The 144,179-nt window shown below is 44.6% G+C and overlaps 1 protein-coding gene across 1 annotated transcript; it reads right to left on the reverse strand.

Annotated features, from left to right (window-relative positions):
• Positions 1–9,020: 9,020 nt before the first annotated feature.
• LOC141055872 (uncharacterized) lies at positions 9,021–96,398 on the reverse strand. Its single transcript, XM_073552587.1, has 9 exons — positions 96,262–96,398; positions 94,908–95,054; positions 94,599–94,778; positions 94,393–94,516; positions 94,212–94,309; positions 93,923–94,013; positions 81,315–82,496; positions 74,438–74,445; positions 9,021–10,427 (listed from the first exon to the last, which is right to left on the reverse strand). Exons 2-9 carry the CDS (start codon positions 94,977–94,979, stop codon positions 9,840–9,842), a joined length of 2,343 nt encoding a protein of 780 aa, XP_073408688.1. The 5' UTR covers positions 94,980–95,054; positions 96,262–96,398; the 3' UTR covers positions 9,021–9,839.
• Positions 96,399–144,179: the final 47,781 nt, after the last annotated feature.

The following is a 144,179-nucleotide window of genomic DNA, read 5'->3' on the forward strand; positions in this document are numbered from 1 at the left end:
TTTACAGCAACAGCGTCCAGCACCTGAGTGCAGCTGTCCAGCAACAGTGTCCAGCACCTGAGTGCAACTGTCCAGCAACAGAGTCCAGCACCTGAGTGCAGCTTCCAGCAACTGAGTGCAGCTCTACACCATTGCTGCCACTCCAACAAGCTTTGCAAGAATTCTTCACTGACACCATAGCTGCCACTCCACTATGCTTTACACGAACTCCTCGCTGACACCATAGCTGCCACTCCAGGACTCTGACTGAGCTGCCCTGGACTCTCCTCAGCTCCTTCCTTCACCCAGGATGGTTGAAAAAGCCCAACAATATCACCAATGTCAGTGAGCACAACTGACACACCTTTATTGGAGGGGTGACATTCTCTTGATGAGCTTCAAGAGGTAGTCACCGGAAATGGTCTTCCAACAGTCTTGAAGGAGTTCCCCGAGATTCTTAGCACTTGTTGGCCCTTTTGCCTTCACTCTGCGGTCCAGCTCACACCAAAACATCTCGATTGGGTTCAGGTCTGGTGACTGTGGAGGCCAGGTCATCTGGCGTAGCACCCCTTCACTCTCCTTGGTCAAATAGCCCTTACACAGCCTGAAGGTGTGTTTGGGGTCATTGTCCTGTTGAAAAATAAATGATGGTTCAACTAAACGCAAACCGGATGGAATAGCATGCCGCTGCAAAATGCTGTGGTAGCCATGCTGGTTCAGTATGCCTTCAATTTTGAATAAATCCCCAACAGTGTCACCAGCAAAGCACCCCCACATGATCATACCTCCTCCTCCATGCTTCACGGTGTGAACCAGGCATGTAGAGCCCATCTGTTCACCTTTTCTGCATCGCACAAAGACACGGTGGTTGGAACCAAAGATCTCAAATTTGGACTCATCAGACCAAAGCACAGATTTCCACTGGTCTAATGTCCATTCCTTGTGTTCTTTAGCCCAAACAAGTCTCTTCTGCTTGTTGCCTGTCCTTAGCAGTGGTTTCCTAGCAGCTATTTTACCATGAAGGCCTGCTGCACAAAGTCTAATCTTAACAGTTGTTGTAGAGATGTGTCTGCTGCTAGAACTCTGTGTGGCATTGACCTGGTCTCTAATCTGAGCTGCTGCTAGGCTAATTTCACACTTGCTTTTTTTTGCAGCGCGTTTTTCCCGCAAAAAAACGCATTGAAAAAACGCATACAAAAGCATACAACTGCTGCGTTTTTTTCAAGCATTTTTATGAGCATGCATAAAAAAAACGCAGCGTTTTTATGCGTTTGTATGCGTTTTTAGTGCGTTTTTACCGCGTTTGCGTTTTTTCCAAACATTAGGTGGCCCCTCACACTAACCCAAACCATGACTTTACTAACCCTAACCCTGACCCTAACCCTAACCCTGACCCTGACCCTAACCCTTAACCAAACCATACTTAACCCTAACCCAAACCCTAAACCCTAACTAACCCTAACCCTGACCCTAACCCTGACCCTAACCCTGACCCTAAACCCCCTTAACTAACCCTAACTCTAACCCAAACCCCTAAATTCCATGGTTAACAAAAAAAATGCATGTGCAAAAAAACGCATACATAAGCATGCCAATGCGCACATATGCGCACCCATAGACTTATAATGGGTGTCTTGCTGTAAAAAAACGCATTGCGCGCATGCGTTTTTTTGAGGCAAGTCGGATGCCCAAAAAATGCAACAGGATGCATTTTGTGCGCCCGAGCGCATACCGCAAAAAAACGCATGCGCGCAAAAACGCATACAAACGCGTGTGTATGCGCACATAAGCGCATCCCATGCAAAGTATAGGAAAAAAAACCGCATGCGTTTTTTAGCGCTAAAATCCCGCGAAAAAAAACGCAAGTGTGAAACCAGCCTAAACCTGCGATTTCTGAGGCTGGTGACTCAGATGAACCTATTCTCCACAGCAGAGGTGACTCTTGGTCTTCCTTTTCTGGGGCGGTCCTCATGTGAGCCAGTTTCATTGTAGCGCTTGATGGTTTTTTCCACTGCACTTGGGAACACTTTCAAAGTTTTCCCAATTTTTCGGACTGACTGACCTTCATTTCTTAAATTTCTTAAAGTAATGATGGCCACTCGTTTTTCTTGCCATAATACAAATTCTAACAGTCTATTCCGTAGGACTTTCAGCTGTGTATCCACCAGACTTCCACTGCCCGGCTGGGGTTCTGGAACTGTGGGGCGGCCTGGTGAATAAGGGACTGTCCGGATCGGTGAGCCCAGTGCGGCCGCTTCCGCGGGAGAAAGGACTAACCAAGAGTCGGCGTCTGGAGCAGGAGTGTCATGATCTCAGTGCGGGTTTGACTCGCATATGTGGGGTTAATGTCTGGAACCAGTGCTGATGACTGGCATTTCTGGGGTTAAAGTTGTGATCCCAGTGCAGGCTTACCTGCACACCTGGGGCTTATGATTGTGGCCTCTCCTTGGTTCTGGGAAAGCTTCTTATAGCCTCAGGACGCTCCCATCCCCGTCAGTTATACTTTCGCCCTTGGCATAGTGTGGTGACCCCTGAGTGTGCTTGTGCTGTGTTCTTGTTTGCCTGATACTCTGTGTAGGACTCGGTCTGTTCTCTGGATACTGCTTGTTGGATTCTGCTTGGTACCTTCTATGTCTGTTTGGCTTTGACCACTGACTGTCCCCGACTATCTGTTCTGTCTCATCCCTGGTACTTTATTGTTATCTCTGTGTATGACCCGGTTTGTCTTACTTTGAGTATTCCTGTATAGTACTTTGCCTATCTCTGACAGCAGGACGCTAAGCCCCGCCCCCTTGCGGTCACATGACTGTAGGTCCTTCACTGATCACTGACTTTAGCTTCTCCAGGTCCTGTTTGCTTGAACTATCTGGTCGTGTCTGACCCCGTGCCCCTCTGCAGTGTGGGTGAGTCCTTGCTCCGCGGTGACTGCACGCCGGCGCTGACAGGACCGTGACATTATAACTGACCATTAAGTTTTTGGGGTATTTTTTTCTTTCTCTGCTGAGAAATATGGATCCCATACAATCTCTTGCTGAGCAAATGAAAAATATGAGTCAGACGTTTCAGGGTTTATCTCTGGAGCAGCAAGCTCTGGCTCGTTCTCAGCAGCAGGTTTCTGAGACAGTGCGGGGGGCTCTTTAGCTGCTGGGTCTCTGGGGGCTGGGGCGAGTGATGTTGTTTTGGTGTCCCCAGAACCACCTGTTAAACTGCCTGATTTCTTTTCTGGGAACAAAAAGGAGTTCAGGGTCTTCATGGAGTGCAGCTTCCAGCAACTGAGTGCAGCTCTACACCATTGCTGCCACTCCACCAACCTTTGCAAGAATTCTTCACTGACACCATAGCTGCCACTCCACTATGCTTTACACGAACTCCTCGCTGACACCATAGCTGCCACTCCAGGACTCTGACTGAGCTGCCCTGGACTCTCCTCAGCTCCTTCCTTCACCCAGGATGGTTGGAAAAGCCCAACAATATCACCAACATCAGTGAGCACAACTTACACACTTTTATTGAGTAAACATACCTGTTAGTGATTCCCGTGCAATTACACTAACCACCACCGGGGGCAAAACTATCTCTAAAAACACCAGTGCAATGACCATACTTGCCACCGGGGGCAAAACTATCTCTAAGCACACCAGTGCAATGACCATACTGGCCACTGGGGGCAAAACTATCTCTCAGCACAAAGCTAGAGAGAGGAAAAAAAAAGGTTACCAGTGCTCTTATCTGACATGATTCAGCATGGATCATGACACATATGGTCTCACAAGGGATATGTGTATGAGTGGGTAAAGGACCTGCGATGAGGTCATCGCCATGTGACCCAGTGGGCGTGGCTACGGACCATATAAGGTGGCCAGGGTAGGTCACAAGGAGTGAATGCAGGGACCTGGTTGGTCCGTTTTGGAAGGTCCCGTCGGAGAGAGATGGGGCTGCCTTCTGACAGCAGGTGAACGCTGTGTTGAATGGCTGCACGTGCCTGGTAATTCCCTGGAGGGAATGGACGTCTGCAGCGTGGTGAAGGAACCATGAGTAAACCCTGACGGGTGAGATAACTGAGGCTGAAGAGCCTGTGTGTGCATAACCTGTGTGACCACAGGGATTGCAGAGCTGAACTCTGTCATGGACGCTATGCTGAATCTATGAAGTTTATGTTACTGCTGTGGGTTTATGTTGCCTAATAAACCGCATGGACTATGATTGTTTTATGGAAAACCCGTGCCGGATCTGGTTTTGTGGCTGCTAAGCAAGTATCCCCTACTTGAATGACAGCGCTACCTTAAAATAGCAAATGTAAATTTTTGGTGAAGAATCAAGTGGAAAACAATTGTGAAGTTGAACGAAATTTATTGGTTATTTTAAATTTTTGTGGAAATTCAAAAACTGAAAAGTGGGGCATGCAATATCATTCGTCCCCTTTAACTTAATACTTTGTTGCACCACCTTTTGTTGTGATTACAGCTGCAAGTCGCTTGGGGTATGTCTCTATCAGTTTTGTACTGATCGAGAGACTGAAATTCTTGCCCATTCTTCCTTGGCAAACAACTCGAGCTCAGCGAGGTTTGATGGAGATCGTTTATAAACAGCAGTTTTCAGCTCTTTCCACAGATTCTCAATTGAATTCAGGTCTGGACTTTGACTTGGCCATTCTAACACCTGGATACATTTATTTGTGATCCATTCCATTGCAGATTTTGCATTATGTTTGGGATCATTGTCTTGTTGGAAGACAAATCTCTGACCCTGTCTCAGGTCTTTTGCAGACTCCATCAGGTTTTCTTCAAGAATGGTCCTGTATTTGGCTCCATCCATCTTCCCATCAATTTTAACCATCTTCCCTGTCCCTGCTGAAGAAAAGCAGGCCCAAACCATGATGCTGCCACCACCATGTTTGACAGTGGGGATGGTGTGTTCAGGGTGATAAGCTGTGTTGCCTTTACGCCAAACATATCGTTTGGCATTGTTGCCAAAAAGTTCGATTTTGGTTTCATCTGACCAGAGCACCATCTTCCACATGTTTGGTCTGTCTCCCAGGTGGCTTGCTGCAAACTTTCAATGACACTTTTTATGAATATCTTTGAGAAAAGGCTTTCTTCTTGCCACTCTTCCATAAAGGCCAGATTTGTGCAGTGTACGACTGATTGTTGTCCTATGGACAGACTGTCCTACCTCAGCTGTAGATCTCTGCAGTTCATCCAGAGTGATCATGGGTCTCTTGGCTGCATCTCTGATCAGTCTTCTCCTTGTTTGAGATGAAAGTTTAGAGGGACGGCCGGGTCTTGGTAGATTTGCAGTGGTATATGTGATGCAGTGACCACTGTGACAGCTAGGGGGCGCTGTCTGGGTCATGCACACAGGCATCTCCATGATTGTGATGGAGAAAGGATGAACGGCAGGATGGTAAATTACGGTTATGTATCCCAGGGTGGGTGGCCCTGGGATGGAAGCTTGAATATGTGGTAATCAGCAGAGGTAATGCTGAGTGTTTGTTACTATGTATCAGGGAAGGCTTTAAGGTGGCTTGGTGAGATGAGCGGGACAGTCACCTACAAACCCACCCAGGGGCGTGTGTCTGAACGCCCATAGTAAAAGCTGTATATGTGTTTGAATGGCTGGGTGTTTGAATAGGACCTGTGATGAGGTCATAGCCATGTGATCCGGTGGGCATGGCTACGGACCATATAAGGTGACCAGGGTAGGTCACGCCCCACTTTTCAGTTTTTGAATTTCTACAAAAATGTAAAAATAACCAATACATTTCGTTCAACTTCACAATTGTGTCCCACTTGTTGTTGATTCTTCACCAAAAATTTACATTTGATATCTTTATGTTTGAAGCATGATATGTGGGAAAAGGTTGAAAAGTTCCAGGGGGCCGAATACTTTCGCAAGGCACTGTACCAGACTTTAAATGATCTGGCCTGTATTTTTTTTACAGCAAAATTGTGTCAATAAGTAGGCTAAGACAGCAAATAATATTCAATGGAGCCCTGAAATGGCACAAATTTGAGCACAATGATAGGCGATCCGTGTGGCGGCCAAAACCCAGTGTAAAATATCTGCCCTGTAGGTAACGATTTTTTTAAGCAAACTGGTGTCAAGAACTCCAAAAATTTTTTACAGTACCACAAAAATGGCAGAATTTTATACGCACTCAGATGTGATCGCTGTGATGGCCAAACCCCTGTATAAAATAGCTGGATTTTAACACTGTACTATGGAATGGATCTGGCTGTATTCTGCAGTGCCAAAAAGCAAATACAGAAAAAAACATGTGCTCTGGATTGCTTTTAAATAAAAGAATCTGGATTAAGATGTAAAAAAAAAATTATTCCTGGCCACTGATACCAGGGGCTATGTATATATGGTCAATATCAGTAATAGGCAGTCAGCAACAGACAGTAATGGAATGCACCCTTTTTGCTGCATGCAATAAAGTATGCCACATACGCTGCTTGCCTGCCTAGCACTGATATCTATATACCCACATACAGTGCCTGCCTGCCTAGCACTTATATATACAGCTCTGGCAAAAATTAAGAGACCGCTGCAAAATTTTCAGTTTGTCTGATTTTTCTCTTTATAGGTATATTTTTGAGTAAAATGTAAATTGCTCTGTTATTCTATAAACTACTGACAACATGTCTCCGAACTTCCAAGCACTAAAGTTTGTATTTATTTTCAGAAAATGAGAAATGGTAAAAATAAGAATAAAAATTCAGTGCTTGCAGACCTCAAATAATGCTAAGAAAACAAGTTCATAATCATTTAGAAACAACAATATTAATGTTTTAACTCAGGAAGAGTTCTGAAATCAATATTTTGTGGAATAACCATGATTTTTAAAAACAGCTTTCATGCATTTTGGCATGTTTGCCATCAGTCCTCCACACTTCTTCTGGCGCAAAAATTTAAGCAGTTCTTCTTTGTTTGATGGCTTGTGACTATCCATCATCCTCTTGATTACAGTCCAGAGGTTTTCAATGTGGTTCAGGTCTGGAGAGTGGGCTGCCCATGACAGGGTTTTGATGTGGTGGTCTCTAAATTTTTTCCAGAGCTGTAGCTTCACAGCATGAATATTAATTAACACTCCACAGCACACATATAATGTATACACACACAACACTGCTGCATGGACAGTGCACACACAACTCAGCTCTGGTACACAAGTACCTTTATATGCAAACATTTACATACAATTGTGCCCAAAGTTTACATACCTCGGCAGAATTTTTGCTTTTTTTTCCCTTTTTTCAGAGAATATGAATGATAACATCAAAACTTTTTCTCCACTCATGGATAGTGGTTGGGTGAAGCCATTTATTGTCAAACTACTGTGTTTTCTCTTTTTAAATCATAATGACAACCCAAAACATCCAAATGACCCTGATCAAAAGTTCACATACCCCATTTCTTAATACCGTGTATTGCCCCCTCTAACATCAATTACAGCTTAAAGTCTTTTGTGGTAGTTGTGGATGAGGTTCTTTATTTTCTCAGATGGTATAGCTGCCCACTCTTTTTGGCAAAAAGCCTCCAGTTCCTGTAAATTCCTGGGCTGTCTACCATGAAATGCGCACTTCAGATCTCCCCAGAGTGGCTCAATGATATTGAGGTCAGGAGACTGAGATGGCCACTCCAAAACCTTCATTTCGTTCTGCTGTAGCCAATGACAAGTCGACTTGGCCTTGTGTTTTGGATCATTGTCATGTTGGAATGTCCAATTACGTCAATTGCGCAGTTTCCGGGCTGATGGTTGCAAATTTGCCTCCAGTATTTGCTGACAACGGCTGCATTCATCTTTCCTTCAACTTTGACCAAGTTTCCTGTGCCTTTGTAGCTCACACATCCCCAAAACATGAGCGATCCACCTCCGTGTTTTACAGTAGGAATGGTGTTCCTTTCATCATAGGCCCTGTTGACCTCTCTCCAAATGTAACGTTTATGGTTGTGGTCATAAAGTTCAATTTTGGTCTCATCACTCCAAATTACCTTGTTACAGAAGTTTTGAGGCCTATCTCTGTGCTGTTTTGCGAATTGTAGGCAAGCTACTGCTTATTGTGCATCTTGAAACAGCCACACCGCAAGTTTTCAGAGAGTCCAGTATTTCAGCTGATGTTATTTGTGGGTTTTTCTTTGTATCCCGAACAATTTTCTGGCAGTTTTGGATGAAATTTTTGTTGGTCTCCCTGACCGTGGTTTTGTTTTTACAAAGCCCCTGATATTTAATTTGTTAATCACAGTTTGAACGCTGCTAACTGTCATTATGAATTCCTTGGATATCTTTTTGTATCCCTTTCCTGTTTAATACAGGTCAACTACCTTTTCCCGTAGATTCGTTGACAATTATTTTGCTTTCCCCATGACTCACTATCCAGAAATGTCAGTGGCTGGATGACAGATGCAAGAGTCTGTTTGGATCCCAGAAACTAACTCAGCTTATATGCACACATACTGATTACAAGCAAACAGGTGAGGATGTTACCTTTAGTTTACCATTTAAACCCATTTGTGTCAACCTCTGTGCATGTTATCAGGCCAAAATCACCAGGGTATGTGAACTTTTGATCAGCGTCATTTAGATGTTTTGGGTTGTCATTATGATTTAAAAAAAGAAAACATAGTAGTTTGACAATAAATTTCTTCACCCAACCACTATCCATGAGTGGAGAAAAAGTTTTGGTGTTTTCATTCATATTCTTTGAAAAAAGGCCAAGAAAGCAAAAATACTACCGGGGTATGTAATCTTTTGATCACAACTGTACATTCAGAGCTCTGGTACATATGTACATTTACATACACACACAGCTCTGCTAAATATGCACATTTACATACACACACAGATCTACTTCATATGCACATTTACGTAAATACAGGTAGCCTCTGTGCAGGTTCTGGTACCTTCTTCTCCTGCTTTACACCTACAGTATCTGAAAGATAAGTGTGGGGCTGGAGGAGAGAGCAGTTCTCTCAGTGACCAGGAAGGACACTGTCTCAGCATTCTCATATGTCACAAAAAAAGCTGCCTCCAGTCTATAAGACGCAAGGTTTTTTTTAGGCTTATGGTCCAAAAAATGCAGTAAGTTTTAAATTAATTTCCTGTCATCATTTAATTATACGACTGTCTTTTATATGTTTTTGTACAATTTGTCAATAACATTGTTTTTCCCCATCTCCCCCAGTTCTTTTTGAAGATCAACAAAATACGATTTTCCAATACTTAATTTTTCACACTCTAGGTATGATAATGACTTCTCCCTCTGGGAGATTTTTTGATGTTTCAAGGGGTTGTCTTCTACTTGGGATAACCACTTCTCATTCCTCATGTTTATTCCTGGTAAAATAAAAGCAATTATACAAACCTCCCATCCCAGTGCCATTTTACGGGTGTCGCCACTTACGTTTCCAGGGCTCATGGGAAGTTATTAAGTTAATTAAGCCCCGAGCCTAATCAGCGCTGGCGTCATTTTCCCTACCTTCAGACAAATTTAACATGGAGGAAGGCAGCCACAGCCCTGGCTTACTGTTGATGTTTAATACATCCGTAGAGGGACAGTGAAGCTTGTGCTGATTGGGAGCAGGGCTTGTGTGATGTATCAACCTCATGTGATCTCCGGGAACGCGGATCCTGACACTGCTGGAATGGCACCTACACGGAAGGTGAGTATGAATATTTTTATTTTAACGAGCCCAAACAAGAGAAATGACAAGGGGCTGTCCTAGTAGTGGACAACCCCTTTAAGAAGGCACAATTTACGGTTAAAACAATTCCAACATTCTGAACATGAACAAGACTTCTCCCTCATGTGACATCTCTGATGTTTAAGAGTTGAATTCCGTGTAAAACATTTGCTACGTTAAGAGCATAAAAAAGGCTTCTCACTTGCGTGAATTCTATGGTGACTAAGAAGAGATGATTTCTGTACAAAACATTTCCCACATTCTGAACATGAAAAAGGCTTCTCCCCTGTGTGGGTTCTCTGGTGGTTATCAAGATGCTCTTTCCGATTAAAACATTTCCCACAATCTGAACACAAAAATGGCTTCTCCCCTGTGTGAATTCGCTGGTGATAAAGAAGGGTTGATTTCTGTACAAAAGATTTTCCACATTCTGAACATGAAAAAGGCTTCTCTCCTGTGTGGATTCTCTTGTGGATATCAAGATGCACTTTCTGGTTAAAACATTTCCCACATTCTGAACATGAAAAAGGCTTCTCCCCTGTGTGTGTTCTCTGGTGATTAAAAAAAGCTGTTCTATGGTTAAAACATTTCCCACATTCTGAACATAAAAAAGGTTTCTCCCCTGTGAGAATTCTCTGATGTCTGATAAAGCTTGTTTTCTCTGTAAAACATTTTCCACATTCTGAACAGGAAAATGGCTTCTCCAATGTGTGGGTTCTTTGGTGTGTAACTGCATCTGATTTATGGTTAAAACATTTCCCACACTTGGAACAAGAAAATCTATTCTCCAGTGTAGGAATTTTTTGATGATCAAGAAAACACTTTTCAAGGGGAAAATTATTTCCATATTCTGAACATGAAGATGGTTTCATTGAATTAAGAGCAGTTTGTTTGTTAATGCATATTTTGTGACTTTGATTTTCCGTCGTAGTCGGTAATGAATCAGAAGACAGGACCTGTTTCAAAGGATAAGATGACAGATCTTTGCTGTGAAGTGATGATGGTATATCTGGAGTAATGGCATTCACTTCACTTGTATCCTGTGGGATCTCAAGATCATCGGATTTAAAAATTAAAGATATGAGCTGTTCCTCTGATCTCCTGGTAAAGTCATCTGCTAAGAATAAAACCAATTATTATTAATAATAAATATCCTTGAGTATCATATTTATGGAACATTTCAACTTAAATTGTCAGTTAAAATGGCAAATTATGCAAAAAAATGAATTATTATATTAGAACCAGTAGAGCGTGGTGTTCAACTGTTTGTTCATTCTGCCTCCCAAATAAGGAATAAAAAGCCACCAAACAATGCTATGTAGGCAAAAATAATAACAATAAAAACTTCTACTCATTTCACAAGAAACAAGTCCCCACTCAGGTCCATCATCTGTCAGTGGATAAAACAGAGGTTTCCACATTAATAATGACTCAAAGGCTCTTGAAAACAACATGGCTTCCATAAACCAATCCAGCAAAATCTGCTTTCCCAAAATCAAATCTCCCCCTCGCTTCTGAGCCTTGCCGTGTGCCCAAACCACATTTAGCATCCATGTATTTGGCATTATTATAGTGAGAGGAACCTGCTTAACTTATGGTGAGTGTCTCTGGGCACTATGTGTTGGGTAATAAAATGGCATTTTTGCAATTTTAACTCTCCAACATACACTGCCTGCTAACTTCCAGAAAGTAGCTGTGAAATTAAAATAGTCACTGCTGCTATAGATTAATTCTCTGAGGATTAAAATTATATCACTTTAAGGGGATTTCTACTGCTCTGTTTTTTTTTGCCATTTTGTCATATTAGGGTTTCTGCAAATGGTGTGTCCCAATGGTGTGTCTGCAACGTCTGCCTCTGTCACAAGGCACTGCCTTTTTCATTCTGCAGGTGGTACTGGGGATGGAGGAGACATTGGAACCAGAAGCTCCGGGTGGTGCAGGCTCTGTCCAGCCACTAAGATTATGGTGCCTGGGATTAGTAGTACCGTACAGTCTGGCAGAATGGGTATGTGTGCTGTCCAACTGATGTAATCTGCTCCTTATTTCAGCCAATTGGAAATCACCACACTCTACTAAAGCTCAAAGCATATTGCCGGAAGCTGCCAGATACAGGCTAGTTCTCCTCTTGTTCAGTCCTATGTGCTCAGCTCTCAGGTTGTGCATTTGTTTCCTTTTGTGACCTTGGCCCATTTACTGACTACTCTTGTGTCTTCTGATTTTGTACTTTCTCTGCCCTCATGATTCTGTCCCGGCTACCTAACTATACTTCTTGCCATCTCACACCACAGAACAGCAGGTAACACCGTGGCCTAAGCCTAGGGGTCTCTGTGTAAGTCCAGATCCAAGTACAGAGGTTTGATGAGCAAGACAATTCCTGGGATCTGGTAAAAGTGTAGATAGTGCCAAGCCTGTTCATGGTGGCCATCTTTTGAGCTGCCAGGTGACCATGAACAGTGCCCCAATACATTGTGTCTGCAAGCTATTCCAGTAAGATCTGCATTTAAATAGCTAAATGGCGCTCCTTCCCTTCTTAACTCTGCCATGTGTCCAGACAGTACTGTACAACTGTATATAAGGTATTGTCAGATTTATGAGAATAATCTGTTAGATCTATTTGTTTCCTATTATACTTTGTGAAGAATTCCAAAGTTATCACCATGTAAAGTGACTCACGTCAGATTTGAAAAATGGGGCCTGATTAGGAACACAAAACTGACTGCGGGATGTGGTTAAATTACAGTATTTTGGGCACTTATTACTGTAGTCAATAACATATCTACTGAAATGACCAAACTCAACAGTCTTTATCAGTAAATAATGAGTAACTAGTGGAGAAACCTCTCTGGGGTAATTACAGTATGGGGCTCGGTGGTTCCTGGCAATCTAAACTATCGGAAGGGCCAATATTTTCTGTCAGATGAATTTCTTGAAGAAATATTAGACATTTAAAGAGAACTTTTTATAATAGATCTAAAGTGTCTTAAATTTATTTTAGAGATGTATCATGCAACAGGTGTAATGGTTTTAGCACAGTTTAGCACTATCCTGTTTGAAGTTAGTTGGTTTTAAAAGAAACTGAAAAGTCATTATAAAGGGAAACTCTGTTGTTATTGTACAGAAATTCACACTTGGCCTCACTGCACATTTATTGTTGTCAATCACAAAAGCGAAATTTGACCAGAAAGACTGGACCTGGTCTTGTAGGAACCATATGAGCACATTCAGCAGCACAGAAGGGAGAGAAGGGAGATTCATCCAATAAGATATCAGGGTTCTAGGAAGCCAACAGCATCATTACCCTCCGCTTTCTCATACCGATCAATCATAATATTTTTCTTCAAGTGATTTTCTAGCTTGTCAGCACATTCTCGTATGTACGCTGTCATTTAGCTTTGTAGTTTACAGACCTGGGCAGATAACAGACAGCGTCTTCTAATCCCAGGAGGTAGGTGGATCCTCCAGGTGATAAGTTCCATATACAAAGGGCTTTCAATGCTCAAAGTCATTTGAACAGTTTTTGGTGGAGGAGAATGTTGCGGTCTAGCGGCAAAATGATAATCGTGTGAAATGGCCGGACTACACCACCGACAAAGCAGCCACAGCAGGTGACTCAGAAGAATCTGTGATTTCTCTGCATTTATTGGTTACTACTCACCTGGGTAGTCATATGTAAGAATCTCCTCTTTACACCACTCATCACCCCTCACATATGTCTCTGTAGTATTAATATGGGTCAGATCTTCACCCTGAAACAAATATTGTAACAGTCACAGACAGATAGCGAAGTCACATCTATGGTCAGCTCTAATCCTGCCATCTCCACTGTTCTCATTACACAAGTATAAAACATATAATACTGGTGGATAAAACAAGACTGAGCACAAGACCTTCACAGCCGTCTACACATCATAGGGGAGATCTCATGTCACCTTCTCTCCATCTACCTGATGATCCTGAGGAACATTAGGATCTTCTTGTTTACAGTCCTGTGGAAGAAGAGGACGGGGACATCTCTCTGGTGTTGTCCTCTTACTGGATAGATCTGGAGGAAACACATACAGGGACTGAATTCATTCTTTTACATACAGATAATTATAGGCCGTGTGTATTTAGTCCTGTCTATTACCTGGTGATGTGAGGGGCTGGGGAACCTCCATCATGACGTCCTTGTACAGATCTTTGTGTTCCTCTAAATACTCCCACTCCTCCATGGAGAAATAGATGGCGACATCCTGAGACCTTATAGGAACCTGACACATACAATGATACCGTCATCCCCTGATCCCTTCGGAGCGTTACTGTATAATGTCCCAGCATTCCCAGCAGTGTCACCTCTCCAGTCAGCAGCTCAATCATCTTGTAGGTGAGTTCTAGGATCTTCTGGTCATTGATGTCCTCATGTATCAGGGGGTGAGGTGGAGGCCCCGTGATTGGGCTCAGGGGTCTTCCCCATCCCTGAGACACAGGGTCCTGACAGCGCTCACTAGAGGTCTTCTTCACTACTGTGTAATCCTGGTTATGGAGAGACACATTAATAAATCTCACTACAGACATTTCCAGAGTCCTCACCTCTCCAGTTCTGTCCATCTGTTATTCCCACAGATAAGAATGATGTAATGTGACGTCATCAGAATCTCTCACCTCTCCAGTAAGCCGGAAGAGGATCTCTAGGGTGAGGTGTAATATCCTCTCCACCATCTTGTCTCTGTCCATATCCATCCTTGATGGGTAAATCATGAAAATTCTCTTATATAGAAGATCTTCACTGAGAGGATCCGATATTGTAGAGACCTGAATGAGAAGATGAGCCGATGTAACATCATAAAACTCTTGTGTAATAATACAATTACTGGAGATAATAAGGGAAACATATGAGGAGGTTTATTATTTTACAGTATTTAGTTTCCTTCTTTACATCTACTAATAAAACCTATATATTTTAGGCCGCAGACAACAAGCAGTTTCTTCCTGGGAGTCGGCAGCTGAATACGTTCCTCATAGACTCATCTTCCATAACGCTAATTCTCGTCTCATTTCCCGATACTGGAATCGGCATTAGCAATACTGCAGGAGATATTCATTACACGGGACAGGAGAAATAACTACTTCATGATGAGGACGACATCTTCATCTTCTACTACGCTCTAGAAACATATTTGAGTCAGTCATTGACCAAATCACCACCGACCGTCTATATGAACCCTTTTGAGCCCCGGAACATAGATGTACACTACAGGGATCGTACAGGAGCGGCTGCAACAAAAACCCTGGGAGTCTAACTACTAGCTGTTGTGAAAAGCAAACATGGCATCTAAGGATGTGTGACAGAGTCTGGCTGAACGCCCCTCTGCCCCGAAATGCTCGACAGTATGGGGTGGCCTAGTTACTATGATACTTACATGCCTAATAATGGTGTCTGGGCTGCAATGTACGGAGGTCTATTAGGCCGGGCCAGAGGCAGTGTCCAATAAGATACCTTTTATTGCCCCCATACACGTTAGACTAAAGTTACATGAAAGCACTGATTTTGGTGGGTTTGGACGACTATATAATGTATTTGGGGACCTCCTGACAGATGATGTCAGGGCAGAGAAGGATCTGGCATCCTGAATTTCAGAGGCTAATCCGTTTGTTCTTCCTGTAGATATCCTCCGCTAGAGGAGTCTGGAGGCGACTCTCTCATGCAGACCACAGGAAAGCTGGAATATTTGTGTGTATGGGGAGTCGGGAGAGATAGCCGTCTGCCAAATGACCATTCAGCCAACACTTATCTCATGTGTATGGGGCCGTTAGTATTACACTGACAGGCAGTGATGATACATGGCACTGCAGTAGTACAGGGCATCACCGGAGCCATCAAAGGCTTGTGGGACACCCTCACACCCAGGGCCCGATGGTCCTCAATGGGAGATGTCACGGTAGCTAGAACCTGGCCCGTGGCCCTGGGCGCCCATTGTAAATGTTCAGTGTCAATGTGTAAGTCGTGACGCCACCTGTGGTGTTCGGCAATGAAGATATAAGCCGACGCTGCAGACAGATCCTCTGGGACAGATGGTGTGGTGCAGCAGTGATGTTATAGCCCTCCACAGGCAGGGCTGTAGTCCCAGGGCAGAGTAGGTGAAGTGACACATAGATGGTGTAGTGTCAGGCGCAAGGGATGTAGCAGTGCTGGGCAGGTTGGTGCAGGAATAAGTGGAGGACACCAGAGCATGTAGTTCCAAAGCTTTACTCACAGTCTGTTGTACAAACAGGTGCCTGCCTCCGTGCCGTGTCCTCCGGGTCAGGGACTCAGTCAACCTCCAGGCCAGATGGAATACTCCTTTCCAACACTCCGACAACATATGCCTTTCTGAACGCCTCCTCTTATAGCGCCTTTAAATTAAGTACTCCTAGTACTGAGTTACACTGTCCGATGTTCTTATGAACTCTACTTGTACGGCAGACAGCTGTAGCCTGCTTCGGGGACTTCTTGCTACTAAGTCCTGGCTCACTATCCAGTTGCTGTTGTGCCCCCAAGTCTTGGGTGGGAATAAAGTGGTCACTAATTCTATTCCTCCGGTGTCTGCTGCCGGACCATTAGTATCCACACAACTTCGGGGACTGGGCCCCGGCCTTGCGCTTGGAACTTCTAGGAAGGGTTCTCTTCTAACCCACGTCCTCTGTTCCCTTTTACTCCTCACGTTCCGTACTAGTCTTTCTTTCTATGGGGAATCAGGCTTTCAGTCTATGTTGCTCTCTCTCTTCCTTTCCTGTGCCAGCAGACCCAGGTCACAGGGATTTGCTGCAGCACTTCCATCCATCTATCCCTCTCTCCAGGGATCTTCTTCTCTCCAACTCCCTAACCAACTGACTGACTGTTGTCCTAAACTCTTCCTGCTCCTTGTAATGTAATCTAACTCCACCCACCTCCCAGCACGTTTCATGTTCCAAGCAGGGAGCCACCAAGGGGTGCTTTGCTATACTCCAAGCAGGGAGCCGCCGAAGGTGCTCTGCCACACTACTCTGTGGTGTGGGATGCAGGTGTTGGAGCGTGGTCAGGAGTCTCCACCTTACCTGGATGGTGGGATGCCACACCTCAGGAGGAGGTGCAGTACCTCTGTGGCGACTGAGCCTCAGGGGCGCCACACTTGTATGTTGTCTGACAAGATATAGAATAAACGGGCACCAACCACAATGTCAATTTAGGTGGGATCACCTAGTGCATATAAATGAATTGACAAAAAAACACATGAAGAAAAGAAAGTATATGCACACAAATAGGGATCACCACAAAGATATGATAATCAAAAAGTATCAATTTTATTAATGGACACAACAAACAGACACTTTGTTTAAAAACAATTAAAAAGTCTGAACAACCAGACACTGATAACAAAACAAAGACAATGGGTCATTTTGATAAATAGTTAAACACTATGGGTCCCAAGGCCAACCATTCAGTATAATGCCAGGTATCTGCTAGTTACCATAACCCAGGGTCTATCAAATCAATTGTAATGACAATCATGACCTTGGATCAAAAATACCATATTATCAATAATTACTAAGGTTACATAGAGATTCTACATATGCCATGAATAGAAAATTGAATGCTTATCACGTTGCCAACACAAATAAACATACATTAACAAGTCCCTTTCCCTAGCATGATATCACCTGGTTTCTGAGGATGAACAAGCTACCGGGTAGGTTACTTGGGACCCCCAAACCCACGCGTATCGACACAGTGATGTATCTTTCTCAAGGTCAGTCTGTTCTTCATGTGTTTTTTTGACACTTGTATGTTGTATGATCGCACTAATCAGAGGTGTTTAAAAATAAATTTCAAAACAGCTATACAAAGAATCACAGTTTTAACAACAAAAAATATCCACCACTAAAAGGAAAACACAGTCACTGCACAATGTAAGTTAAGTCACGTCCATAACAACTTTTTTATACTCTATTATCCTATACACAGTGGAGTAGATAGAAAGCACAGGTCCCACAACAATAGCTGGAATTGGACCCCACAACCGCTAAAGGAAAAAAAAAATTACACTATATACAGTGGGGAAAAAAAGTATTTAGTCAGTCAGCAATAGTGCAAGTTCCACCACTTAAAAAGATGAGAGGCGTCTGTAATTTACATCATAGGTAGACCTCAACTATGCGAGACAAACTGAGAAAAAAAAATCCAGAAAATCACATTGTCTGTTTTTTTTTCATTTTATTTGCATATTATGGTGGAAAATAAGTATTTGGTCAGAAACAAAATTTCATCTCAATACTTTGTGATATATCCTTTGTTGGCAATGACAGAGGTCAAACGTTTTCTGTAAGTCTTCACAAGGTTGCCACACACTGTTGTTGGTATGTTGGCCCATTCCTCCATGCAGATCTCCTCTAGAGCAGTGATGTTTTTGGCTTTTCGCTTGGCAACACGGACTTTCAACTCCCTCCAAAGGTTTTCTATAGGGTTGAGATCTGGAGACTGGCTAGGCCACTCCAGGACCTTGAAATGCTTCTTACGAAGCCACTCCTTCGTTGCCCTGGCGGTGTGCTTTGGATCATTGTCATGTTGAAAGACCCAGCCACGTTTCATCTTCAATGCCCTTGCTGATGGAAGGAGGTTTGCACTCAAAATCTCACGATACATGGCCCCATTCATTCTTTCATGTACCCGGATCAGTCGTCCTGGCCCCTTTGCAGAGAAACAGCCCCAAAGCATGATGTTTCCACCACCATGCTTTACAGTAGGTATGGTGTTTGATGGATGCAACTCAGTATTCTTTTTCCTCCAAACACGACAAGTTGTGTTTCTACCAAACAGTTCCAGTTTGGTTTCATCAGACCATAGGACATTCTCCCAAAACTCCTCTGGATCATCCAAATGCTCTCTAGCAAACTTCAGACGGGCCCAGATATGTACAGGCTTAAGCAGTGGGACACGTCTGGCACTGCAGGATCTGAGTCCATGGTGGCGTAGTGTGTTACTTATGGTAGGCCTTGTTACATTGGTCCCAGCTCTCTGCAGTTCATTCACTAGGTCCCCCCGCGTGGTTCTGGGATTTTTGCTCACCGTTCTTGTGATCATTCTGACCCCACGGGGTGGGATTTTGCGTGGAGCACCAGATCGAGGGAGATTATCAGTGGTCTTGTATGTCTTCCATTTTCTAATTATTGCTCCCACAGTTGATTTCTTCACTCCACGCTGGTTGGCTATTGCAGATTCAGTCTTCCCAGCCTGGTGCAGGGCTACAATTTTGTTTCTGGTGTCCTTTGACAGCTCTTTGGTCTTCACCATAGTGGAGTTTGGAGTCAGACTGTTTGAGGGTGTGCACAGGTGTCTTTTTATACTGATAACAAGTTTAAACAGGTGCCATTACTACAGGTAATGAGTGGAGGAAAGAGGAGACTCTTAAAGAAGAAGTTACAGGTCTGTGAGAGCCAGAAATCTTGATTGCTTGTTTCTGACCAAATACTTATTTTCCACCATAATATGCAAATAAAATGAAAAAAAAAACAGACAATGTGATTTTCTGCATTTTTTTTTCTCAGTTTGTCTAGTTGAGGTCTACCTATGATGTAAATTACAGACGCCTCTCATCTTTTTAAGTGGTGGAACTTGCACTATTGCTGACTGACTAAATACTTTTTTTCCCCACTGTACATGTATACAGTATATGTATTTGGCAGAGTCATATGTTCATATGCTGCAGTTGTACCTGGCAGGCCCTGATCAGATGGTATGGAGATGAATGAGGGAGAACAAAGTACGAAAATAAACTTTTCTAAGAATTTGATGATAAGGATATACATCAGATAACAGGCACAACAGTTTATGAATGTTTCTTCTGCATTATGCAGAATCTGGAACTTTCCGGTTACATTTGGCAGTACATAACTTTTGTTACGAGCTACGACAGCCAGCAAACCACTATGGGAAGGCCCATCATCCCCTGTGGGGACCATACGGGCTGAGATGTGTCGCTTCAGTCCTCCCGGTTGATTTGTGAGGACGTCACTGGCTGAGGTGCATCGGTACGACTCCTCACTAGTACTCTAAGTGTATGTGCACTCGCTGCGGATTTTGCTGCGGTTTCTGGCCCTGCGGGTCCGCAGCAGAATCTGCTGCGTTGTACAGTACCATGTTACTCTATGTAAAATCCGCAGAAAGAAATGACATGTCACTTCTTTTCTGCGGATTCCGCTGCGGTTTACCATCTCCCAATTGTAGAGGTGATAAACCGCAGGGGAAAACCGCAGCCTAATCCGCAGGTCTTTTGACCTGAAATTTACCTGCGGATTTTAGAAAATCTGCGGGGAGAAATCCGCAGCTCCTAAAAACTACATGTGCACATACCATTAAAATCCATTAGATGAGGGGCCACACACTCCTTGCTGTGGCACTGCGTTTCAGGTCTCCGCAGGAGAACTCGTGTCCCAGTTTGGCGACACTGTAGCATCCTCTCTAGTATAGACAATTGTTTGCTTAAATCATGTTAGTCTAAGATAAGGAATCCTACCTTAACCTAATTCACTTTAACTAGGCCTTCTGGCGCCCCCCCCCTCAGTAAAGTTCTATACTGGTTAAATAGGCCTCCTGGCCTGAGCTAAGGACCTCACCCTGCTGTTTGTCTCTGCTATGCTCCGTGCCTGGAATACAGATTCACACTGCCATTATATCTTTTCTTCCCTTCAGAATGTAATGTCTGGTGTCTCCCTCCTGGCACACAACACATATCAATTCAAGTCTACCAAATAGACCAAAGATCTGAATTTCTCATTTACTTATCCCTATCTGACTCATCACCAGTAAATTGTTCTCCTGTGTGCCCATGTAGCTCAGAATGAGGGCACCTACACAGTCTGATGGCCCCCACAGACCCAACACAGTATGATAGCCACAATAGCCTGCTACACAAAATGAGGACCCCCACTGAGTATGGAGGCCCTTACAGTCCATCACAACCCCCCAATCAATATAACGGATTCCACCAGCCAGCTACTCGGTATGAGAGTCCCACAGCCTTCACTTAATCATATGGCAAAAAAGATACCAACTGAACAAAAAAAAAAACCTGTGTCTGTGTGTTGGGGCTTATCATAGTTACATAGTAACATAGTTAGTAAGGCCGAAAAAAGACATTAGTCCATCCAGGTCAGCCTATAAAATTCTGTCAGAATAAATCCCCAGATCTACGTCCTTCTAAAGAACCTAACAATAACTGTAAGATACAATATTGTTACGCTCCAGGAAGACATCCAGGCCTCTCTTGAACCCTTCGACTGAGTTCGCCGTCACCACCTCCTCAGGCAAGGAATTCCAGATTCTCACTGCCCTAACAGTAAAGAATCCTCTTCTATGTTGGTGGAAAAACCTTTTCTCCTCCAGATGCAGAGAATGCCCCCTTGTGACCGTCACCTTCCTTGGTATAAACAGATCCTCGGAGAGATATTTGTACTGACCCCTTATATACTTATACATGGTTTTTAGATCGCCCCTCAGTCGTCTTTTTTCTAGACTAAATAATCCTAATTTTCCTAATCTCTCTGGGTATTGTAGTTCCCTCATCCCCTTTATTAATTTTGTTGCCCTCCTTTGTACCCGATCTAGTTCCATTATATCCTTCATGAGCACCGGTGCCCAAAACTGTACACAGTGCGGTCTAACCAGAGATTTGTACAGAGGCAGTATAATGCTCTCATCATGTGTATCCAGACCTCTTTTCATGCACCCCATGATCCTGTTTGCCTTGGCAGCCGCTACCTGGCACTGGCTGCTCCAGGTAAGTTTATCATTAACTAGGATCCCCAAGTCCTTCTCCATGTCAGATTTACCCAGTGGTTTACCATTCAGTGTGTAATGGTGATATTGATTCCTTCTTCCCTTGTGTATAACTTTACATTTATCATTGTTAAACAGCATCTGCCACCATTCGGCCCAAGTTCCCAACTTCCAAGTTATCAACACCCCACAACCGTCCTCTGACCCATTGTAGTTTTTCTGCTAACATGGTCCACTGATGAACCCCTAAAAAAGGAGGGGATGAAATGCGTTGGGACAAATGGGATCATCTATGACAACTGGAACAAAAGGGATCTTCTAGGAGAACTCTCAGGTAAGTTGTTTCTTGGATTTGGTAACTTTTTTGTGGCCATTTAAAACTTTTGGAGGAGTACTTTATCTGTAGTCTGTGGGTGAGATATAGGTGCTCTGAGAGTCATGCAAGCACAAATGGCCCGTGGCTATTATCTAGTTAAATGCCGCTGTCAAACTCTGACAGCGGCATTTAACAAGCGCTTCCATCCATCCGGCCGGAAATGCGCACACCGGTGACCTGCATCACGTGATCGCGGGTCACCGGTGTGTCGGCATGACAACCAGAGGTCTCCTTGAGACCTCTATAGTTGTTGATGCTGGATTGCTGTGAGCACCGCTCTGTGGTCGGCGCTCATAGCAAGTCTGCAATTCAGCTACATAGAGGTGATCTGAGCATCACCTCTATGTAGCAGAGACGATCAAGTTGTGGCAGCTTCTAGCCTCCCGTGGAGGCTATTGAAGCCTGCCAAAAATAAAAAAATGCTCTTAAAAATATAAAAAAAATAAAAATATAAAAGTTCAAATCACCCCCCTTTTGCCCCATTCAAAATAAAACAATAAAAAATCAAACTTAGACATATATTTGGTATCGCCGTGTTCAGAATCGCCCGATCTATCAATAAAAAAAGGATTAACCTAATTGCTAAACGGCTTAGCGAGAAAAAAAATCAAAACGCCAGATTTCATTTTATTTGGTTGCTGTGACATTGCATTAAAATGCAATAACGGGCGATCAAAAGAACGTATCTGCACAAAATGGTATCATAAAAACGTCAGTCCGGCACGCAGAAAATAAGCCCTCACCTGACCAGAGATCACGAAAAATGGAGATGCTACGGGTCTCAGAAAATGGTGCAATTTGTTTTTTCGTTTTAGCAATTTTTTTCACCACTTTGATAAAAAAGAACCTAGACATGTTTGGTGTCTATGAACTCGTAAAGACCTGGAGAATCATAATGGCAGGTCAGCCCTTACTGAACCCGAGATCACAGAAAATGGAGACACTACAGGTATCGGAAATGGTGCAATATTATTTTTTTAACAAAATATAGAATTTTTTTTCACCACTTAGATAAACAAAAACTCGTAATGACCTGGAGAATCATACTGGCAGGTCAGTTTTAGCATTTATTGAACCTACCAAAAAAGCTAAACAAAAAACAATTGTGGGATTGCACTTTTTTTTGCAATTTCAATTGGAATTTTTTTTCCCATTTTCTGTTACACGACATGGTAAAACCAATGGTGTCGTTCAACACTACAACTCCTCCCACAAAAAATACGCTGTAACATGGCCATATTGATGGAAAAATAAAAAAGTTGTGGTGCTGGAAAGAAGGGAAGCGAAAAACGAAAACCAAAAAAAGCTCCGGTCATTAAGGGGTTAAAGGTTTTTTTTAGGTTTAATTGGGGTCTTGATAAGTGGACCACACATATGCCATTTACCTACACGTTTATTTCTTAAATCAGATGCCCCCACAATTCCTGACATTTAAAAAAAAAACAAAAAACACCCACACTACTCAGCCAACCCCGTTCTTGAGATGCACTGCTCCGGCTCCTTCCTACACGTGTGATGTAGTGACGTCATTGTGCCTGCAGTGCGCGGAGTCTCAGACTCACAGGTGAAGGCTGAATTTTTGGATCTTTCGACTCCCTGAATCACTATTCTATTCAATGGTATCACCGTCATGGGAGTGTGGATATCGCTGAAATTGAGATAATGGGGAGGAAGAAGGTGACCGATGCCGAGACACATGAACCCTCTCAATTCATGAGCACCATAGCGGGCGGCCGCGTGGGTTGCCGCTATGGATGATACACCCCTGCCTTTCAAACTATCATGTGGTAAATATATCATAGGTCCTGGGATCTTTACTATCTGCACCAAGAATGAGGCTAAGGCTAGTTTCACATTTGCGCTTTTGAGCCCTGCCCCCTGCCGCACCTCCGCCGGTAGCTCCGCCTACCGGTGCATGACGCTGCATGCGTCCTGCGTCCCTTATCTTTATCACTGGGGGCGCAGGCCGTGCGCAGTATGCGTTTGGCGGCACATGCGTCCTTTTCACGGTGCGCCGAGCGCAACCAAACTGCACGGGCTGCACCCCCAGTGATAAAGATAGGGGACGCAGGACGCATGCAGCGTCTTGCGCCGGTAGGCGGCGCTACCGGCGAAGGCGCGGCAGGGGGCGGGGCTTAGCGGCGGCCGTGCGCAGGCCGTCGCTACGCTCAAAAGCGCAAATGTGAAACTAGCCTAAGTGAGTATTTATTAATTAGCCATGGGGTAGTCGGTGGGGTGGATGGTACCATATTGTGTGTGTAAGGGGTAGTAGTACTGTGGGAACATTAGAAAGCAGTAGGATGGCAGTACTGTGGGAACATTATACTGTGTGTGGGGGATGGCGGTACTGTGGGAACATTATACTGTGTGTGGGGGGATGGCGGTACTGTGAGAACATTATACTGTGTGTGGGGGGATGGCGGTACTGTGAGAACATTATACTGTGTGGGGGGATGGCGGTACTGTGAGAACATTATACTGTGTGTGGGGGGATGAAGGTACTGTGGGAACATTATACTGTGTGGGGCAATGGCGGAACTGTGGGAACATTATACTGTGTGTGGGGATGGCAGTATTGTAGGAACATTATACTGTGTGTGGGGGGATGGAGGTACTGTAGGAACATTAGAAAGTGGGAGGATGGCGGGACTGTGGGATCATTATACTGTATGTGGGGGGATGCCAGTCATATGGGACCGTTATCCTGTCTGTGGGGGAAGCTGGTACTGTGGGAACATTATACTGTGTGTGGAGGGATGGCGGTACTGTGCAAACTTTGTACTGTGTGCAGGGCCGGCGTTAGGGGCAGGCAGCCCAGGCCTGCCGCCAGCGCCGACTCCCCCTGCTGCCGCATTGAACTATACCGGCATCACAGATGCCAGTACAGTTCAAAGCAATGATGGAGGAGAGAGCGTCAGCTGACGCTCCCTCTCTTATCACTCCTCGCTCTGTCTCTGACACTGCGGGTGAGCGATGATGTCATCGCACACTCACTGTGTGCCAGGCAGAGCAGGCTGAGACAGGAGCTGGGAGCAGCACAGTCACGAGGAGAGGTGAGGTATGTGTGGTTTTTTTAATGTAACAGTGGGTACTGGACTGTGGGGCCATTCTCTTGGGGTGGGGGGAGAGATGTGGGCTGTGCTATATACCATGGGGCTGTGCTATATACCATGTGGGGCTGTGCTATATACCATGTCGTGCTGTGCTGTATACCATGTGGTGCTGTGCTATATACTATGTGGGGCTGTGCTGTAAACAATGTGGTGCTGTGCTGTATACCATGTGGGGCTGTGCTGTAAACCATGTGGTGCTGTGCTGTACACTATGTGGGACTGTGCTGTATACCATGTAGGGCTGTGCTGTATACCATGGGTTGCTGTGTTGTATACCATGTGGTGCTGTGCTATATATCATGGTAATGTGCTGTATACCATGTGGTGCTGTGCTATATGTCATGGGCAGCACGGTGGCTCAGTGGTTAGCGCTGCAGCCTTGCAGCGCTGGGGTCCTGGGTTCGAATCCCACCAAGGACAACATCTGCAAGGAGTTTGTATGTTCTCCCCGTGTTTGCGTGGGTTTCCTCCGGGCACTCCGGTTTCCTCCCACACTCCAAAAGACATACTGATAGGGAATTTAGATTGTGAGCCCCATTGGGGACAGTGATGAAAATGTGTGCAAACTGTAAAGCGCTGCGGAATATGTTAGCGCTATACAAAAAATATAAATAATAATAATAATAATAATGGTGCTATGCTGTATACCATATGGGGCTGTGCTGTATACCATGGTGCTGTGCTGTATACCATGTGGGGCTGGGCTATATACGATGTGGTGCTGGGCTATATACCATGTGGGACTGTGCTGTATACCATGTGGGGCTGTGCTGTATACCATGTGGGGATGTGCTGTATACCATGTGGGGATGTGCAGTATACCATGTGGGTCTGCGCTGTATACAATGTGGGGCTGTGCTGTATACTATCTGGTCCTGTGCTGTATACTATGTGGGGCTGTGCTGTATACCATATGGGGCTGTGCTGAATACCATGTGGGGCTGTGCTGTATACCATATGGGGCTGTGCTGAATACCATGTGGTGCTGTGCTGTATTCCATGGTGCTGTGCTGTATACCATGTGGGGCTGGGCTATACACCAAGTGGGGCTGTGCTATATACTATGTGAGGCTGTGCTATATACCATGTGGGGCTGTGCTATATACCATGTGGGGCTATGCTATATACCATGTGGGGCTGTGCTATATACTATGTGAGGCTGTGCTATATACCATGTGGGGCTGTGCTATACACCAAGTGGGGCTGTGCTATATACTATGTGAGGCTGTGCTATATACTATGTGGGCTGTGCTATATACCATGTAGTGCTGTGCTGTATACTATGTGGGGCTGTGCTGTATACTATGTGGGGCTGTGCTGTATACCATGTGGTGCTGCGCTATATACTATGTGGGCTGTGCTATATACTTTGTGGTTGTGCTATATACTATGTGGCTGTGTTATATACCATGGGGGGTACATGGGTACATTATATTATATGGGGGAGGCTGTGTTCTATAATATGGGGGGCTACATTATATTCTATGGGGAGGTGAGCTGTATTATATTCTATTTGGGGCTTCATTATATTTATTATATTCTATGGGGGGTGATTGCATCATACTCTATGCAGGGGCTACATTATACCATTTGAGGAGGCTACATTGTATTCTATGGGGGGCTGCATTATATTCTATGGGGGGCTAGATTATATTGCATGGGGGCTTCATTATACTTTATGAGGGGCTACATTATATTCTCTTGGGGCTGCATTATACTCTATGAGAAGGGCTACATTGTATTCTATGGAGGGTATACAGTATACTATATAAGGGGCTGCATTATATTCTATGGGGGGCTGCATTATACACTGAGGGGGGCTGCATTATATTCTATGGGGGGTTACATTATATTCTGTGGGGTGGCTGCATTGTGCTCTAAGGGGCGGCTGCATTATACTATAAGAGGGGGGCTGCATTATATTCTATGGAGGTTACATTATATTGTGTAAATCATGTTTATTGAATTAACAATATTAAAATAAAACATTGCTTTCAACAATATCATGTCTGGTTCTTGAATTGTATATTAATTCCATTGTTGCGTACTTAACACCAATATTATCTTCTAATTGGAATAACAACTATTAATACCATTCAGTCCAGAAAATTGTCATACACAAAGCAACCTCTGTGTTGTGTATTCTCATGAAAATTAAAATAGAGGTTTGATGAACAACATTAAAATAACATAAAAAAAAAATTAAAAAGAAGTCAGAGAGAAGAAAAGAAAAAAGAAAGAGAGGAAGGAAGAGAGGGGGTGAGAAAAAAAAAGGGGGAAGTAGAGGTAAGGAGAAAGTTATAAGTAGAGGGTCAAGTAATCCAGACCCCCCCCCAAGCACTTTTGTGTCCTCTGTCCCATACGGAGGAGATAATAAGTTGGTGAAGACCATTTTAAGCCAAAGACAAACAGGTCAAACAAAGTGAACAAGATCTAAAGTGTACAGAATATTTCTGATGCTATCCTATATATGGATCAAGGTCCCGATAGCCAGATATCTTATTCCGGGGTTTCCCTGAATGCTAGCCTGGAGGCCCAAGTGTTATATTGTCTGTCAGAGTTCCCTGTGGTTTGAATCAGCAAATACTGCATTCTATAAATATCATTGAGTTCTGCAACAAATTCAGAGCGAGAAGGGTATTTCTCTTGCTTCCAAAACCGGGGAATCAGATTCCGAGTAGCCGTGAGAAAGTGCCTGAGGAGATTCTTCTTAAACCTGGAAATTGACATATCACATAAAGATAAAAGTGCAAGTTCCACTGTAGGTTGAATTTGACATATTGATAGCCTGTTGTAGAGATCAAAAATCGACAACCACAACTTCTTTATAGGTGGGCAGTCCCACCATATGTGAACATATGTTCCTTTATCCTGAAAGCATCTCCAACATGTGTCCGGAATCACCGGAAACATAGAATGCACCATAGAGGGACACCAGTACCACCTTGTTAAAATCTTATAGCTCCTCTCCTGTGATACCAAGTGTAACGACGTTCTAAATGTAAATAGAAGCACCCTGCCCCTCTCCTCTTGAGATAGGGATCTCCCCAAGTCATGCTCCCACTTTGAGAAAAATAATGGGAAGTCATGTGTCGGAGTCTGATTTTTTTGAAAAAGATTGTACAGCAAGGAAACCGTGTTGGCCGGAGGGTCCCCCGTGACACAGAGCTCCTCGAAGGGAGTTAAAGGTCTCCTGATATCATTTTGTTTGGATATAGCAGTTATAAAACTTCTTAGTTGTTCATAAAAGAACCAGGCACCTGTGGGTGGTACTCCGCCCTGAAATATCTCATCTAATGACCTCATATAAGATCGATCCACGAAATCATAAACAATAGGACGTGAACTCCTACACTTATCTAGATAAAATTTCCTATTAAAACCAGCAGGGAAATTAGGGTTATCATAAATAGGAGTCAGTGGCCCAGGAGATGTTGAGGTCTGAAGAGCCCTGTGCCTCTGTTTAGTAAATAAGATCATGTTCCTGGTCAGGAACGATAAGGTGGCTCCCCTCTTCCCCCCACCCCCCGTGGACCACAGTATAATTTGAGGATCATTACCATTAAGATCACTTTCCAAATTGACCCATTTCTTACTATCCCTGCTATGATATAAATCTAGAATACAAGTTCCCAATGATGCACGGCTATAAGTTAGAAAGTCCGGTAGGCCAACTCCACCCATTCTTTTAGGACAACTTAATAGGTGGTATGATATTCGAGCCCGTGTATGGGACCACACAAACCGGGAAATCGCTTTTTTAAGGCGGGAAAAAAGGAGGCAGGTAAATGGGGATCGTTTGGAAATAATAAAGAAGGCGTGGCAATAAGTCCATTTTAGTTACATTGGCTCTACCAAACCATGATAACGGGAGTTTGTGCCATTTTTCTAGGTCTGATTCTGCTTTATGTAAGGCAGGCTTGAAATTGGTGTCATATAGCCTGGACACTCTAGGTGTTATTTTGATTCCCAAATAGGTGATGGAGTCAGAACGCCATTTAAAGGGGAAGGAGGTGCACAACTTTTCTACCACGGAGGGTTGTAATGATATATTCAGAATCTCAGATTTATGTGAGTTAATTTTAAAATTACTTAATAGGCCAAAATCATGTAGCTCTGAAATAATGTTTGGTAAGCTTATTGTGGGGGAGGTGACATACAAGAGAGCATCATCCGCGAAAAGTGCCAATTTGTGTTCTTCTGACCTCAATTTAACTCCTTTGATTGAGGGGGTATTTCGTATTGCGGTGGCAAGGTACTCCATTGTGAATATATATAGAAGGGGGGAGAGTGGACATCCCTGCCTCGTACCGTTCCTAATGGGGAATGCTTCTGAGAGAGCACCATTCACCTTAACTCGTGCGCTAGGACATGTATACAAAGCTGAGATCCTCTGGAGCATTACTCCTTTCAAGCCAATTCCTTGTAGAGCTTGAAACATGAAATCCCAGTGTACCCTGTCGAAGGCTTTCTCAGCATCAATCGATAGGATACACATGGGGTCCCCCTCCCTCTCCGCCCTATCTATCAATGATATAGTCTGGATGGTATTGTCTCTCGCCTCCCGCCCTGGAACAAAGCCCACCTGATCTTGATTTATCATTTTTGGAAGAAGGGGTCCCAATCTTTTTGCGATAATTTTTGCGTAAATTTTAATATCTAGATTTATTAAGGATATTGGCCAGTAATTGTTACAGTAAGAAGGGTCTTTGCCTGGCTTAGGTAAGACCGTGATGTGAGCGGTCAAAGCCTGGGAAAGAAAGGATCCTCCCGAGGAAATAGAATTACTCATTGTGAGGAGCATTGGGCTCAACAAGTCGGAGAATGACTTATAAAAACCAGCTGTATACCCATCCGGGCCAGGACTCTTTCCCTGGTTTAGGTCTTTAATTGTTTCAGACACCTCCTCCAATGTGAAATCTTTTTCTAAGTCTGTCAGTTTGTCCTCCGATATGGGAGGAATACTATTTTGTTGTACGTACATGTTAATTTTATTGTGAAGTGACTGTACTGGTAGATCCCTATAGTGACCAGCTAGATTATATAAAGTTTTATAATAGTCACTGAAGCCCACAAGAATATCCCCGGTACTGTGTACCTTCCTTCCCCCCCTTGTTTTGATAAAGGGTATATAAGTGTTTAAGTCACGCGGGTGTATAGCTCTGGCCAGTAACTTGCCGCTTTTATTTCCAAGTTGATAGAAACGGTTCCTGAGCCGTTCCCTAAAGCATCGTGATTTCTGGTCCAGTAAAGCCAACATTTTTTTGTCTGGTGATAGAGAGATGTGCAAATGTAGCGGGGTCTAGATCACGTTTATGTTTATTTTCTAGTTTGTAAATTTGATCTGATAGACTGGATAACTCCGCGATTCTCTCTTTTTTCAGTCGAGCACCATGTGAGATAAATAGCCCCCTCACAACACTTTTTAAAGCTTCCCACTTGATAGGAGGGGATATGGGATCTTCACCATGATCAATTATAAAATTGGATATTGATCGTTCCACCTCTGATTTGCACAAGGCGTCTTGAAGTAAATTCTCATTCAGGCGCCATGAGAACCCTGATTTTGCATTTGAGTGTAATATGATGGAAAAAAATATTGGGGCATGATCTGACCATAGTATCGACCCCACATCCGCCTCCACCGGCAGATCTAGCAAGTTGTGTGATATAAAAAAATAAATGTTGTGAGTTTGTGAGAAGAAACTATAGTCTCTAGTGTCAGGGTGGAGGACCCTCCAAATGTCCACCAATCTCATGCTGCACATCTGTTTCTTAATTTGATTAACAGAGGATAAGGGGTATGATGTCCTACCTGAGGAAACGTACACCGCGGGGTTCATGGGGATGTTAAAGTCCCCCCCTAGTATCACAGGAGAGGAGCCAGCGAAGTCCTCAAGGCGTCTCTTGCATTCTGCTCCAAATTTCCGCTGTCCTTGGTTAGGGAAATATACGTTAGTTATAACCAGTTTGAGGGGTTGTGCATGATATTAACAAGAAGATATATCTGCCTTCCGGGTCTATTACAGAGTCTAGAACCTCAGGCATGAAAGTTTTATGAAAGGCTATCGATACTCCTTTGGACTTAGAATATGGGTTAGAACTATGGTACCATTTGGGGTAATGTTTTGAAAAGCATTGTGGTATAGCACCAGTTTTAAAGTGGGTCTCCTGAAGCATTAAAACCGAGACCTTTTGCCTATTATTTGTGGTCAGGACCTGTCTCCTTTTCTCAGGTATGTTCAGCCCCTTAACATTAAAGGAGCAAAACTTAATTTTATCCATAATCTGATGGGAATCGTACATCTCCAATTATTAGGTATCCGCTCGAGGGAGGGGCCATGACACCTGTATAGAGATTGGGTAAAGTAAGGGGTTGGAAAGGGAACAAGAGGGTAAGAAGTGAAGGATTTAGAGTGAAGAGAGTACGGGATAAGAAAAGAGGGAAAAGTAAGGAATACAGGAAGAGTCACAATTTTTATGCATCACTGATGCTGGTTCTGGTAGAACACTACCCAGATACCCCACCAGGAGAGAGGAAGCCCAGAAAAGATCCGAGACTCCCTCCCCAGCCTAACAAATCTAGAAAAAACAAACACTCAGTTATCGCTGAACATCTGCATATATCAAAAACATTCAGATATGACAAATCAAAGCAAAACAGAACACTTGTATATATATCCACGAGAGTGTATACATATTCTTATCCAGACGGTGTTTCTATCTGGGGAACACTCCAATTGTATTCAGGCTTGTCGCAACCAAGGACATGACAATACCGGGAGAAGTCCTCAAGTTGGATGGGTTACATTATTTTGTATGGCGGGGCTGCATTATACTTTGTGGGGTGGCTGTATTATGCTCTATGGGGTGGCTGCATTATACTATATGTGGGCTGCATTATACTGTATCGAGGACTATGGGGAATACATACTACATGAAGAACTATGGGGTGCATTATACTATGGGAAGTGAATTGTACTACATGGATGACTGGCGGTGTATTATACTATATGGAGCACTATGAAGAGTGTATTATACTATATGGAGGACTGAGCAGTGTATTTTAATATATGGAGGACTATGATGAGTGTATTATACTATATGGAGGACTATGGGAAGTGTATTATACTATATGGAGGACTGAGGATTGTATTATACTATATGGAGGACTGAGGAGTGTGTTATACTATATGGAGGACTATAGGGAATGTATTATACTATATGGAGGACTATGGTGCACAATATATTATATGGTGGACTGTGGGGTGTAAACTGTAGATGTGCTGCTGATAACACGATACTGTATGGTGATCTGTTAGTGATCCATCAGTGATCGTTCTGTCCCCATCATTCTTTCTCAGATGGTGGAAAGAGGCCGGGAAACAAGTATGAACGACTTCAATATTGTCGATCACACTCATTTAGCGGCCTGAACGCAGCGCATGTATCTACAACCGAAATGCTTCTGTGTGATGGTGAAATGTTAGCATTTGGGGCCCCATTTTAAATGTTGCCTAAAACCAGCCTTGACTGTGTGTTGGGGGTGGCAGAACTGTGGGAACATTATACTGTGTAGGGGGACATCATATATACTGCATAAAGGACTTATTGGGGGCATTACACTGTTGTGTGGGGGCTAAGAAAGGGGATGAAAACACTCAGTTTCCTCCCTTCCTGTCTCCCATAGTTGGGCCGTATGTATCTATTACAGGAAACAGCACAGAAACGTTATGATTCTTATAAAGTGGCAACAAAGATCCCAAAAGAGTCTCCTCAGTGCTGAAGGGGTTAATGTCCTCCGCACCCAGTAATGGGGAATCTCCAGCACCTACCTCCACCCGCAGAGCCGCACTCCACATATATGGCTGCTCTGTGCGCACAGGACCTGGGATGAGGTCACGGGAGGGGAGGAGTCAGGGGTCACATGATCAGGGGCCTCAGTGTATGCAGGACTCTGCTGTGCTGTTGTCATGGTGCTGGATGAGTGACTGATGTCTTCTGTAAGCCTTATCTGTGTGCATTTTCCCCACTAAGCAGCCAGCCCCTCCTTTGCTGGGTTACTGGTTGTCTTCATCACTGGGTTGCACCTGTGCTGCCCTAAGCCTTTACCAATGGAGGTCTGCTGCATCCTGCTAGTGCATCAGTCAGGCTTTGGAGAGTCTACCTTTCATTTATAAGTTCTTCTTCTACACCCCTGAGTTTGAGATCCAAAAACTCAATGTTTGTAAATTCATAGCGGACAGTAAACCCAAGGTTTAAGGGTTTGTAATTAAGATAGAAGGTGAGACACATCGAGATCCACGACCATGAACAGGTCATCAATGTATCTGCCATACCACCACACACACTCTGATATAAAGCTCCTCCCACCAGCTCATTACAAGGTTTGCTAAGGATGGAGAGTATTTTGCCCCCATGGAAACACCATTGGTTTGTAAATAAAAAATTTGATTAAAATGGAAATAATTCTTGGTGATGGTGATTCAGATAACCCGGCGTCCTCTGTACGAGCGGCTGGAAGAGCCAGCCAATCCACTCTCCCAGCCTCTCGCTTAGAGATCCTATGCCTGACACTATCGGTCTCATTGGTGCTGGAAACTGACCCTTGTGGGTTTTAGGCAGCGCATTCAATATTGGGGATACTGGATTGTTAACTTTGAAATATTCACTTTCTTTTTTATTAAGGTATCCCAGACTAATACCTTCATGCACAATTTTAAAGATTTTGTCTTGGACCTTAGATGTTGGATCACAAGGCAAGCGAAAAAAAAAAGACAGTGAATAGTTCAAAGTTAGAAGGAAGGTGCCATCAAAAAAATTTTTTTCCCAGAAATTGAAAAAATTTAAGGAATTAATGTTTAAATTGTCTTAAAAAATATTATCGGTTGTTTAAAATTTAGTAAAATATGAAAAATAATTTTGAAAGGTTTGGTATTTCCACTTTTAAACACTAGGGGGAGCAACTACTGAAATTTGACAAAATCATATTGCACAACTAGCTCACATTACTGCTCTGCAGTAATTATAGGCTGAGTCTGCTGACATGGGTGTGATGTCTCGTCTCCTCTCCTCCTGGGTATCTGCTAAAGGATCAGAGAGGATGAGATTTAGGAACACAGTGAGCAGCCATTTTGTAGGTGACGGCAAAGTTATACTGACAAGTAGACAGTCACCGAGGATGGCAGGCAGCAAGGATTCTGGGAGCAGGGTGACAGCAGCACAGAGTATTTCAGGAGAGCAGTGTGCTGGTCCATGAGGGTCACAGAGGGAGATATATGGTGGAGGAGCAGGGTGACAGCAGCACAGAGTATTTCAGGAGAGCAGTGTGCTGGACTATGGGGGTCACAGAGGGAGTTATATGGTGGAGGGAGCAGGTTGACAGCAGCACAGAGTATTTCAGGAGAGCAGTGTGCTGGTCTATGGGGGTCACAGAGGGAGATATATGGTGGAAGGAGCAGGGTGACAGCAGCACAGAGTATTTCAGGAGAGCAGTGTGCTGGGCTATGGGGGGTCAGAGAGGGAGATATATGGTGGAAGAGCAGGGTGACAGCAGCACAGAGTATTTTAGGAGAGCAGTGTGCTGGTCTATGGGGGGTCAGAGAGGGAGATATATGGTGGAAGAGCAGGGTGACAGCAGCCTCTGAGGCCCTGGGGGAGAAAGCGGTGAGTGAGGAGATCAGGAGGTTGGAGAGGGAGGAGAAAGCGGCTGACTCAGACAATTCCTCACAATATGAAAGTGTTGATGAGGAGGTCAAAGAGCAGCCTACAACATCAGGTGGCAAAAACAAGCGTGCCAACTGTAAATCGAGGGGGAAGAAGGCTGGCAAGTCTTCAAGGTCTCCCCCGCCCCTGACCGTGAGGGTACATACGGAAGGGCCCGCTGACCCCCCTCTGATCAGACTCACCAACCGGTTCAGTGCCCTCGGAGGCTCAGATGATGAGCCGCAAGACGAGGGTGCTGGTCCGGGGGCACCATCGGAGGGTCTTTCGGGGGAGGGCAGAGTCCATCTCTCAGGGGCGCTGTTCCTCCCGAGGGGGGGACAGACCTGGAGCCCAGAGGCGAGGACACTGGGGGGGGAGGGATGGATACTTCCTCGTCCCTCAAAAGGAAGGTGTCACGATACTAGTGGATACAACTGGACACCAGTGGCTAGGTCAAAGAGACTACAGACACAGTGGGTTGCGCAAGCAATATTGTATTAATGATCTGAATGCAATATAGCATATAAGTCCAGATAAATGTTCAGTCAATATGATAGCAGAGCTGATACTCTGCGACACAGCATGCAAAGTCACTGAGCAATGCGGGCACAAGACACAGACTCTTGCAGAGCGGAGGAACACACTAGCTGGCTGGAGTTCTTACTTCACCGCAGGTGTAGTCAGGCAGAGGTTCCTGAAGTCAAGTGTTCAGCAATCACTCGGTCAGCAGGCAGGGATCCAGACGTGCAGGTTGGCAGAGGACTCCGCCGTTAAGAGAGGACCAACAAGGATAGTAAGTCCAGGCTTGGGACTGCAGAGGCACAAAGTCCAATACATAATACACAAGCAATGAATCAGAGCAGGTGCTGGCTTTATATACAGCTTTGGCAGGAAGCAAGATGGCCGACGTGGAAACATCAAGATCCATGTTAACTAAGGGCAAGTCTAAGGGCAAGAGAAACAGATTCCAGGACTAGATACTGACATTACTCCCACCTCAAGAACGGCCTCCGGACGACCCTAAACCAGGCTTGCCAGGGTACCTTTGATGGAACTGCTCAATCAGTCGGGAGGCGTTAATATTATCCACGGGTTCCCAGGAATTCTCCTCTGAGGAATAGCCTTGCCATTTAATCAAATACTGCAGTCGATTTCTGTAGATTCTTGAATCCAGAATCCTCTCAACGATTAACTGCTCTTGACCATCCACAAGAACGGGATCGGGAGGAGGAGATGAACGTCCTGGAAAAGGATTTGGTACTACAGTCTTTAGTAGGGAAGTATGAAAGACAGGATGTATCTTCAGTGTTCTTGGGAGTTTTAAGCGACATGCAACAGCACCTACCAGACCACTGATCCTATAAGGACCAATGTACTTCTGTCCCAACTTAGGGGAAGGGATCTTCATCTTTAAATTCTTCGTAGATAACCAGACTAAATCTCCTACCTTAAATGTTGGTGTTGGTTTGTGAAATCTGTCAGCTGCATTCTTGTACCTCTCTTGTGCGGAACCCAAAGTCTCTTTCAGAAGTTCAAGGTTCTGTTGAAGTGAAGAGATCCTGTCGGCAACTGCTGGTAAAGATGTATCTACCGGTAATCTGGGAAGAATGCTAGGGTGATATCCCAGGTTAGCGTAAAATGGAGACTGTTTGGTGGAGGCACTCTGGGAGTTGTTATAAGAGAATTCGGCCAAGGGGAGTAGCCTTACCCAATCATCTTGCAAATGGCAAACATAGCAGCGAAGGTATTGCTCTAGTGTTTGGTTGGTACGTTCTGTCTGCCCGTTGGACTGTGGGTGGAAAGCAGAAGATAAGTTAACTTCTATGCCTATTGCTGAACAAAAGCTTCGCCAAAACTTTGAAGTAAATTGAACTCCACAGTCAGAAACAACTTCATCCGGAACCCCGTGCAGGCGAAAGATGTTCTGGATAATTAGGTCAGCAGTGTCCTTCGCAGAGGGTAAACCGGAACAAGGGATGAAATGGGCCGCCTTGGTCAGGCGATCGACCACCACCAAAATCGTACTCTTTCCCTCAGAAAGGGGCAGTTCTACAATAAAGTCCATAGAAATGGATCCCCACGGGCGAGACGGCACCGGCAAAGGCTGTAACAGACCAGTAGGGGAGGCACGTGGAACCTTGAATTTGGCACATACCTCACAAGATGAAACGTACTTCTGGACATCCTTCCGAAAACCTGGCCACCAGAAGAAGCGAGATAAGAATTCTTGAGTCTTCTGAATTCCTCTGTGCCCTGCAACCTTGGAATCATGAACCAATCTCAACACTCTTAACCTCACAGCTTCAGGAATGTAGAGGCGCCGTTCCCGGGTCCAAACTCCATTCCTAAAAAGAAGGCTTACCTCATCAGATGGCTGAGACAGGAAAAGATCAGAGTTGTAAGCTTCTTTGATGACCTGCAGCAAATCTTGATTCTGAATGACTCCTACAAAATTGCAATCAGAAAGTATGGTCTTAGGTGGAGCATCTGGAACAGCGTCAGTGGAGAACATCCGGGATAGAGCATCTGCTTTTCCATTGCGAGAACCTGGTCTATAAGAGATTGTAAAATTGAATTGATTAAGGAAAAGACTCCAGCGGGCCTGCCGTGGGGTCAGGCATCTTGCTGACCTGATGAACTCAAGGTTGCGGTGATCCGTGAGGACCACGATCGGCTGTGAGGCTCCTTGCAGAAGATGTCTCCACTCCTTGAAGGCGGCGATGATAGCCAGTAATTCTTTATTTCCTACATCGTAGTTCTTTTCGGCAGGAGACAGTCGCTTGGAAAGAAAAGCACAAGGATGAAGTAAATTCTTCTCACCTGTTCTTTGGGACAGTATAGCCCCGGTGGCACAGTTTGAGGCATCCACTTCAATAATGAAGGTGAGTTCCGGGTCAGGGTGGATCAGTACTGGTGCTGACGTGAACTTGGTCTTGAGCCGAGAGAATGCTTCTTGGGCTTGAAGGGAGCAAATAAATGCTGTCTTCTTCTGTGTCAACCGAGTGATGGGCGAGACGATGTCAGAGAAGTTCTTGATGAAACGTCTGTAGAAGTTAGCAAACCCGATGAAACGTTGGACCTCCTTGACGTTCTTGGGGATTGGCCACTCCTGAATTGCCTTGATCTTGCTGTTATCCATACTCAGACCCTGTGGAGAAATTACATAACCTAAGAATTGAATCTCCAACTTGTGAAATTCGCATTTCCCCAGCTTGATGTACAGCTGGTGTTCCCTCAACCGCTGCAAGACAGTCTTGACATGTTGCTGATGTTCCTCCATGGAGCTAGAAAAAATCAGAATGTCATCCAAATAGATTACGACAAAAATATCAAGAATGTCTCTGAAAATATCATTTACGAGATGTTGGAACGTTGCTGGGGCATTGCAAAGTCCAAATGGCATGACCAAATACTCAAAGTGTCCATATCGAGACCTAAATGCTGTTTTCCATTCATCTCCAGGTCTTATACGGACTAGATTGTATGCCCCGAGTAGGTCCAATTTTGAAAAGACCTTGGCCTGACGAACTCTCTCGAGAAGCTCCGGAATTAATGGCAGGGGGTAGCGGTTCTTGATGGTTACCTTGTTAATTTCCCAGTAATCAACACAGGGTCTGAGGGATCCATCCTTCTTTTTAACGAAAAAGATGGGTGCACCGGCTGGAGAGGATGAGGGGCGTATAAACCCCTTAGACAGGTTCTCGTCGATATATTCTTTGAGAGTCTTGAGCTCAGGACCGGACAATGGATAAATATTACCAAAAGGAATGGTAGCAGCAGGCAGAAGCTCGATTGGGCAGTCATAAGAGCGGTGTGGTGGTAATTTATCTGCATTCTTTTTATCGCACACGTCCAAAATTCTTTATAAACTGCCGGTAACTCTAGGTCCGATGATGGGTTGGCCGGAGATGGATCAGTCGATTTCTCAGAAGTTACCTCTTTAGCTGGGAAGCGCAATCTCTTAGTCTCCCAGTCAATGATGGGATTTTGAGCCTGCAACCAGGGTAAACCCAAGATAATAGGGAAATGTGGAGAGGAAATCAGAAGGAAGGGCAATTTCTCCTGGTGATCATCTCCCATGAGGACCTTCAGTGGTTCAGTCTGCTGGTCTACGGGCCCCGAGGTCAAAGGGGACCCATCCACAGTCTCCATCAGAATTGAAGACACTCTTCTCTGTGATCGGATTCCATATTCCCTAGCAAAAGAAGTGTCCATGAAGTTACCGCTAGCCCCAGAGTCTATCATGGCGGAACTGTTCACCCAACGGGAGTCAATCCAGATCTTGATAGGAAGGTAACAATGTGAATCTTTTTTCTTATTGCAAGGGTATGAAACTGCAGAAGATAGAATAACCGCATTAATGGGTAGTATCGTTTCGGATGTAACAGAGTTCATATCTGAAAAGTCATAATCAGGAGCGGTTGCTGCAATTTCGGGTGGCCCTGATTCGGAAGTCATGGAGTATGATTCAGAGAAGTCGCGTTCTATCACGGCTGCGGTTGTTCTGCGAGAACGATTGGGGCAGTTGATAATAAAATGTCCTGACTTCCCACAGTAAAAACATAAATTCTCCTTGAAGCGAAATTCCTTCCGTTCGTCACTTACTCGACTTCGTAGGGAATTTACCTGCATCGGCTCAGGTGTGGACTCCTGAGGACTTGGGTCCGGAATCTCCTTAGGAAGGAAAGGAAGAAGCGATTTATTGCTGCGGTTCATCTCAGACCACCTTTCTAGTTTTCGTTCGGAGATGCGAGCGTCTAGGCGAATACAGTGATTGATGAAATCACCTAGAGCAGTTGGAGCCTCCACACGTGCAAGCTCGTCCTTGATAGAACTGGACAACCCCTTCTTAAATATTGAGTACTTCGCTGCACTATTCCAGGTGGTGTCCTGAGCCCACCTTCTAAAATCCATAGCATACTCAGTCACTGGGCGTTTACCTTGACGCAAATTCAGCAGGGCCGTCTCAGCTGTAAGGCCACGGTTCGGATCGTCAAACATCTGCCCCATGGCGGCGATAAACATATTGAAGTCATTCAGACATGCATCCTGTGATTCTATCAGAGGGTTTGCCCAGGCAAGGGCCTTATTAGTCAGCAACATGATGATAGTCAATACTTTGGATCGGTCTGTAGGAAACTGTGTGACATGTGCAGCAAAGTATAAACGACACTGGTTCAGAAACCCACGGTACTTGTCTCGGTCGCCACCAAACCTAAATGGCGGTAGTTTGGGGATGGTAGGAACAGAAGCCTGAGATTGTGCCTCCAGAGCCGCAACTCGGCCACGCAATTCCTGAAGGGTCTGACTGAGTACTTGTATATCATATTTAGTCTGCCCCTCTAGGCCTTCTATTCTGCTCTTCCATGTCTGCACTTCAGCGTGTACAGTGGCAGTGATATTATTTAGCTTCTTAACACGCACTTCTAAAGTCTCTGACCCAGCGGCATCCATTTTTAAGGCTTGTGTATCCTGTCACGATACTAGTGGATACAACTGGACACCAGTGGCTAGGTCAAAGAGACTACAGACACAGTGGGTTGCGCAAGCAATATTGTATTAATGATCTGAATGCAATATAGCATATAAGTCCAGATAAATGTTCAGTCAATATGATAGCAGAACTGATACTCTGCGACACAGCATGCAAAGTCACTGAGCAATGCGGGCACAAGACACAGACTCTTGCAGAGCGGAGGAACACACTAGCTGGCTGGAGTTCTTACTTCACCGCAGGTGTAGTCAGGCAGAGGTTCCTGAAGTCAAGTGTTCAGCAATCACTCGGTCAGCAGGCAGGGATCCAGACGTGCAGGTTGGCAGAGGACTCCGCCGTTAAGAGAGGACCAACAAGGATAGTAAGTCCAGGCTTGGGACTGCAGAGGCACAAAGTCCAATACATAATACACAAGCAATGAATCAGAGCAGGTGCTGGCTTTATATACAGCTTTGGCAGGAAGCAAGATGGCCGACGTGGAAACATCAAGATCCATGTTAACTAAGGGCAAGTCTAAGGGCAAGAGAAACAGATTCCAGGACTAGATACTGACAGAAGGTGTCTGAGGACTCCTCCCCAGGTAATGACAGCAGCGGGGTGGGAAAGAAATTGGCTATCGAGCTTGATCACCCATGATGGCTGAACTCACCCCGTTGACGCTGGTGTCCATTAACGTCGCCAGCATTAAGTCAGATGCGGCTCGATTCACGGCCTTCGATTTTTTTCTCCCGAATTGAGGCAGAAATGTTGTTTTTTGCAAGAGACCAGACTAACGGACATGGGGGCCATACATAAAGCACGGAGGGAGTGGAGGTGCGGGCCCTCATACTGGTCTTTTGCGGCCGAGCCGTATAGCGGGGTGGCGGTCCTTTTTAAGGCCGCTGATGTGGAATGCCGACAGGTTATTGAGTTGGAAATGGGGAGGTGCCTGATCCTAGATGTCTTCATGAGGGGACAAGAGCTCCGGCTCATCAACATCTACGGCCCGCAGTCCAAGTGGGACCGCAAATGTCTCTTCCTGAGGATCAAGCCCTTTCTTTTTACGAGCCGGCAGGTGGTCTTCGGTGGGGACTTCAACACCATTACGAGGTCCCGAGACCGGGGGGGGTCCCGGAGATCGCCTGGCTTATGATAGCGTCGCGCTCAATAGCATAGCTAGTGATGCTCGCCTGGTGGATGTCCACATCCGGCACACCCAGGTCACGGAGGTTTCACCTTTCATAGGGGTAGCTGTAGGTCTTGGATAGATAGGTTTTTTTTTAAGGAGGACGCCATCTTTTCCGCTGTGTCTGCCGTTGAGGTGGAGTTCTCCGACCACTGTTTAATTTTCTTTTCTCTGAATGTTGCAGAGACTCCTCGGATGGGAAGAGGGCTGTGGAAACTCAATTCGTCCCTGCTGGAAGAAGCGGAGGTGAGACAATCCTTTGAGGATTTTCTTCAGAGCCAGGTACCGCTGTTGGATCTCTGTAGCAGTAAGTCAGAGTGGTGGGAGATCTTCAAAAAGCGGGCGGCGGGGTTCTTCCGTCAGCTCTCGAACCTCAGAAGTCTGAACAGGCACCGCTTGTATCAGGCTCTGGGGAGGAAACTCGAGCAGCTTGTCTCGACTGGAGGTGACCATGAGGAAATCTCCAGAGTGAAATCCTTGCTCAAGAGGTGCCAGTATGATAGACACACATCTTTAGTTTTTGAGAGGGACTTCGGGAAGTACCGCTCGCCCAACCCTGACAGAAACTGTAAGATGTCAGTGAATTGTAAGATGGTGACAGGACTGATCGACAGTACGGGATCCCTGAACAGATCCAAATCAGGGATCCTGGAGGTGGTCAGGTCCTTCTACTCGCGCCTCTTGGAAAAAAAGTATCTGGATCGGGATAGGATGTCGGCTTTCCTGGCTGAAACCATCCCTGAGCCAGGGGGTGATCCTTCTCTTGGTGTTTTGGCAGAAGAAATTAGGGAAGAGGAAGTGAGACTGGCCATTGATGGGCTTCGACCCAAGAAATCGCCAGGTCCGGATGGCTTAACATCCGAGTTTTATAAGACTTTTAGGGACTCCTTGGTCCCCCTCTTGACAGGGGTCTTTAATGAGTGTCTATCCTCGGGCACTCTTCCCGGCTCAATGAGAAAGTCAGCCCTAATTATTCTGTCAAAGGGTAAGGATCCGTCCCGTATCGAGAATTGGCGTCCCATAGCGCTTCTTGATACGGACCGGAAGGTTCTGGCCAAGGTGCTGTTTAAAGAGCTGGTGAAATTTGCACCCCGGCTCCTTTCGGGGAACCAGCACTGCTCTATTCCAGGCCGCAGCACTTTTAGTGCTGTGCTCGGTGTCCGAGAGGCAGTGGACCAGGGTAGGGCAGGTCACTGGAAGGGGTACTTGCTGTCATTAGACCAAGCGAAAGCCTTTGACCGGGTCAACCATGAGTACCTCTGGTCTGTCCTTTTTAGGTACGGTCTGTCTGGGAGGTTTGACAAATGGTTAGAGATCTTGTACCAAGGGGCTGAGACTTTTCCACTGGTGAACGGTTGGTCGGGTCGCCCTTTTGAGGTGGGTTCGGGGGTCCGTCAGGGCTGTCCTCTGAGCCCGCTTTTATACGTGTTCGCGATCGACCCCTTCCTGAGGACGGTAGATCGTGGACCGTTGGCGGGAGTCAGGATGGACCGGGCGGGCTCTGGGTCCTCTCTGAGGGTGGTGGCGTACGCTGATGATGTCTCCCTCTTTGTATCCTCGAGAGGGGAGGCGGATTGGGTCATGTCGGAGGTTGCACGCTAATCGGAGGCTCTGGCTGGGAGGGGGAGATCCTAGTTTTGATCTCCCGGACACCCTTCCAGGGCCCCACGCCACCGCCAAAATTCTCGGCATCGAATTTGGCCCTGGGGACTACCCCCAGCAAAATTGGGAGGGCAGACTTAAGATCGCCGCCCAAAAGGTGGACCAGTGGAAGGGATGGTCTTTGACCCTGAGGGAAAGGGTTGCCCTGGCAAAAGGCTTTCTGCTTCCTCTGTTAATTTACCTGGGCAGCGTGTGTATCTTGCCAGAACCTTTCTGGACACGGGTCTACAGCCTGTTCTTCCAGCTGTTATGGGGGAATAGGCTCAACCTAATCAAGAGAGAGGTCACATACCGCACGAGGAGACTAGGTGGGTTGGGTATGGTCAACCCAGTAGTGTTCTTAGTGAACACCTTTCTTAAGGCCAACATTTCCAGCCTCTGGCTAGAGAGGGCTCCTCCATGGGTAGTCTCCTGCAGGGGTTGGCTTTGGCCTGTCTTCCAGGAATGGGAGACAGGTGGGTGAGTGAAGGACCTCCGCACGCCTCATGGGCATCTCCCGGCTTATGCTACCCCGGTTCTGAAGGTGATCCGCCGGTGGGGTCTGGGAATGTGGGAAATCAGGACCATGTCGAGGCAATGCCTTGACAGAATGGTTCTGTTGACCCATTTCCAGAAGCCCCTGGCCCTTAAGGATGGCCCGGGCCGGGATCTGGAGGTGGGGCTCGGGCTTTTAAATTCTAAACGGATCCCCTTGAAGTTTTGGGACTTGGCCTGGCGCTGCTTCCATGGGAGGCTGTATGTAAAGGAGAACTTGAAGTACAGGAGCTCTGATGATCGGGGCTGTCCCCGTGAGGTGTGGCGACGTGCTGGAAAGCATGGAGCACTTCCTGCTTCATTCTCCCTTTAATACAGAGGTTTACAACAGGGTGGGTGCTTCCATACATTGGCCACGGCTGATGACCCTCTCCTACGCCGAGTGGGCCTATGGAGCGTTCGGATCCCTGGGTGGCCGAGACCGGGGCACTTTATTCCTAGTCAGTGTAGTGGTTAGGTTCTACACTTGGAATGCATGGTGTCTAGTGTCGACGCGGCGTAAATTCCTCCCAAGGGACGAGGTGGTTAGTAAAATCTTGGGTGACCTGGTGAGGGTACGTTCTTTGGAGTTCGAGAGGTTGGGTGTGAGGAAGGCCTCTTGGCTTTGGAGGGGCCTTTCCTTTTGATAAACACACTCTAGGGAGAGCCAGACTGGTGTGAATGTAGTAGGGACAGCATAAGGTCACTGAGTGTTGAGGGATAGAAGTAGGGGCAGATGGGGACAGGGAGGGACAGGCACTGAGGGACAGATAGAGAGTTAGTTAAGATAAGTTAGGGAGAATAGGGACAGGAAGGGACAGATAGGGACAGTTTCTTTTTAGGGATAGAAGTAGGGACAGTCTTAGTTCCTGAGGGATAGGATGATTGTGTTAGTGAGGGATGGAGCCTCTAGAACTCCTTTTCCTGGTGGTGGGCTGGTGCATGCCACCTTAGCTTTTTGTTTTAAAAACAGGAAATATAATGGATATTGGGCTTACAGGTGCCAAACTTGGGCCTTGGGTATGCAAATGCTGTGTTTAGTTTGTGTATGAATATGTAAGTAGATGGAATTGTATTGAGAGTTTTGGGAAAATGTATTTTGGTTATGCATTGGTATAATGGGAAAAAAAAACAAAAAAACACTTTTTTTTAGTTAGTGTGTGTGGATGGGGTGTAGTCAGGTTGGGAGGGGGGGTGCATGGGGGGTGGTGGATGGATGACCAGATGCCAAGAGGAACAAAGGAGCAGGGCAGGAGAAGTACACTCACTGGCCACTTTATTAGGTACACCATGCTAGTAAGGGGTTGGACCCCCTTTTGCCTTCAGAACTGCCTCAATTCTTCGTGGCAGAGATTCAACAAGGTGCTGGAAGCATTCCTCAGAGATTTTGGACCATATTGACATGATGGCATCACACAGTTGGCGCAGATTTGTCGGCTGCACATCCCTGATGCGAATCTCCCGTTCCACCACATCCCAAAGATGCTCTATTGGATTGAGATCTGGTGACTGAGGAGGCCATTTGAGTACAGTAAACTCATTGTCATGTTCAAGAAACCAATCTGAGATGATTCGAGCTTTATGACATGGCGCATTATCCTGCTGAAAGTAGCCATCAGATGTTGGGTACATTATGGTCATAAAGGGATGGACATGGTCAGCAACAATACTCAGGTAGGCTGTGGCGTTGCAACGATGCTCAATTGGTACCAAGGGGCCCAAAGAGTGCCCAGAAAAAATTCCCCACACCATGACACCACCACCACCAGCCTGAACCGTTGATACAAGGCAGGATGGATCCATGCTTTCATGTTGTTTACGCCAAATTCTGACCCTACCATCCGAATGTCGCAGCAGAAATCGAGACTCATCAGACCAGGCAACGTTTTTCCAATCTTCTACTGTCCAATTTCGATGAGCTTGTGCAAATTGTAGCCTCAGTTTCCTGTTCTTAGCTGAGAGGAGTGGTACCCAGTGTGGTCTTCTGCTGCTGTAGCCCATCTGCCTCAAAGTTCGACGCACTGTGCGTTCAGAGATGCTCTTCTGCCTACCTTGGTTGTAACGGGTGGCAATTTGAGTCACTGTTGCCTTTCTATCAGCTCGAACCAGTCTGCCCATTCTCCTCTGACCTCTGGCATCAACATGGCATTTCCGGCCACAGAACTGCCGCTCACTGGATTTTTTTTCTTTTTCGGACCATTCTCTGTAAACCCTAGAGATGGTTGTGCGTGAAAATCCCAGTAGATCAGCAGTTTCTGAAATTCTCAGACCAGCCCTTCTGGCACCAACAATCATGCCACGTTCAAAGGCACTCAAATCACCTTTCTTCCCCATACTGATGCTCGGTTTGAACTGCAGGAGATTGTCTTGACCATGTCTACATGCCTAAATGCACTGAGTTGCCGCCATGTGATTGGCTGATTAGAAATTAAGTCTTAACACACAGTTGGACAGGTGTACCTAATAAAGTGGCCAGTGAGTGTAGACTCTATGGACCCTGGAAATAAAAAATAGTTTTTGTTTGGAATAAAAAAAAAGAAAAAGGCCATAAACTTTCGTGGACCTGATTGTGCAGTGATATGGCTACAAACTTGCAGGACCTGCGGTGCAAGGTGGTGGAAAAAAGGCTACGAACTTGTCGCCATGTGTGGGAGAGAAAAAAAAAAAAAAAGGGTCTATGCTGTGTAATGGGAGTTGGGGTTGTCGGCCAAAATGGTGGAGTTCCTTTTTCTTTCAAGGCAGAGGGCCAGGAAAGGATTATTTTTCAGGGTTTTGTAAATAGTAAAATAGGTGAAGTGTGAATGGGGTGTGAAGGGGGTGTGAAGGGGGTTGAATGAAGTAAGAGCAGTGAGAGTTATTTATGTTTCTTTGTATTTTCTTTTAGTAGATTCCTGCTGGAGGTACCTTAGGCTGCAAAACCCTAGTGGAGGGCAAGGAAAGGATCTGGACTTTCAGATTATAGCGCATGTTTGCACATTTTTATGTCTGTCTATGTGGGTTTTTCTTCAGTTTATGTATTATGGTTTGTTTCTGAATGTATTTTTGATAATTTTATAATAAAAAGAGTCACAGAGGGAGATATATGGTGGATGGAGCAGGGTGACAGCAGCACAGAGTATTTCAGGAGAGCAGTGTGCTGGTCTATGGGGGTCACAGAGGGAGATATATGGTGGAAGGAGCAGGGTGACAGCAGCACACAGTATTTCAGGAGAGCAGTGTGATGGTCTATGGGGGGTCAGAGAGGGAGATATATGGTGGAGGGAGCAGGGTGACAGCAGCACAGAGTATTTCAGGAGAGCAGTGTCATGGTCTATGGGGGTCACAGAGGGAGATATATGGTGGAAGGTGTAGGGTGACAGCAGCACAGAGTATTTCACACAGGATAGGATTAGATACACGGTGCAGCAGACAGTATCACACAGAAGAGAATTAGATACACGGTGCAGCAGTCAGTATCACACAGGATAGGATTAGATACATGGTGCAGCAGTCAGTATCACACAGGATAGGATTAGATACATGGTGCAGCAGTCAGTATCACACAGGATAGGATTAGATACACAGCTCAGCTGTCAGTATCACACAGGAGAGGATTAGATACACAGCTCAGCAGACAGTATCACACAGGATAGGATTAGATACATGGTGCAGCAGTCAGTATCACACAGGAGAGGATTAGATACATGGCTCAGCAGACAGTATCACACAGGATAGGATTAGATACACGGCTCAGCAGACAGTATCACACAGGATAGGATTAGATACACAGCTCAGCTGTCAGTATCACACAGGATAGGATTAGATACACGGCTCAGCAGACAGTATCACACAGGAGAGGATTAGATACACAGCTCAGCAGACAGTATCACACAGGATAGGATTAGATACCCAGCTCAGCTGTCAGTATCACACAGGAGAGTATTAGATACACAGCTCAGCAGGCATTATCACACAGGATAGGATTAGATACACGTTGCAGCAGTCAGTGTTATGAATGAGTCACCGTAGGAGGCAAAAGCAGAAATACAAGCTAAGTCCAGAAAACCAGAGAAGTTGGCAACTATCAGATTGCAGACCCCTGAACCTATCAACACAACTAGCAGTAGCCGTGGGGGGTTCCTACGATGCCCTAGACCCCTCGATCACAGCCGGAGAATTACATAGGCCTAAAGAAAGAAAGGGGAAATCTAAACTGCCCCAGAGCAGACCCCAAAGCAATAGGCAGCCCCCAACATATAATGACGGTGAAGCAAGATGAAAACACTAACACAGACAGAAAGATAGACTGAGCAAAGATGGGGCCCAAAACTACCTAGATAGGAAAGGACAGGAAGGCTGCTGTCTGCAATCTGCCAAAACCCTATCAAAGACATAAGCCAACAAGCTGATATGAAAAAGGCCCTGAAGCAGCTAGGCTTCAAAAACTAAATCAGCACTCAGGTATTTTCAGAAGACAGAGCTAAAGGAATTCAGCACACCCCAGCAGGGAATGTCAGAAATCCAGAAAAACAAAGCAAAACAAAGTCAAAGCACCAATACAAAAGGCAGAGCAGCAAAGTTAGCTTTAGAGGAGCAGGAATTCAGACTGGTCTCCAAGGATCCCACAGAGAAATCACCCGCAGGGCAGAAGGGCGTCGGCAGCCTTATATCCAGTCAGTAACTCCACTCAGCCAGTCATCATCATCAGCCTCAGGTGTTTGCTAATCAGGCTCACTACCTTTCTTTACCAGAAGAGGGAGTTCCTCGGGCCTCAGTAATGAAGGGGAAAATGAACTCACAACAGTACGTCCCCCTTGAGGAGGGGTCACCGAACCCTCAACTACGCCACCAGGGCGATCAGGGTGAGCCCGATGAAAGGCATGCACCAATCTTTTGGCATGAATATCAGAGGCAGGGACCCAGGAATTATCCTCCTGACCATAACCCTTCCACTTAACCAAATACTGGAGTCTCCGTCTAGCCAGCGGGAATCCAGTACTTTCTCTACCTCATATTCCATGTTACCTTCAACCAATACAGGGTCTGGAGGTGCCACCCCCGGAACAACAGGTTCAACAAACCTCTTCAACAAAGATTTATGGAACACATTATGGATTTTAAATGTGACAGGAAGAGCCAAACGAAAAGAGACCGGATTAATAATCTCCAAAATCTTGTAAGGTCCAATAAATCTAGGCTTAAACTTAGGAGAAGCCACCTTCATAGCAATATTTTTTGATGACAACCACACCATATCACCAACCTTAAACTGGGGACCAATGGTCCTATGTCAGTTGGAAAACCGCTGGGCCTTTTCCTGGGAGAGAGATAACTTATCCACCACTTGGTCCCAGATCTGGTGCATTCTCTCCACCACAGTGTCAACACCTGGGCAGGCAGAGGGCTCCACCTGCCCTGAAGAAAATCGAGGATGAAACCCAAAGTTACAAAAAAAAGGTGACATCAAAGTGGCAGAACTAGCTCTATTATTTAAAGCAAATTCGGCCAAGGGCAAAAATGAAACCCAATCATCCTGATCAGCAGAAATAAAACATCTCAAATATGACTCCAAGGTCTGGTTTGTTCTCTCTGTCTGCCCATTGGTCTGAGGGTGAAAAGCAGAGGAGAAGGACAACTGAATTCCCAGCCAGGAACAGAAAGTTCTCCAAAATCTAGACACAAACTGGACTCCTCTGTCAGACACAATGTTCTCAGGAATCCCGTGCAAACGAACCACCTGTTGTAAAAACAGGGGCACCAACTCAGAGGAAGACGGCAACTTAGGGAGTGGTACAAGATGAACCATCTTAGAGAACCTATCACAAATCACCCAAATAACAGTCATCCATTGAGAGACAGGCATATCAGAGATGAAATCCATTGAAATATGGGTCCATGGCCTCTTGGGGACAGGCAAAGGCATCAACAACCCACTAGAGCGAGAACACGATTTAGACCGGGAGCACGTCCCACAGGACTGCACAAAATTCCTGACATCACGAGACAAGGAGGGCCACCAAAAAAAACGACTCACCAGATCTCTAGTACCAAAAATACCTGGATGACCAGCCAAAGCAGAGCAATGAACTTCAGACATCACTCTCTTCTTCCACTGGTCAGGAACATACAACTTTCCACTGGGACAACGCTCAGGTTTGTCCTCCTGAAACTCTTCCAGAGCACGTCTCAAATCAGGCGAGATGGCAGAAAGAACTACCCCTTTACCTAAGATGGTAGCAGGCTTGGTCACCACAGGAGAATCAGCAAAGAAGCTCCTAGAGAGGGCGTCTGCCTTGACATTCTTCGTTCCAGGAAGAAAAGAAACCACAAAATCAAAACGTGTAAAAAACAAGGCCCACCTAGCCTGTCTAGGGTTCAAGCGCTTAGCCGACTCTAGGTAAATCAAATTCTTGTGGTCAGTGAGGACCACGACTTGATGCTTAGCTCCCTCCAACCAATGTCTCCACTCCTCAAATGCCCATTTCATGGCCAACAGTTCCCTATTCCCCACATCATAGTTACGTTCAGATGGAGGGAACTTTCGGGAAAAGAAAGCACAGGGATTCATTTTAGATGTTACAGGATCCTTTTGGGACAAAACAGCTCCTGCACCAATCTCAGAAGCATCCACCTCTACCTGGAATGGAAGTGAGACATCAGGTTGCCGCAAAACCGGGGCGGAGGTGAATCTTCGCTTCAGCTCCTGAAAGGAAGAAACAGCCTCCGGAGACCAATTTAACACATCAGCACCCTTCTTAGTCAAATCAGTCAATGGCTTGGCAATACTAGAAAATTTTGCTATAAATTTCCGATAAAAATTAGCAAAACCCAAAAACTTCTGGAGGGCCTTCAAAGAAGTGGGCTGAACCCAATCATAAATGGCCTGTACCTTGGCCGGGTCCATTTCAATAGTTGACGGGGACAAAATAAATCCCAAAAAAGAAATCCTCTGTACTCCAAAAAGGCTTTTAGATCCTTTGACATACAGGGAATTCTCCCTCAAGATCCGGAACACAGTCCGAATATGTTCCACATGAGAATCCCAATCCTTGGAGAAGATCAAAATATCATCCAGATAGATAATCAAAAATTTATCGACAAAATCTCGGAAAATATCATTCATGAAGCACTGGAAGACAGAAGGGGCATTAGTGAGCCCAAAAGGCATCACCAGGTACTCAAAATGTCCCTCCGGAGTATTAAACGCCGTCTTCCATTCATCCCCATGCTTAATGCGAATAAGATTATACGCCCCCCTGAGGTCAAGCTTGGTAAACCAGCAAGCACCTTTAACTCTGGAGAATAGATCAGAAATCAGGGGTAACGGATACTGATATTTAACAGTAATTTTGTTGAGGGCACAATAATCAATACAAGGTCTTAATGATCCATCCTTTTTGGCTACAAAAAAAAACCCGGCACCTAAGGGTGACGAGGATGGTCTAATATGACCCTTCTCCAACGCCTCCTTAATATAGGATCGCATAGCCTCGTGCTCGGGTACAGATAAATTGAAGAGCCGACCCTTGGGAAATTTACACCCCGGGCTCAGTTCAATTGCACAGTCATAACTCCTATGAGGAGGCAGAGACGCAGACTCATTCTCACTAAATATATCATAAAAGTCCGCCAAATAATCAGGAACATCATGCGACTGAGGAGAGGTGGAAAACACCGGAGCCTCACTAAAGGCACACCGACAACCCCAACTCACCACAGACACAGATTTCCAATCCAAAACTGGATTATGAATTTGTAACCAGGGAAACCCCAGAACAATAGTATCATGCAGATTATGCAACACCAAAAATCTGCAATTTTCTTGATGGTCTGGGGCGACCCGCATTACCACCTGGGTCCAAAACTGAGGTTTATTTTTAGCCAACGGAGTAGCATCAATCCCCCTCAAAGGGATAGGTGTCTGCAGAGGTGTCATCGGAAATCCACAACGTTTAGCAAAATCCAAGTCCATTAGGTTTAGGGCTGCTCCCGAATCCACAAAAGACTTGGCGGAAAATGTGGACAGGGAGCAGATCAGAGTAATAGCCAGAAGAAACTTAGGTTGAACACCCCCAACAGAAAACGTGTGTGCAAAGCGTTTCTCTCGTTTAGGACAGACAGAAATAATATGCGAGGCATCTCCACAGAAAAAACACAACTTATTACGCCTTCTGAACTCCTGATGCTGCTCTCTGGAAAAAACTCTATCACATTGCATAGGTTCAGACATTTGTTCAACAGGTGGCAACACCTCTCGTGCAGCTTTGCGTTCGCGCAAACGCCGATCAACCTGAATGGCTAATGACATAGAATCGTCAAGACCAGAGGGAACAGGAAATCCCACCATAGTATCTTTTACGGCTTCTGACAACCCCTTCCGAAAGAGAGCAGCCAAGGCATTATCATTCTAGGTAGTAAGTACTGCCCACTTTCGGAATTTTTGACAGTACAATTCTGCAGAATCACGACCCTGGTTCAATGCCAGCAGGGTCTTTTCAGCCTGATCAATGGCATTAGGTTCGTCATACAACAACCCCAAGGCCTGAAAAAATGCGTTCACATTAGTCAGAATAGGATCATCTGGTTTCAAAGAAAACGCCCAATCCTGGGGATCGCCACACAGCAAAGAGATGACAATTTTAACCTGCTGCGTGGAGCTCCCTGACGAGTTAGGCTTCAAGACAAAAAATAATTTACAATTATTTTTGAAATTCAAAAATTTAGACCGATCCCCAAAAAATACATCAGGTGTAGGAATCTTTGGTTCAGCAGCATGTGAATGAGCAAGGTAGGCGGAAATTCCCCGCACTTCCGCAGCGAGCTGCTCCACACGATCAGACAATTGCTTTATCTCCATTGAGAGAAAAAAAAAAAATTCCCCCTACGGCCTCAGAGATATAGAGGAAAAAATATACACTTTTTTTTTTTTTTTTTACAATTCTTTCCTGCTATTGAGTACCCTAGGATCTGCGGTATGGCAGGTGATTCTGTTATGAATGAGTCACCGTAGGAGGCAAAAGCAGAAATACAAGCTAAGTCCAGAAAACCAGAGAAGTTGGCAACTATCAGATTGCAGACCCCTGAACCTATCAACACAACTAGCAGTAGCCGTGGGGGGTTCCTACGATGCCCTAGACCCCTCGATCACAGCCGGAGAGTTACATAGGCCTAAAGAAAGAAAGGGGAAATCTAAACTGCCCCAGAGCAGACCCCAAAGCAATAGGCAGCCCCCAACATATAATGACGGTGAAGCAAGATGAAAACACTAACACAGACAGAAAGATAGACTTAGCAAAGACGGGGCCCAAAACTACCTAGATAGGAAAGGACAGGAAGGCTGCTGTCTGCAATCTGCCAAAACCCTATCAAAGACATAAGCCAACAAGCTGATATGAAAAAGGCCCTGAAGCAGCTAGGCTTCAAAAACTAAATCAGCACTCAGGTATTTTCAGAAGACAGAGCTAAAGGAATTCAGCACACCCCAGCAGGGAATGGCAGAAATCCAGAAAAACAAAGCAAAACAAAGTCAAAGCACCAATACAAAAGGCCGAGCAGCAAAGTTAGCTTTAGAGGAGCAGGAATTCAGACTGGTCTCCAAGGATCCCACAGAGAAATCACCCGCAGGGCAGAAGGGCGTCGGCAGCCTTATATCCAGTCAGTAACTCCACTCAGCCAGTCATCATCATCAGCCTCAGGTGTTTGATAATCAGGCTCACTACCTTCCTTTACCAGAAGAGGGAGTTCCTCGGGCCTCAGTAAAGAAGGGGAAAATGAACTCACAACAAGTCAGTATCACACAGGAGAGGATTAGATACACAGCTCAGCACACAGTATCACACAGGATAGGATTAGTTACACGGTGCAGCAGTCAGTATCACACAGGAGAGGATTAGATACACAGCTCAGCTGTCAGTAACACAAAGGAGAGGATTAGATACACAGCTCAGCTGTCAGTATCACACAGGAGAGGATTAGATACACAGCTCAGCAGACAGTATCACACAGGATAGGATTAGATACACGGTGCAGCAGTCAGTGTCACACAGGAGAGGATTAGATACACAGCTCAGCAGACAGTATCACACAAGAGAGGATTAGATACACAGACAATAGGACTGAGCTGTGCAGACTCCTCACCCCCCACAGCTGCAGGAGCTGAGACAACTCACTGCTGTGTGTGTGCGAGTGAGAGGAGCCTTCACAGGTCAGCTGTTGCTGCCTCTTTACCCATCCCACGATAATTACCTCACTGCCCGCTCTGCTCCTTCCCCCCGCATCCCATCCTCGGTCTTCTCCTATAACCGCGCCTCCTGCGATTATAGAGAGAAAGTGGAGCTCACAGATACACTGTGGGTTCCAGGAAAATGGCGCCGATCTCCACCCTCTGCTGTGATCTGGACAACCCAGGGAGTGTGCTCAGATCACAGCAGGGAGCAGCTCAATGCGGGTGACTGCTGTGTCCTATGCCCAGGGCTGCCATAATTGCAGTTTGTAAGAGTCCCGTTACACATAGCAACGCTCCAGCTATCCCGACAACGATACGACCTGGTAAGGATCGCTGGAGCGTCGCTACATGGTCGCTAGTAAGCTGTCAAACAGGCAGATCTACTCAACGACGCAGCAACAATCCGGCGATCCGTATAACGACCTCGGCGGTCGTTGGGACCTTGTCACACAGCAGCAATTCTGACGACTCAGACCTCGATAGGTGTGCTTCAACGAGGTCACTCGTCGTTATGGCGTCAAACACAGCGATGCGCGCTGGCCAGCGGGATGCCAACGATCAAAAAATGGCCCAGGCCATTCGAACGCGATCAGCGATATCGCAGCGGGGGGGCGGTCGCCACTATGTGTCACATGTAGCGAGATCGTTGCGAGATTGTTGCGTCACAAAACCTGTGACGTTTCAGCGATCTCGCTAACAATCTCGTTCTGTTTGAAGTACCCTTAAGTGTCTCTTACACTCCTGCAAAGCAAAATGGCAGCGCCCAGTGGCTGCAAAAATAATTAATAATAAAAAAAATTAAAGTTAAAAAATTTAATTTTGTATTAAAAGGAATCTGTCACCGGAAGTTGGCGGCCTATGTAAATTGCCTGTGTCCGGTCCGATGGGCGGTGTTTCTTAGAATTTTCTCCACCCCACCCGTGGCCCCAGTCCGCGATCTTTTCCTGAATTCTAGTAGTTCTACTCCATAGTTTGTGCAAGCGCAGTATGCTTTGCCCAAAATAATTGTTTATATAAATAATCATTTTTAATACAAAAAAAATTGCGGCACTTTTCCTTTAACAATCCAGTAACCCCAATATTGTACGCGCTGCCTAAAACACACAAGGGTCAATTTCCAGCACCAATGAGACTGATAGTGTCAGGCATAGGATCTCTAAGCGAGAGGCTGGGAGAGTGGATTGGCCGGCTCCTCCAGCCGCTCGTGCAGAGGACGCCGGGTTATCTGAATGTCTCATCACCAATAATTATTTCCATTTTAATCAAATTTTTTATTTACAAACCAATGGTGTTTCCATGGGGGCAAAATACTCTCCATCCTTAGCAAACCTTGTAATGAGCTGGTGGGAGGAGCTTTATATCAGAGTGTGTGTGGTGGTATGGCAGATACATCGATGACCTGTTCATGGTCGTGGATCTCGATGTGTCTCACCTTCTATCTTAATTGCAACCCTTTCAACCTTGAGTTTACTGTCCATTATGAATTTACAAACATTGAGTTTTTGGATCTCAAACTCAGGGGTATAGAAGAAGAAGAAATAATTGTCACTTCCAATTTTTGCAAGAGTACAGCTGGAAATCCCACTTTTCCGAGATGCTAGTCATCATCCAAAATACACAATAAAAAGCATACCAGTAGGGGAAATGATTAGAGCGAAATGAAACTGCACTACGGAAAATGATTATAACAGAGAAGTAATGGAAACTAAAGAACGACTTGGTAAAAGAGGGTATAGTCAGTGGTCTCTACAGAGAGCTGGAAAAATTGGAATGCACAGTGTGTCACCTTAAATATGTTGGCAGCACCAAGCGCCAACTAAAAATAAGAATAAGGGAGCATGTCAATGATGTCGAGAAACACATCTCAGATCTCTACTCATTTTATCACTCAACATAATAGTAATTTGGAATCTCTAAGAATCTATGCGATTGAAAAAGTCCATAAACCACCAAGAGGAGGAGACATAGGAAAAATGCTCAGAAATAGAGAGGCTTGGTGGATGTTTAAACTGGAAACTGGAATTCAACAGGGTTTAAATAAAAAAAGAGACATGATGTTATTTTATTGATATCATCCCAACAGATAGCATGATAATGATATTCCTTCTAGTGATGAGCGAGTATACTCGTTGCTCAGGTTTTCCTGAGCGTGCTCAGGTGATCTCTGAGTATTTTGGCGTGCTCGGAGATTTAGTTTTCATCGCCTCAGCTGCAAATTTGCGGCTGCTGGACAGGCTGAATACATGTGGGGATTCCCTAAAAACCAGGCATTCCTCACATGTATTCAGCCTGTCCGGCAGCCGCAAATCATGCAGCTACGTCAACAGAAACTAAATCTCCGAGCACGCCAAAATACTCGGCGGTCACCCAAGCATGCTCTGGAAGACCCGAGCAACGAGTCTCACTAATTCCTTCCAATTATGCTGATTTTTGATACTAACTTTTATATATTTTTCTCATATAGAGATGTTTGTCGTGAGGGTTTGTCCTGTACAGCTCATTCGACAGACAAGGCTTTAATGAAGCAAGCGTCAGTTTGACGTCTCCTGAACTAATGTTGTTTTTTCAGCTGTGTCTGCGGCAGACATGTGGGTTTTTGACCCCACTTTAACCAAACTTAGCTGTGTGTTTTCTCTCCTTTTTTTTTTTTCCCTTTAACATGGTCATAATTATGTCTTGTCTTTGCTGCAAATGTTAATTTTACCAGAGTATTTGTCTGTTTTCTGCTTTATCTGTGTTTCATATGTTTTTAATTTGCTCAGCTATTTAATCAGCACACTGCTGTGTGGAACGGAAACTGAGCATATAAACATTGTGAAACTGCAAACTTCGATGTCATGATTAAGGGAGCTAGTCCACCAGAAACTCGTTGATATTGCATTTCCATCCTGAATTATGCTGATGCTTTTATCCTCAATCTGTCACTTTGCATGGTCTCAATCCTGAGCTGAATGCGCCGAGCAGGGCGGCGTCCGGTCTCTTATACCCCTGATGATGCTGTGCGGCCAGCCAATCACTGCAAGACCACAACAAAGATGGCTGCGGCATTACAGTGCCTGGTAGACAATCCCTGCATGAGGATTGGGTATCTAAAGACCGCCAAAAATGCTGGGTGGAGACCCGAGTTCCAGCCGAGTAATCCCGGAAAAGCTTGGTGCTCGCCGAGTACACCGAGAACAATGATAATCGGGACGTGGCTTGTATTCGGACCTGCTTCTGTATTTTGTCTCTGTCTTATCCGCTTCTGACCATTGCTGATCCTCTGGCTTGTTTCTGAAACGTGTACTGCTGTGACCTCTGGTACTTTGTTCCCTCTCTGTTGCTGACTCTGACTATTCTGCTGAGACCTGGTGGTAGCCATCGCTGCTGCTTCACAGGTCTGCCCTGGGAGTGTGCAGTCCTTCCTCCACTCTTTTGCCATCTAGTGGAGTCTGCACATACCTGCATGGCAGCAGCCAGACAGCAACACTGCTCTCCTACTAACTACCAGGGCCAGACTGGCCATGTGGCAAATGCCAAAAGGGCCTGTCTGGTCATGGGCCACCTTGTCTGCTACGTTGTTAACAGCATCGGTTCCTCATGACACCCATACTGCTAACAGTTGTGACGGAGCACAAAGTAGCTGACCGTCACTTACCCCAGGAGGCCACGGACGTCCCTTCTGACTGCAGCCTGCTGGAGGCAAGCACCAAGTAGGGGACGTCGGTGTGACACCCCAGAGTCCGGTTGTCACAGTGACATTACCTCCCTCTATGAGGTGAAGTCATGCTTGGAGGCAGAAAAGGGACCCCCATGCCGGGCAGCATAGATTTAATCACAGTTTCCTGCTGCAGGTCAGAAAAGGGAGATGCCTTATAAATTCTGGGTAGCAGAGGGGGTTGGTGAGGCAGCTAGAAATCAGCTGAGGGGGTTGTCATGGAAATGAAGCAGCTGTGAGCTGTGAGGAGAAATGAAAGTTTAAACATGAGGACGTGAGGTAAAGATCCTTCTGGAAGATCCTGTCAGATGAAGACAGGGAGCTGATCTGAGAGGAGAGGAAGACAGGGAGCTGATCTGAGAGGAGCTCGATAGGCAGACCTGATCTGTGAAGAGGGAAAGGACAAGAGCAGAGACTAAGAGACTCTAGGGAAGCTGAAATACTGCATATAGCAGACCCCTAAGTGAAGCCGTAATAAAGAGAAAAGGGACATCAGAGCCCTAGGCTGACAGGAACTGTAAGTCCTGATAGCCAAATATGAAAGTACAGGGGATTGTAAATTCCTGTGCATATTAATCACCTGAGGGCACGGCAGCGGATAAGGCGCCCGGGGTCGACGGTGAAGAGAACGGTACCCGTGGAATAAGCTGACAGCCATACAGGTTAGTGAAACCATCACGAATAGAGGGTCGCAGCATAGTTATATACAGCAGAGACCCACACACAAAGCGCAGAAAGGAAGGTCCTAAATCCCCACCTGGCAAGGTGGATCCCCTGAATGCCTCCAGGCGAGCCGGACTAATTCCATCACCTCTATGTGGTACTCCGGACTACAACCAATTACCAGTAAAAGGTAAAGAAACTGCACCTCTCTGTGTCTTTCTCTCATTTATCTGCACCCCAACGTTTACAGCCACTTTTACTATTTATTTAACATATTTGCCCTGGGACTACAGCCCTACCTGTGGAGGGCTACAACATCATAGCTGCGCCCAAAATCCATCCCAGAGGAACAACACCGCAGCGCTGGTCACCTCTGACCAGAATACCACAGGTGGCGTCACGTATTTCACCATCTATAAACATTATGTTTATTTTTACCACATAAATACCACACAACTTTCCCCTATTCCATTTACTGAACGCCTCTGGGCCACGGACAGGGTCACCGCCGCCGTGACACCGTCCCCTCATTGAAGTCGACGGGCCCGGTACCGAGTACCCCCAGGCCCCGCTGGGCGCTCCATCGGCGGTGCAATGACATCAGTGTATCACGCTGCCAGCATCTACTGTGAGAATGGATAGAAGAGGAGACAGATGCTGCAGAGGAAGAGGAGATTTATTAGGTGAATATATGGATTCTTTATATTTTGGGGGGGCTGTGGGGTACACTGTTATGGGTGCTGTGAGTTGGACCATCATAGTATTAAAGGTGCTGTAGAGTGGACTACCATACTATATAATGTACTGTTGGGGGGACCATCATACTAAATGGGGGACTTGAGGTGGACTGTCATACTATATAAGGGGCTATGATATCAGGGGCTGTGGTGGGTACCATCATACTATATAGGGACTATAATATATAAGGAGCTATAAAATATATAGACAACTAGCAAAAGTGACCATCAAATGCGGCATATACCAAGGTGATGAACTGTTCCCATTGCTGTTCTGCATAGGCTTGAACCCCTCAGTCAGATAATTACAGAGTCTGGCTATGGATACAAGTTTAAGAGTGGAACCACCATCAGCCACCTCCTCTACATGGATGATAACAAGCTGTATGCGAAAAACGAACGAGACATCAATTCACTGATCCACCTGACAAGGATCTACAGTGAAGACATCGGGATGTCCTTTGAACTGGATAACTGCAGCTGGTTGGTAATAAAGAGAGGCAAGGCAGTCAAGACCGATGGAGTGGAATTACCAGCAGGGCATGTAGCAGATGTACAGACATGCTACAAGTATCTCGGCATCCCACAGGGATACGTGTTATGAATGAGTCACCGGAGGAGGAAAAAACAAAAATGCAAGCTAAGTCCAGAAAACCGGAGAGGTTGGTAGCTAGCGGATTGCAGACCCCTGATCCTATTCACAACAACTAACAGTAGCCGTGGAGCGTGCCTACGGTGGTCCTAGACGCCTCATCACGGCCGGACAACTAAATAAGCCTAAAGAAAGAAAGGGGAAATCTAAACTACCCCAGAGCAGACCCCAAAGCAATAGACAGCCCCCAACATATATTGTCGGTGAAAACAGATGAAAACACAAACACAGACAGAAAGACAGGCAGAGCAAACGATGGGGCCCAACTAACTAGATAGGAAAGGACAGAAAAGATGCTGGCTGCAATCTGCAAAAACCCTACCAAAAATGTCCCAACACGTCTGATAGGAAAAACGGCCCTGAAGTCACTAGACTTCAAAAACCCTATATCAGATATATTCCGAAGACAGAGCAAAAGAGATTTAACTAATCAGGGACATAAATGGAAATTCAGCAAAGCCCCAGCCAGGGCTGGCTGAACACAAAACTAAGCAAATCAGACAAAATCTCATGGAACAATAACAGAGCAAAACTTAGCTTTAGAAGACAGGAACTGAACTGGAGGCCAGAGCTCAGAGCAGAGAAATCACCAGCAACCCTACAGGACGTCGGCTGCCTTATATCCACTCAGAGATTCTGGATGTCCAATCGCAATCCACCTGTTCAGGTGACAGGTCTCTCCCATCCAAATCAGTTTCACGACCTCCCTTCACCAGCAGAGGGAGTTCATCGGACATCAAATGTGAACGAGAAAATGAGCTCACAACAGTACCTCCCCCTTGAGGAGGGGTCACTGAACCCTCATCCACGCCACCAGGCCGATCAGGATGGGCCCGATGAAAAGCACGAACCAATCTTTCGGCATGAATATCAGATGCACAGACCCAAGAATTATCCTCCTGGCCATAACCCTTCCACTTAACCAAATACTGGAGTCTCCGTCTAGCCAGACTAGAATCCAGTATCTTCTCAACCTCATATTCAACATTACCTTCAACCAATACAGGGTCAGGAGGTGCCACCACAGGAACTACTGGCTCAACAAACCTCTTCAACAGAGTTCTTATGAAACACGTTATGGATCTTAAATGTAACAGGAAGAGCCAATTGAAAAGAGACCGGATTAAGAATCTCCAAAATCTTGTAAGGTCCAATAAATCTAGGTTTAAACTTTGGAGAAGCCACCTTCATAGAGATATTCTTTGATGACAACCAGACCATATCACCCACCTTAAACCGGGGACCAATGGTCCTATGCCGGTTGGAAAACCGCTGGGCCTTTTCCTGGGAGAGAGACAACTTATCCACCACTTGGTCCCAAATCTGGTGCATTCTCTCCACCACAGTGTCAACACCTGGGCAGGCAGAAGACTCCACCTGCCCTGAAGAGAATCGAGGATGAAACCCAAAGTTACAAAAAAAAGGTGACATCAAAGTGGCAGAACTAGCTCTATTATTTAAAGCAAATTCGGCCAAGGGTAAAAATGAGACCCAATCATCCTGATCAGCAGAGATAAAACATCTCAAATAAGACTCCAAAGTCTGGTTTGTTCTCTCCGTCTGCCCATTGGTCTGAGGGTGAAACGCAGAGAAGGACAACTGAATTCCCAGCTTGGAACAAAAAGTCCTCCAAAATCTAGAGACAAACTGAACTCCTCTGTCAGATACAATGTTCTCAGGAATCCCATGCAAGCGAACCACCTGTTGCAAAAACAAGGGCACCAACTCTGAGGAAGATGGCAACTTAGGGAGTGGTAAAAGATGGACCATCTTAGAGAATCTATCACAAATCACCCAGATAACAGTCATTCTCTGAGAGACAGGCAGATCAGAAATAAAATCCATTGAAATATGGGTCCATGGCCTCCTGGGCACCGGCAAAGGCATCAACAACCCACTAGAGCGAGAACAAGGTTTAGACCGGAAGCAAGTCCCACAGGACTGCACAAAATTCCTGACATCACGAGATAAGGCAGGCCACCAAAAAGACCGACTCACCAAATCTCTAGTACCAAAAATACCTGGGTGACCAGCCAATGCGGAGCAATGAACCTCAGACATCACTCTCTTCCTCCACTGGTCAGGAACATACAATTTTCCAATGGGACAACGCTCAGGTTTGTCCTCCTGAAACTCTTCCAGAGCACATCTCAAATCGGGCGAGATGGCAGAAAGAACTACCCCCTCACCTAAGATGGTAGCAGGCTTGGTCACAATAGAAGAATCAGCAAAGAAACTCCTAGAGAGGGCGTCTGCCTTGACATTCTTAGTGCCCGGAAGAAAAGAGACCACAAAATCAAAACGTGTGAAAAATAAGGCCCACCTAGCCTGTCTAGGATTCAAGCATTTGGCCGACGCAAGGTAAATCAAATTCTTGTTGTCAGTGAGGACCACGACTTGATGTCTAGCTCCCTCCAACCAATGTCTCCACTCCTCAAATGCCCATTTCATGGCTAACAGTTTCCGATTCCCCACATCATAGTTGCGTTCAGATGGGGAGAACTTTCGGGAAAAGAAAGCACAGGGATTCATTTTAGATGTTACCGGAACTTTTTGGGACAAAACAGCTCCTGCACCAATCTCTACCTGAAACGGGAGTGAGACATCAGGTTGCCGCAAAACCGGAGCAGAAGTGAACCTCCGCTTCAGCTCCTGAAAGGAAGAAACAGCCTCTGGAGACCAATTCAGCGCATCAGCGCCCTTCTTAGTCAAATCAGTCAATGGTTTAGCATTACCAGACAAATTAGCTATAAATTTACGATAAAAATTAGCAAAACCCAAAAACTTCTGGAGGGCCTTCAAAGAAGTGGGCTGAACCCAATCATAAATGGCCTGTACCTTGGCCGGGTCCATTTCAATAGTTGACGGAGACAAAATAAATCCCAAAAATGAAATCCTCTGTACACCAAAAAGGCATTTCGATCCCTTAACATACAGGGAATTTTCCCTCAAAATCCAGAACACAGTCCGAACATGTTCCACATGAGAGTCCCAATCCCTGGAAAAGATCAAAATATCATCCAGATAGATGATCAAAAATGTATCCACAAAGTCCCGGAAAATATCATTCATGAAGCACTGGAAGACAGAGGGGGCATTAGTGAGCCCAAAAGGCATCACCAGGTACTCAAAATGTCCCTCCGGAGTATTAAACGCCGTCTTCCATTCATCCCCATGCTTAATGTGAATAAGATTATACGCCCCCTGAGGTCAAGCTTGGTAAACCAGCAAGCACCTTTAACTCTGGAGAATAGATCAGAAATCAGGGGTAACGGATACTGATATTTAACAGTAATTTTGTTTAGGGAACGATAGTCAATACAAGGCCTTAATGAACCATCTTTCTTGGCCATGAGAAAAAAAAAAAACAGCACCCAAGGGTGAAGAAGATGGTCTAATATGACCCTTCTCCAACGACTCCTTAATATAAGATCGCATAGCCTCGTGTTCGGGTACAGATAAATTGAAAAGTCGACCCTTGGGAAATTTACACCCCGGACTCAGCTCAATTGCACATTCATAACTCCTATGAGGAGGCAAAGACCAAATAGTCAGGAACATAATGTGACTGGGGAGAGGTGGAGAAAACAGGAGCGCCACTAAGAGCACACCGACAACCCCAACTCACCACAGACACAGATTTCCAATCCAAAACTGGATTATGGATTTGCAACCAGGGAAACCCCAGAACAATAGTATCATGCAAATTATGCAACACCAAAAATCTGCAATTTTCTTGATGGTCTGGGGCGACACGCATTACCACCTGGGTCCAAAACTGAGGATTATTCTTCGCCAAAGGAGTAGCATCAATACCCCTCAAAGTGATAGGCGTCCGCAGAGGTGTCATAGGAAACCCACAACGTTTAGCAAAATCCAAGTCCATCAGGTTCAGAGCCGCTCCTGAATCCACAAAAGCCTTAGCGGAAAATGTGGACAGGGAGCAGATCAGAGTAATTGCCAAAAGAAACTTAGGTTGTACACCACCCACAGCAAATGTGTGTGCAAAACGTTTCTCTCGTTTAGGGCAGACAGAAATAATATAAGAGGCATCTCTACAGAAAAAACACAGCTTATTACGCCTTCTAATCTCCTGACGTTGCGCCCTAGACAAAACTCATCACATTGCATAGGTTCAGACATTTGTTCAACAGGTGGCAACACTTCTCGTGTAATTTTACGTTCACGTAAACGCTGATCAACCTGAATGGCTAATGACATAGAATCGTCAAGACCAGGGGGAACAGGAAATCCCACCATAGTATCTTTCACGGTTTCTGACAAACCCTTCCGAAAGAGAGCTGCCAAGGCACCATCATTCCAGGTAGTAAGGACCACCCACTTTCGGAATTTTTGACAGTACAACTCTGCAGATTCCTGACCCTGGCTCAATGCCAACAGGGCTTTCTCAGCCTGATCAATAGCATTAGGTTCATCATACAACAACCCCAAGGCTTAAAAAAATGCATCCACATTAGTTAGAATAGGATCATCAGGTGTCAAAGAAAACGCCTAATCCTGGGGATCGCCACGCAGCAAAGAGATGACAATTTTAACCTGCTGTGCAGAGCTCCCCGATGAGCTAGGCTTCAAGGCAAGAAATAATTTACAATTATTCTTAAAATTCAAAAATTTAGACCGATCCCCAAAAAACACATCAGGAGTAGGGATCTTTGGTTCAGCAGCATGTGAATGAGCAAGATAGGCGGAAATTCCCCGCACTTCAGCAGTGAGCTGCTCCACATGATCAGACAATTGCTTAATCTCCATTAAGAAAAAATTCCTCCTACGGCCCCAGAGAAAAAGAGGAAAAAAATATACATAAAAAAAAAAATCTGACACTTTTTAAAAAAATTTTTTTATTACAATTCTCTCCTGCTATTGAGTACCCTAGAATCTGCGGTATGGCTGGTGATTCTGTTATGAATGAGTCACGGGAGGAGGAAAAAACAAAAATGCAAGCTAAGTCCAGAAAACCGGAGAGGTTGGTAGCTAGCGGATTGCAGACCCCTGATCCTATTCACAACAACTAACAGTAGCCGTGGAGCGTGCCTACGGTGGTCCTAGACGCCTCATCACGGCTGGAGAACTAAATAAGCCTAAAGAATGAAAGGGGAAATCTAAACTGCCCCAGAGCAGACCCCAAAGCAATAGACAGCCCCCAACATGTATTGTCGGTGAAAACAGATGAAAACACAAACACAGACAGACAGGCAGAGCAAACGATGGGGCCCAACTAACTAGATATGAAAGGACAGAAAAGATGCTGGCTGCAATCCGCAAAAACCCTACCAAAAATGTCCCAACACGTCTGATAGGAAAAACGGCCCTGAAGTCACTAGACTCCAAAATCCCTATATCAGCATTCTGATATATTCTGAAGACAGAGCAAAAGAGATTTAACCGATCAGGGATAAAAATGGAAATTCAGCAAAGCCCCAGCCGGGGCTGGCTGAACACAAAACTAAGCAAATCAGACAAAATCTCATGGAACAATAACAGAGCAAAACTTAGCTTTAGAAGACAGGAACTGAACTGGAGGCCAGAGCTCAGAGCAGAGAAATCACCAGCAACCCTACAAGACGTCGGCTGCCTTATATCCACTCAGAGATTCCGGATGTCCAATCGCAATCCACCTGTTCAGGTGACAGGTCACTCCCATCCAAATCAGTTTCACGACCTCCCTTCACCAGCAGAGGGAGTTCATCGGACGTCAAAGGTGAACGAGAAAATGAGCTCACAACAGATACGGTAACCATGATGAGAAGGCAAGGAAAGCAGCAACATCCAAATGCCATCAAAGGGTAAGACAGGTGATGAAGAGCCTACTCAATGGGAAGAACAAAATCTGTGCCATCAATACATATGCCCTGCCAGCTATCAGATACCCTGCTGGCATAGTGTGCTGGCCAAAATAAGAGATGGAAGCTGCAGATGTGAAGACACGAAAGCTCCTCACAATGCATGGAGGTCTCCACCCTAAGTCTAGCACCCAAAGATTGTATACCAACAGAAAGGAAGGTGGTCGAGGCTTGATAAGCATCCAAGCCACCATCATGGATGAAACGAGGAGTATCCAGGAATACATCAGAAGAATGGCACCAGAAGATGAGATGCTGAGAGAAAGCCTAAGGCAGCAACAACAGCTCTGGAAGAAAGAACAGGAACATGAAGCACCATGGCAAGACAAGCCACTGCATGGGATGTACCACCGATAGATAATGGAGGTGCCTGACATGGAGAAATCCTTCCAATGGCTGGAGGAAGCTGGACTCCGAGACAACACTGAAGCACTAATCATAGCAGCACAAGAGCAAGCACTAAGTACCAGATCCATAGAAGCAGGAATATACCACACAAGACAAGATCCCAAGGTGCAGACTATGCAAAGAAACCTCAGAAACCGTCCAACACATAGTCGCAGGATGCAAAATTTAAGCAGGAACAGCATATACCGAGTGCGACAACCAAGTACCGGGAATTGTATACAGGAACATCTGCACAGCATATGGGCTAAGTCCTCCTAAGTCCAGGTGGGAGACCCCAGAAAAAGTGGTGGAGAATGAAAGGGCTAAAATCCTGTCGGACTTCAAGATCCAGACGGATAAGCAAATGTTGGCTAACCAGCCAGACATTGTCATAGTAGACAAGGATCAGAAGACAGCAATGATAATAGATGTGGCAGTGCCAAGTGACAGCAACATAAGAAAGAAGGAATATGAGAAGCTGGAGAAATACCAGGGTCTCAAAGGAGAACTGGAGAAGATGTGGAAGGTGAAGGCAACAGTGATTCCAGTGGTGATAGGAGCACTTGGAGGAGTGACCCCTAAGTTGGAAGAATGACTACAACAGATCCCAGGAGCAATATCTGAGCTCTCCATCCAGAAATGCGCAATACTGGGAAATGCGCAGAACCCTCAAACTCCCAGGCCTCAGGTAGAGGATTCGAGAATGAGAAAGGACAACAAAGACCACCCCCAGTGGGGGGTGAGAAGGAAGTTACTACTGTATATAAGGAGCTAAATACAGCTATGACATATAAGGAGCTGTGGGGTGGACCATCATACTAAATTAGAGTGTTGGGGGACCATGATACTATATGGAGGGCTGAGAGGTGGACCATCATACTATATATTGGGCTGTTATGTAGACCATCATACTATATAGGTTGCTGTGGGGGACCATCATACAGTATTGGGGTTATGATGATCTTCATAGTGTATGATGAATCTATCATACTGTGTGGGGTGGCTGTGGGAGGGCGATCTTACTGCTTAGGGTGGTTGTGATGAACATCATACCGTGTGGGGTGGCTGTGGTGGACATTATACTGTGTGGTGATCTATGGTGTACATTATACTATATTTGGTGGACATTATACTGTGTGGAGGTCTAGGGTGTACATTATACTACGTTGGGGCTGTGGTAACTATCACACCGTATGGGACGTTATGAGGGACATTATACTGTATGGGGGCTGAGGAGATCCTAATAATGTATGGGGGGCTTCAGTGGACATCATAATTTAGTAGTTTAGCTTAGATATTACTTGTCAAACATAATCTGACAGGTGTCACACCTCTATCAAAGTGTATCAAAAAGTGTGCGTCCTGTCCCCCCTCTCCAAACACATTCTCCCTCCTCTATCAGACATCTGTTGTGCTTTGCCCTGTATTTTATAGGAGTTTGATATCCCCATTATTTATTTGTCATTCTTATTTGATAGCATGATTCTCATTGAATAGTCCTATTAATTATATGAGCCACAATAATTTATTCAGCTCTTCCAATTCCCCTTCCCAATTCCCTGTTTTATATGAGCAATGAGTCTACCTTCCCAGCAGATTTATCCTAGACACAATACATTTCAGTAGAAAATACAGCTGTTGAAAATCAATAACCAGTGCCTTCCTCAGGTTTGCCCTTCAATAAGGTGTTACAGGGCTGCAGATGTCCCTCCTTATCGTCTGCGGGGCATTTTTGTAGAGACATTTGCAGATAGCGGTCCACGCTACCCTGGTTGCAAGTAGGGCCGGCATTCAGCGGTTGGACCTCCGCAGCAGCATCATTTGCGCTTGGGCTGGCTCCTGCATCCCATGAGCTCTGGGGACGGACTGACTCTGCTTCAAGTTGCACCAGTTCCACGACCATTTGGTTTTTGTTTTTGCCACGGGGGTCAATGCCATTGGTCGTACATATTCCAGCAAGAGTGTCCTTTTTCTGCTGCTTATATCAGGCCTCTCCCAGCGCAGCCATAATTGCCATATAAAAGATAGGATGGAAAAACCAAGAGAAGGGGAGGGGGTAATCGCTATATACACAGTATTGTCTCAGCACTAATAAACACTGAGTTCGTTCTCCAAAACTTTTTCCGCAGGGTCCTCACAAGAACTGTGCAAGTTTTTAGTAATAATTGCTCAAACCAGATCACTAATGCTCTATTATTCCAACGCTGCCACCAATATGTCATGAACCTGGGGTGTGTAGTTGCCCCCAGTTTGTCAGAGATTTATTATATCCCACTTTCCAGTTCCGGTTTGGAACTCGCAGCTCTGTGGGGCCCCTTTACCCTCAGGTCAGTCAGGGACCTACACCTAGGATAATTAGTCACCAGAAAGGCTGCCTTGCTGTGTACTGGCTATTGGGCACTCTGCAGCGAAGTCGGTATGTATATCCCCAGTCCCAGGCAGGTAATACACATAATAACCTCCGTCCGTCACAGTCAGAACCTTCCAAATGCCAAAAAGCACACTTTGCTGCCACCAGCTCCTAGTTGGACAAATACAATATCGGGTCAGGAGCCAACCCACATGGTAGCGTAGTTTTAGCATGGAAGTTGTGACAATACGTTTATAGAGCAAGGAAAATGAAACTAGTACATTTTTATAATTTATTCCAGAAAATTTAGGCAGTGTTTACAAAAATATAAAAGATGTTACAAAGAGACAAGTTACAGTATATACAGGCAATTACAAAATAATTACAAAATAATTTGCCTGTGGAGGAGGGGGAAGAGGAACCTTCCCAGATCTTTCCATAGCTGCTTCCCCAGGCAAAAGACGACTTCCTGATTGGGCCTCCTAGCCTTATACTTTCTCCTGGGTGACCTCACTGGCTGGGTGAAGCTAGGGAATGGACTCCCCTTTTTACAGCTACTGACAAACTTATGAGAGCCATAACTCTGGCTGCGAGGTTCGCAAAGTGACGGCAGGACTATTATTTTCCTTATTACAAAATTACCTTTTATTTAAGTCTAAACATGCCGTGGCTTTGTGGGTCGGTTGGGTAGAAATAAGTTTCTCGGATTCTGGTGATTGCCAAAGTTTCAAAACCCACCCGTGGATACCTTTTATGATGTAGATTCCAAAAATATAGGTTTCCTACTTCTATGCCTAATCTGTTTTATTATATTCAAGTTTGAAGGAACAAAGGAACCATGTTCCATGTGCTTTTAAACAATGGCTGGTTTTGGCTGGTCAGCAGCTCACATTACACCAGCGTGGGTAGCTGGAAGGAGGCGGGGGGGGAGCTGGAATCACACACAGGCAGAGAAAACTGCAGCTGTATGCCTGGGCAACACAGACATAATGGGGGAAGGGGCCAGCATGTCATTCAGAAACCAAGGAGCTGCAGCCTATAGCTCTGTATGTGTGACATGAACAATAAAAAATATGTCATATCTCTTGACACCACGCCAGCACACTCCTACCTACCACACATTCAGAAATCTACAAACCATTAACCCTCATACACTTTCAGACTCCCTACACTCATCACTGTCCCCAATCTCTTTTTCCTGTCCTGATCTGGCTGTACACCACTACAATGACTCATTCAGAAGCACCCTTGACCAAGTAGCTCCCCTCACCCTCAAAACCTCCAAGCCCAGAATAAAACAGCTATGGCTCACATCGCAAACTCAATTTCTCCAGCGATGCTCTAGGAATGCTGAATGCTTTTGGAGGAAAACTTGCACACCAGAAGACTTCATCCACTTCAAATTTATGTTAAGAACCTATAACTCGCCAAACAGACCTACTTCACCACCCTGATCTCCTCACTATCCAACAACCCCAAGAAACTTTTGACACCTTTCCCTCCCTCCTCAGGCCGAAAGCACAAGCCCCTATCAGAGATATTTGTACTGATGACCTGACCTCCCACTTTATAGAGAAAATAGATATTTGTCAGGAAATTCGCTCCCGGCCACCAGGTACCGTGACTTCCATCCCTCCCTGCATTTCCCCTGGCTCACTCTCCACATTTGATCTCATCACAGAAGAAGTCTCTAGGCTCCTCTCCTCTTCTTGTCCGACTACATGCACTACTGACCCCATTCCCTCACATCTCCTCCAGTCTCTCTCTCCAGTCGTCACAACTCTCCTAACTGCAATCTTTAATCTTTACCTCTCCTCGGGCATTTTCCCCTCCTCTTTCAAACACTCCATTATTAAAGAAACCCCCTCTCGACCCATCCTGCACAAACAACTACAGACCAGTCTCCAATCTCCCCTTCATCTCTACACTCTTGGAGCGCCTGGTCTACTCCCACCTTACCCGTTACCTCTCCACTCATTCCACGCTTCCACCCCCTACATTCGACAGAAACTGCACTCAAAGTGAAAAATGTCCTTCTGACAGGAAAATGTAACGGTGACCACTCTCTTCTCATTCTTCTCGACCTTTCTGCAGCTTTCGACACTGTTGACCACCATCTCCTACTCTCTAGGCTCCAGTCACTAGGCATTAAGGACACTGCTCTCTCTTGGTTCTCTTCCTATCTCTCTGACAACTCCTTCAGTGTTTTGTTCGCTGGCTCCACTTCATCTCCTCTTCCTCTCACTGTTGGTGTACCTCAGGGCTCAGTCCTTGGTTCCCTTCTCTTCTCGCTCTACACGGCCCCAATTGGACAGACTATTAGCAGATTTGGGTTTCAGCACCATCTTTGTGCTGATGACACAGAGCTATACACATCATCCCCTGACCTTACCCTGACTGTACTACCCCAAGAAATTAAGACCAGCCACAACTTACACAGTTTTACGCCCTCCCTCAAAACACATTTGTTCAGAGCAGCCTATCACGTTACCTAATCAAAGTCATTTTATGTGTAAGTGTGTGTAGCCCATTCACTATCTCTAACCCCATTCCCTCAAGATGGCTGGACCATCATTGTAAATAAACACTTGTACTTTGTCTCGCCTACCTCTTTGTAGATTGAAAGCTCTCACGAGCAGGGTCATTTTATTTTGCTTTAATTATTGCATTGTTAACGTTGTTACTTACAACTTTTGTGTTTGAAACTGTTAAACTGTAAAGGGCCGCGGAATATGTTGGCACTATATAAAGACTATTATTTTTACTGTTGCAGCACTGCCAGAGCGGCAGCAGCTGTAGCATACTTGAGGAAATGGGCCCTGATGCAGCGTACCTTGATCAGAGGCTCTGGAAAGTCTGGCTGAGTGCTGTGCTGGGAGAACAATTTGGAATTGCCTAATGATGTTGCATTATAATGTTCAAAGGACAGGTGCAGGGCAGGAGGCATCTGCACCAGTGTCATGAACAGGGAATTAGGAAGCACCTAGCACAGAAGAGGCAGTGGTGTCATGCGCTGGCACCAATCATGGACCCAGGCGTCAGGAGCTTAGATGATGTGCTTGATCATGCTAATGGTGGTTAGGCTCTTAGTGGTCAGGTCTCCGAACTCTCTTTAGAAAAGTCTCAGAATGGTGGAACTCCTAACTCTTTGACGGAGAAATTCACAAGTGTCGGTACTCTATAGAACAGCTGCCTGCCTTCTCCCTCTGGTCACCCCACTGCCTCTTTTTGCCTGTTTCGGTGCTGCTGATCCATCCCCCTCAGTGCTTCTGGCCTCGCTCTGCATGCCACCTTGGGTCAGTGACTTCGTCATCCACCACCTCATCTTCCACCACCGAATCCTGGTCCTCCTGACTTGGTGACTTAACAACAACCTGACTTGTCAACAACTGTGTTTCGTCATCATATTCCTAGTTAGACAAAATGTGGGTACTCTAAGTTTTGTCCATCATTAAACAGAAATTCCAAGAGGGACAAGAGGACAATGCAGGTTGAGATGCCACAATCAAGAAATTATATTGTATAGAGCATCTCGGAGTATCCTAGTGTGAGATCACTAATCTCCTGGGACTCAACATGGAAGAAGGATCAGGGTGAGGATTAAGTGATCCAGACTCTTGGCTAGTGAGACTGGACTGTATGGAAGACTGGGTGGTGCTGCCAAGCATGCTGGAAGCATTATATGCTATCCAACCAACCACTTGTTCGCACTGTTCTGGCTTCAGAAGTGGTGTACCTTACCTTCCTGCAAAGTGGGACAGGAACCTAGATGATGTGGATAGGCGTGGTTCTTGTGCTTCAGAAACAGGCGTAGTCACATCTGCTCCACATCCTCCATCATTAGCAACGCCACTTCCCCGCTCCTTACCGCATGCATTACGAATTTTCTAATTGCTATGTCTCTCGGAACCAAGTTTATTTTTAAAGAAACAAAAATTGGTCACCTGCAGCAGTCAAAGCATTTTTTTTTGGGAGTTTAATATCACCATAATGTAACACAAAACACATAAAAATGTATGAATGACAAATTCAATCCAGAAAAAAATTCTCAGTGCTTATTTGTGCACCACAAAGCATGCAATACTCTACGGATAACACTATAGTCTATTTTTTCACCCCCCCCCAAAAAAAAAAAAAACAGAATATGGTCAACTGCCACTGCTATATATTTAGCAATGGACTGCAAAGCACTAAGCCTTGCCTAGAGACAGTATTCAGCCACTCTCCCTGCTCATGCAACTGTCCCTCCCTAGGCTAAATGCAGAATGTATCTGATACAAACCACATGATTAGCCCATACAAGGACTGTTAATATGATGGTTCAGCTTCAGCACTAGTATCATCACTGCAGGACTCTGATTCGTTATACTGTGCATACACAAGCCTGTACAACCACTCTCTTCTTCCAGTAAGAACTGTCCCTGAGCTGTGCACTGGCGTCAGTGTGCCGAGTGTGGCGGCACCTGTTCCTTTATAACCCCTGATTATATAATACAGCCAGCCAATCACAGTAATGCCACTACTGAGATGGCTACGGCATTACAGTGACTGGCAGGCAATCCCCTGCATGTTTATTGGCTGTGTAACAGATACCAAACATGTGGAGTGGGGATTCAAACTTCAAATCCGAGCAATGGCTAACGCTCACCAAGTATTTCCAAGCACCCAGATACTCAAGCGATATCCGAGTATCACCGAGCACGTTCACTCATCCCTAGTAATTATCCTTTCTCATTTAATTATACGACTATTTGTTATGGTTTTGTACAATATGTAATGTCTCCCTGTCTGAGTTATTTTTGATGATCAATAAAATACAATTTCCCAGTAATTTATTTTTCACCCTCTAGGTATCAATGATTTCTCTCTGGGTGGGATTTTTGATGGTGGACAACCCCTTCTCACTGGAAAGAAAAAAATTTATCCAGCTTCTACTTCAAAGTAAAAATATAGTCATATCAAAAAGTCTTTTTTCTTTCTTGGATGAACCATGTCGGAAAAAAGTATTTAAGGATCATAGGGAGCAAACTAGTAGAATACCAAACGCGTTTCAAAAGCAAGTGCGTTCTTAAACTTGGTTCACTCTCTCCACTTTTGGACATATCAAATAATAAGAGTAAGGGGACTTCTGGGAGGTGGAGCTTGAAGATAGCCGCATTTTAATGGTGCTCCCTGACGGCAGAACTAAATCCACTGCCATCACACCGCTACACTAAGGCCTCTTTCACACTTCCGTTTTTGACCATCAGTCAAAATCCGCCAGTTTTTGAAAAAAACGGATCTGCCATTTTTTGGGGCGGATCCGTTTTTTTCCCCATTGAGTTGCATTACCGGCGGATCTTGACGGATGGCCATCCGTTGGATCCGTTTTTTTGCGGATCCGCCGAAATGTTTGGGTCCGCCGGCATGCCTGGACGGACCCTGCAACATTTTTTTTGCTGTAGGATCCGCATTTTACATTGCGCATGCCCGGAGAAAGGAAGTCAGCCGGGAATTTAACCCTGAAATCCTTTCTGGTGGTGGAAAAAAAAAATCTCTCTCTCTCTTTTCCCCGGACTGCGGTTCCTTTAAAATTCTTCATGCAACGGATCCGTCAAAAAAACCGGACCGCTGACATCCGTTCAATTCACTTAACAACGGATCCGCTTTTTGCCATTTTGGCGGATTTTAACTGATGAGAAGAAACTGAAGTGTGAAACAGGCCTAAGCGGGCAGCAGGGATAAGGCCCGAGCAAGGTTCCCCCGAGAGCGGGGCCAGCTCTCCAGGAATTCCGGAGGTCTTAGGCGCAGGCAGCGCTGAAATCCACGCGACACGTGGCCTCTAACAGAAGCGGCTGTGACAGGCCGCACTGGAACGCAGAGCACACTCTGGAGTACCCCGCACCACCTCACCGGATCGCAAGGTAACCGGGGTAGCTACATACCTGCAAAAGAACGGGAGCGTGGACCAGCATATAGAGGCATAGACTGCAGCACAATCAGAGGAGGAGGGCAGTGAGTCCAGTCAGTCGGACGGAGGCGCGGGCTCCTGGTCCAGGAGACAGGATAAAGCCACACAGGCAGTGCTCATTTTACATAGTAAAGCAGCTCAGCCTGTATACTGTGAGCTATTTAATCGATATATAAATCAGCTTATAGACTTGAGTTTGATAACGCTGCCCCCTGCTGGACTCATAATCATACAGTACACTGCCCCTGCAGGATTTCAATGTTATTTCATGGGCAGAAGCACAGATCAGAACATTGGAATGAGCTGCCCTCTGCTGGACGTGGGAATGGTGGTTCTTTGCATGTGAGGCAGATATTCAATAGCGACGCCACTGCTAAATTTACACAAGCTCATTAGGTCTCTTTTTCACTATGGAAAAATTCGCAGCCATATTTGGAAAATCAAATAGACCCTCGACTAGGCACCAGAATACTACCTCTCCACCTAAGATAACTGCTGATGCAGAACGGGAGGATACGCAATCTATTGCTCAGACCATTACAGATATTCTAGTGCCGAAAACAGACTCTCGATTGGTGGCATTTCAGTTGACTCTGGATGCTAGTGTCACCCAGGTTAACACACAAGGGGCACGCATAACAGCTGCAGAACAAAGAATGTCAGATCTGGAGGACATAGTTACAAAACTCTCCGGGAAGTTAGACCGGAGGGATAAAGATGTCACATTTCTTCTGGATAAAGTCGAGGATCTAGAAAACAAATCTACCTGAAACTTGTTGGTCTCCCCGAATTGATCACAATGCTTGATTTGATGGGAACAGTGTCAGAATGGCTCCCGAAGGCACTAAATTTACCACTGCATTCAGCCCTGAAGATCGAGAGTTCATCGCCTGGGCCCTCCTAGGAATGATACGGATTCTAGACCACGTCCGGTAATCTTCAGGGTCCTGGATTTTCAAGATAAAGTCAGTTTGCAATCGGCATACAGGAAGAAGCAACCAATATCCGATCATCATCACAAACTGTTTCTCTTCCAGGATTATTCGGCTGCGGTGGCAGCCAAACGTAAGGCTTTTAATCCCGCATGTAACATTTTGGTGGCTAAAAATATTTGTTTTGGGCTACAATTCCCTGTAATTTTACACTTTTCTTTGAATGGGAAAAACTGGATCTTTACAGAGCCGGAAAAGGCTTTACAACATCTTCAAGCAGATAGTCAAGCTGCAGTGCAGTCCTCGGATGAGACCTGATGAATGCAATTGACGTTCTTCACCATTTTGTCACCTAGCAGGGTGTCGTCGCTTTTGCTTTATCTTGTTGAGATATTATTCTCCTTCCTTCAAACAGGTTCACGCTCATAATTACTTTGAGCATGGTTCTTTGCGGGGTTAGATTGTTAAGGGTGGGGTGGGTGAGTTCCTACATATGTTCATCGCACCTTTTTGTTGATGTGGCCTCTACGCCCAGTCGCTGGGATGGGTGTAGGGTTCATATGAATCTGATATTATTCACGAAGGTTACATCACATTCTGGTATAGGTTAAATGATAGATAATAGTAGAACTTCTCTGTCCACAATGCATTCATTATATTGGTGCTCTTGGAATGTGAATGGCCTAAACACTCCAGTCAAGAGGAAAAAGGTTATGCATTACTTACAACGCTCTAATTTCCATATATTTTTCTAACAAGAAACCCATTGGGTGAGGGATAAGCATCCATCTTTATTTAGCAAAAAATATATATTGTGTGCTGAGGCATCGTATTCCAAAAAACAGAGGGGGGTGGCGATACTTAGAAATAAATGTCTTAATTATGATATCTTGGATACGTGGGAGGATCCAATGGAGAGAATTTTAATAGTCAATATAAAAATAGGAGTTTGCTATAACCTGGTAAATGTCTACACACCTAATGGTCCAGATTCGCAGTTTCAGACTCAGTTACTCTCTAAGTTGGCAGATTGGGACACAACCAATTTGATAATTGGGGGGGACTTTAATGAAGCACATGATATATCTATGGATAGATCAGGTTCACACAACCATGGAGCTACGATACATGAAGGTCTCATCCAGAGGCTGATGTATCATTTGTGGCTGACAGATATTTGGAGGTGGCAGCATCCTACTGATAAGGATTTCTCGCACTACTCTCATGTTCATAATACACATGCAAGATTAGAATATTGAATATTGGGCTTATCGATGGTGTCCCTTGTTCTATCGACAGATATCTTGGATATTCAGATATCTGATCATGCCCCGGTGGTTTTCAAATCTAGATTGGTAAATCCGGCATACAAGGAAAGGAGGTGGAGGTTTCCCTCTTATTTATACTCGTCTGATGATTTTAAGGCTTATTTGCAGATGTCGTGGAACACATACAAAGAAGACAATAGGGAGCACTGTGCTGATCCTCATTTATTTTGGGCCGCCTCTAAGGCAGTTTTAAGGGGACAAGTCATCTCTTATGTCGGGAATAAACGGAAAAAAATATTAGAGGCCACGTTAGCAGCTCAGGAAGAATTGACCCAGGCATATAAAAATTTTAATTTTACCCCCACAAATAAACAAAAATTCATAAAGGCTAAAGAGACTGCCAAAAATATTGAGCACGAGAGAGCGTTGTACAGTCTAGATGATCAAAAACACAAATACTTTAAATGGGGGAACAGGCCGGGGAGGTTACTGGTCTCTCTCACTAAACCTTTCAGACAAGCAACTAGAATTACCAGGATACGTAATCAAAATAGAATAGTCACAACGGACAATGAGCAAATAAGAGGAATTTAGACTTTTTTTTGGATCTTTGTATGCACGAGGGGGAGAAGAGATTACGGAGGCATCTATTTCTTTGGGGATGGGGTGGCTCCTGGTATTACGGAGGATCAGAGAAACCTGTTTAACTCACCTCTCACCTATTACCATTACGGAGGTCCTGTCAGCAATCGCTACTCTTAAGATTTCTAAGGCACCGGGTCCAGATGGGTTTAGTGGAGAATATCATAAAATCTTAGGCCCACATCTAGTTGGGTTATTTAATGGCATTATGGAAAAGGGTTATATTCCAGATAGATTCAATGAGGCTTGTATTATTATGCTTCCTAAGCCTGGGAAAGATCCATTGCAGGTGGAGGGATACCGCCCAATCTCACTGCTCAATGCAGATTTTAAACTCTTGACAAAAATATTGGCAACTAGAGTCCAGCAGATTATTCCTGAGTTAATTTCACCACATCAGATGGGGTTTGTACATGGGAAATCGTTAATGTAAGAACAGCGATAGGTATTATATCTAGTTGTAGAGTTAATAAGGGCAAAAGGAACAATAGTGGTGGGTCTTGACGCAGATAAGGCCTTTGACAGGGTTTCCTGGAATTATTTACATAAGTTGTTGGAGCTCAGAGGGTTTGGGTCATGGTTCTGCAGTGCTATTAAATTGTTTTATAGGGACCCCACATCTAGGCTTTTTATAAATAACACCCTGTCGGTGCCCTTTGCCATTCGGAGGGGTACGAGGCAGGGATGCCTGTTGTCTCCATTATTGTTTAATTTAGCATTAGATCCTTTATTGAGAACTCTTCAAAATATGCCGGATTTCCACGAGTTTCCTACAGGGAACACGGAAACAAAATTATTGGCTTTTGCCGATGATATTTTATTATTTATTGCCAACCCAACACAACCTATCCCAACCATAATTTCGACAATCGAAGAATTTGGACATCTTACTGGCTTTAAAATAAATTATAATAAGTCAGAAGCACCAGCGATATTCAGGGCGGGCAGAATAGCTGAGAGCTGGTATCCCTTTCAATGGAAGAGCGAGTCTATTGGATATCTGGGCATTAGACTCCCAGCGGATCCACATAAATTGTATTGCCTTAATTATAGACCCATTATTAATAAAGTTACTAGCCTCCTGGAAACATTTTATCTTGTCTTTTACCGGGAAATGTCACTTAATTAAAATGATAATTTTTCCTAAATTATTATATTTATTTCAAACATCACCACTTCTATTATCCAAATCAGACATTAACATCTTGAATAGGACATTTCGACAATTTATATGGGGAGTGGGGGGCCGTTCACGCATTGGGTTATGCAAGTTACAACTTCCAAGATCTGAGGGGGCATTAACTTCCCTGATATTGTCCGATATAACATAGCAGCTACCTTGCGATATGTAATAGATTGGAGGCGGGGAACATCCCACTTCGCCAATACTTATCTAGAGGGGCAGATTTATCCACATATATCTTTAATGGCTTTGTTACATCTGACTAATGAAGAACTCCCTGATAAAATTAGAGATCATCCGATACTTTGGCAAACTATTTTGTCCTGGAGAAGAGTGAGGAAATTTTGTAATTTGGGAGTTAGATTGTCACCATTCCAGCCTTTTCTAGGTAACCTACTATTTTTGAAAGGTAAACCGCCTAAAATCTATGAAATTATGGCACAACAAAAGTGTGTTGTTGGGGTGGATCTATTAGACCATAGTTTCTCTACAATCACTTTTGACAAGGCGGTATCCTGTTATCTTGTATTTGGAGGACGACCGTTCATATTCCTGCTGGCACGCAGTCTGGTTCTTAGGTTTGAGGCTAGCAGACAGAGAGAGAGAACAGGCAATAAATTGGACATTCTTCTCAGAACAGGTAGGTCTCATTTGGTGTCAACTAGTACCATATATTCCACTCTGTGGAAGGAATGGTCTTGGGATGCTAAAACCTCTGGTCCGGCGAGATGGATAAAGGATATGGAGGGGTTGGAGGTCGGAGATATATTAGAAGCTACCGAGACACAAAGGACAGTTATTCCATATAATAGTTATACCGATATGACCATATTACTATTACATAGAGCTTATATTACCCCGTACATCCAATCCTGAATGTCTCCTACAAATTCTTATCAATGTGTTAAATGTGGTTTTCATAATACTGTCATCTACCATCATATGTGGAGTTGCCCCAAAATTCAAAAGTTATGGCGTGATATTCACTCTGAGTTACAACAATTGTGTGGTTTTGAGTTCCCTCTTTCCCCACAATGGGCTATTTTTAATATTTTAGAGGAGACCCCAAGAGTATTACCAAAGCACACTAAGGCCTTGTTTGTGATTTGGGCCTAGGTAGTTTCCTTCATTGGAGACTGCCCTTCCCGTGGTTGTTCCTTCCCGGGGAAAGACCTGGCTAGTCATTGCTTGCGTTGAGAAACGTGTGATGGTGTCTCCGCGGCTTGTGTTTTGCATATTTTTACATATTTCCCATAAGGGATGGGGGCTTTGCTCTAAAATCACTGCGTTGAGAAACATGTGATGGTGTCTCCGCAGTGTTGGATGTTGATCTCCATGAGTTCATTCATCCTCATTTTTCACAGTGATTTGGGCCTTAGCAGTAAGAAAAAGTATATTACATCAATGAGTAAACTCAAATGTTCAGTCAAAATCATTATTATTGACAAAAATTAATTTTCTGTTTAAAATGGGCTGGCTGGAAACTTTGACCAACAAAGAAAAGTTAACAGAGAAGTTCTTCACCAGATCGTCGTTTCTTGTTCTCTCCTTGGATACAGTGTCTAGGAACAGACTTAGGGAACAATTCGAGAGCACTAGATGGTACTTGCTACAAAGTGTTGGAGGACACGCACCAATTTAAGGAATCTCTTCAAATGATGACATTTGCAGGAAGGGAAGGGAGGGGTGGGGTGTGACTAAGGGAAAAGGTGGGATTATGGTTTAACGTCATGAACATACTGTAACTGTTTGTACCCTTTTCCTTGTTGTTAAAATTAATAAAAACAGTTAAAAAAAATAATAATAAGAGTAAGTCAGAGAGCAGCTGCAGCCTTGGCTTCTGTCACGCCGCTCTCATCTGGGGGGCGGGACCCTGCGCCTGACATCACCACTTCCAGCGCTGCGGCCACTCTGGGGGTCCCATCGGGTGAGCACGCGCACTTCTCGTATCTAGTTCCATGGCTGCACGTTACTAGTGCGCATGTGTGCTCTTCTCAGCTCTAGCTGCAGCCTTGTCCTCTCTATGGTCCTGGAGGACCTGACCCGGAAGTCTCTGTGCTTTTGCCCTATATCAGGCTACCTCTTCCTATGGGAGGTGCCTGATTATTGTTGTGCTTCCTGGCTTGGTCTGCTTGGTTCTTGCCTGGCTGTGTGCTGTATTCGGGTCCTCTGCCTTGTGCTCCGTACTCTGCCCTGTGCTCTGTTCCTGTACTTTGTCTTGCCATGCTTCCTAGCTCATGCTTTGTATCTATGCACTGCTCCTGCACTGTGTTCTGTCCTGCCTCTTGGCACACGCTCTGCTCCCTGTCGTGCTTCTTAGCACACCTTCTGCCTATCCTTGCACTCAGGCGTGCTTCCCAGTGCGCGCTCTCTCTAACTCAGTACTCTAGCGTGCTCCTCTGCACTCACCTTGCTTTGCTCCCAATCAAGCGTGCTTGTCTGTGTGTGCCATACGTGCTCCCGTGTACTCGCCTCTCACTATCCAGTATCTAGCACACTCCCATGCCCACGCCTTGTATTGTCCTGTACCCTCCGGGCTTCCGCACACTCGCCCTGTACAGTCCTATACCTTGCGTGCCCCTGTGTCCACGCTTTGCACACTCCTGTCCTCTGCACACTCCCTGTTGCATCCTGCAGACACACTCACTCGTGTCTCCTGTGAGCCGGCCACCTGGTTCCAACAGTCGTAGTACCTTACCCCCTTGGGCTTGCCCCTGACACTCCCTGTATAGGGGGTGGTCCTCACTAGGTCAGCTCGCCCTGGGTGGTTTGGTACCACGATCCAGATGGTCCACTCCAGGAGTCATCACAGCTTCCTGTTGATGTTCAATAAAACTGAAGGCAGGAACAGTGAAGTCAGCACTGATTTGGCTCTGGGCTCATGTTATGGAACAACCTCACATGAACCTCGGTAACATGAGGGCCAAGAATACTTGAACAGTGCCGGCATGTAAAATGAGTATGAGTGTGTTTATTTGAAATAGGACAAACATGATGAATTACAAGGTGTTGTCCTAGTAATGGACAACCCCTTTAAGAAATACAATTTTTGGTTAAAACATTTTCAACATTCTGAACATGAAAAAGGCTCCTCCCCTTTGTGTGTTCTCTGATGTTAAAGAGTTGATTTTAGTGTAAAACATTTCCTACATTATTAACATGAAAAAGACTTCTCCCCTGTGTGGGTTCTGTGGTGCTTAACCAACTCTGATTTCTGTGTAAAACATTTTCCACATTCTGAACATGAAGAAGGCTTCTAGCTTGCGTGGGTTCTTTGGTGTTTAACAAGAATATATTTCTGGTTAAAACATTTCCCACATTCTGGACAGGAATAAGGCTTCTTGCCTGAGTGGGTTCTCTGGTGCATAACCAAAGCTGTTTTCTGATTAAAACATTTTGCACATTCTGAACATGAAAAAGGCTTCTCTCCTGTGTGAGTTCTCTGGTGGCAATCAAGATACGCTTTCCGGTTAAAACATTTCCCACATTCTGGACAGGAATAAGGCTTCTCCCCTGTGTGGATTCTCTGGTGGTTAACCAAATCTGATTTCTGTGTAAAACATTTCCCACATTCTGAACATGTAAATGGCTTTTCCCCTGTGTGGGTTCTTTGGTGGTGAACCAAATCTGATTTCTGTGTAAAACATTTCCCACATTCTGAACATAAAAAAGGCTTCTCTCCTGTGTGGGTTTTCTGGTGCGTAACCAAACTTGTTTTCTGATGAAAACATTTCGCACATTCTGAACATGAAAAAGGCTTCTCTCCTGTGTGAATTCTCTGGTGCTTAACATAATTTGATTTCTGTCGAAAATATTTCCCACATTCTGAGCAGGAAAAAGGCTTCTCCTCTGTGTGAATTCTCTGGTGCGTAACATAATTTGATTTCTGTGTAAAATATTTCCCACATTCTGAGCAGGAAAAAGGCTTCTCTCCTGTGTGGGTTCTGTGGTGGTTAACCAAAGCTGACTTCTCGTTAAAACATTTCCCACATTCTGAACATGAAAAAGGCTTCTCTCCTGTGTGGGATCTGTGGTGGTTAACCAAAGCTGATTTCTGGTTAAAACATTTCCCACATTCTGAACAGGAAAAAGGCTTCTCTCCTGTGTGAGTTCTTTGGTGCCTAACAAGATATGATTTGTGCTTAAAACATTTCCTACACTTGGAACAAGAAAATCTTTTCTCCACTGTGTGAATTTTTGGATGTTTAAGAAAAGACTTTTCAATGGGAAAACGGTTTCCATATTCTGAACATGAAAATGGGTTCTTTGATTGAGGAGTATTTCCATTTTTAATGGTTATTTTGTGATTCTGATTTTCCTTAGTTGTCGCTAATGAATCAGAAGACAGGACCTGTTTCAAAGGATCATTTGAAATATCTTTGCTGTGAAGGGATGATGGTATATCTGGAGTAATGACATTCACTACAGTAGAATCAGGAGGGATCTCAAAATCATCTGATTTAAAAATTGAAGATGTCAGCTGTTCCTCTGATCTCCTGGTACAGTCATCTGCCAAGATATAAACCAATTATTATGTTTGAATAAAATGTCTTTGAATGTCATTGACCATTTCTACTTAAACTGTCTGTAAAATGGCAAGGTATGTAAAAATATTGAATTCTTCACCAAGACAATGACAGTTCACAGTCTAATAGAGAATCTCATAGGATGAACCAGTAGAGTGTGGTGTTCAACTGTTTGTTCATTCTGCCTCCCAAATATGGAATAAAAAGCCACAAACAAACGTTATGTAGATGAACATAATACTAATAAAAACTTCTATTCATCTCACAAAAAACAAGTCCCCACTCAGGTCCATCATCTGTCAGTGGAAAAACAGATGTTCCATATTATTAGTGGCTCAAAGGCTCAGGAAAAGCAATATGGCTTCCATAAACCAATTCACCAATAACCACTCTCCCAAAGTGAAATCTCCCCCTCGCTTCTGAGCCTTGTCACGTGCCCAAATCACATTTAGCATCCATGTATTTGGCATTACTATAGTGAGAAGAACCCACTTAATTTACAGTGTGCCTCCTGGAGCACAATCTGGGCATTATGTGTTGAGTAATATAATGGCATATTTGCAATTTTTTTTCTACCACATCCACTGCGTACTAATTTCTGGAACGTGCCTGTGGAATAAAAAATAGTCACTACTCTAATAGATTAATTCTCTGAGGGTTATAACATGGGTAGCAGAGGTGGATAAACCATATGTCCTGGGTGAAGGTGGTTACATGGATGGAACAATGGTCAGACAAAATGGAGGAGCTAATCAAGCACCTGATCCTGAGCCAAGAGCAGCAGCAAGTACAGCAAGCAACAAATAAACTCCTAATACAACAGCTTCAACAGCAACAAAGGCAGATGGAACTCTTGTTGGGAGATATCCGCAGCAGAGAAACTGCCCCGCCCCCACATCAAGGAGATGACTATTGTGTCCGGAAAGCTGTAAGACGAGCCATGCAGAAGATGAGCCCCAGGGGATGATATAGAGGCTTTTTTGACTGTGTTTGAACCAGTTGCAGAGCGGGAGAGCCTGCCCCCGGAGCAGTGGACAGAGGTGCTGACCCCCTGACGGTGAACCTCAGAAAGATTATTTTGACTTAGCCTTACAGGATACCCGGGAATATGGCAAGTTAAAAACTGAGATATTGGCATGCTCAGGGGTCACTATGTCTGTCAGAGCTCAAAAGGGTTCATCACTGGGCATCTATGGTGACAAATCTCCCCACTCTCAGATGTTTGACTTGTTGCATTTGGTCAAGAAATGGTTGCAGCCGAAGTCCTCCACTCCAGCCCAGATGGTCGAGTGGATGGTCATGGACAGATTTATTCACTCCCTCCCCAGACCGCTGCAGACCTGGGTTGCCCAGGGAGACCCCTTGTAATGCTGATGGCCTGGTGGGCCTCATAGAAAGGTACCAGAAGGTCGAGAAATCCAGGTGGGGTGGGATGTCCCCATGTTGGGGTACTCAGCGTGAGTCAGAGTCCCAAAAGAGGAGTAGTAGAGTCACCACTGGGGGGAGTCTGAGATCCCAAGGAGTCACTGAGAGGTAATCAAAGGATGCTGGTAAAGACCTGATCTGTTGGAGATGCCACGGGCATGGACACATAGCCGCCCGTTGTCCTATGTCCTCTGAGCAGATGGACTGCAGCCTTCAGAGGCGCTCCTCTTACTACGCTTATCTCACATGCAGTGTGGACTATCAGCCCAGAGAGGGGCCGCAGTCATGTCCTGTGACCATAAACGGAGTACTGGTGTCACGACTCTTGGACTCAGGGAGTTTGGTGACCCTGATAAGGGCCATGCTTCTCCACCAGTTGATCCCAGGGAAACATGTAGTCATCCGCTGTATCCACAGGGATGCCAAGGACAACCCTATTGCCAGAGTGCTGATAAAAACGAGCCGGTGTATGGAGTCCCATGAAATCGGGGAAGTCAGAGACCTGCTACACCCCGAGATAATTGGGTGGGACTTCAGCCTGTTGTGGGATTTGTGGGGAAGGTCAGGGCTGTCAAGTGACTCAAATAGGAGGCAGCTCAACCCTGATGAAACCCCATCGCAGTCAGAGATGGACGAGGTCCCCTTGTGTGAAGTGGAGGTTTCTGGTGGGAATTTTGGGACTGCCCAAATGCAGGATTTGACTTAAAAAAAATGCAATTGACATCGTGACTGTGATAAATGGGGTTGCCCAAGAGCCGGGGCTGACACCAGGTTCCCATACTTCGCAGTCAATGAGGAGTTGCTATATCAGGTCACTAAACAGCGAGGTGAAATATTAGATTCTAGGACCCTGTAGACGTAGGGTACTAGATCTGGCCCATGCTCATGTCTTAAAGGGAAGGTGCCATAAAAAAATCTTTTTTCAGCAATTGAAGAAACGTAAAGAATTAATGTTTAACATAGCTCACACATAATAATGCCATATAGATCACACACAATACCGCCATATAGATCACACACAATACCGCCATGTAGATCACACACACTACCGCCATGTAGATCACACACACAATACCGCCATGTAGATCACACACAATACTGCCATGTAGATCACACACACAATACCGCCATGTAGATCACACACAATACCGCCATGTAGATCACAACAACACCGCCATGCAGATTACATGCAATACCGTCATGTAGATCACACGCAATACCGCCATATAGCTCACACATAATACCGCCATATAGATCACACATAATCCCACCATGTAGATCACACATAAAACCAGCAGAGTGACACACACACAATACCGCCATGTAGATCACAACAACACCGCCATGCAGATTACATGCAATACCGTCATGTAGATCACACGCAATACCGCCATATAGCTCACACATAATACCGCCATATAGATCACACATAATCCCACCATGTAGATCACACATAAAACCAGCAGAGTGACAGCAGCACAGAGTTTTTCAGCAGACAATATCACACTAGATAGTATTAGATACACGTCTCAGGAGACAGTATCACAGGAGAGGATTAGATACACGGCTCAGCAGACAGTATGACACAGGAGAGGATTACAGATATGCCCACACTGGTGAAACTGCCCTCCCCTCCCACCACCGATAGACTAGACTATGGGCTCTATGTCATTGTTCTCCTCAGACAGCCATAAAAGCTGTGATAAAAGTGAAGGAGCCAGATTACTGGAGATAACTGGGACTGTATGTGAGTGGGGAGGGGGAGACAGAGCAGGAGAAGGACACAGTGGAGCAGGGCAGCGTGTGAGGAGCAGAGGATGGCTGCTCAAGACACACAGTGCGTACCCGGGAGTAGCAGGACAGAGGAGCAGGGAGGTAAATCACCCACACTCACTACTCTCCATCCTCCGGCTCCAGTGAGCGCTTCTCTCCTCTGCTGTCCACCTTCTCCGCATCTACAGCCTGTCCTCACAATGCAGGACCTGTTATGCCAGAAGTGACCAGTACAGTTTGTGGCATAACAGGTCCTGTGATAGAGGGAAAGTGAAGCTCAGCGGATATCACTAGGCTCCAATAAAATGGCACCCAGCCACACCTACAGCAGTAAATTCTGCAGCCCACAGAAGCTTCCCAATTCACTGTTATTGGGTAAGTTACCTGCAGAAGGTCACAGGCAGTACTGGATGCACTGATGAAGGCAGGGTTTACTATAAACTCAAAGAACAGCACTCTCGGGAAAGAAGAGGTAAAGTACTTGGGCTGCATCATTGAAAGAAGCAAGATAAAGCCACAAATAGATAAAGTGGAGGTAATCCAAAAGTGGCCGCAGACGGTTTCTAAGAAACAGGTTAGGGCGTTTCTGGGAATTGTGGGATATTATCGGTGATTTATCCCTAACTTCGCCATAATAGTCCCACCCATGACGGATCTGTTCAAAGGCACAAGGACATCGATGGTCAAGTGGTCCTCTGAAGCAGAGATGACATTCCAGGAGTTAAAGCTCGCCCTGTACAGACAGCTGGTCTTGGTCGCACTGGATTTCACTAAGGAGTTTGTGCTCCAGACGGATGCCTCTGACGTCGAGGTGGGAGCCGTGTTGTCCCAGGAAATAGATAGGTAGGACTGGATAGTTATAGGACTAAATAGGAAGCTCTCCTCCTGTGAGTAAAACTATGCCATCGTTGATGGGCATGTCAGCAGAAAGGAAATGGAGTAGCCAGGTGGTGAAGTGGTCGAGAAAGGTGGAGATGGCTAGTTCTGGGGGGCGGTAGATGACAGCCAGTTGGAGGTTGGAGGGGGAATGGATGCGGACGGAGTGCTCCTCGAACGAGGGAAGAGTAGCGGAGGGTGGCAGAGGAATTGGGGTAAAGGAGCAAGTATCAGACAGGAGCAAGCCAACTCCTCCACCACGTTTATTGCTGGGGCGAGGGGTGTGAGAGAGATGGAGTCAGCCATAGGAGAGCGCAGCTGGAGAGGCTGTGTCAGAGGGAGTGAGCCAGGTTTCAGTGATGGCGAGGAAGGAGAGTTTGTTGATGATAAAGAGGTCATGGATAAATGATAACTTGTTGCAGACAGATCGTGCATTCCATAGGGCTCCAGGTAAGGGGGTTGGGGGTGTGGGGGCTGGATGAATAGGTATGAGGTTGCGAAGACGTGTAGAGGATCGTGGCAGGGTGGTAGAAGTGAGTGTAGGGATGTGTTGAGGAGGGCCAGGATTTGGGGATATGTCGCCAGCAACGAGGAGTAGAATCATAGAATCGTAGAGTTGGAAGGGACCTCCTGGGCCATCTGGTCCAACCCCCTGCTCAAAGCAGGATTCGCTAAATCATCCCAGTCAGATGTCTGTCCAGCCTCTGTTTGAAGACTTCCATTGAAGGAGAACTCACCACTTCTCGTGGCAGCTTGTTCCACTCATTGATCACTCTGTCAAAAAGTTTTTTCTAATATCTAATCTGTGTCTCCTCCCATTCAGTTTCATCCCATTGCTTCTAGTCTTTCCTTGTGCAAATGAGAATAAAGTTGATCCTTCTACAATGTGACAGCCCTTTAGATATTTGTAGACAGCTATTAAGTCTCCTCTCAGTCTTCTCTTTTGCCAACTAAACAATCCCAAATCCTGCAACCTTTCCTCATAAGACAGGGTTTGCAGACCGGTCACCATTCTGGTTGCTCTTTTCTGAACTTGCTCCAGTTTGTTGATGTCTTTTTTAAAATGTGGTGCCCAAAACTGGACACAATATTCCAGATGAGGTCTGACCAAAGAGGAGTAGAGGGAAATAATGACTTCACGTGATCTAGACTGTATGCTTCTGTTAATACATCCTAGAATGGCATTTGCCTTTTTTGCTGCTGCATCACACTGTTGACTCATTCAGTTTGTGATCTATTAGTATACCCAAGTCTTTTTCACATGTGCTGTTGCTTAGGCCTATTCCTCCCATTCTGTATATGCTTTTTTCATTTTTATTGCCCAGATGTAGTACTTTGCATTTTTCCCTGTTAAAAACCATTCTGTTAGTTGCTGCCCACTTCTCCAGTTTATTTATATCTTTTTGAATCCTCTCTCTCTCTTCTCTAGTATTAGCTATCCCTCCTAGCTTTGTGTCATCGGCAAATTTAATCAGTCTACCCTCAATTCCTTCATCTAAATTGTTGATAAAGATGTTGAACAATACAGGGCCCAGGACAGAGCCCTGTGGTACCCCACTTGAGACATTCCTCCAACTGGATGTGCAGCCATTTACGACCACTCTTTGGGTCCGATCACTAAGCCAGTTATGAATCCACCTAACAGTTGCCTTGTCCATTCCATACTTAGAGACATTTTTTCAATAAGGATTGTATGAGATACTTTGTCAAATGCTTTGCTGAAGTCAAGATATACTATATCTACAGCATTTCCTTGATCCACCCAATCAGTGATTCCGTCATAGAAGGAAATTAAGTTAGTCTGACATGACTTATTAGTTACAAACCCATGCTGACTCTGTTTAATCACTTCATTCTTATCCAGGTACTGACATACATGTTGTTTAATAATTTGTTCAAAGATCTTTCCTGGTATAGAAGTCAGACTCACCGGCCTATAGTTGCCTGGGTCCAACTTCTTCCCCTTTTTGAAGATAGGAACAACATTTGCTCTTCTCCAGTCTTCTGGGACTTCTCCTGTTCTCCAAGAATTTTCAAAGATTATGGAGAGAGGTTCAAAAATTTCTTCTGCTATCTCCTTCAGTACTCTGGGGTGTAATTCATCTGGACCTGGAGACTTGAATTCATTTAGGTTAGCTAAGTGTTTCCTCACTATCTTTCTGTTTATAGATATCCTGGATTCTTCTATTCCCTTAATAGGACAGTGAAGAACAGTTGATTTTACATTTCCTTTCTGAGAGAAAACAGATGCAAAATAGGAATTTAAAAGTTTGGCCTTCTCAACATCCTGTCTTACCATTTCATCATTTTCATCCTGTAAAAATCCTATAGCGTCTTTGACTTTTCTTTTACTTTTGACATATCCCCAAAATCCTTTATTATTGCTTTTGACATCTCCTGCAAGCCTCAATTCATTGTCAGCTTTAGATAATCTGATTTGTGCCCTGCAGGTTCTGCAGACAGCATTATATTCTTCTTTAGATATGCCTCCCTCTTTCCATTTTATAAACATTTTTTTCTTCCTTTTTAGCATGTGCTTAAGTTTTGTGTTCATCCATCCTGGCTTCCTATTCTTCCCTCTTTTCGGAATTGTTAACAACTGTGCTTTGAGAATTTCATTTTTCAAGATTTCCCATCCTTCCTGGACATTTTTGTCTTTAAGGATATCCAGCCATTGGATCCCTCCAATTCTCTTTCTGAATCCCTTAAAATCTGCCTTTCTGAAATCTAACCTTGACGTCTGAGTCTTCACAGGTCTTCCTCCTCTAGTTATCCAAAATTCTAAAATAGCATGGTCGCTACCTCCTAGGGTCCCAGCCACTTTTACCTCCTCAACCATTTCCTTCCTGTTTATAAGGATTAGATCCAAGGTAGCAGTTCCCCTTGTTTTCTCCCCTACCTTTTGGAAGATAAAGTTGTCAGCAAGAGAGGATAAGAATTTCCTTGACCTGTTAGTTTTGCCTGAGAGAGATTCCCAACAAATGTCTGGATAGTTGAAATCTCCCATGACAACTATGTCATATTTTTTGGAGAACTTGGCCATTTGATGCATAAAGAGTTCATCCATATCTTCAGCTTGCACAGGCGGCCTGTAGTAAATGACTACAATGGTGTCCTTTCCATTGTTCTGTCCTTGTATTCTTACCCAAACAGTTTCCACAGAACTCCCAGTCTCTGAAGCTTCAATCTCTGTGCAGATATACGCGTTTCTAACATACAATGCGACACCTCCTCCTCGTTTATCAAGTCTGTTTCTTGCAAATAAGATGTATCCTTCTAGTCTTGTATTCCAATCATGTGTATTGTCCCACCAAGTTTCAGTGATTCCAATGACATCATATTTCTTTTCCTGCGTTAGTAGTTCCAATTCTCCTTGTTTGTTACCCATGCTTTGTGCATTAGTATAGAAACATTTTAGTTTGTGATTGGTTTCTCTTTCTCCAATATTTTTATTAATTAGATTCTTTTGTCTTTGTTCTTCCTTTCCACTTCTAATAGCAGAGTTCTCAATAGCATTTGTCAGGTGTATGGCTTTTTCTGGTCTTTTGCTTCCCTTCCCATGTTGTTCTAGTTTAAAGCTCTCCTTACAAGTGTAGCAAGACGACTTCCAAATACATGTTTTCCAGTCTTCGTAAGGTGCACCCCAGCTCTAGCAAGTAGTCCATCGTAAAGGTAATTCACTCCGTGATCCAGAAATCCAAATCGTTGCTGACGGCACCATCGACGTAGCCAGTTGTTCACCTGCAGAATCTTATTCCACCTCCTTGTTCCATGGCCATCCACTGGGAGGATGGAAGAGAAGACCACCTGCGCTCCCAGTTCTTTCACTTTCTTGCCTAAGTCTTCAAAGTCTCTGCAGATGGTTTCCAGGTCGTTTCTTTCGGTGTCATTTGTCCCCACATGTAGTAGCAGGAATGGGTAATCATCTGTAGGTCTGAAGAGTCCTGATATCCTGTCAGACACATCTTTAATTTTTGCACCTGGAAGACAGCACATTTCTCTTGAAGTTATATCCGGTCTGCAGATAGCGGTCTCTGTTCCTCTCAACAGGGAATCCCCCATGACCACCACTCTCCGTTTCTTCTTCACCACATTTTTCTCTCTCCATCCAGGAGGACTCTGAAGGCGTACAAGGTTGCTGTGTGGGAAAAGTCTTATCCTGATGTATTTCTTCATCGTTTTCCTGCGTGAGAGCCTGGTACTGGTTCCTGAGAAGTATGGGTGCTGACTGCCTCCTGATCCTCCTGCTTCTCTGGGTCACATGTCTCCATTCCTCTGTTTCTTCAGGTGCACTTCGAATTTCTTCTCTTTCTGTAACATGAAGAGATAATTCTGCTCTGTCTAAGAACTCTTCACCTTCCTTAATGATCTTCAACGTAGCTAACCTCTCTTCAAGACTTTGCAACTTTTCCTACAACAGGGACACCAGCTTGCATTTGTGGCATGTGAAGTTTGGCTTTTCCACTGGTAAGTCTGTGAACATGTAGCAAGAAATGCAGCTCACCAAATGGCTCCTGGCCTCTTCCATATTGAGATTTCTTAAAAACGATGAAAGATGAGCCAAAATTTGCGTGCCTGTCGGCGCGCGGTTTTCCGATTTCCTCTTTTCAGCTGCAACGGCCAAAACCAAGTGATCATTGAGCTTGCGGAGACTCTTCACTTATCCCAGAAGGCACTGGGAATATGCAAATGATCTCCTCAAGACTCTTCCCCTGGTTTTGTAGTAGACAGAGCATTAGAAGGTGGGAGGCGGATAGGACATGATGTGGCCGTGCATGTCTGGAGAAAAAGGATTGTATGGGGAGGAACAGTTGTGAGGAGATGGTTAGGTGGCTGGGGAGAATGGGGGAGTTCCTTACTAGGAGGGGGATTGCAGGAGTTAGGGAGAACTAGAGTAGTATGGGGGTGATAGTAGTTCATTATGACAATAATGAACTACTGTGACTCCTATATAGTTGTGTACCTATATAATCCCTAGGAATTCGCAGTACAAAACTGGAGTCTAATTAGGGTAAAATGCTGGTTTGTGCTTTTTCTTGAGTCCGTGCACTGAGTATGTATGAATAAGGGCTATGTCAAATGAGTAGATAGACCCATACTAATGCTGATAACACTAACATAAGAAATTATTCGGCTATGGTGTGCTGCATCAGTTATATTGGGCACTTGAAGATATAAGATTTGGTAAGCCACTGTGTCACTGATTATAGGCCTGTTGGGCAATCTGCAATGGCTGTTCTTATGGTGTCAGCTGTGAATGCATTTCGATGCAATATCTGAACGTCACTGTTTTGCTGCAGTACTGCTGCCTAAAGGCCTGCTTGGCAAGTTGCAATAATTTGTTTTGGGGCACCAGTGTTATTGTGTTATATAACCCAATATTTGAAAGATCTACAAGAGTATATGAATACAGAGAAGCAGAGAGTCTGTTACAGGAATATTTGAGAAAACGGACATCTCTGTTGAATACGAATTGAATTAATCTGTTTAGCACACCAGCTTTTCTTTTTGTGTGTTGTTTGTTTTGAGCACCTTGCACTTTATTTCTAGAATTTTAATATTGTGAAATAAAAGTTATATTTTAATCCTTAATCCAATTGCTACAATATATAGGAAAGGAGATATGGGTCACTGCACTTAATGGCGTCAGTGATGTAAATCCAGAGTATTTTCTTCCAGCACACTACGTGTTGTGAGGGTTAAAGGGAACCTGTCACCCACCCAGGGCGTTTTTAAGTAAAAGAGACACCTTCAGTAGCACTAAGGCTGCATTCTGTGAAGGTGGTTAAGGTCAGACGAGTTTGCTGGCCAATCAAGCACAGTGATTCAATTGTTTTTAAACCAGGTATTGGTACTTTTGGCAGTGTGGACAGGGGCCAAGTTCTGCTGGGGAATGAAATTTCCATCTCCAAAAAGCTTGTCGGCAGAGGGAAGCATGAAGCGCTCTAAAATTTCCTGGTAGACGGCTGTGCTGACTTTGGTCTTGGTAAAACACAGTGGACCTACACCAGCAGATGACATGGCTCCCCAAACCCTCACTGATTGTGGAAACTTCACACTAGACCGCAAGCAGCTTGGATTGTGGCCTATCCACTCTTCCTCCAGACTCTGGGACCTTGATTTCCAAATGAAATGCAAAATTTACTTTCATCTGAAACCAACACCTTGGACCACTGAGCAACAGTCCAGTTCTTTTTCTCCTTGGCCCAGGTAAGACGCTTCTGGCGATGTCTATTAGTCATGATTCGCTTGACACAAGGAATGTGACACTTGTAGCCCATGTCCTGGATATGTCTGTGTGTGGTGGCTCTTGAAGCAATGACTCCTGCAGCAGTCCACTCCTTGTGAATCTCCCCCAAATTTTTCAATGGCCTTTTCTTATCCTTTCAAGGCTGCGGTTATCACGGTTGCTTGTGCACCTGCTTCAGCACTCTGAACAGCCAGCTTCTTTAGCAATGACCTTTTTGTGGCTTACCCTCCTCGTGGAGTGTGTCAGTGACTGGCTTCTGGACATCTGTCAAGTCAGCAGTCTTCCACGATTGTGGAGCCTACTGAAACAGACTAAGGGACCTTTTTAAAGCTTAGGAAGCCTTTGCAGGTGTTTTTGTAAATTATTCTACTTTACTGAGATAATGACTTTTAGGTTTTCATTGGCTGTATCCCATAATCATCAACGTTAACAGAAATAAACACTTGAAGTAGATCACTCTGTTTGTAATGACTTTATATAATATATGAGTTTCACTTTTTGTATTGAAGAACTGAAATAAATTAACTTTTGGATGATATTCTTATTTTGTGAGAAGCACCTATATATCATGGCACAGGATAAAAATGATAAAGGGAAACTGTTGTTATTGTATAGAAATTCACACTTGGCCTCACTGCACATTTAATGTCGATCATAAAAGCGAAGTTTGGCCAGAAAGACTGGATCTGGTCTTGTAGGGACCATATGAGCACATTCAGCAGCACAGAAGGGAGAGAAGGGAGATTCATCCAATAAGATATCAGGGATCTAGGAAGCCAACAGCATCATTACCCTCCACTTTCTCTTATAGGTCCATTATATTATTTTTCTTCAAGTGATTTTCTAACTTGTCAGCACATTCTACGTACACTGTCATTTAGCTTTGTAGTTCACAGATCTGGACAGGTAATGGTCAGCAGCTTTCACAATTTCAACATTTCCAAATGGAGGAGAATGTTCTGGCCTAGAAGCAAACTGGTGATCACACGATTGTGACACGGGCGGACTATACCACTGATAAGGCAGAAACAGCCGGTGACTGAAAAGAATCCGTGACTTCTCTGTATTTAGTGGTTACTACTCACCTGGGTAGTCATATGTAGGAATCTCCTCTTTACACCACGCATCACCCCTCACATATGTCTCTGTAGTATTAATATGGGTCAGATCTTCACCCTGAAACAAATATTGTAAAAGTCACAGACAGATGGAGAAGTCACATCTATGATCAGCTCTAATCCTGCCATCTCCACCGTTCTCATTACACAAGTATAAAACATATAATACTGGTGGATAAAACAAGACTGAGCACAAGACCTTCACATCCGTCTACACATCATAGGGGAGATCTCCTTACACCTTCTCTCCATCTACCTGATGATCCTGAGGAACACTGGGATCTTCTTGTTTATAGTCCCGTGGAAGAAGAGGACGGGGACATCTCTCTGGTGTTGTCGTCTTACTGGATAGATCTGGAGGAAACACAAACAAGGACTGAATTCATTCTTTACATACAGATAATTATAGGCCGTGTGTATTTAGTCCTGTCTATTACCTGATGACGTGAGGGGCTGGGGAACCTCCATCATGACGTCCTTGTACAGATCTTTGTGTCCTTCTAAATACTCCCACTCCTCCATGGAGAAATAGATGGAGACATCCTGACATCTTATAGGAACCTGACATATACAATGATACCGTCATCCCCCGATCCCTTAATAATGTTACTGTATAATGTCCCAGCATTCCCAGCAGTGTCACCTCTCCAGTCAGCAGCTCAATCATCTTGTAGGTGAGTTCTAGGATCTTCTGGTCATTGATGTCCTCATGTATCAGGGGGTGAGGTGGAGGCCCCGTGATTGGGCTCAGGGGTCTTCCCCATCCCTCAGACACAGGGCCCTGACTGCGCTCACTAGAGGTCTTCTTCACTACTGTGTAATCCTGGTTATGGAGAGACACATTAATAAATCTCACTACAGACATTTCCAGAGTCCTCACCTCTCCAGTTCTGTCCATCTGTTATTCCCATAGATAAGAATGATGTAATGTGACGTCATCAGAATCTCTCACCTCTCCAGTAAGCCGGAAGAGGATCTCTAGGGTGAGGTGTAATATCCTCTCCGCCATCTTGTCTCTGTCCATATTGAAAAATGGATAATTCAGAAAAAATGCCTTCTATAGAAGATCTTCACTGAGAGGATCCAATATTGTAGAGACCTGAATGAGAAGAAGATGAGCCGATGTAACATCATAAAAATCCTGTGTAATAATACAATTACTGGAGATAATAAAGGGAACATAACAGGAGATAGAATGTGTAGACGTTGTATTCTTTAGTCTTGTATTTGCTGGAAAATAAGTTGAATTGCTGATGACATCTCCTCCATGCTCCCAATCACTGGCTATGTTACTCACTGCTTCAGCAACTGATTAGCTGTAGGAGTCACAAGTTTGTTGGGACTGACTAGGAAATACAGAGACTGGCGGGGACCAAAGCAGCAATGGTATTGCTATTATTTTACAACATTCTGTTTTTTTTCCCTGATATCTACTAATAAAACCTATATATTTAGGCCACAGACAACAAGCAGTTTCTCCCTCGGAGTCGGCAGCTGAATACGTTCCTCATTGACTCATCTTCCATAACGCTAATTCTCGTCTCATTTCCCGACACTGGAATCGGCATTAGCAATACTGCAGGAGATATTCATTACACGGGACAGGAGAAATAACTACTTCATGATGAGGACGACATCTTCATCTTCTACTACGGCTCTAGAAACATATTTGGCCAGAGTCCGTCACTGACTCCATCCCCACCGGCCGTCTATATGAAGGTTTCCCGACATTACCGTGTGGGTGGCCAGTAAAGAGGCACCATACTATGAGAGTGAGGCCGGGATCACACATGCGAGGAAAATGGCAGAGTCTCCCATGTTAATACCTGGCACTGCCGCCGTCACTCAGGAGCGGAGCCTGCGGCTGCATGTATTGCTCTGTGGCCGCATGCACCGATCCGAGTGCCGACAGCAGTGCCGGGTATTAACATGGGAGACTCGGCCGTATTCCTCGCATGTGTGATCCCGGCCTAATACCCGTCTCCTTGGTTCCCGTCTTTCATAGTTGGGTCGTTTGTTTCTATCAGCAGAAAAGGAACAAAACCATTGTGATTCTTATAAGGAGACAACACAAAACCCCCTAAATATAACATTATATAACAACCCCCCAATCTGTGACTCTTCGGGGTAAATCGCTCTCTCACCATTGGATTAGAGCTGATACTATGGAGCTAAAGAGACTAAACAGACTTTCTGTCCCCTCCATAAAGGGGCACTTTCCCGTGTTTGTCAGAACTGTCCGAGGATTATTAGAGGGGATAGTTCCCCCAGTTAGAAGGGACACCTGTGAATATTGGGGTCTTTACCTGCTACAGTCCTGGTGTGGAGCCTCCACCCGCAGAGCCGCACTCCACATATATGGCTGCTCTGTGTGCACAGGACCTGGGATGAGGTCACAGGAGGGGAGGAGTCAGGGGTCACATGATCAGGGGCCTCAGTGTATGCAGGACTCTGCTGTGCTGGTTGTCATGGTGCTGGATGAGGGGAAGTTTCTGTGTGGGGTCAGGAGGGGTTTACAGGAAGGATGTAGCAGAGCTGCGTGTGTACGAGGTGTACGGAGTGGAGCCGTGTGTGTACGAGGTGTACAGAGCGGAGCCGTGTGTGTACGAGGTGTACGGAGCGGAGCCGCGTGTGTACGAGGTGTATGGAGCGGAGCCACGTGTGTACGAGGTGTACGGAGCAGAGCCGTGTGTATGAGGTGTACGGAGCGGAGCCGTGTGTGTACGAGGTGTACGGAGCGGAGTCGTGTGTGTACGAGGTGTACGGAGCGGAGCCGTGTGTGTACGAGGTGTACGGAGCGGAGCCGTGTGTGTACGAGGTGTACGGAGCAGAGCCGTGTGTGTACGAGGTGTACGGAGCGGAGCCGTGTGTGTACGAGGTGTACAGAGCAGAGTCGTGTGTGTACAAGGTGTACGGAGAGGAGCCACGCGTGTACAAGGTGTACGGAGAGGAGCCGCGCGTGTACGAGGTGTACGGAGAGGAGCCGCGCGTGTACGAGGAGTACGGAGCGGAGCCGTGTATGTACGAGGTGTACGGAGCGGAGCCGTGTGTGTATGAGGTGTACGGAGCAGAGCCGTGTGTGTACGAGGTGTACGGAGCGGAGCCGCATGTGTACGAGGTGTACGGAGAGGAGCCGTGTGTGTACGAGGAGTACGGAGCAGAGCCGCGTGTGTACGAGGTGTACGGAGCGGAGCCGTGTGTGTACGAGGTGTACAGAGCAGAGCCGTGTGTGTACAAGGTGTACTGAGCGGCGCCGCGCGTGTAGAAGGTGTACGGAGAGGAGCCGCGCGTGTACGAGGTGTACGGAGAGGAGCCGCGCGTGTACGAGGTGTACGGAGAGGAGCCGCGCGTGTACGAGGAGTACGGAGCGGAGCCGTGTATGTACGAGGTGTACGGAGCGGAGCCGTGTGTGTATGAGGTGTACGGAGCAGAGCCGTGTGTGTACGAGGTGTACGGAGCGGAGCCGCATGTGTACGAGGTGTACGGAGAGGAGCCGTGTGTGTACGAGGAGTACGGAGCAGAGCCGTGTGTGTACGAGGTGTACAGAGCAGAGCCGTGTGTGTACAAGGTGTACTGAGCGGCGCCGCGCGTGTAGAAGGTGTACGGAGAGGAGCCGCGCGTGTACGAGGTGTACGGAGAGGAGCCGCGCGTGTACGAGGAGTACGGAGCGGAGCCGTGTATGTACGAGGTGTACGGAGCGGAGCCGTGTGTGTATGAGGTGTACGGAGCAGAGCCGTGTGTGTACGAGGTGTACGGAGCGGAGCCGCATGTGTACGAGGTGTACGGAGAGGAGCCGTGTGTGTACGAGGAGTACGGAGCAGAGCCGCGTGTGTACGAGGTGTACGGAGCGGAGCCGTGTGTGTACGAGGTGTACGGAGCGGAGCCGTGTATGTACGAGGTGTACGGAGTGGAGGCGTGTGTGTACGAGGTGTACGGAGCAGAGCCGTGTGTGTACGAGGTGTACGGAGCGGAGCTGCGCGTGTACAAGGTGTACGGAGCGGAGCCGTGTATGTACGAGGTGTACGAAGCGGAGCCATGTGTGTACGAGGTGTACGGAGCGGAGCCGCGCGTGTACGAGGTGTACGGGGAGGAGCCGCGCGTGTACGAGGTGTACGGAGAGGAGCCACGTGTGTACGAGGTGTACGGGGAGGAGCCGCGCGTGTACGAGGTGTACGGAGAGGAGCCGCGCGTGTACGAGGTGTACGGAGCGGAGCCGTGTATGTACGAGGTGTACGGAGCAGAGCCGTGTGTGTACGAGGTGTACGGAGCAGAGCCGTGTGTGTACGGGGTGTATGGAGCGGAGCCCCGTGTGTACGAGGTGTACGGAGAGGAGCCGCGTGTGTACAAGGTGAACGGAGCGGTGCCGCGCATGTACGAGGTGTACGGAGAGGAGCCGCGTGTGTACAAGGTGTACGGAGCGGCGCCGCGCGTGTACGAGGTGTATGGATTATTTATTATGCTTTTGTTTATATAACGCTATCATATTCCGCAGTGCTTTGCAGACATTATCATCACTGTCCCCGATGGGGCTCACAGTCTAGATTCCCCATCAGTATGTCTTTGGACATGTGTGTGTACGGGGTGTACGGAGTGGAGCCATGTGTGTACGAGGTGTACAGAGCGGAGCCGTGTGTGTACGAGGTGTACGGAGCAGAGCCGTGTGTGTACGGGGTGTATGGAGCGGAGCCCCGTGTGTACGAGGTGTACGGAGAGGAGCCGCGTGTGTACAAGGTGAACGGAGCGGTGCCGCGCATGTACGAGGTGTACGGAGAGGAGCCGCGTGTGTACAAGGTGTACGGAGCGGCGCCGCGCGTGTACGAGGTGTATGGATTATTTATTATGCTTTTGTTTATATAACGCTATCATATTCCGCAGTGCTTTGCAGACATTATCATCACTGTCCCCGATGGGGCTCACAGTCTAGATTCCCCATCAGTATGTCTTTGGAGTGTGGGAGGAAATTTGAGAACCCAGGGGAAACCCACACAAACACAGGGAGAACATAGAAACTCTTTGCAGATGTTGTCTTTGGGGAGTTTTTAACCCAGGACTCCAGCGCTACAAATCAAAAGTGCTAGCCACTGAGCCACTGTGAGTGTATGCTGCGCACAGAGCGGAGCCGTGTATACGATGCTTCGGGTGTATATAGTCCGCAGCGCAGACACTTGCTGAGTGTGAGAAGTGAGTGGAGTGGGATCCCAGTAATAGTAAGAGAATCTCTGCTGCTCCCTCAATTGATGGCGTACACAGTGCGCAGCAATGATAAATGTGATCGTGCTCCTTGGATCTGAACATTGTGACGTTTCTCAAACACTTGCTGGATGGGGGCGCTGTGGGCAGGAATATCTTATAGGGAGCTGCACAATTTATAAAGCAATTTGTTAAGAATGAGGCGACCCCCAGAATGTGGCAGAAGATGTCCCTTCCGCAGCTCCGGAGGGAAGAATCACTGTTTGGTTCTTGGATTGCAAATTTGTCTTGGATTGGATAGCCTTACCAAAGTGACCCCATTTCAGGTCGACTGTCCTCATGGAATCCATCTGGAGATGTGGGGGCATTTTGTTCCAACAATCCCTTTATAGATCTTTATATTTCTGGGTTGTAGAAAAAAAAATTCCATTAAAATGTTGTTTTAGGTCCAAATTTTTTATTTTCACAAAGAATAAAATGGAGCCACAATTTATACAGAAATTTCTGTCCCAAAATCTGAGGTCACAAATGACTGCACGTGGCCGGGATCCAATGGGGAGAGTCACTATTTTGCATTTGGAGCACTAATTTGGCAGTCCTCGCTTGTGGAGGCCTATTGTAACGCCCCAGGATGTGTGAACAACATACAACCCCCTAAAGTGACCCATCAGGGAAGTCATCTAAGGCTGGAGTCAGACACAACGTATAAAAATACGGACCGTATTTTACAGTAGTAATACGCAGAACTGTTCCCTGAACAGTGATCCGTATGTCATCCGTTGTCAAGGTGTGGCTGTGTACTTTGCGCATCTAAGCATCCGTATAGCATTTTTTTCTCGCAACCTTGCAAAATGGACATTTAACAGTTTTGAGGCCTGAAAATAATTTAAATCATCATCAGCAACCCTATTTATTGCCTCTACAGCAGGTGGCAGCCTCCAATCTGGCCATTTTGGTGCTGCGCTTGTGTTGGTGTATTGGTGGTTTGTTGCCAACATGACAGACTTAGGTTCACTCCAACTGAGCGTGTTCTATACAACTGGGTTTTGTCACGCCGCTTTGGGCAGCCATACCCAGTGATTGTGGATCCGAGGAGGAGGAAACGAATGTGGGTCCATCCGCTTTTGAGGCAACGCCTCACTAAAGACCATTTCCACCATCTCTATGCATCTCTGCGGACACATTCCGACAAGTTTTAACAATATTGTCGCATGAGCCTTGCCACCTTTGATATTTTGTTGGAGACATTGCGCCCTGGGATCACTTTTCAAGACACCAGGATGCGCAAATGTATATCTGCTGAGGAGCGTTTTCTCCTTACGTTACGGTATGTATTTCTCATACTCTATGTTGATGATGATTCTCTAAATATAGTATCTAGTTCTGGTTACCAGTTTGTTTGCTTTTTTTCTTAATATATCACAAATCTCTACTCTTAGTAATAATAATATGCTTTTTATGTTAAATTCACATAGCCATTGTAATTTTTTATGTTGTGATTGCCTTGCTTGTTAGCTACACACTGTTCTTATGATCTATATGATTTTTGTGAAAACTTGAACATGTTTTAATTGTTATTTTTGCAAAATTTGTTTTCTTTTAGCTTCCTCACAACTGGTCTTTCATATGCAGCACCCATGTAGGAGGTGCCTCAAATCCATATTGAGCATGCACTTCTTGGGTGGGAGCAACTCGGAGCAGGTTATGGGGTGACAGCTGCCACCTCTCCAAGAACTCGAATACCTCATATGGGGTATTGGGGGGGTGTGCATGCATCAATGAGGATCTGTATAGATCCTCGCACATGTAGCCTCACCTCACAGGGTAGGGGACGGAGGTACCGGGCCATGCTGCGGGAATATGCCTCCTCACCCTCATCCTGGGCAGCCCTAGACAGGTAATTGAGCACCCCTGTGTCAACATGCCTCCTGGTATCAGAGGCAGGGATCTCTCGCCTTCCTCACCCATTGCGAGATATGGCAGCAGGCTGAGGAGAGGCCACAAGCCGCACAGTAGGGCTGCTGCTGTTACCTTGGTCCTCAAGGCTGCCGGGTGCTGGTGCAGCTGCTGGTATAGGTACTGGTGCAGGTGCTGGTGCAGGTGGAGCTTGGGGGATGCAGCTGTAAGGCTCAGAAGATGGACCAGCCACCTCTTCACCTCCCCTGACCGGATCTATAGTGGCCTCAGAATCTGACCCTGCCTCCCTCTCAGTGAGGTTGGACTGAGTTCTGTTATGAAATGTTGACAAAAAAAAACGTTGGAGATATGACCCTAAACACCATATGTGTAATGTGGTGTGATGTATGTACTTACGGTCTGAGATCCAGAATAGGAGCCAGAAATGCCAGCCGGTCGAAATATATATACTTCCGCTTGTTCGGTGCTGCATCCCAAATCCTGGCCCGCAACTGACGTTCCCGACTGTATAGGTCGCGGATGCTGCACAAGCGACTCATCACACCTACCACTACAATGTGACAATAATTTATTAGTACATAATTTGTGCAAATTTGATCAACAAGTTTATGTACCTTGAACATAGTCATGTGGCCTAGTAAGGTGTCAGTTTAGAAACATAATCTCGATTACACAGAATGATCAAAAACTACATATGATAGGATTTTAGGGGATACTGGGAAAACGTGTTATTTAGTGCATTTAATATGATTCTTAATAAATGAGAGAACTTACTAATTTGTTGCTGTTCCTCACGTGGACGTTCCTCAAAATCCGGAAACATTTGGACACAGATGCGCCTCCATGCCGCCTGGCCCAATCTGAATAATGTGCATCCCTCTGGTCCCAAAGTTGTGGCCTTTCCTCGACCAGAACAATAAGCATCTCTACATTTATCTTGCATTGGCGTATTTTTGGAGGAATACGTTGACAATCGCAGCATGCTGCGATTTTCTCAGCCCGTAAAATACGGCCGAGAAATATATGGCTGATGGGAGCTGCCCCATAGAGAATCATTGGTCCGTGTGCAATGCGTGGATTTAGCGCCTCTCACTCGTCCATATTTCTCGCTAGTGTGACGCCGGCCTAAGAGTGTAATGGTTTTTTTTTTTTAATTCATTTATTGAACAACAACAAACAGATGTACACATTTTATATCTGTAAAGAGAGAAAACCAACAAGTTTGCATATTGAGTTATTTGTACAGATCTCAATTTCACAGGTCCTCACTCTCTTGCGAGGCCTATGGATAATCTAGGAGTGGTTACAAGAACCCGTTATTCATCTATACAAATGTTTGGTTATGCATAACCCAGAATGTTACATTACAAACAACATATCTAACATAATACAAAAAAAAACTACTACTCATACTCTGCTGCCAAAACAACCTCCATAGCTCTGATGACATTATGAACCTATAAAGTATAAGTCAATATATTTTTCACTACAGCTATTATGCTATTATACAGACCACTATCTACACGTTGTTATAATAAGGTGAGATGTATTCCATACATCCCAAATTTTATTAAATGTCCCGAAGCAACTCCTATTCTGGTACAGTGTACGCTCGTAAGGTATAATTGAATTTACTAGTTCAATCCAAGCTCTAAGAGAAGGATGTTGATTACCCATCCAGTGGAAGGCCAATATTTTCCTGGCTAAAAAAAAAGTGTCTCCCGCAGGAAAATTCTGACGTGGTGTCCCCATATCTCTTCCTCCAGCACACCAAATAGACATACCAATGGAGTGAGAGGAACAGGAGTACCTTTGTGTAACAACCCTGCTGGCATCACTGCATGGCCTTCCATCCCCCGCACACCAACTTACGTTCTGCTTCAAGCCATGCTGTGAATTCAGTCTGTTGCCAGCCCTGTGCTCCGTGCTCTGTGCCTCTGCTCTCCTGTATGCTTCCAAGCTCTGTGTGTATAGGGGGGCGGTGCCAGAACTCTCTGGTTCTTATGCAGTCAGGGTGCACCTGTGTAATCTGTCCCTGACCAATGACCAATCACCTAGAGCTCTTGACTATTTAGTTCCGCCACACCCATTAACCTTTGCCTGTGCAATGTTTCAAACTCAGCTCCTTGCTGCTGAGGAAGCCAGGCCCTGTCCTATGTCTTGCCTTCTCTGAGAGGCTTAGGGGCCCGTTACACATAGCGATATCGCTAGCAATATCGCTGTAACGTCACTGATTTTGTGACGTAGCAGTGATATTGCTAGTGATATCGCTATGTCTGATACTTACCTCCGACTGGCTCCCCCGCTGCTCATCGCTGGTTGTGCGAGAACGTCCTAGACCATTTCTCATCGGGCGCTTTCTGCTGGGCTTCCTGTGGCGCCGACGAGCGATGCGTGGATGCGGGCAGGAGGATGTCAGGATCGCCGCGTCTGACAGGTAAGTAACGACCCCTGATATGTCACTGGTGAGATCTGCCTCACTAGCGACCACTTAGCGATGCACCAGCGATCCATATCGTTGTCGGGATCGCTGGTGCATCGCTAAGTGTAACGGTACCCTTAGTCCTAGCTTTGCCTGTGTACCTTATCTGGTACTTCTCTGCTCGCCTGCCAGGAGGCTGAATATCCTGGTCCTTGAGTCTTTGTCCTTGTACCTTGTCTGATCTCTGTCCTACCCCTGCCTCCTTATCCTTGGTTTCTCTCCCTGCTGTGTCTTTCCTTGTGTCCTCCCTGTCTGTGCCTCTACACCCTTGCAGCTCTGTCTGTGCCTCTGCACCCTTGCAGCTCTGTCTGTGCCTCTGCACCCTTGCAGCTCTGTCTGTGCCTCTGCACCCTTGCAGCTCTGTCTGTGCCTCTGCACCCTTGCAGCTCTGTCTATGCCTCTGCACCCTTGCAGCTCTATCTGTACCTCTGCACCCTTGCAGCTCTTTCTGTGCCTCTGCACCCTTGCATCTCTGTCTGTGCCTCTGCACCCTTGCAGCGCTGTGCCTCTGCACCCTTGCAACTCTGTCTGTGCCTCTGCACCCTTGCAGCTCTGTCTGTGCCTCTGCACCCTTGCAGGTCCATCTTCTCTGCTGCTGCAGAACTTCTTGCTGCATCTTCTCTCCACAGACCTTGTGATTCAGCTTTGCTACGCTCCTGCTGCCGCTGCAGAACCTCTTTCTGCAGCTTCTCTCCGCACTCCTGCGGCTCTGCCTACTCCGCACTCCTGCGGCTCTGCCTACTCCGCACTCCTGCGGCTCTGCCTACTCCGCACACCAGCCTGTATCCATACCTGCACCTCCTGTGTGAACAGGTCCAAAACCTGTTCCTTCATATTCCACTCCTTCCTGCCTGTATCCATACCTGCACCTCCTGTGTGAACAGGTCCAAAACATGTTCCTTCATATTCCACTCCTTCCTGCCTGTATCCATACCTGCACCTCCTGTGTGAACAGGTCCAAAACCTGTTCCTTCATATTCCACTCCTTCCTGCCAGTATCCATATTTGCACCTCCTGTATGAACAGGTCCAAACCTGTTCCTTCATACTCCAATCCTTCCTGCCTGTATCAGTACCCGTTCCTGCTGTGTGAACAGGTCCCTACCTGTTCCTTCATACACCACGCCTGCCTGCCCTGCCCGGTGTCTCCATGCGCTCATGAGTGGGACCGCAGCCATTCCACGGCCTCCACCGGGGTTGTGCAAAATATGGAAGAGCCCTCGTAAACAATTCAGAGTCGAGCTGGATAGATCATTGAGTATAAGATGCTTCTTTCTCTGAGTTGCTTCTTGATCTCCCCAAATTGAGCACACTGCTTCTGTAGCTCCATGGAAAAATTCTGGAAATATTGATATTGTGGCATTATTAAACTTAATGGGGCTTTTTTGCCTTGCCATGCGAAGGATAGCGTCTCTGTCCCTGCAGTTTAGGAGACCTGCCAAAAAAGGACGTGGCAGACTGCCTGGGGGGAGAGATTTTGTTGGGAACCTATGGGCCCTTGCTACAGAAAAGGTCGAAGAGAACTTATCTCCCAGAGTGGCTTTAAGCCAATTTTCCAAAAATTGCTCTGGTTGTTTACCTTCAGAGCGTTCTGGTAATCCAATGATTAGGATATTATTCCGGCGTGACCTGTTTTACAGGTCGTCCGCCTTCTGCCTCCAGGCATTTATGGAGCCAGCTACTTTTGTCAGTTTAGATTCCAAGGGCTTAAGGGTAACTTCCAGGCTGGAGACTCTCATTTCAACTTCCGTAATGCGCGCTCTCATGGCTTGCATATCCTGCCGAATATGCCCCACTTCCGAATGTACCTACTCTATTTTCCCAGTCAGGGATGTTCTAGTTAGAGATATAGCTTGCATTAATTGTTCAGATGCCTGCCTTAAGTCTTCTTGATCCCCTCCCTCTCTGCCTTCAGAAGTGCAATTTTTACACAGGTCCACAGTTTTAACATTTGATGGAGTATTTCTGCGGGATCTTGAATTATCAGAGGGGTCGGGCCTTGCAAATTCTTTTAGTTTTTCAGCTGCCCCTGAACTCTTCGGTGGGCTCATGGTTAAGATATATGTGATATAGCAAGTTGGTGAAGTAAATTGTCCCTTTCCTTTGCCCCTAATTTATAGCATCTCTCTTGTAGAGCAGGAGCTTAATTTGCCTGAATTTACTATTCTGAGACAGAACAACCAAACTTATCTGGTCAGTTGTGCAACTCTTTTCCAGCTATAATATGATATGTTGCTCTGTCAGCAAGTCGCTGCATTACCCACCCTTCCAGCCCCATGGAATTGGGGAACTGAAAGTGAAAGTACAGAGATATCAGCACAGTCTGTTATGTCATTTTATCAGCAGGATATTGTACCCAATGCAGCCTTAGCTTCAGGGCAGTGAGATCGCATTATAAAGGTCATACAACAGACCCCGGCGTGCTATCCGATGAAGTGTGCTGTCAGCAAACTGCCGCGGAACCTGCAGCCCCAGTTCCAAGCAACAGAGATTGATGAGGGCGGTGAATGTAATCAAGATGGCGGGCGCCAGCAGGCAGCGTATAACTTCAATATGGTAGCACGGCTCATTTCTCAGAGCTCACACCGTGCGTACCCTCCTGTGTATCTTTATGAGTCCTGCGCTCCGTCCAACCCGCTGTACCTTAGGTGAAGTCTTCCAGGTTGCGTCTCAGTTTCAGAGCACGCAGTAACATAGTAACATAGTAACATAGTTATTATGGTTGAAGGGAGACTTTAAGTCCATCTAGTTCAACCCATGTCCTATCCTAACCTGCCCTAACATGTTGATCCAGAGGAAGGTAAAAAAAAACCCATGTGGCAAACAGTAAGCTTCACATTGGGGAAAAAAATTCCTTCCCGACTCCACATACGGCAATCAGACTAGCTCCCTGGATCAATGCAATATTAAGGAAACTAGTGTATATACCCTGTAATATTATACTTTTCAAGAAAGGCATCCAGTCCCTTCTTAAATTTTAGTAGAGAATCACTCATTACAACATCATATGGCAGAGAGTTCCATAGTCTCACTGCTCTTACAGTAAAGAATCCGCGTCTGTGAGTATGCTTAAACCTTCTTTCCTCCAGACGTAGAGGATGCCCCCTTGTCCCCGTCACAGGTCTAAGAGTAAAAAGATCAGTAGAAAGGTCTTTGTATTGTCCCCGCACATATTTATACATTGTAATAAGATCACCCCTAAGCCTTCGATTCTCCAAACTAAATAACTCCAAGTGTAATAACCTGTCTTGGTATTGCAGACCCCCTAGTTCCCTAATAACCTTGGTCGCTCTTCTCTGGACCCGCTCCAGTTTAGCTATGTCTTTCTTATACACCGGAGACCAGAACTGTACACAGTACTCTAAGTGTGGTCGCACTAGTGTCTTATATAGAGGTAAAATTATGTTCTCCTCATGAGCATCTATGCCTCTTTTAATGCATCCCATTATTTTATTTGCCTTTGCAGCAGCTGCCTGACACTGGCCGCTAAATGTGAGTTTGTCGTCCACCCATACACCCAGGTCTTTTTCAGTGACTGTTTTGCCCAATGTTTTACAATTAAGCACATAATTATACATCTTGTTCGTTCTACCCAAGTGCATGACATTACATTTATCCCCATTAAAGCTCATTTGCCATTTATCAGCCCAAGCTTCTAGTTTACATAAATCCTCCTGTAATATAAAATTGTCCTCCTCTGTACTGATTACCCTGCAGAGTTTAGTGTCATCTGCAAATATTGAAATTCTACTCTCTATGCCCCCTACAAGGTCATTAATAAATATGTTAAAAAGAAGCGGGCCCAAAACTGACCCCTGTGGTACCCCACTGCTAACCGTGACCCAGTCCGAGTGTGCTCCATTAATAACCACCCTTTGTTTCCTATCCCTGTGCCAGCTCTTAACCCACCTACACATATTTTCCCCTATCCCCATTGTTCTCATTTTATGTATCAACCTTTTGTGTGGCACCGTATCAAAAGCTTTTGAAAAGTCCATGTACACCACGTCCACTGCATTCCCTTGGTCCAGTCCGGAACTTACCTCTTCATTAAAGCTTATCAGATTAGACTGACAGGAACGGTCCCTTGTAAACCCATGTTGATATTGGGTCATAAGGTTATTCTTCTCCAGATACTCCAGTATAGTATCTCTTAGAAAACCCTCCAGGATTTTACCCACAGTTGAGGTTAAACTTACTGGCCTATAATTTCCAAGTTCAGTTTTTGTCCCCTTTTTGAATATTGGCCCCACATTTGCTATACGCCAGTCCTGTGGTACAGACCCTGTTATTATGGAATCTTTAAAGATTAAAAATAATGGTCTATCTATGACTGTGCTTAATTCCTGCAGTACTCGAAGGTGTATCCCATCCGGGCCCGGGAATTGTCAATTTTAGTGATTTTTAGACGCCGCTGTACTTCCTGCTGAGTTAAGCAGGTGACATTTAATGGAGAATTTTATCCCTGATCATGTTATCCGTCATGGGATTTTCTTGTGTAAATACTGATGAAAAAAAGTCATTTAGCATATTGGCTTTTTCCTCATCCTCATCCACCATTTCACCCAGACTATTTTTAAGGGGGCCAACACTATCATTTTTTAGTTTCTTACTATTTATGTAGTTAAAGAATATTTTGGGATTATTTTTACTTTCTCTGGCAATGAGTCTCTCTGTCTCAATCTTTGCTGTCTTGATTTGCTTTTTACAGAATTTATTTAATCTTCTGTATTTATTTAATGCCTCATCACTACCTACTTGCTTTAATTCTTTAAATGCTTTATTTTTATCTCTTATTGCACCCCTTACAGCTCTATTTAGCCATAGTGGTTTCCTCCTATTTCTAGCATGTTTATTCCCATATGGTATATATTGTGCACAGGTCCTATTCAGGATGCTAATAAACGTCTCCCGTTTTCTTTGTGTATTTTTATGTCTCAGGAAATCGTCCCAGTTAATTGCACCAAGATCATCTCTCATCCGTTGGAAATTTGCCTTCCTGAAATTTAGTGTCCTTGTAACCCCTCCACTACACATCTTATTAAAGGATACATGAAAACTTATTAATTTGTGATCACTATTACCCAAGTGACCCTCAACCCTTACATTTGATGTGCGGTCTGGCCTGTTGGTTAATATTAGGTCTAGCAGTGCCCCCCCTCTTGTTGGGTCCTGAACCAGTTGTGAAAGGTAATTGTCTCTCATAGTTGTCAAAAACCTATTACCTTTGCTGGAACTGCAGGTTTCGGTTCCCCAATGTATTTCAGGGTAGTTGAAGTCCCCCATAATAATGACTTCTCCTTGAGAAGACTTCTCCTTCGCAGCTTCATCTATTTGCTTTATGAGGATATTCTCTGTTGCTTCCATTATTTTTGGAGACTTATAACAAACCCCTATCAGTAATTTATTATTTTTCCCCCCTCCCCTTATCTATACCCACAGGGACTCTACATTTTCATTAGATTCATATATATTATTAGTAGAAAATGGCCGCCACCTCCTTGCAGGCTCTGCTTTCCGTCTGGGTCTCCTAGGATCTACCCTGACCGGAGACGCACTCCGCACCTCCTCGGAAGCCAGAGGTTCTCCGGAGCCCAGGGGGTCCACAGTATTATCAAGGGGGGACTTTCGGGTGATATAAAGGCAGGATTTGAATCAGGATCGTATGAGCTCTGCCTAAGCACGTCCTCTCAGCTCCTCTGCATCGCCATGCCCCCCGTAATGGGCATTTCTAATATTACATTTGTTCAAAGACGCAGTGATGGGTTTAGCTCAAGGGGGACATCTGAGTGGGATCCTAACCAGGTGTTATGGCGAGTTTGTGTTTCTGACTCTTCCATCAGCTCCTACAGTCCTGGGGACTACTCTGGAGTAGTACCTGGTTTCTATCGGCTGTCTAGCCTATCCTCTCCACCAGTAGCTCACCTGGTGAACACCTAGTTACACCCCTCCAGTGTAAGCCCGGCACAGTGTGTCCACATCCACCAGCGTTACACCAAGTAACTGTGCACACCTACCAGATTTTGAACAGTAATAGGCACAAATCATGCAGCGCGCATAGTGACAAACTTTGGCTATGACCCAATCCACATCCATTTTCACTTCTTTCTCCCCTGGCAGAAGGAGTTGTCAGAGGGGCTCTGGTAGTGAGGGAAATTCAGCAGATGCCTGAGACTGCAGGGTGTAGACCAAAATTTGGGACTGTCCGCTGTATCCAGGACAGCTGGGACTAGGGGGGAGTGGATGGATTCATGGGTCGCTGGTCCTGTACATGTACGGAGCAGCAATTGTGCGGACTCACACTGAGTGCCGTGGCGATTGGGTGCGGGTGTCAGCTCTATATGAGAGCTGACACTCAACAGCAACACCCACGATTGGTGCTAGCACTGATCATGGATGTTTTACCCCTCTGGTGCCGCTGTCAGTGACAGTTGAAGAGCATCGCACAGGGATTGAGTTCCCTGTGTGCATCCATCAGCACAACCCTATGCGATCTCGTTGAGTCGATGTTCTCAATGGTGACCCCGAACATCAAGATGGCCACAGGGTCTTGCAAGGAAGGTGGCCTGTGTGCACCTGCTAAGAGTAGGAGCTGAGATGCCTCCTTCCTACCTGTTAGATGCTACTCTGATGTTCGGCAGTGCAGAAGCATTGCAGAGTATCAGATCAGCGATCTGTCAGTATAAGATGGATGTCCCATAGTGAGACAATGTAAAAAAATAAAAATGTAAAAAAGTTATCAAAAAGTAAAAATATTTAAAAAATCCTGAAATAAAAAACAAAAAGAAAAAATATTAATTCAATAAATACATTTATTTATGTAAAAAAAGGTACACATATCTGGCATCACCGCGTCCAACGACCCGCTATATAAAACTGTCCCACTAGTTAATCCCTTCAGTGAACATCGCAAAAAGAAAAAAAATGAGGCAAAAAAAATCAAATGCTTTAGCATCATAAAAGTGCAATAAAAAGCAATCAAAAAGACGAATATAAATAAAAATGAAAATGTCATCATCCCACAAAAAACAAGCTACCATACAGATCTGTCATGAAAAAAAATAAAAAAGTTATAGCTCTCAGAAAAAAGTGAGGCAAAAATAATTATTTTTTCTCTAGAGTAGTTTTTATTTTGTAAAAGTGCCAAAACATAAAAAAAGATATAAATGTGGTATTGCTGTAATCGTACTGACCAGAAGAATAAAGCTGCCTTATAATTTTTACCACACGTGGAACAGCATAAAAAAACACAAAAAAATTTATGAATTGCTGGTTTTTGTTCATTCTGCCTACCGAAAATCAGAATAGAAAGCAATCAAAAAATGTCATGTGCCCGATAAAAATGTCAACTTGTCCCACAAGAAACAAGTCCTCACATGACTCTCTTGGCAGAAATTAAAGAAAATTATAGCTGTCTAAATATGGTGATACCAAGTTTTTGCAGCAAAAAAAAGCATCTTTTAGTATGCGACAGCAGCCAATTAAAACAAATAAATAAATCTGATATCGCTGTAATCACACCGACCTGAAGAATAAAGTCGCTTATACCACACGAGGAGTGGTGTAAAAAATAAAAAAATAAATAAAACCAATTCTTCACCTGCTGTTGATTTGTTCATTCTGCCTCCCAAAGATCACAGTAAGGCTCGGCGCACATTTATCCTGCACTCTGCGTAGAGCGCTTACACCAGGGTTTCCATGTAAATCTCTGAAATACGTGATTCAGACAGAACCCACGGCAGAAGATTCACTATAATGAAGCAGATGGCACTGGGAACGCTATAGGACCTGTGATTTAGCGATGTCTGTCTTTTTAGGCGAGTTTAAAAGCGCAGTCGACCACAGTTTTGTGCACTTCTGAAAATAAGAACAATTTAAGGATTGTGGAGGCCACTGGGCTCTTAGGAACCTTGAATACTGCAGAAATTCTTTTTTATCCTTGGCCAGATCTGTGGCCTGCCACAATTCTGTCTCTGAGCTCCTTGGCTAGTTCCTTTGACCTCATGATTCTCATTTGGTCTGACATGTACTGTGAGCTGTATATAGACAAGTGTGTGCCTTTCCAAATCAAGTCCTATCAGTTTAATTAAACACAGCTGGACTCCAATGAAGGAGTAGAACCATCTCAAGGAGGTTCACAAGGAAATGGACAGCAGGTGACTTAGATATGAGTGTTTGAGCAAAGGGTCTGAATACTGATGACCTTGTGATATTTCAGGTTTTCTTTTTTAATAGATTTGCAAAAATTTCTACATTTCTGTTTTTTTAAAGTCAAGATGGGGTGCAGAGTGTATATTAGGCTGCGTTCACACGTTGCAGTTTTTGCGGCAGTTTTTGTGGATCTCACAGTGGCCTCCAGTGATGACAAATGAAAAGTGAAGCTCTTTTATTACCTTATTGGGGAAAATGGCAGAGAATTAGCCCACACCTTACTCCCACACACAGACAACCTGCTTCTAGCAGATATTGTGCAGGCATTTGATAAACACTGTGACCCAAAGAAGAATGAGACAATGGAAAGATATAACTTTTTCACAAGACATCAGGAGGATGGTGAAAATGTGGACAGATATCTGACAGAGCTGAGGAGGCTGGCAACAACATGTGGTTTTGGAGAGATCAGGGACAGTCTAATCAAAGACAGAATGGTGTGTGGCATAAGAGACAGTCATCTCAAAGAAAGACTGAGAGAGGAAGACATGACTTTAGAGAAATGCATGCAAATCTGCAGGGCTGCTGAGCTGTCAAAACACAGCCTGAAGATGATGGCAGGCACCAGTGATAATGATGATAAGGTACATGCAGTATCTATGAAAGGAAAGACAAGACCAAGCTCCTCTACAAGCACTGTCCACTGCAAGTATTGTGGGAAAAGACATGAGAGAGACAAAACCAAGTGTTCAGCATATGGGGAAATCTGCAGCTCATGTGGAAAGAAGAATCATTTCTCAGCTGTCTGCAGGCAAGGAACAGGCAAACAATGCAGACAGCTCCACACTGTGACACCAGACACTGACAGTGCAGAGGACATTACATGGCTACAACTGCAGCCTGCAGCAGAGAAAGTCAATGTAGTCAGGCAGTCAGTAGGCAAGGATGCCAAGCAGCTTTATGCAACATTCTTGTTGGATGAGAAGCCCATTAGATTTCAGTTGGATTGTGGAGCAAGCTGCAATGTAATTCCATCTGCTCTGCTGAACAAACAGGTTTCCATTGAGCCAACTGACAAGGTACTGGTGATGTACAACAAAAGTGTTTTGAAACCGATGGGGACATGTAAGCTCAAAATACGGAACCCATGTAACAGAAAGAGTTATAGAGTTGAATTTACCGTGTTGCGTGGTGGTAACCATGTACCATTATTGGGAGTAAAAGCTGTTCAGGCAATGGACTTAATAAAAGTACAGTATCAGAATATTATGTCTGTTGAAGTTTCCCAGGGTATACCAAATCCCAAACTAAATGCAGAGCACAACTTGGATATTCAGAACATAAAAACGAAGTATGCTATATTTTCTGTATGTGATGTGAAAAATGGATTTTGGCATGTGGCACTGCCTGAAGAATCAAGATTATTGACAACATTGTCTTCACCATTTGGACGCTTTAAATAGTTGAGAATGCCCATGGGACTAAAACCTGCTCCAGAGGTGTTCCAGCATACGTTAATGCAGGTTTTGGAAGGCCTTCCTGGAGTGAAGACAATAGCAAATGATATACTAATAGCGGGAGAAGGTGAAGATATGGAATCTGCAATCAAGGATCATGATCAGAAGATGATAAATTTTTTGGACAGATGCAGAGCAAAGCAAATAAAGCTGGACTTGGATAAATTCAAACTGAGAATGACAGAAGTGGCCTATATTGGACATCGTCTGACTTCAAACGGTGTAAAAGTGGATCCTGAAAAGGTGAGAGCAATACAAGAGTTGCCTACCCCTACTGATGTTTCTGGAGTCCAATGATTTTTGGGCATGGTAACATAGTAACATAGTTATTAAGGTTTAAGGAAGACTTTAAGTCCATCTAGTTCAACCCATATCCTATCCTAACTTGCACTAACGTGTTGATCCAGAGGAAAGCAAAAAAAAACCCATGTGGCAAACAGTAAGCTTCACATTGGGGAAAAAAATTCCTTCCCGACTCCACACACGGCAATCAGACTAGCTCCCTGGATCAACACCCTATCAAGGAAACTAATGTATATAACTTGTAATATACTTTTCAAGAAAGGCATCCAGTCCCTTCTTAAATTTAGTAGGGAATCACTCATTACAACATCATATGGCAGAGAGTTCCATAGTCTCACTGCTCTTACAGTAAAGAATCCGCGTCTGTGAGTATGCTTAAACCTTCTTTCCTCCAGATGTAGAGGATGCCCCCTTGTCCCCGTCACAGGTCTAAGAGTAAAAAGATCATTAGAAAGGTCTTTGTATTGTCCTCGCATATATTTATACATTGTAATAAGATCACCCCTAAGCCTTCGTTTTTCCAAACTAAATAACCCCAAGTGTAATAACCTGTCTTGGTATTGCAGACCCCCCAGTTCCCTATTAACCTTGGTCGCTCTTCTCTGCACCCGCTCCAGTTCAGCTATGTCTTTCTTATACACCGGAGACCAGAACTGTACGCAGTATTCTAAGTGTGGTTGCACTAGTGACTTGTATAGAGGTAAAATTTTGTTCTCCTCATGAGCATCTATGCCTCTTTTAATGCATCCCATTATTTTATTTGCCTTTGCTGCAGCTGCTTGACACTGGCCACTAAATGTGAGTTTGTCGTCCACCCATACACCCAGGTCTTTTTCAGTGACAGTTTTGCCCAGTGTTTTACAATTAAGCACATAATTATACATCTTGTTCGTTCTACCCAAGTGCATGACCTTACATTTATCCCCATTAAAGCTCATTTGCCATTTATCAACCCAAGCTTCTAGTTTACATAAATCCTCCTGTAATATAAAATTGTCCTCTGTATTGATTACCCTGCAGAGTTTAGTGTCATCTGCAAATATTGAAATTCTACTCTCTATGCCCCATACAAGGTCATTAATAAATATGTTAAAAAGAAGCGGGCCCAAAACTGACCCCTGTGGTACCCCACTGCTAACCGTGACCCAGTCCGAGTGTGTTCCATTAATAACCACCCTTTGCTTCCTATCCCTGAGCCAGCTCTTAACCCACCTACACATATTTTCCCCTATCCCCATTGTTCTCATTTTATGTATCAACCTTTTGTGTGGCACCGTATCAAAAGCTTTTGAAAAGTCCATGTACACCACGTCCACTGCATTCCCTTGGTCCAGTCCTGAACTTACCTCTTCATAAAAGCTTATCAGATTAGTCTGACAGAAATGGTCCCTTGTAAACCCATGTTGATATTGGGTCATGAGGTTATTCTTCTCCAGATACTCCAGTATAGTATCTCTTAGAAAACCCTCCAGGATTTTACCCACAGTTGAGGTTAAACTTACTGGCCTATAATTTCCAAGTTCAATTTTTGTCCCCTTTTTGAATATTGGCACCACATTTGCTATACGCCAGTCCTGTGGTACAGATCCTGTTATTATGGAATCTTTAAAGATTAAGACTAATGGTCTATCTATGACTGTGCTTAATTCCTGCAGTACTCGGGGGTGTATCCCATCCGGGCCCGGGGATTTGTCAATTTTAGTGATTTTTAGATGCCGCTGTACTTCCTGCTGGGTTAAGCAGGTGACATTTAATGGTAAATTATGTCTCCAAATTTTGCAGACATCTGTCAGACATGTGTGAGCCACTGAGACAGCTAACCCACAAAAATGTGCTCTGGAAATGGACACAAAGCCAGAAGACTGCTTTCAATTCCGTAAAGAAAGCTATTGCAGATGCAGCAACCCTAAAGTATTTTGATCCAGATCGAAAAGTAGTGGTACAATGTAATGCTTCAGAAAAAGGCCTTGGAGCTACATTAATGCAGATCAAGCAGCCAATCACATTTGCAAGCAGAGCCCTTACAACAACAGAGCAGGGATATGCTCAGATTGAGAAGGAACTACTGGCTGTGGTATTTGGGATGGAGAAGTTTCACCAGTACACCTATGGTCGACGGATAACAGTACAGTCGGATCACAAACCTTTGGAGAGCATTACAAAGAAACCACCACTAAATGCCCCAAAGAGACTACAGCGCATGCTGTTACGACTTCAGAAATATGATTTTGACATCAGGTACTATCCAGGAAAAGACTTACTGATTGCAGATACGCTAAGCAGAGCTTACCTTCCTATCACAAATGATGAGGAGAAAGACATGGAAACCATCAATATGTGTAACCATCTTGCAGTGTCAAAAGAATAGTTGAAGAAAATCCAGACTTTCACAGAGAAGGATAAAAGTCTCCAGAGTTTAAAGACTGTCATCTTGCAGGGCTGGCCAAAATACAAGCAACATGCTCCAAGGGAAGTTTCACCATTCTTCCACATAAGAGATGAATTTTCAGTGCAGCAAGGAATCATCTTTAAAGGAGACAGGGCGGTTATAGCAGAAGTTCTCAGAAGAGACATACTGAAAACATTGCACTCTTCCCACTTAGGCATGGAAGGATGTCTACATCGAGCGCGAGAATCTGTTTATTGGCCAGGTATGAATGACCGCATAAAAAAATAATATAGCGCAATGTGAAATATGTGCATCCTGCAGTGATAAGCAACCAAAGGAGACATTGCAACCACATGAAATTCCACATAGGCAATGGTCAAAAATAGAAACGGACTTGTTCACATTGAATGACAAAGTCTCCCTGATTACAGTGGACTATTTCTCTAACTTCTGGGAGGTTGATTTGTGCAGGACACAAGGGCGGGAACAGTGATTAAAAAACTCAAGGCCCATTTTGCTAGGTATGGCATCACAGATATCGTTTTCTCAGACAATGCGGCGCAGTTTACTTCGGAAGACTTCAAAACCTTCAGCAAGAAATGGGAATTTTAACACCAGACGTTTTCTCCCAGGTATCCTCAGAGTAATGGGAAAGCAGAGTCAGTAGTAAAAACAGCCAAAAGACTCATGCAGAAAGCAAAACAGGCAGGTACTGATGTATATCTGTCTATACTGGATCATAGAAACACACCCACCCAAGGTCTAGACAGCAGTCTGGCACAGAGGCTCATGAGTAGGCGTACAAAGTGTTAGGCATCGAGTTCCTGCAGCAGCTCAACAGGAGTCCAGAGCCTCACAGGCTGCGGTCTCCCATTATCTATCGACCGCAGAGGAGATTGCTCAGCAGTCCCGGTGTCCCATACACTCTGCCCAGTCCTGCTCTGTGGGTCTGGCAGTTGCTGCCACCTTTGGGTCAGCAATAGCAATGCAGGCTGCTCAGCAGCAAATCGCTCCAGAGGCTAAGTCCCTCCGTCGCTCTACTGGGCATGCTCACGAGACGATCTCCCATTGGAGATCGGGAGTCACATGCCCAGGTCCTTCTCGTGATCTGATTGGTCCATCTCAGGGATCTGGAAGCTTCCGGAAGGTCCCGGCTATAAAAGGTTCGCATGGCCGCTCTGCCATGCGCTAGTATAGTCTCTAGTTGCTTACTGTGTGAATGATGATGGATGCATGAACCTGCAAATGACTCATTAAGATCCCATCCCTCTGATATTACGAGTGTGTATAGGGACTTAGGTTTAGAGTCAGCGCCAGTCAGTGGCAAGCTACTAGCCACATTAGCATCCTCCACAGTGCTAGCGTCTGACAGTGCGCACGTCTGACAGTGCGCCTGCTACCGGGCATTGTCGATTAGCGGCAGTGTCTGTTGCCACGCTGCAGTCTGCAGCTCCTCTTGGCGTCCGCAGTTGCGACGCCGCATGCACGGTAGGTATAGATGGACTCTGACCCTCTGCCTAGGGCCCAGTTCCTGTGACCATACAGTTGTGGCCAAAAGTATTGACACCCCTGCAATTTTGTCAGATAATACTCAGTTTCTTCCTGAAAATGATTGCAAACACAAATTCTTTGGTATTATTATCTTCATTTAATTTGTCTTAAATGAAAAAACACAAAAGAGAATGAAGCAAAAAGCAAAACATTGATCATTTCACACAAAACTCCAAAAATGGGCCAGACAAAAGTATTGGCACCCTCAGCCTAATACTTGGTTGCACAACCTTTAGCCAAAATAACTGCGACCAACTGCTTCCGTAACCATCAATGAGTTTCTTACAATGCTCTGCTGGAATTTTAGACCATTCTTCTTTGGCAAACTGCTCCAGGTCCCTGATATTTGAAGGGTGCCCTCTCCAAACTGCCATTTTTAGATCTCTTCACAGGTGTTCTATGGGATTCAGGTCTGGACTCACTGCTGGCCACCTTAGAAGTCTCCAGTACTTTCTCTCAAACCATTTTCTAGTGCTTTTTGAAGTGTGTTTTGGGTCATTGTCCTGCTGGAAGACCCATGACCTCTGAGGGAGACCCAGCTTTCTCACACTGGGCCCTATATTATGCTGCAAAATTTGTTGGTAGTCTTCTGACTTCATAAAGCCATGCACACGGTCAAGCAGTCCAGTGCCAGAGGCAGCAAAGCAACCCCAAAACATCAGGGAACCTCCACCATGTTTGTCTGTAGGGACCGTGTTCTTTTCTTTGAATGCCTCTTTTTTTCTCCTGTAAACTCTATGTTGTTGCCTTTGCCCAAAAAGCTCTACTTTTGTCTCATCTGACCAGAGAACATTCTTCCAAAACGTTTTAGGCTTTTTCAGGTAAGTTTTGGCAAACTTCAGCCTGGCTTTTTTATGTCTCGGGGTAAGAAGTGGTGTCTTCCTGGGTCTCCTACCATACAGTCCCTTTTCATTCAGACGCCGACGGATAGTACGGGTTGACACTGTTGCACCCTCGGACTGCAGGGCAGCTTGAACTTGTTTGGATGTTAGTCAAGGTTCTTTATGCAACATCTGCACAATCTTGCGTTGAAATCTCTTGTCAATGTTTCTTTTCCGTCCACATCTAGGGAGGTTAGCCACAGTGCCATGGGCTTTAAACTTCTTGATGACACTGCGCACGGTAGACACAGGAACATTCAGGTCTTTGGAGATGGACTTGTAGCCTTGAGATTGCTCATGCTTCCTCACAATTTGGATTCTCAAGTCCTCAGACAGTTCTTTGGTCTTCTTTCTTTTCTCCATGCTCAATGTGGTACACACAAGGACACAGGACAGAGGTTGAGTCAACTTTAATCCATGTCAGCTGGCTGCAAGTGTGATTTAGTTATTGCCAACACCTGTTAGGTGCCACAGGTAAGTTACAGGTGCTGTTAATTACACAAATTAGAGAAGCATCACATGATTTTTCGAACAGTGCCAATACTTTTGTCCACCCTCTTTGTTATGTTTGGTGTGGAATTATATCCAATTTGGCTTTAGGACAATTCTTTTTGTGTTTTTTCATTTAAGACAAATTAAATGAAGATAATAATACCAAAGAATTTGTGTTTGCAATCATTTTCACGAAGAAACTGAGTATTATCTGACAAAAGTGCAGGGGTGTCAATACTTTTGGCCACAACTGTATACCGTGCGTGCACTCCTCTGAGATCTGTGACGCTAACAGGCTCAGCCTTTTGTGTTTAGCCCTTAGGCGTCTCTGTGAATAAACAGAGATCGCTCAGGGCACCCGGGTGACGTCTAACCTGCGTGCATTATATCACCTTATTACACATCCGCCATTATCTAGCAGCAGTGTTTACACCTTCTGGATGGTGGACCCCGGGCAGCGAACGCACTTTACGTTATTTAATATTTAGTGCGTTCCGCCGTCCCTAACACAAAGACACTCTTACCAACTGCTAGTCATCTGTTAAAGCCAAAGTTCCTGAGAAACATCAAAGCTAAATTACAGAAGAATCAAGATAGGCAAGCTTTCTATTACAATAAATCTGCAAAGGATCTGCCTGAGCTCCAGAGAAATGACAACATTTGGCTACAGCCAAGCAGCTCGTTTGACAAACACTGGCAAAAGGCAAAAGCTGTCCAGAAACTAGGACCTCGGTCCTACGAAATTCTAACAGAGGAAGGAAGAAGACTAAGGAGAAATCGGAGATATCTGAGGAAATCACAAGAAAGAGAGAATTCATTTTCATGGCCTTTTGAGCAGTATCCTGGCACCCAAGACAACGAGGCAGCAAGTACAAATCAAGTACCAACAGTGACAGCTGACCATCAGGGTGAGGATTATGGCCAGAGACAGATAATATCAGAAGGCATATTACCAGAATCAGAAGAACTACCAGATGTAGGCAGTGACACATCTTATGTTACTAGAGCTGGCAGAATTATCAGAAAGCCGGCGCACCTCAAGGATTATATCTAACTGGACTTATTATGTTATAGCTCAAACTTGGTCATGGTATCCATTGTTTTATTATTTTTTATTGTTCCTCCAGTTAAAATAGAAAGGATGTAGCAATATGTTATATGATGATGTGGCCTCTAGGAGTCTCACTACTTTTATGTATATGTTTATGTATAGTTATTTTTGGAACTTGTTGGTTAGTTGTTAGGAGACATCTTGTTATGGTGGCTTGCACCTCATGTAATAAAAAGCCTGCAGATACCCACAGAGTGTGATCCATGACAGGAAACAACTAACAGAACAGTTCATAGATAAGGGCCACACCTTATATATGGAATAGGGGTAAAAATATTCTGGGGATTAGAAAGTACACAAATTATACTCCTTTATAGCACAACTATAACTTACCAGAACTACAGAAACTAAAAAATGTTAGTGAGTGGAGGATAGGAGTATATGTTTAGGATCACAACTCTGGATGGATTATTGAAGAGCTTTGAGCAAATAAAGGCAGATTTTAACTTTCCCCATAGGGTGTTTTTATGAATATCTGCAAATACGTCATGCGTATAGTACACAACTTAGAATAAATGCCATACTGGTTAATAGACATCCCAAAATAGATACCATTCCTACAGCAGTGGATACATAAGGTCTAATATCCCTTATTTATAGACAGTTACTGGCCCTACATTTGGATAAATATCCTTTGATAGTTAAGACAAAATGAGAGGAGGATGTGGGTCCCTTTTCTGGGAAGCAAAGGGGAAAATACTGGATTTGGCACCTAAGCTTTCCTTGTCAGATTCACATTGTCCCAAACTCTTCTGACTCATAAGGGATATAGATCCCCAAGTATTTTAATTTAAAATTGGGATGACACATGCCCTAGGTGTGGTCACAATGACACCCACCTGATGCATATGATGTGGGAATGTGTGAATATTGGCAATTACTGGAAGGGGGTGATCGCTCTTGTACTATCTGGATTTGGGATACAATTTCAGTTGGAACCTAAAACTTGTCTCCTAGGACTCCTGGGAGAGGACGTAGACCCCGACTTCAATATGGCAATGGCTCAAGAATATTATTCTAGCCAGAAAATTGTTAGCTCTACATTCGATAGACAATTCTCCCCCAACGTTAACAGAATTAAAATCCAGGATATACATCATGCTTGGAAAGAGGAGCTTATATTAAGGGAACGCTCTCAAGAAATCCACACACATATGGGAACAATGGCTAATTACCCCAGGTATTTCTCCAGAAAACCTTCTCAGAAATCGTGTATTGGACCATTTCTCCATTTCCTTACACTAAACCAGGAATTTATATCCTTATACCCAAGATGTCCGCAGGTAAGACTGGTCTCAGACTACACAATTGCCCCTTCTAAGATATATTCTTTTTCTTTCGATGTCTCGATAGGGAAAAAAATAATCAGTCACGAGGTATTCAGATATTTACAGTATGTCTGTACAAATGTAAAATTACTATTCCAAAGCATTATACTATATAGCGAAATTGGGATTCATAGAATTGTGACCGGTTGTTGTATTGTTTACTGTTTTTTTTCTTTTTATTGTTTTTATCACAATGTTTGTATAACAAAACAAAATGTTGTTAATTCTTTGGTTTTTTTTTCAATAAGAACAATCTAATTGAAAAAAGAAAGAAGCTAAAGTCTTCAAAATAAAGTGCAGAAAATACTTATAAAAATATGTGAGGTATTAGTCAATATTTTTGCCAATGTATGCAAACTCGCAACCCGCGTCAAGTGTCCTCACGCTTGCGAGTCCTAACATTAACCCATTCCTGACATCCGACGTACTATCCCGTCCATGGGACCCGGGCCCCTATGCCCATGGACGGGATAGTACGTCTACCGCGATCAGCGGCGCCCACGTGGTGAGCGCCGCTGATCGCGGCCGGGTGTCAGCTGATTATCACAGCTGACACCCGGCACAATGTGTCAGGGGCGGTCACGGACCGCCCCCGACACGTTAACCCCTTGCACACCGCGATCAAACATTATCGCAGTGTACCGGGGGTTAAAGGGAAGCATCGGCAGGGAGGGGGCTCCCTCCATGCTTCCCTGAGCCCCCCCACGGCAGCGCAATGTGCAGCGCTGCTGCCGGGGGCTCCTTTCCTGCAGGCCCCCGAATCCAAGATGGCGACGGGGGCCTTCGGGGGCCTGCAGGAAGCTGGCTTCCTCAGTGCCTGCAAAGCGCAGGCATGAGGAAGCCTGTGCAGTGCCTGTGACAGATCGCTGATCTGTCACAGTGATCTGTGATGTGACAGATCAGCGATCTGTCACAGAACAGTGATGTCCCACTTGGGACTATTTAATAAAGTAAAAAAAAAATAAAAATAAAGTGTTAAAATAATTTTAAAAAAAATCGCCAAATAAATTACAAAAAAAAAAAAAAATATTCCCCCAAATAAATCCATTTTTTGAAAATAAAAACAAACAAACAATAAAAGTACACATATTAGGTATCGCCGCATCCGTAACGACCCGCCCTATAAAACTGTTCCATTAGTTAACCCCTTTAGTGAACCCCTTAAAAAATAAAAATAAAAAACGAAGCAAAAAATAATGATTTATTATCATACCGCCAAACAAAAAGTGTAATAACGCGCGATCAAAAAGAGGCATATAAATATCCATGGTACCGCTGAAAACGTAATCTTGTATTGCTCAGACACGTACGGTAATGCATTTAGAGGAAAGCATTTACAGGCGAAGGCATGGTGAAAGCACTTTCGAAAAAATATGGTCCGCCTGGATGGCGGTGATATGATTGCTAAGACTCTCAAGTATACCCGGCATAAGGAGTATTGGGGGAGGGGGGAGGGGGGGATGGCTTTGATTGTATTACTACAAGATATGTGAATTGTTACATGTATATTGATATCCACTGTTTATTGTTTAAAATCTTTTGAAACCTAAATAAAAATAACTGGTTTAAAAAAAAGAAAACGTAATCTTGTCCCGCAAAAAACGAGCCTCCACACAGCATCATCAGCGAAAAAACAAAAAAGTTATAGCTCGCAGAATAAAGCGATGCAAAAATAATTATTTTTTATATAAAATAGTTTTCATTGCATAAAACCGACAAAACATAAAAAAATGACCTAAATGAGGTATCGCTGTAACCGTACTGACCCAAAGAATAAAACCGCTTTATCAATTTTACCGCACGCGGAACGGTGTAAACGCACCCCCCCAAAAGAAATTCATGAAACTCTGGTTTTTGTTCATTCTGCATCCCAAAAATCGGAATAAAAAGCGATCAAAAAATGTCAAGTGCCCGAAAATGGTACCAATAAAAACATCAACTCGTCCCGCAAAAAATAAGACCTCACATGACTCGGTGGATCAAAATACGGAAAAATTATAGCTCTCAATATGTGGTGATGCAAAAACTATTTTTACAATAAAAAGCGTCTTTTAGCGTGCGACAGCCGCCAAACATAAAAACTGCCATAAATAGTAAATCAAACCCCCGTTATCACCCCCTAAGGCTGGTTTCACATTTGCGTTTTTTAGCGCTGGAAAAAAACGCATATGTGCGCATGCGTTTTTTCCCCTATATTTAACATGGGTGCGCATACCTGCGCGCTTGTAAGCGCATGTATGCGATTTTCATGCGCTGCGTTTTTTTGGGGTGTGTGTTTGTATTTTCCAGACGCAGCATGTTGCATTTTTTGGCCCTGCAAAAAAGCGCATGCGCACATATGCGCACGTTTTGCGCTAAAAATGGCCATTATAGCCTATGGATGCGCATATGTGCGCACTGGCATGCTCATGTATGCGTTTTTTTGCATATGCGTTTTTTTTTTTTAACCATGGAATTTAGGGGTTTGGGTTAGAGTTAGGGTTAGTTAAGGGGGTTTAGGGTTAGGGTTAGGGTCAGGGTTAGGGTTGGGGTTTGGGTCAGGGTTAGGGTTAAGTATGGTTTGGTTAAGGGTTAGGGTCAGGGTTAGGGTCAGGATTAGGGTTAAGTATGGTTTTGTTAAGGGTTAGGGTCAGGGTTAGGGTTAGGGTTAGGGTCAGGGTTAGGGTTAGGGTTAGGGTCAGGGTTAGGGTTAGGGTTAGTGTCAGGGTTAGGGTTAGGGTTAAGTATGGTTTGGTTAAGGGTTAGGGTCAGGGTCAGGGTTAGGGTTAGGGTTAGGGTCAGGGTTAGGGTTAGGGTTAGGGTTAGGGTCAGGGTTAGGGTTAGGGTCAGGGTTAGGGTTAAGTATGGTTTTGTTAAGGGTTAGGGTCAGGGTTAGGGTCAGGATTAGGGTTAAGTATGGTTTGGTTAAGGGTTAGGGTCAGGGTTAGGGTTAGGGTCAGGGTTAGGGTCAGGATTAGGGTTAAGTATGGTTTGGTTAAGGGTTAGGGTCAGGGTTAGGGTTAGGGTTAGGGTCAGGGTTAGGGTTAGGGTTAGGGTTAGGGTTAGGGTCAGGGTTAGGGTTAGGGTTAGGGTTAGTTAGGGTTTAGGGTTTGGGTTAGGGTTAAGTATGATTTGGTTAAGGGTTAGGGTCAGGGTTAGGGTTAGGGTTAGGGTTAGGGTTAGGGTTAGGGTCAGGGTTAGGGTTAGTAAAGTCATGGTTTGGGTAGTGTGAGGGGCCACCTAAAAATGTTGGAAAAAAACGCAAACGCGGTAAAAACGCACTAAAAACGCATACAAACGCATAAAAACGCTGCGTTTTTTTCATGCATGCTCATAAAAATGCTTGAAAAAAACGCAGCAGTTGTATGCTTTTGTATGCGTTTTTTCAATGCGTTTTTTTGCGGGAAAAACGCGCTGCAAAAAAAAGCAAGTGTGAAACTAGCCTTAGTTAGGAAAAAATAATAAAATAAAAAAATGTATTTATTTCCATTTTTCCATTAGGGTTAGGGTTAGGGCTGAGATTAGGGTTAGGGGTGTGTTGGGGTTCGGGTTGGAGTTAGAATTGGGGGTTTCCACTGTTTGGGCACATCAGGGGCTCTCCAAATGCAACATGGCGTCTGATTTCAATTCCAGACAATTCTGAGTTGAAAAAGTCAAATGGTGCTCCTTCCCTTCCAAGCTCTGACATGCGCCCAAACAGTGTTTTACCCCCACATGTAGGGTATCAGCCTACTCAGGACAAATTCCAAAACAATTTTTGGGGTCCAATTTCTCCTGTTACCCTTAGGAAAATAAAAAATTGGGGGCAAAAATATCATTTTTGTGGAAAAAAATGATTTTTTTATTTTCACGTCCGAGTGTTATAAAATTCTGTGAAGCACTTGGGGGTTCAAAGTGTTCACCACACATCTAGATAAGTTCCGTGGGGGGTCTAGTGTCCAAAATGGGGTCACTTGTGGGGAGTTTCAATAGTTTAGGTACATCAGGGGCTCTCCAAACGCACATGACACCCGCAGACCATTCCATCAAAGTCTGCATTCCAAAACGTCACTACTTCCCTTCCGAGCCCCGACGTGTGTCCATACAGTAGTTTTCTCCCACATATGGGGTGTCAGCGTACTCATGACAAATTGCACAACAACTTTTGGGGTCCAATTTCTCCTGTTACCCTTGGGAAAATGAAAAAATTGGGGACTAATTGATCATGTTTGTGGAAAAAATACGATTTTTTTATTTTCATGCCCGGGCATTATAAACTTCTGTGAAGCCCTTGGGGGTTCAAAGTGCTCACCACACATCTAGATAAGTTCCTTAGGGGGTCACGTTTCCAAAATGGGGTCATTTGTGGAGGGTTTCCACTGTTTAGGTACATTAGGGGCTCTCCAAAGGCAACATGACACCCGCAGACCATTCCATCAAAGTCTGCATTCCAAAACGTCACTACTTCCCTTCCGAGCCCCGACGTGTGCCCATACAGTAGTTTTCTCCCACATATGGGGTATCAGCATACTCAGGACAAATTGGACAACAACTTTTGGGGTCCAATTTCTCCTGGTACCCTTGGGAAAATAAAAAAATGGTGACTAAAAGATCATGTTTGTGGAAAAAATACAAATTTTTTATTTTCATGCCCGGGCGTTATAAACTTCTGTGAAGCACTGGGGGGTTCAAAGTTCTCACCACACATCTAGATAAGTTCCTTGGGGGGTCTAGTTTACAAAATGGTGTCATTTGTGGGGGGTTTCCACTGTTTAGGTACATCAGGGGTTTTCCAATCGCGACATGGTGTCCGATCTCAATTCCAGCCAAAAACGTCAAATGGCGCTGCTTCCCTTCCGAGCTCTGCCATGCGCCCAAATAGTGGTTTACCCCCACATGTGGGGTATCAGCGTACTCAGGACAAATTGCACAATAACTTTTAGCATCCTGTTACCCTTGGAAAAATAAGAATTGAGGGTGAAAAGATCATTTTTGTGGAAAAAATATGATTTTTTAATTGTACGGCTTTATGTTATAAACTTCTGTGAAGCCCTTGGGGGTTCAAAGTTCTCACCACACATCTAGATAAGTTCCTTAGGGGGTCTAGTTTCCAAATTGGTGTCATTTGTGTGGGGTTTCCACTGTTTTGGTACATCAGGGGTTTTCCAATCGCGACATGGTGTCCGATCTCAATTCCAGCCAAAAACGTCAAATGGCGCTGCTTCCCTTCCGAGCTCTGCCATGCGCCCAAATAGTGGTTTACCCCCACATGTGGGGTATCAGCGTACTCAGGACAAATTGCGCAATAACTTTTAGGGTCCTGTTACCCTTGGAAAAATAAGAATTGAGGGTCAAGCGATCATTTTTGTGGAAAAAATATGATTTTTTAATTGTACGGCTTTATGTTATAAACTTCTGTGAAGCCCTTGGGAGTTCAAAGTTCTCACCACACATCTAGATAAGTTCCTTAGGGGGTCTAGTTTCCAAAATGGTGTCATTTATGGGGGGTTTCCACTGTTTTGGTACATCAGGGGTTTTCCAATCGCGACATGATGTCCGATCTCAATTCCAGCCAAAAACGTCAAATGGCGCTGCTTCCCTTTCGAGCTCTGCCATGCGCCCAAATAGTGGTTTACCCCCACATGTGGGGTATCAAAGTACTCAGGACAAATTGCACAAGAACTTTTAGGGTCCTGTTACCCTTGGGAAAATAAAAATTGGGGTGAAAAGATCATTTTTGTGGAAAAAATATGATTTTTTAATTGTACTGCTGTACGTTATAAACTTCTGTAAAGCCCTTGTGGGTTCAAAGTTCTCACCACATATCTAGATAAGTTCCTTGGGGGGTCTAGTTTCCAAAATGGGGTCACTTGTAGGGGGTTTCCACTGTTTAGGTACATCAGGGACTCTCCAAACGTGACATGGCGTCCGATCTGAATTCCAGACAATTTTGCATTGAAAAAGTCAAACGGCGCTCCTTCCATTCTGAGCTCTGCCATGCGCCGAAACAGTCGTTCCCCCCACATATCAGGTATCAGCGTACTCAGGACAAATTGCACAATAACTTTTGCAGTCCAATTTCTCCTGTTACCCTTGGTAAAATAAAAAAAATTGAACCTGAAGTACTTTTTTTGTGAAAAAAAGTTAGATGTTCATTTTTTTTTAAATATTTAAAAAAATTCCTGTGACGCACCTAAAGGGTTAATAAACTTCTTGAATGTGGTTTTGAGCACCTTAAGGGGTGCAGTTTTTAGAATGGTGTCACTTTTGGGTATTTTCTATCATATAGACCCCTCAAAGTGGCTTCAAATGTGATGTGGTCCGTAAAAATAAAATGGTGTTGTAAAAATGAGAAATCGCTGGTCAACTTTTAACCCTTCTAACTTCCTAACAAAAAAAAATTTTGGTTCCAAAATTGTGCTGATGTAAAGTAAACATGTGGGAAATGTTAGTTATCAAGTTTTTTGGGTGCCATATCTCTGTGATTTAAGGGCATAAAAATTCAAAGTTGGAAAATTGCGAAATTTTCAAAATTTTCGCCAAATTTCCGTTTTTCTCACAAATAAACACAAGTTATTTGAATGAAATTTTACCACTAACATGAAGTACAATATGTCACGAGAAAACAATGTCAGAATCACCGGGATCCATGGAAGCGTTCCAGAGTTATGACCTCATAAAGGTACAGTGGTCAGAATTGTAAAAATTGGCCCGGTCATGAACGTGCAAACCACCCTTGGGGGTGAAGGGGTTAAACAACAAAAGCACAAAAAGAGGACCTAAAAAGCCTCTAAAAATTAAAAAACAGCAGAAAAAAGGAAATGATGTTCCTCGCAAGCATGAGGACCCTTTAGGCAGGTTGAGAGCTTGCATATCTTGGCTAAAATATCGACTAATACCTCACATATTTTTATATGTATTTTCTGCGCTTTATTTTTCAGGGTGCAGCTGGCCCCATTTGGTCTTGTAAACTGTGGTGTCTGTTTACATGGGATGCATTTGGATAGCGCTGGGCAACCCACTTGATTGAATAGTATGGGCATCACTAATAGGCTGTCAACCTGGATCCTGTGTGAACAGTGTCCTATACAATCCTTTATTGTGCATTAATACACCAAGCAACCACCCCCTCCATTCATTGGTAGGCCATGAGTGGTCGTCTCATCGGTATTACTGCACCTGTGGTGCCATCTTAACTACATGGGTCCGCTGCATCCTGATAGTGCATTTGTTTGGAGGCCTGGGCAGGTAAATATCACTGCCTTTTTTCTGCTGTTTTTGAATTTTTGGAGGATTTTTAAGTCCTCAACACGGCAGAGAAGTACACCTGTGCAGGAGCACGGTGCCGAGGAGACTGTGTGGATTTTGTATGGACGCATCATCCACATGAGACAAGCAGGAGGGCTGCATCGCAAGAAGATGGGAGGCGCCGGACCAGGATCAGCGACACCCCTCGGACCGGACCGCCTCGAAAGTGAGTATTATAAAAGTTATTTTTTTTCTATTACAGGTCGGGTTGGATGCAGATATACAGTTGTGCTCAAAAGTTTACATACCTCGGCAGAATTTTCTTGGCATTTTTTTTAAAAGAATATGAATGATAACACCAAACCTTTTTCTCCACTCATGGTTAGTGGTTGGGTGAAGCCATTTATTGTCAAACTACTGTGTTTTCTCTTTTTAAATCATAATGACATCCTAAAACATCCAAATCCTGATCAAAGGTTCACATACCATATTTCTTAATACTGCGTATTGCCCCTTCTAACATCAATGACAGCTTGAAGTCTTTTGTGGTAGTTGTGGATGAGGTTCTTTATTTTCTTAGATGGTAAAGCTGCCCACTCTTCTTGGCAAAAAGCCTCCAGTTCTTGTAAAAATTCCTCGGCTGTCTAGCATGAAATGCACACTTGAGATCTACCCAGAATGTCTCAATGATATTGAGGTCAGGAGACTGAGATGGTCACTGTAGAACCTTCACTTTGTTCGGCTGTAGCCAATGACAGGTCGACTTGGCCTTGTATTTTGGATCGTTGTCATGTTGGAACGTCCAAGTTTGTCCCATGCGCAGCTTCCGAGCTGATGATTGCAAATTTTCCTCTGGTATATGCTGATAATGTGCTGCATTCATCTTTCCTTCAACTTTGACCAAGTTTCCTGTGTCTTATAGCTCACACATCCCCAAAACATCAACGATCCACCTCTGTGCTGTTTTACATATTGTAGGCAAGATACTTTGTGCCATTTGCGCAGTAATGGCTTTCTTATGTCGACTCGACCATGCAGCCCATTTTTCTTCAAATGCCTCCTTATTGTGCATCTTGAAACAGCCACACCGCTAGTTTTCAGAGAGTCCAGTGTTTCAGCTGATGTTATTTGTGGGTTTTTCTTTGCATCCTGAACAATTTTCCTGGCAGTTGTGGATGAAATTTCTGTTGGTCTACACGACCGTGGTTTTGTTTTTACAGAGCCCCTGATTTTCCATTTGTTAATCACAGTGAGAATGCTGCTGGCTGCATTATCTATTCCTTGGATATATTTTTGTATCCCTTTCCTGTTTTATACAGTTCAACTACCTTTGTAAAGTTTTGAGCACAACTGCACAGCATTATAGGATCTTCTCAACTTGATAACATCAACTCTCAGCTTTTCCTTTGCTAGTTACAAAAAATGGAGGGGGCTGCATGTCATTTTTTAAAATTAGTTAATAGTAGAGTTGAGCGATACCGTCCGATACTTCAAAGTATCGTATCGGATGGTATCGGCCGATCTTTAAAAAAAGTATCGGTATCGCCGATTCCGATACCGGAAGTCCCATTCAAGTCTATGGGACTTCCGGTATCGGAATAAGAAAAACCCTTTCCTGCCCTTGTACAGCCTCTCTGGGGTCTGTACGGGCCTTTCGGGGGGCTGTGCCGGCCTGCCAGGGGGTCTGTGCAGGCTCCGGTGGTCTGTGCCGGGCTGCCGGTGGTCTGTGCAGGCTCCGGGGGGCTGTGCCGGCCTGCCGGGGGGCTGTGCCGGCCTGCCGGGGGGCTGTGCCGGCCTGCCGGGGGGCTGTGCAGGCTCCGGGGGGCTGTGCCGGCCTGCCGGGGGGCTGTGCCGGCCTGCCGGTGGTCTGTGCAGGCTCCGGGGGTCTGTGCAGGCATCGTCCGATGGGACTACAAGTCCCATCGGGCGATGCCTGCTACCATGACAGTGATTGACACATTAGCCAATGATGGGACAGTAGTAGTCCCATCATCCGGCTAATGTGTTAAATGTAAAAAAAAAAAAAAAAAATTACATGCTACATACATACAACATGCATACTACATACATGCTACATTCATACTACATACTACATACATGCTACATACATACTACATATATACTACATGCATGCTACATACATACTACATGCTACATACTACATGCATGCTACATACATACTACATGCTACATACTACATATATACTACATGCATGCTACATACATACTACATACATACTACATATATACTACATGCATGCTACATACATACTACATGCATGCTACATACATACTACATGCTACATACTACATATATACTACATGCATGCTACATACATACTACATACATACTACATATATACTACATGCATGCTACATACATACTACATGCTACATACTACATGCATGCTACATACATACTACATGCTACATACTACATATATACTACATGCATGCTACATACATACTACATGCTACATACATACTACATATATACTACATGCATGCTACATACATACTACATGCTACATACATACTACATATATACTACATGCATGCTACATACTACATGCTACATACATACTACATATATACTACATGCATGCTACATACTACATGCTACATACATACTACATATATACTACATGCATGCTACATACTACATGCTACATACATACTACATATATACTACATTCATACTACATACTACATATATACTACATACATACTACATACATACTACATACATACTACATGCATGCTACATACATACTACATGCATGCTACATACATACTACATACATACTACATGCATGCTACATACATACTACATATATACTACATGCATGCTACATACTACATGCTACATACATACTACATATATACTACATGCATGCTACATACTACATGCTACATACATACTACATATATACTACATGCATGCTACATACTACATGCTACATACATACTACATATATACTACATTCATACTACATACTACATATATACTACATACATACTACATACATACTACATACATACTACATGCATGCTACATACATACTACATGCATGCTACATACATACTACATACATACTACATGCATACCACATATATACTACATACATACAATACATTCATACAATACATACATAGACATACAGTACATATAACATAGAGTAACATACTTACCAATACTTGTCACATTGTTCCCCGAAGCCATTGTCTTTTCCGGGATAAATATTAACATAACAAACCACAAAAATACTCACCCACGATCCGAAGCAGTCCACGAGTGTGTCCCACGACGATCTTGGGTAGAGAACTGCAGCATCAGATGATGCTGCCGTTCTCTACGGGCTGCAGGAATCCAATGACGGAAGGTAGGTATCCTTCCGCACTGTATTCCTCCGCCACTTAAAAAAAAAAAGTCCCTAGTCTCACTTTATGCCATTGCTGTGTGGGAAATTCCCACACAGCAATGGCATAAAGTGAGACTAGGGACTTTTTTTTTTTAAGTGGCGGAGGAATACAGTGCGGAAGGATACCTACCTTCCGTCATTGGATTCCTGCAGCCCGTAGAGAACGGCAGCATCATCTGATGCTGCAGTTCTCTACCCAAGATCGTCGTGGGACACACTCGTGGACTGCTTCGGATCGTGGGTGAGTATTTTTGTGGTTTGTTATGTTAATATTTATCCCGGAATAGACAATGGCTTCGGGGAACAATGTGACAAGTATTGGTAAGTATGTTACTCTATGTTATATGTACTGTATGTCTATGTATGTATTGTATGAATGTATTGTATGTATGTAGTATATATGTGGTATGTATGTAGCATGTAGTATGTATGTGGTATGTATGTAGCATGCATGTAGTATGTATGTAGCATGCATGTAGTATGTATGTAGCATGCATGTAGTATGTATGTAGTATGTATGTAGTATGTATGTAGCATGTATGTAGCATGCAGTATGTATGTAGCATGTATGTAGTATGTATGTAGTATATATGTAGTATGTATGTAGCATGTAGTATGTATGTAGCATGCATGTAGTATATATGTAGTATGTATGTAGCATGCATGTAGCATGTATGTAGTATGTATGTAGTATGTATGTAGCATGCAGCATGTATGTAGTATATATGTAGTATGTATGTAGCATGCATGTAGTATGTATGTAGTATGTATGTATGTAGCATGCAGTATGTATGTAGCATGTATGTAGTATGTATGTAGTATATATGTAGTATGTATGTAGCATGCATGTAGTATGTATGTAGTATGTATGTAGCATGCAGTATGTATGTAGCATGTATGTAGTATGTATGTAGTATATATGTAGTATGTATGTAGCATGCATGTAGTATGTATGTAGCATGCATGTAGTATGTATGTAGTATTTTTTTTTTTTTTTTTTAACATTTAACACATTAGCCGGATGATGGGACTACTACTGTCCCATCATTGGCTAATGTGTCAATCACTGTCATGGTAGCAGGCATCGCCCGATGGGACTTGTAGTCCCATCGGACGATGCTTGCACAGACCCCCGGACATCAGCACAGCCCCCCGGCAGGCCGGCACAGCCCCCCGGCAGGCCGGTACAGACCCCCACAGGGTGCACAGACCACCGGCAGGCCGGCACAGCCCCCCGGCAGTCCGGTACAGACCCCGGGCAGTCCACACAGCCCCCCGGCAGGCCGGCACAGCCCCCCGGCAGGCCGGCAGAGACCCCCGGAAGGCCCGAAGTGACGGCGCATCATGATGCGCACACACCGCGCATCATGATGACGTCAGGCCGTCAATCAACTGAACTTCCGATTCCGATGCCGAATTCCGATATTGAAAAAATATCGGAAGTCGGTATCGGAATTCCGATACAGCAAGTATCGGCCGATACCCGATACTTGCGGTATCGGAATGCTCAACACTAGTTAATAGGTTAAACAAGGCTAAATACTTTTTAGTGCCACATGAAAGTCTCTATAGGGTGTACATTTAGAATATCTAGTAGGGTTGTGAAATTATGTATCTGCAGGATATCTATCTATTATATATGTAATATCTTTCCATTATCTCTCCCTGTATACTGTATAAGATTGCTTTCTTAGTTCTGTAAACAGCTTTACATTACATAGAGCTTTGTAGTAAGGAACAGATGATGTTAGAAATGCATTGTATACGGAGGGTAGGAGACAAAATATCCCACACTCACATGACACTTGTCTAACTCTCTGGGATGAACATCGGAGCGATTTATGATACGCTGATGTGAACGTATCTTTAACCGGACTCTGAATATAGTCTGTGAGGGCCGCCTTCCCTAGAAAGGGTTAAACGGACCAGATTTCGGCATTTTTGCTCTTGGTATGGAGTTGATAGCACAATCATATGCCGCCATATAGCAGCCGTCCGGTAACTGGTGATAATTCCCTCATGTGTGGGGTCTATTTGTCTCCAAGCAGAGAAATCACACGTTACACTCCACACATAACACTGTGTAGAAAAGGCGGCGCGGGGGAATTGTGCCAGTAGTGAGGGGAAATAATGGCAGGAATGTCACTGACTGAGGCAGGGCTGGCATTTGCGGCAGACAGACTAAGCAGCTGCCTAGGGCCCCCGCTCTCCCAGGGGCTCCCAGCCAGTGGCGTGCCGCTAATAGCAACACACCACACAGTCGCTATGGGGCCCCTGAGTCAGTGCGGCCCGACCGGCACCAGCGCCGATCCTCCCCCGCGCGCCACATTCAACTATATCGCCGATACAGTTGAAATCAATGATGGAGGCGAGAGTGTCAGATAACGCTCCCTCTCTCATCATTCCCCTCTGACTCTGACACTGCGGGTGCGCGGTGACATCACTTTATTGCACACCCACTGTGTGCTGGGCAGTGCAGCCGCTGAGACCAGAGCCCAGCCGGGAGCAGCGAAGGGGAACTAGGAAGAGATGAGGATTGTGTGTTTTTTGTTTGTTTTTTTAATATTTCAGTGAGTGAGTACTGGACTGTGGGGCTGAATTATATTCTCTGGGGGAGCTATATTATATTCAATGAAGGGACTACATTAAATTCTTTGGGGGGGGGCTGTATTATATTCTGAGGAGGGGTGCATCATACTCTATGAGGGGGCTACATTATATTTTATGGGGAGGTGGGCTGTATTATATTCTATGGGGCTAAACTAAATTCTTTGATGGGGCTGTATTAGATTCTATGAGGAGTGCTTTATATTATATGGACAACTGAGGCGTGTATTATACTCTATATGCGAAAAGGAGATGAATCCAGCGAGCCAAGTTTGAAGTACATAAAAAATCTTTTTCTTTATTTCAAACGTAGATTAAAAATATTTATCCATAGCAGCATATTATAAATATAGGCAGAGATAGGAAAAATTACTGCTGTAAAGCGCACGGCGAGACGCGTTTCGGCTAAACCTTTATCATTGCCATAATACACATTGCTATTTTACTGGGATATAAGAAGGAAAAGATCCTAAGGTAGGTGGTGCTATAGTTGATTAAGTGTTAATAGATCACACTTGTGAGCATCCACCTATAAGATTAACTATTTAAAAACAAGTGTTAACCCTAACAAAAGCTAATACGCTAGCAGTAATTTTTCCATAAATTTTACAAATATTTTACAATACATGATATAACAGACTATATATACAGAGATTTTTTTCATGTTATCCTCCACAATACTTCCATAATATAATTTTTACTCAAAAAAATATATATATATTTATGAACTTAAGACAGAGCAGGTTATAATTGTTAACATAAGAATCATAATTTTAGGATTTTTAATACATTCTAATTAAATCTTGTCTATTATTTAAGCCTATTGGCATCCTAGTTTCCAAGGTAAAAATCCAAGCAGATTCTCTGTTAAGTAGTTTACGTTTTCTATCGCCCCCTCTGGTAGACCGTGTTACTAACTCTATTGCTTTAAACCTGAAGCTATCAAAATTGCCAGAATGATGTTGTGAAAAATACCTGGAGACCGCTGATGGATTGAAGCTGGAGGGGTTAATAGCATCAGAGATGTGTCTTCTGATTCTTTTCCTCAATTTTCCCGTTGTACAACCTATGTACTGTTTACAACATAATGTACAGTCAATCAAATATACTACATAGGTGGAATTACAGTTCAAAAAACTGTTAATAGGATATTCTTTGTTGCTATGGAATGAGGAAAATTTGTTGATTTTATGTGCATATTGACAACAAGTACATCTCTTATTTCCACATTTAAAAAACCTCTTTAGATTCAGCCAGGTGTCACTGGTTTCCAGCGAGGAATTCAAATACAGACTGGGCGATAGTTTATCCTGCAAAGTAGGTGCTTTTTTTGCTACATAAGTGATTTGGTTTTCTGCAATAATTTGTTTTAGTTTTGGATCCTGGCTTAACACTGGAATATATTTCTTTATAATAGAAACTATGTTGTTATACTGGAGACTATATGGAGTAGAGAAATTTTTTTTTTTATTATTTGGAGATTGTGATTTTTTTGTTGTTTTTTTATTTATTATTAGATCCTTTCTATCAATATCCTTGACTATTTTGGTTGCTCTCTGTAACATCCAATTTGGATATCCTCTATTTTTTAGTCTCATATTAACTGATTCCTGTGCATTTTTATATGTTTTTGGATCAGTCGAATTTCATTTATACCTTATAAGCTCTCCTATGGGGATATTTTTTTATCACATGTTGAGGATGGCAAGAATCGGCTGCCAGTAATGTATTTTTGGCAGTGCTTTTGCGGTAGGGGCTAATAAAGATTTTTTTGTTGTCATCTTCATCTAGACCTGCTGTTAATGTGACATCTAGAAAATTCACTGAATTTTTATTCCAAAAATGTGTAAAGGCTAAATTGAAATCATTCACATTAATGCTGTTTATAAAACTGGAGGCTTCCTCCTGTGTTCCTTTCCATATAATGACTAAGTCATCTATATAACGCCCTGTCCACACCAGGCTTTTAGAAAAAAGATTGGAGTCAGCATATAGGACCAATTCCTCCCATCTGGCCATAACTAGATTTGCCAGAACGGGGAGAACTTGGCCCCCATGCTGACTCCAGTCTTCTGCAGAAAAAATCTGCTGTTAAAAGAAAAATAATTGTGACTGAGTAAAAACCTTACTGCCATTACCAAAAAATCCTTAATTTCTATAACATAATTGCTAAATGTTTCTAAGTGATAAATTAAGGAATCTATGGCCACCCCATGAGGGATCGATGGATATAATGAAACCACATCACTTGTAATCCAGGAGTATTGATCCTCCCATACAAAATTTTCCATCATGGTAACTAAAGCTTTGGTATCTCTGATGTAACTAGGGATTTCTTTCACCAGAGGCTGTAAGTAATGATCCACCCATTCTCCCAATCTCACTCCCAAAGATCCAATACCTGCCACTACAGGGCGTAGTGGAGGTGGAAATACATCCTTATGGACCTTAGGGAGGGAATGGTAAATAGGAACATTGGACAGGTGACATGTAAATAATCAAATAACCTCTGTGTTAGAGCCCCATTGAATAAGCCCTCCTCTAACAATGCTTTAAGCTCCCCATTAAATTCAATAGTAGGATCATAGAATATTTCTTGATAGGCATGAGAATTCTCAAGGTCTAATAAATTCAACTTTTCATACAATCCTGCATTAAGAATAACTACTCCTCCCCCTTTGTCAGCCTCACGTACTAACAGATCTTTATTACTTATTAAATCCTTTAAAGCCATTCTTTCTTTTGTAGATAAATTATTTCTATTTATAGGGTTGTTTCTAATTTCTTTATCCAGCTCTATAAGTTCACTTTCCACCAGCTCCTGGAAAGAATCCAGGACTGGTGGTCGTGACCTCAGGGGATAAAATTGAGCATTTTTTGTATGAAAGGTTGAATTCAGATCTATATAGCTATCTGTACTTTCACATTGTAGTTTTTTTGCAGACAAAAGTGTTTTTTGTTCTTCATAGGATAACATGATATCTTCATCTATAATAGGCATATCATCATATAACTTTGTAACATTATCATCAGAAAAATGACATTTAATGGTAAAATTGCGTGCCAATTTGTTAACATCTAGCAAGGTTTTATACAAATCAAAGTTATATGTCGGACAGTAGCCTAGTCCTCTAGATAACAAGGAAATTTGATCTTCCGTTAGTATATAACTAGAGAGGTTCCATATAGGAACCTCTAATACCTCCGATTTTTGTTCCTTTGCGGGTTTCTTCTTGCTGGCACTATGGTGTTTCCGCCCGCCTCTTTTCCTCCGTTTTTTAAAACCTTTCTAGAATAAAAAGTCCTTTGTTGTATTCCAGGATTGTATACGCCGTCATTTTCTTCAATAGAAGTAAATAAAGATGAAGAATCCAAAGTGTCCTCTGTAGAATTGTATGAAGAAGAATCTGAACTTTGATTCCCATCTATATACTATATAGAGGACTATGGAGAGTATATAATACTATATGGAGGACTATAAGGAGTGTATTATACTATATTGAGGACTGAGGGGATTGCATAATACTATATGGAGGACTGAGGAGTGTATTATACTATATGGAGGACTGAGGAGTGTATTATAGTATATGAAGGACTATATGGAGTGTATTATACTATATGGAGGACTGAGGAGTGTATTATACTATATGGAGGACTATATGGAGTGTATTATACTATATGGATGACTGAGGAGTGTATTATACTATATGGAGGACTATATGGATATTATTATATTATATGGAGGACTATGGGGAGTGTATTATACTATATGAAGGACTATATGGAGTGTATTATACTATATGGAGGACTATGGGGAGTGTATTGTACTATATGGAGGACTATGAGGTGTATTATACTAAACAAGAAAAATGCTGCCTATTCATCGAGTGATTGGATTGTTTATGCCAGAAAATTCTTGTTCTCAGCAGCACATAGCCGGTGTAAGCTGCTGATAACATGATACTGTACGGGGACAGATTGATCCATTAGTGATCGTTCTGTCCCCATCATTGTTCCTCAGCCGATGTAAAGAGGCCGGGAAACAAGAGATGGACGACTTCAATATTGTCGATCACACTCGTTTAGCGGCCTGAACGCAGCGCATGTAACTACAACAGAAATGCTTCTGTGTGATGCTCAATATGTTAGTATTTGGGGCCCCATTTTAAACCTTTGCCTAGGGCCCCACTTTGCCTAAAACCAGCCATGGACTGAGGAGAAGTTTTCATGTAGTATCTGCACTCATTACGGATATCATGTGACCCCTGACTCCTCCCCTCCTGTGACCTCATCACAGGTCCTGTGCACACAAAGCAGCCATACATGTAGAGTGTGGCTCTGCAGGTGGAGGTAGGTGCTGGAGGCCCCATTACTGAGCGTGGGGGACATTAACCCCTTCAGCACTGAGATGCTTTAGGGGTTTTTGTGTGGTGTGACGTAACAGCAGGGCTGGACTGGGACTGAATGTCATCCCTGGCGCACAAACCAAAGCCCTTTCTGTACTGTTTTTGGGTGAGAACACTAAGGGAATTGAATAGGTGACAAATGACAATATACATTCCTCTCCTTGGGTGCCTGTGCTCCGTGACCCCGCTGACAATTTTTGAATTTGGAAGGGGAATCAGAATTAGGACTTCTCTGTATGTCTGAAGCTGCAGGAGGAGCTAAGGGCAGTGCATGTTATAATAATGATCATTTATACACTCGGCCCATCCTCCCACATTGTTACAGGGGCATTCCACCCAGTGCACATTGTTAGTCCGCAGGGTAACAGGGTGTAATGTTGGGATTCAGCTTTACCAGGCGGTGCAGGCAGTTGTCACGTAACCGTAATTATGTGATTGGCCAAACAAATTCTCATTACGGCTCATCCACTTCTATTCTATTGAGGGAAGCAGATGAGAACGTGGTTGTCACAGCGAGGGCTCGCTCACACTGGTGTGTAACATGGCTGAGTGCTACCCAATGTTTTATCAGATAGCACTCAGCCCAATGTTATACTATGGGAGAGGGCAGATCTGTGATGTATCAGATAGCACTCAGCCCAATGTTATACTATGGGGCACAGCAGATCTGTGATGTATCAGATAGCATTCAGCCCAATGTTATACTATGGGGCACAGCAGATCTGTGATGTATCAGATAGCACTCAGCCCAGCGTTATACTATGGGGCACAACAAATCTGTGATGTATCAGATAGCACTCAGCCCAGCGTTATACTATGGGGCACAGCAAATCTGTGATGTATCAGATAGCACTCAGCCCAATGTTATACTATGGGGCACAGCAGATCTGTGATGTATCAGATAGAACTCAGCCCAGCGTTATACTATGGGGCAGAGCAGATGTGTGATGTATCAGATAGCACTCAGCCCAATGTTATACTATGGGGCACAGCAGATCTGTGATGTATCAGATAGCACTCAGCCCAGCATTATACTATGGGGCACAGCAGATCTGTGATGTATCAGATAGCACTCAGCCCAATGTTATACTATGGGGCACAGCAGAACTGGATGTATCAGATAGCGCTCAGCCCAATGTTATACTATAGGAGAGGGCAGATCTGTGATGTATCAGATAGCACTCAGCCCAATGTTATACTAATAAGAGAGGGCAGATCTGTGATGTATCAGATAGCACTCAGCCCAATGTTATACTATAGGAGAGGGCAGATCTGTGATGTATCAGATAGCACTCAGCCCAATGTTATACTATAGGAGAGGGCAGATCTGTGATGTATTAGAGAGCACTCAGCCCGATGTTATACTATGGGGCACAGCAGATCTGTGATGTATCAGATAGCACTCAGCCCAATGTTATACTATGGGGCACAGCAGATCTGTGATGTATCAGATAGCACTCAGCCCAGCGTTATACTATGGGGCAGAGCAGATCTGTGATGTATCAGATAGCACTCAGCCCAGCATTATACTATGGGGCACAGCAGATCTGTGATGTATCAGATAGCACTCAGCCCAATGTTATACTATGGGGCACAGCAGATCTCGATGTATCAGATAGCGCTCAGCACAATGTTATACTATAGGAGAGGGCAGATCTGTGATGTATCAGATAGCACTCAGCCCAATGTTATACTAGGGGCACAGCAGATCTGTGATGTATCAGATAGCACTCAGCCCAATGTTATACTATGGGGCACAGCAGATCTGTGATGTATCAGATAGCACTCAGCCCAATGTTATACTATAGGAAAGGGCAGATCTGTGATGTATCAGATAGCACTCAGCCCAATGTCATACTATGGGACACAGCAGATCTGTGACGTATCAGATAGCACTCATCCCAATGTTATACTATGGGGCACAGCAGATCTGTGATGTATCAGATAGCACTCAGCCCAGCATTATACTATGGGGCACAGCAGATCTGTGATGTATCAGATAGCACTCAGCCCAATGTTATACTATGGGGCACAGCAGATCTGTGATGTATCAGATAGCACTCAGCCCAATGTTATACTATGGGGCACAGCAGATCTGTGATGTATCAGATAGCACTCAGCCCAGCGTTATACTATGGGGCAGAGCAGATCTGTGATGTATCAGATAGCACTCAGCCCAGCGTTATACTATGGGGCACAGCAGATCTGTGATGTATCAGATAGCATTCAGCCCAATGTTATCCTATGGGGCACAGCAGATCTGTGATGTATCAGATAGCACTCAGCCCAGCGTCATACTATGGGGCAGAGAAGATCTGTGATGTATCAGATAGCACTCAGCCTAATGTTATACTATGGGGCACAGCAGATCTGTGATGTATCAGATAGCACTCAGCCCAGCGTTATACTATGGGGCACAGCAGATCTGTGATGTATCAGATAGCATTAAGCCCAGCGTTATACTATGGGGCACAGCAGATCTGTGATGTATCAGAGAGCATTCAGCCCAGCGTTATACTATGGGGGACAGCAGATCTGTGATATATCAGATAGCATTCAGCCAAACGTTATACTATGGGGCACAGCAGATCTGTGTTGTATCAGATAGCACTCAGTCCAATGTTATACTATAGGAGAGGGCAGATCTGTGATGTATCAGATAGCACTCAGCCCAATGTTATCCTATGGGGCACAGCAGATCTGTGAAGTATCAGATAGCACTCAGCCCAGCGTTATACTATGGGGCACAGCAGATCTGTGATGTATCATATAGCACTCAGCCAATGTTATACTATGGGGCAGAGCAGATCTGTGATGTTTCAGATAGCACTCAGCCCAATGTTATACTATGGGGCAGAACAGATCTATGTTTTATCGGATAGCACTCGGCCAATATTATACTATGGGGCAGAGCAGATCTGTGATGTTTTATCAGATAGCACTCAGCCCAATGTTATACTATGGGGCACAGCAGATCTGTGATGTATCAGATAGCACTCAGCCCACCGTTATACTTTGGGGCACAGCAGATCTGTGAGGTATCAGATAGCACTCAGCCCAATGTTATAATAAGGGGCACAGCAGATCTGTGATGTATCAGATAGCACACAGCCCAGCGTTATACTATGGGGCACAGCAGATCTGTGATGTATCAGATAGCATTCAGCCCAATGTTATACTATGGGGCACAGCAGATCTGTGATGTATCAGATAGCACTCAGCCCAGCGTTATACTATGGGGCAGAGCAGATCTGTGATGTATCAGATAGCACTCAGCCGAGCATTATACTATGGGGCACAGCAGATCTGTGATGTATCAGATAGCACTCAGCCCAATGTTATACTATGGGGCACAGCAGATCTGTGATGTATCAGATAGCACTCAGCCCAATGTTATACTATAGGAGAGGGCAGATCTGTGATGTATCAGATAGCACTCAGCCCAGCATTATACTATGGGGTACAGCAGATCTGTGATGTATCAGATAGCTCTCATCCCAATGTTATACTATGGGGCACAGCAGATCTGTGATGTATCAGATAGCACTCAGCCCAATGTTATACTATGGGGCACAGCAGATCTGTGATGTATCAGATAGCACTCAGCCCAGCGTTATACTATGGGGCAGAGCAGATCTGAGATGTATCAGATAGCACTCAGCCCAATGTTATACTATGGGGCACAGCAGATCTGTGATGTATCAGACAGCATTCAGCCCAATATTATACTATGGGGCACAGCAGATCTGTGATGTATCAGATAGCACTCAGCCCAGCGTTATACTATGGGGCACAGCAGATCTGTGATGTATCAGATAGCACTCCACCCAGCGTTATACTATGGGGCACAGCAGATCTGTGATGTATCAGATAGCACTCAGCCCAGCGTTATACTATGGGGCACAGCAGATCTGTGATGTATCAGATAGCACTCAGCCCAGCGTTATCCTATGGGGCACAGCAGATCTGTGATGTATCAGAGAGCATTCAGCCCAGCGTTATACTATGGGGCACAGCAGATCTGTGATGTATCAGATAGCATTCAGCCCAACGTTATACTATGGGGCACAGCAGATCTGTGATGTATCAGATAGCACTCAGCCCAATGTTATACTATAGGAGAGGGCAGATCTGTGATGTATCAGATAGCACTCAGCCCAGCATTATACTATGGGGCACAGCAGATCTGTGATGTATCAGATAGCACTCAGCCCAATGTTATGCTATGGGGCACAGCAGATCTGTGATGTATCAAATAGCACTCAGCCCAATGTTATACTATGGGGCACAGCAGATCTGTGATGTATCAGATAGCACTCAGCCCAGCGTTATACTATGGGGCAGAGCAGATCGGTGATGTATCAGATAGCACTCAGCCCAGCATTATACTATGGGGCACAGCAGATCTGTGATGTATCAGATAGCACTCAGCCCAATGTTATACTATGGGGCACAGCAGATCTCGATGTATCAGATAGCGCTCAGCACAATGTTATACTATAGGAGAGGTCAGATCTGTGATGTATCAGATAGCACTCAGCCCAATGTTATACTATGGGGCACAGCAGATCTGTGATGTATCAGATAGCACTCAGCCCAGCGTTATACTATGGGGTACAGCAGATCTGTGATGTATCAGATAGCACTCAGCCCAATGTTATACTATGGGGCACAGCAGATCTGTGATGTATCAGATAGCACTCAGCCCAATGTTATACTATAGGAAAGGGCAGATCTGTGATGTATCAGATAGCACTCAGCCCAATGTCATACTATGGGGCACAGCAGATCTGTGATGTATCAGATAGCACTCAGCCCAATGTTATACTATGGGGCACAGCAGATCTGTGATGTATCAGATAGCACTCAGCCCAATGTTATACTAATAAGAGAGGGCAGATCTGTGATGTATCAGATAGCACTCAGCCCAATGTTATACTATAGGAGAGGGCAGATCTGTGATGTATCAGATAGCACTCAGCCCAATGTTATACTATAGGAGAGGGCAGATCTGTGATGTATTAGAGAGCACTCAGCCCGATGTTATACTATGGGGCACAGCAGATCTGTGATGTATCAGATAGCACTCAGCCCAATGTTATACTATGGGGCACAGCAGATCTGTGATGTATCAGATAGCACTCAGCCCAGCGTTATACTATGGGGCAGAGCAGATCTGTGATGTATCAGATAGCACTCAGCCCAGCATTATACTATGGGGCACAGCAGATCTGTGATGTATCAGATAGCACTCAGCCCAATGTTATACTAT

Source organism: Dendrobates tinctorius, unplaced genomic scaffold (genome assembly GCF_039654945.1).
Source record: "Dendrobates tinctorius isolate UK_male_01 unplaced genomic scaffold, ASM3965494v1 ptg000192l, whole genome shotgun sequence".
Lineage (NCBI taxonomy): Eukaryota > Metazoa > Chordata > Amphibia > Anura > Dendrobatidae > Dendrobates > Dendrobates tinctorius.

What these genes read in the sequence shown, in the direction of transcription:
- LOC141055872 (XM_073552587.1), bottom strand. Translation starts at nt 94,979, where the DNA reads ATGGACAGAGACAAGATGGCGGAGAGGATATTACACCTCACCCTAGAG. An exon ending in TTGAGCTGCTGACTGGAGAG is followed by an intron (nt 94,517 to 94,598) that starts GTGACACTGCTG and finishes TGTATATGTCAG; the next exon opens with GTTCCTATAAGATGTCAGGA. An exon ending in CCAGCCCCTCACGTCATCAG is followed by an intron (nt 94,310 to 94,392) that starts GTAATAGACAGG and finishes TGTTTCCTCCAG; the next exon opens with ATCTATCCAGTAAGACGACA.